The sequence below is a fragment of the Mytilus galloprovincialis genome, chromosome 11 (assembly GCF_965363235.1).
Source record: "Mytilus galloprovincialis chromosome 11, xbMytGall1.hap1.1, whole genome shotgun sequence".
NCBI classification, from domain to species: domain Eukaryota; kingdom Metazoa; phylum Mollusca; class Bivalvia; order Mytilida; family Mytilidae; genus Mytilus; species Mytilus galloprovincialis.
This window is the reverse complement of record NC_134848.1, coordinates 17,125,566-17,266,300: the sequence shown is the minus strand read 5'-3', so window position 1 is coordinate 17,266,300 and position 140,735 is coordinate 17,125,566. Positions and strand designations below refer to the sequence as shown.

Here is a 140,735-nt window from a genome sequence, read left to right as displayed (position 1 = left end):
AATTAAAATTAAAACCTTGCTTTCTAACCGATCTATCCTTGTACTGGACCGGCAACTTTCTTCATTTAATAAGAAAATATACAGTTGCGTTATAAAACATGCATGTTGTCTCTTTGGAGTCCCCGCCAGAAAAGAAAGAAATAGCCTAACTCCAAGATACAATATTCCTGCATCACGTGATTTTTGCCACGTGGAGCTTACATTAGAATGAATACCGAATATGGAAAGTGAAACTACAATTCAAAACATAAAGTCCAAAGGCACATGGATGAAAAAGATTTTGTTTTTGGCAAAGGGTGCCTGGGTAATCTTCTCTGTGTTCATAATATACATGAAATATTTGCCACTGCCCCTTGTCTGCTCTATAAATTCTTACCCTGAGTTTTCTATCTGTTACATGCCAAGAAATCCTCGCTAAAAATTCCGGTTGACCTCCTGCGGCACCTATTAGTAGTTAAAGATTGGATTTCATTCAACAAATTAATATATGACCTGCATGTACAAATGTACGTGTCGCTTAGAACACGGCCATATACCAAATGGTTAATAATAATCATCCATGTAATTTGCTCTATGGGATGTTTGCAAAATTTCAACGGAGGCAATTTCTTGGCATGACCACACAGCCTTCTAGCGATACAATAATATGTTTGAAAGAACTATGCACTCGGCTACCTTGTTTTCTTCAAATTGTTTTTAAAACGTCTTAGTTTCTTCAATTTGAAAAATAGAAAACAAAACTATATATCAAACGAAAACTGGATAAAGTGAGAAACAGTTTCTTTCGTTAGTAAATATTACTACTTCACTGCTTATTTCAGAGTTTGAACCCTACACGTGGTAGCTTGGTTCGACTCCAATCTTAAGTGACTAGGATTGACAGTTTCCCTGCCGAAAGTCAGGGGTTCTCTCCGGGCGTCTCATCTTTCTACACTCAAAAACAGCTGGGCGCCATGAAATAGCAAATAATGATAAAAGTGGCATTAAAGACCAACAATGAATACACCAATCATTGTACATCAGATCATAGTTTTGTTCAAACACGAATCTATTTATTTGAAATTGAACTTGACAATAGCAATTTTTCCCGCATCGTATAACGATGAATCCGGATAACACTGTAATATGTGCCGCTGGACATGAAAAAGCTTAACCTTTAATAATTTTAAATAATAGAAAGATTACTAGATGAATTTTAAAGCAGAACTATTTAAAATTAATGTCAGATGTTTAAGGGGAAACCAATAATTATTAAGAAGATATTTAAGATTTTTAATATTTCAAAGGATAAGGGAACATAAAAGGGTACTGTCATTAAAGGTTGGTGTGTCCATCATATTACATATGTGGCAACCTTTTGTTTAAGTTTTATAACAAATTAAACTTTTCAAAGTTATTCAAGTTCCATTACTAACTTCAAGTCGACACCTTATAATGTAGAATATCTATTTTAAATAGAAAAGGGTGTTTTCTATGTCAAAAGATTGCAAAATTTTTGAGAATGAATAGAGCTGTCCCTATTCGAATGCAGCATTCGTTAACTTAGTAGACATGTCTTTGATAAGTAATACTTTGAACCACTGACAGGGTTTTTAACGATCCAATGCGCAAAAATGACAAAATTAAAGACAGAGTATTGTCCCTGCTAACCTGAAGAGTGTAGGTTTCAGCTCGAGAGTTCCCAGTGAAGACATTTTTTTTTGTTTCAGTTAAACAAATTTGAGGTACAGAAAATCAGATCATTTCGTCTTTTTCTATTTAGTTCTTTGAGTCGCCTTTTTGCTTTTCTTTACTTTAGTATGCATGACATGAAACTTTAAATTCATGTTCTAAAACAATATTTACGTGTGCATTGTGCTTCAATATGAAAATTTTGGATAAACGTCAATGATACAGCCACCTAGTGACAGAAACAACAAAAAGACATGCATGCGCTCGGTTTGACGGTAAACCAGATATATGCGAGATAGCCCCACGGGAGAAAGGAAGAAAGAACCTTCACAATTTGCCTTACAATTGTTTTCCCTTTTTTTTTTAAATAATTAAAAAAAACTTTCTAATGTAGAGTTCCTAAGATAAAACAAAATATTCCCTGTGGAAGAACCCGCCCCCCCCCCCTCTTTTTTTTTCGTCCTCTCCGATTTTAACTCTCAAATTAAAATTTCCAATCTAATTAAAATTAAAACCTTGCTTTCTAACCGATCTATCCTTGTACTGGACCGGCAACTTTCTTCATTTAATAAGAAAATATACAGTTGCCTTATAAAACATGCATGTTGTCTGCTTGGAGTCCCCGCCAGAAAAGAAAGAAATAGCCTAACTCCAAGATACAATATTCCTGCATCACGTGATTTTTGCCACGTGGAGCTTACATTAGAATGAATACCGAATATGGAAAGTGAAACTACAATTCAAAACATAAAGTCCAAAGGCACATGGATGAAAAAGATTTTGTTTTTGGCAAAGGGTGCCTGGGTAATCTTCTCTGTGTTCATAATATACATGAAATATTTGCCACTGCCCCTTGTCTGCTCTATAAATTCTTACCCTGAGTTTTCTATCTGTTACATGCCAAGAAATCCTCGCTAAAAATTCCGGTTGACCTCCTGCGGCACCTATTAGTAGTTAAAGATTGGATTTCATTCAACAAATTAATATATGACCTGCATGTACAAATGTACGTGTCGCTTAGAACACGGCCATATACCAAATGGTTAATAATAATCATCCATGTAATTTGCTCTATGGGATGTTTGCAAAATTTCAACGGAGGCAATTTCTTGGCATGACCACACAGCCTTCTAGCGATACAATAATATGTTTGAAAGAACTATGCACTCGGCTACCTTGTTTTCTTCAAATTGTTTTTAAAACGTCTTAGTTTCTTCAATTTGAAAAATAGAAAACAAAACTATATATCAAACGAAAACTGGATAAAGTGAGAAACAGTTTCTTTCGTTAGTAAATATTACTACTTCACTGCTTATTTCAGAGTTTGAACCCTACACGTGGTAGCTTGGTTCGACTCCAATCTTAAGTGACTAGGATTGACAGTTTCCCTGCCGAAAGTCAGGGGTTCTCTCCGGGCGTCTCATCTTTCTACACTCAAAAACAGCTGGGCGCCATGAAATAGCAAATAATGATAAAAGTGGCATTAAAGACCAACAATGAATACACCAATCATTGTACATCAGATCATAGTTTTGTTCAAACACGAATCTATTTATTTGAAATTGAACTTGACAATAGCAATTTTTCCCGCATCGTATAACGATGAATCCGGATAACACTGTAATATGTGCCGCTGGACATGAAAAATCTTAACCTTTAATAATTTTAAATAATAGAAAGATTACTAGATGAATTTTAAAGCAGAACCATTTAAAATTAATGTCAGATGTTTAAGGGGAAACCAATAATTAATAAGAAGATATTTAAGATTTTTAAGATTTCCAAGGACAAGGGAACATAAAAGGGTACTGTCATTAAAGGTTGGTGTGTCCATCATATTACATATGTGGCAACCTTTTGTTTAAGTTTTATAAAAAATTAAACTTTTCAAAGTTATTCAAGTTCCATTACTAACTTCAAGTCGACACCTTATAATGTAGAATATCTATTTTAAATAGAAAAGGGTGTTTTCTATGTCAAAAGATTGCAAAATTTTTGAGAATGAATAGAGCTGTCCCTATTCGAATGCAGCATTCGTTAACTTAGTAGACATGTCTTTGATAAGCAATACTTTGAACCACTGACAGGGTCTTTAACGATCCAATGCGCAAAAATGACAAAATTAAAGACAGAGTATTGTCCCTGCTAACCTGAAGAGTGTAGGTTTCAGCTCGAGAGTTCCCAGTGAAGACATTTTTTTTTGTTTCAGTTAAAAAAATTTGAGGTACAGAAAATCAGATCATTTCGTCTTTTTCTATTTAGTTCTTTGAGTCGCCTTTTTGCTTTTCTTTACTTTAGTATGCATGACATGAAACTTTAAATTCATGTTCTAAAACAATATTTACGTGTGCATTGTGCTTCAATATGAAAATTTTGGATAAACGTCAATGATACAGCCACCTAGTGACAGAAACAACAAAAAGACATGCATGCGCTCGGTTTGACAGTAAACCAGATATATGCGAGATAGCCCCACGGGAGAAAGGAAGAAAGAACCTTCACAATTTGCCTTACAATTGTTTTCCCTTTTTTTTTTTTTAAAATAATTAAAAAAAACTTTCTAATGTAGAGTTCCTAAGATAAAACAAAATATTCCCTGTGGAAGAACCCGCCCCCCCCCCTCTTTTTTTTTCGTCCTCTCCGATTTTAACTCTCAAATTAAAATTTCCAATCTAATTAAAATTAAAACCTTGCTTTCTAACCGATCTATCCTTGTACTGGACCGGCAACTTTCTTCATTTAATAAGAAAATATACAGTTGCCTTATAAAACATGCATGTTGTCTGCTTGGAGTCCCCGCCAGAAAAGAAAGAAATAGCCTAACTCCAAGATACAATATTCCTGCATCACGTGATTTTTGCCACGTGGAGCTTACATTAGAATGAATACCGAATATGGAAAGTGAAACTACAATTCAAAACATAAAGTCCAAAGGCACATGGATGAAAAAGATTTTGTTTTTGGCAAAGGGTGCCTGGGTAATCTTCTCTGTGTTCATAATATACATGAAATATTTGCCACTGCCCCTTGTCTGCTCTATAAATTCTTACCCTGAGTTTTCTATCTGTTACATGCCAAGAAATCCTCGCTAAAAATTCCGGTTGACCTCCTGCGGAAACTTATTAGTAGTTAAAGATTGGATTTCATTCAACAAATTAATATATGACCTGCATGTACAAATGTACGTGTCGCTTAGAACACGGCCATATACCAAATGGTTAATAATAATCATCCATGTAATTTGCTCTATGGGATGTTTGCAAAATTTCAACGGAGGCAATTTCTTGGCATGACGACACAGCCTTCTAGCGATAAAATAATATGTTTGAAAGAACTATGCACTCGGATACCTTGTTTTCTTCAAATCGTTTTTAAAACCTCTTAGTTTCTTCAATTTGAAAAATAGAAAACAAAACTATATATCAAACGAAAACTGGATAAAGTGAGAAACAAGTTTCTTTCGTTAGTAAATATTACTACTTCACTGCTTATTTCAGAGTTCGAACCCTACACGTGGTAGCTTGGTTCGACTCCAATCTTAAGTGACTAGGATTGACAGTTTCCCTGCCGAAAGTCGGGGGTTCTCTCCGGGCGTCTCATCTTTCTACACTCAAAAACAGCTGGGCGCCATGAAATAGCAAATAATGATAAAAGTGGCATTAAAGACCAACAATGAATACACCAATCATTGTACATCAGATCATAGTTTTGTTCAAACACGAATCTATCTATTTGAAATTGAACTTGACAATAGCAATTTTTCCCGCATCGTATAACGATGAATCCGGATAACACTGTAATATGTGCCGCTGGACATGAAAAAGCTTAACCTTTAATAATTTTAAATAATAGAAAGATTACTAGATGAATTTTAAAGCAGAACTATTTAAAATTAATGTCAGATGTTTAAGGGGAAACCAATAATTATTAAGAAGATATTTAAGATTTTTAATATTTCCAAGGATAAGGGAACTTAAAAGGGTACTGTCATTAAAGGTTGGTGTGTCCATCATATTACATATGTGGGAACCTTTTGTTTAAGTTTTATAACAAATTAAACTTTTCAAAGTTATTCAAGTTCCATTACTAACTTCAAGTCGACACCTTATAATGTAGAATATCTATTTTAAATAGAAAAGGGTGTTTTCTATGTCAAAAGATTGCAAAATTTTTGAGAATGAATAGAGCTGTCCCTATTCGAATGCAGCATTCGTTAACTTAGTAGACATGTCTTTGATAAGCAATACTTTGAACCACTGACAGGGTCTTTAACGATCCAATGCGCAAAAATGACAAAATTAAAGACAGAGTATTGTCCCTGCTAACCTGAAGAGTGTAGGTTTCAGCTCGAGAGTTCCCAGTGAAGACATTTTTTTTTGTTTCAGTTAGAAAAAATTTGAGGTACAGAAAATCAGATCATTTCGTCTTTTTCTATTTAGTTCTTTGAGTCGCCTTTTTGCTTTTCTTTACTTTAGTATGCATGACATGAAACTTTAAATTCATTTACGTGTGCATTGTGCTTCAATATGAAAATATAGAATAAACGTCAATGATACAGCCACCTAGTGACAGAAACAACAAAAAGACATGCATGCGCTCGGTTTGACGGTAAACAGGATATATGCGAGATAGCCCCACGGGAGAAAGGAAGAAAGAACCTTCACAATTTGCCTTACAATTGTTTTCCCTTTCTTTTTTTAAAAAAAATAATTAAAAAAAAACTTTCTAATGTAGAGTTCCTAAGATAAAAATATTCCCTGTGGAAGAACCCGCCCCCCCCCCTTTTTTTTGTCCTCTCCGATTTTAACTCTCAAATTAAGCTTTCCAATCTAATTAAAATTAAAACCTTGCTTTCTAACCGATCTATCCTTGTACTGGACCGGCAACTTTCTTCATTTAATAAGAAAATATACAGTTGCGTTATAAAACATGCATGTTGTCTGCTTGGAGTCCCCGCCCGAAAAGAAAGAAATAGCCTAACTCCAAGATACAATATTCCTGCATCACGTGATTTTTGCCACGTGGAGCTTACATTAGAATGAATACCGAATATGGAAAGTGAAACTACAATTCAAAACATAAAGTCCAAAGGCACATGGATGAAAAAGATTTTGTTTTTGGCAAAGGGTGCCTGGGTAATCTTCTCTGTGTTCATAATATACATGAAATATTTGCCACTGCCCCTTGTCTGCTCTATAAATTCTTACCCTGAGTTTTCTATCTGTTACATGCCAAGAAATCCTCGCTAAAAATTCCGGTTGACCTCCTGCGGCACCTATTAGTAGTTAAAGATTGGATTTCATTCAACAATTTAATATATGACCTGCATGTACAAATGTACGTGTCGCTTAGAACACGGCCATATACCAAATGGTTAATAATAATCATCCATGTAATTTGCTCTATGGGATGTTTGCAAAATTTCAACGGAGGCAATTTCTTGGCATGACGACACAGCCTTCTAGCGATAAAATAATATGTTTGAAAGAACTATGCACTCGGATACCTTGTTTTCTTCAAATCGTTTTTAAAACCTCTTAGTTTCTTCAATTTGAAAAATAGAAAACAAAACTATATATCAAACGAAAACTGGATAAAGTGAGAAACAAGTTTCTTTCGTTAGTAAATATTACTACTTCACTGCTTATTTCAGAGTTCGAACCCTACATGTGGTAGCTTGGTTCGACTCCAATCTTAAGTGACTAGGATTGACAGTTTCCCTGCCGAAAGTCAGGGGTTCTCTCCGGGCGTCTCATCTTTCTACACTCAAAAACAGCTGGGCGCCATGAAATAGCAAATAATGATAAAAGTGGCATTAAAGACCAACAATGAATACACCAATCATTGTACATCAGATCATAGTTTTGTTCAAACACGAATCTATCTATTTGAAATTGAACTTGACAATAGCAATTTTTCCCGCATCGTATAACGATGAATCCGGATAACACTGTAATATGTGCCGCTGGACATGAAAAAGCTTAACCTTTAATAATTTTAAATAATAGAAAGATTACTAGATGAATTTTAAAGCAGAACTATTTAAAATTAATGTCAGATGTTTAAGGGGAAACCAATAATTAATAAGAAGATATTTAAGATTTTTAATATTTCCAAGGATAAGGGAACTTAAAAGGGTACTGTCATTAAAGGTTGGTGTGTCCATCATATTACATATGTGGCAACCTTTTGTTTAAGTTTTATAACAAATTAAACTTTTCAAAGTTATTCAAGTTCCATTACTAACTTCAAGTCGACACCTTATAATGTAGAATATCTATTTTAAATAGAAAAGGGTGTTTTCTATGTCAAAAGATTGCAAAATTTTTGAGAATGAATAGAGCTGTCCCTATTCGAATGCAGCATTCGTTAACTTAGTAGACATGTCTTTGATAAGCAATACTTTGAACCACTGACAGGGTCTTTAACGATCCAATGCGCAAAAATGACAAAATTAAAGACAGAGTATTGTCCCTGCTAACCTGAAGAGTGTAGGTTTCAGCTCGAGAGTTCCCAGTGAAGACATTTTTTTTTGTTTCAGTTAAAAAAAATTTGAGGTACAGAAAATCAGATCATTTCGTCTTTTTCTATTTAGTTCTTTGAGTCGCCTTTTTGCTTTTCTTTACTTTAGTATGCATGACATGAAACTTTAAATTCATTTACGTGTGCATTGTGCTTCAATATGAAAATATAGGATAAACGTCAATGATACAGCCACCTAGTGACAGAAACAACAAAAAGACATGCATGCGCTCGGTTTGACGGTAAACAGGATATATGCGAGATAGCCCCACGGGAGAAAGGAAGAAAGAACCTTCACAATTTGCCTTACAATTGTTTTCCCTTTCTTTTTTTTAAAAAAATAATTAAAAAAAAACTTTCTAATGTAGAGTTCCTAAGATAAAAATATTCCCTGTGGAAGAACCCGCCCCTTCCTTTTTTTTGTCCTCTCCGATTTTAACTCTCAAATTAAGCTTTCCAATCTAATTAAAATTAAAACCTTGCTTTCTAACCGATCTATCCTTGTACTGGACCGGCAACTTTCTTCATTTAATAAGAAAATATACAGTTGCGTTATAAAACATGCATGTTGTCTGCTTGGAGTCCCCGCCCGAAAAGAAAGAAATAGCCTAACTCCAAGATACAATATTCCTGCATCACGTGATTTTTGCCACGTGGAGCTTACATTAGAATGAATACCGAATATGGAAAGTGAAACTACAATTCAAAACATAAAGTCCAAAGGCACATGGATGAAAAAGATTTTGTTTTTGGCAAAGGGTGCCTGGGTAATCTTCTCTGTGTTCATAATATACATGAAATATTTGCCACTGCCCCTTGTCTGCTCTATAAATTCTTACCCTGAGTTTTCTATCTGTTACATGCCAAGAAATCCTCGCTAAAAATTCCGGTTGACCTCCTGCGGCACCTATTAGTAGTTAAAGATTGGATTTCATTCAACAAATTAATATATGACCTGCATGTACAAATGTACGTGTCGCTTAGAACACGGCCATATACCAAATGGTTAATAATAATCATCCATTTAATTTGCTCTATGGGATGTTTGCAAAATTTCAACGGAGGCAATTTCTTGGCATGACGACACAGCCTTCTAGAGATAAAATAATATGTTTGAAAGAACTATGCACTCGGTTACCTTGTTTTCTTCAAATCGTTTTTAAAACGTCTTAGTTTCTTCAATTTGAAAAATAGAAAACAAAACTATATATCAAACGAAAACTGGATAAAGTGAGAAACAAGTTTCTTTCGTTAGTAAATATTACTACTTCACTGCTTATTTCAGAGTTCGAACCCTACATGTGGTAGCTTGGTTCGACTCCAATCTTAAGTGACTAGGATTGACAGTTTCCCTGCCGAAAGTCAGGGGTTCTCTCCGGGCGTCTCATCTTTCTACACTCAAAAACAGCTGGGCGCCATGAAATAGCAAATAATGATAAAAGTGGCATTAAAGACCAACAATGAATACACCAATCATTGTACATCAGATCATAGTTTTGTTCAAACACGAATCTATTTATTTGAAATTGAACTTAACAATAGCAATTTTTCCCGCATCGTATAACGATGAATCCGGATAACACTGTAATATGTGCCGCTGGACATGAAAAAGCTGAACCTTTAATAATTTTAAATAATAGAAGATTACTAGATGAATTTTAAAGCAGAACTATTTAAAATGAATGTCAGATGTTTAAGGGGAAACCAATAATTCATAAGAAGATATTTAAGATTTTTAAGATTTCCAAGGACAAGGGAACATAAAAGGGTACTGTCATTAAAGGTTGGTGTGTCCATCATATTACATATGTGGCAACCTTTTGTTTAAGTTTTATAACAAATTAAACTTTTCAAAGTTATTCAAGTTCCATTACTAACTTCAAGTAGACACCTTATAATGTAGAATATCTATTTTAAATAGAAAAGGGTGTTTTCTATGTCAAAAGATTGCAAAATTATTGAGAATGAATAGAGCTGTCCCTATTCGAATGCAGCATTCGTTAACTTAGTAGACATGTCTTTGATAAGCAATACTTTGAACCACTGACAGGGTCTTTAACGATCCAATGCGCAAAAATGACAAAATTAAAGACAGAGTATTGTCCCTGCTAACCTGAAGAGTGTAGGTTTCAGCTCGAGAGTTCCCAGTGAAGACATTTTTTTTTGTTTCAGTTAAAAAAATTTGAGGTACAGAAAATCAGATCATTTCGTCTTTTTCTATTTAGTTTTTTGAGTCGCCTTTTTGCTTTTCTTTACTTTAGTATGCATGACATGAAACTTTAAATTCATGTTCTAAAACAATATTTACGTGTGCATTGTGCTTCAATATGAAAATTTTGGATAAACGTCAATGATACAGCCATCTAGTGACAGAAACAACAAAAAGACATGCATGCGCTCGGTTTGACGGTAAACCAGATATATGCGAGATAGCCCCACGGGAGAAAGGAAGAAAGAACCTTCACAATTTGCCTTACAATTGTTTTCCCTTTCTTTTTTTTTAAATAATTAAAAAAAACTTTCTAATGTAGAGTTCCTAAGATAAAAATATTCCCTGTGGAAGAACCCGCCCCCCCTTTTTTTTCGTCCTCTCCGATTTTAACTCTCAAATTAAGCTTTCCAATCTAATTAAAATTAAAACCTTGCTTTCTAACCGATCTATCCTTGTACTGGACCGGCAACTTTCTTCATTTAATAAGAAAATATACAGTTGCGTTATAAAACATGCATGTTGTCTGCTTGGAGTCCCCGCCCGAAAAGAAAGAAATAGCCTAACTCCAAGATACAATATTCCTGCATCACGTGATTTTTGCCACGTGGAGCTTACATTAGAATGAATACCGAATATGGAAAGTGAAACTACAATTCAAAACATAAAGTCCAAAGGCACATGGATGAAAAAGATTTTGTTTTTGGCAAAGGGTGCCTGGGTAATCTTCTCTGTGTTCATAATATACATGAAATATTTGCCACTGCCCCTTGTCTGCTCTATAAATTCTTACCCTGAGTTTTCTATCTGTTACATGCCAAGAAATCCTCGCTAAAAATTCCGGTTGACCTCCTGCGGCACCTATTAGTAGTTAAAGATTGGATTTCATTCAACAAATTAATATATGACCTGCATGTACAAATGTACGTGTCGCTTAGAACACGGTCATATACCAAATGGTTAATAATAATCATCCATGTAGTTTGCTCTATGGGATGTTTGCAAAATTTCAACGGAGGCAATTTCTTGGCATGACGACACAGACTTCTAGCGATAAAATAATATGTTTGAAAGAACTATGCACTCGGCTACCTTGTTTTCTTCAAATCGTTTTTAAAACGTCTTAGTTTCTTCAATTTGAAAAATAGAAAACAAAACTATATATCAAACGAAAACTGGATAAAGTGAGAAACAAGTTTATTTCGTTAGTAAATATTACTACTTCACTGCTTATTTCAGAGTTCGAACCCTACATGTGGTAGCTTGGTTCGACTCCAATCTTAAGTGACTAGGATTGACAGTTTCCCTGCCGAAAGTCAGGGGTTCTCTCCGGGCGTCTCATCTTTCTACACTCAAAAACAGCTGGGCGCCATGAAATAGCAAATAATGATAAAAGTGGCATTAAAGACCAACAATGAATACACCAATCATTGTACATCAGATCATAGTTTTGTTCAAACACGAATCTATCTATTTGAAATTGAACTTGACAATAGCAATTTTTCCCGCATCGTATAACGATGAATCCGGATAACACTGTAATATGTGTCGCTGGACATGAAAAAGCTGAACCTTTAATAATTTTAAATAATAGAAAGATTACTAGATGAATTTTAAAGCAGAACTATTTAAAATTAATGTCAGATGTTTAAGGGGAAACCAATAATTCATAAGAAGATATTTAAGATTTTTAAGATTTCCAAGGACAAGGGAACATAAAAGGGTACTGTCATTAAAGGTTGGTGTGTCCATCATATTACATATGTGGCAACCTTTTGTTTAAGTTTTATAAAAAATTAAACTTTTCAAAGTTATTCAAGTTCCATTACTAACTTCAAGTCGACACCTTATAATGTAGAATATCTATTTTAAATAGAAAAGGGTGTTTTCTATGTCAAAAGATTGCAAAATTTTTGAGAATGAATAGAGCTGTCCCTGTTCGAATGCAGCATTCGTTAACTTAGTAGACATGTCTTTGATAAGTAATACTTTGAACCACTGACAGGGTCTTTAACGATCCAATGCGCAAAAATGACAAAATTAAAGACAGAGTATTGTCCCTGCTAACCTGAAGAGTGTAGGTTTCAGCTCGAGAGTTCCCAGTGAAGACATTTTTTTTTGTTTCAGTTAAAAAAATTTGAGGTACAGAAAATCAGATCATTTCGTCTTTTTTCTATTTAGTTCTTTGAGTCGCCTTTTTGCTTTTCTTTACTTTAGTATGCATGACATGAAACTTTAAATTCATGTTCTAAAACAATATTTACGTGTGCATTGTGCTTCAATATGAAAATTTTGGATAAACGTCAATGATACAGCCACCTAGTGACAGAAACAACAAAAAGACATGCATGCGCTCGGTTTGACGGTAAACCAGATATATGCAAGATAGCCCCACGGGAGAAAGGAAGAAAGAACCTTCACAATTTGCCTTACAATTGTTTTCCCTTTCTTTTTTTTTTTAAAAATAATTAAAAAAAAATTTCTAATGTAGAGTTCCTAAGATAAAACAAAATATTCCCTGTGGAAGAACCCGCCCCCCCCCCCTTTTTTTTTTCGTCCTCTCCGATTTTAACTCTCAAATTAAGCTTTCCAATCTAATTAAAATTAAAACCTTGCTTTCTAACCGATCTATCCTTGTACTGGACCGGCAACTTTCTTCATTTAATAAGAAAATATACAGTTGCGTTATAAAACATGCATGTTGTCTGCTTGGAGTCCCCGCCCGAAAAGAAAGAAATGGCCTAACTCCAAGATACAATATTCCTGCATCACGTGATTTTTGCCACGTGGAGCTTACATTAGAATGAATACCGAATATGGAAAGTGAAACTACAATTCAAAACATAAAGTCCAAAGGCACATGGATGAAAAAGATTTTGTTTTTGGCAAAGGGTGCCTGGGTAATCTTCTCTGTGTTCATAATATACATGAAATATTTGCCACTGCCCCTTGTCTGCTCTATAAATTCTTACCCTGAGTTTTCTATCTGTTACATGCCAAGAAATCCTCGCTAAAAATTCCGGTTGACCTCCTGCGGCACCTATTAGTAGTTAAAGATTGGATTGCATTCAACAAATTAATATATGACCTGCATGTACAAATGTACGTGTCGCTTAGAACACGGCCATATACCAAATGGTTAATAATAATCATCCATTTAATTTGCTCTATGGGATGTTTGCAAAATTTCAACGGAGGCAATTTCTTGGCATGACGACACAGCCTTCTAGCGATAAAATAATATGTTTGAAAGAACTATGCACTCGGCTACCTTGTTTTCTTCAAATCGTTTTTAAAAAGTCTTAGTTTCTTCAATTTGAAAAATAGAAAACAAAACTATATATCAAACGAAAACTGGATAAAGTGAGAAACAAGTTTCTTTCGTTAGTAAATATTACTACTTCACTGCTTATTTCAGAGTTCGAACCCTACATGTGGTAGCTTGGTTCGACTCCAATCTTAAGTGACTAGGATTGACAGTTTCCCTGCCGAAAGTCAGGGGTTCTCTCCGGGCGTCTCATCTTTCTACACTCAAAAACAGCTGGGCGCCATGAAATAGCAAATAATGATAAAAGTGGCATTAAAGACCAACAATGAATACACCAATCATTGTACATCAGATCATAGTTTTGTTCAAACACGAATCTATTTATTTGAAATTGAACTTGACAATAGCAATTTTTCCCGCATCGTATAACGATGAATCCGGATAACACTGTAAGATGTGCCGCTGGACATGAAAAAGCTTAACCTTTAATAATTTTAAATAATAGAAAGATTACTAGATGAATTTTAAAGCAGAACTATTTAAAATTAATGTCAGATGTTTAAGGGGAAACCAATAATTATTAAGAAGATATTTAAGATTTTTAATATTTCCAAGGATAAGGGAACTTAAAAGGGTACTGTCATTAAAGGTTGGTGTGTCCATCATATTACATATGTGGCAACCTTTTGTTTAAGTTTTATAACAAATCAAACTTTTCAAAGTTATTCAAGTTCCATTACTAACAAGTCGACACCTTATAATGTAGAATATCTATTTTAAATAGAAAAGGGTGTTTTCTATGTCAAAAGATTGCAAAATTTTTGAGAATGAATAGAGCTGTCCCTATTCGAATGCAGCATTCGTTAACTTAGTAGACATGTCTTTGATAAGCAATACTTTGAACCACTGACAGGGTCTTTAACGATCCAATGCGCAAAAATGACAAAATTAAAGACAGAGTATTGTCCCTGCTAACCTGAAGAGTGTAGGTTTCAGCTCGAGAGTTCCCAGTGAAGACATTTTTTTTTGTTTCAGTTAAAAAAAATTTGAGGTACAGAAAATCAGATCATTTCGTCTTTTTCTATTTAGTTCTTTTAGTCGCCTTTTTGCTTTTCTTTACTTTAGTATGCATGACATGAAACTTTAAATTCATGTTCTAAAACAATATTTACGTGTGCATTGTGCTTCAATATGAAAATATAGGATAAACGTCAATGATACAGCCACCTAGTGACAGAAACAACAAAAAGACATGCATGCGCTCGGTTTGACGGTAAACAGGATATATGCGAGATAGCCCCACGGGAGAAAGGAAGAAAGAACCTTCACAATTTGCCTTACAATTGTTTTCCCTTTCTTTTTTTTTTAAAAATAATTAAAAAAAAATTTCTAATGTAGAGTTCCTAAGATAAAACAAAATATTCCCTGTGGAAGAACCCGCCCCCCCCCTTTTTTTCGTCCTCTCCGATTTTAACTCTCAAATTAAGCTTTCCAATCTAATTAAAATTAAAACCTTGCTTTCTAACCGATCTATCCTTGTACTGGACCGGCAACTTTCTTCATTTAATAAGAAAATATACAGTTGCGTTATAAAACATGCATGTTGTCTGCTTGGAGTCCCCGCCCGAAAAGAAAGAAATAGCCTAACTCCAAGATACAATATTCCTGCATCACGTGATTTTTGCCACGTGGAGCTTACATTAGAATGAATACCGAATATGGAAAGTGAAACTACAATTCAAAACATAAAGTCCAAAGGCACATGGATGAAAAAGATTTTGTTTTTGGCAAAGGGTGCCTGGGTAATCTTCTCTGTGTTCATAATATACATGAAATATTTGCCACTGCCCCTTGTCTGCTCTATAAATTCTTACCCTGAGTTTTCTATCTGTTACATGCCAAGAAATCCTCGCTAAAAATTCCGGTTGACCTCCTGCGGCACCTATTAGTAGTTAAAGATTGGATTGCATTCAACAAATTAATATATGACCTGCATGTACAAATGTACGTGTCGCTTAGAACACGGCCATATACCAAATGGTTAATAATAATCATCCATTTAATTTGCTCTATGGGATGTTTGCAAAATTTCAACGGAGGCAATTTCTTGGCATGACGACACAGCCTTCTAGCGATAAAATAATATGTTTGAAAGAACTATGCACTCGGCTACCTTGTTTTCTTCAAATCGTTTTTAAAAAGTCTTAGTTTCTTCAATTTGAAAAATAGAAAACAAAACTATATATCAAACGAAAACTGGATAAAGTGAGAAACAAGTTTCTTTCGTTAGTAAATATTACTACTTCACTGCTTATTTCAGAGTTCGAACCCTACATGTGGTAGCTTGGTTCGACTCCAATCTTAAGTGACTAGGATTGACAGTTTCCCTGCCGAAAGTCAGGGGTTCTCTCCGGGCGTCTCATCTTTCTACACTCAAAAACAGCTGGGCGCCATGAAATAGCAAATAATGATAAAAGTGGCATTAAAGACCAACAATGAATACACCAATCATTGTACATCAGATCATAGTTTTGTTCAAACACGAATCTATTTATTTGAAATTGAACTTGACAATAGCAATTTTTCCCGCATCGTATAACGATGAATCCGGATAACACTGTAAGATGTGCCGCTGGACATGAAAAAGCTTAACCTTTAATAATTTTAAATAATAGAAAGATTACTAGATGAATTTTAAAGCAGAACTATTTAAAATTAATGTCAGATGTTTAAGGGGAAACCAATAATTATTAAGAAGATATTTAAGATTTTTAATATTTCCAAGGATAAGGGAACTTAAAAGGGTACTGTCATTAAAGGTTGGTGTGTCCATCATATTACATATGTGGCAACCTTTTGTTTAAGTTTTATAACAAATCAAACTTTTCAAAGTTATTCAAGTTCCATTACTAACAAGTCGACACCTTATAATGTAGAATATCTATTTTAAATAGAAAAGGGTGTTTTCTATGTCAAAAGATTGCAAAATTTTTGAGAATGAATAGAGCTGTCCCTATTCGAATGCAGCATTCGTTAACTTAGTAGACATGTCTTTGATAAGCAATACTTTGAACCACTGACAGGGTCTTTAACGATCCAATGCGCAAAAATGACAAAATTAAAGACAGAGTATTGTCCCTGCTAACCTGAAGAGTGTAGGTTTCAGCTCGAGAGTTCCCAGTGAAGACATTTTTTTTTGTTTCAGTTAAAAAAAATTTGAGGTACAGAAAATCAGATCATTTCGTCTTTTTCTATTTAGTTCTTTTAGTCGCCTTTTTGCTTTTCTTTACTTTAGTATGCATGACATGAAACTTTAAATTCATGTTCTAAAACAATATTTACGTGTGCATTGTGCTTCAATATGAAAATATAGGATAAACGTCAATGATACAGCCACCTAGTGACAGAAACAACAAAAAGACATGCATGCGCTCGGTTTGACGGTAAACAGGATATATGCGAGATAGCCCCACGGGAGAAAGGAAGAAAGAACCTTCACAATTTGCCTTACAATTGTTTTCCCTTTCTTTTTTTTTTAAAAATAATTAAAAAAAAATTTCTAATGTAGAGTTCCTAAGATAAAACAAAATATTCCCTGTGGAAGAACCCGCCCCCCCTTTTTTTTCGTCCTCTCCGATTTTAACTCTCAAATTAAGCTTTCCAATCTAATTAAAATTAAAACCTTGCTTTCTAACCGATCTATCCTTGTACTGGACCGGCAACTTTCTTCATTTAATAAGAAAATATACAGTTGCGTTATAAAACATGCATGTTGTCTGCTTGGAGTCCCCGCCCGAAAAGAAAGAAATAGCCTAACTCCAAGATACAATATTCCTGCATCACGTGATTTTTGCCACGTGGAGCTTACATTAGAATGAATACCGAATATGGAAAGTGAAACTACAATTCAAAACATAAAGTCCAAAGGCACATGGATGAAAAAGATTTTGTTTTTGGCAAAGGGTGCCTGGGTAATTTTCTCTGTGTTCATAATATACATGAAATATTTGCCACTGCCCCTTGTCTGCTCTATAAATTCTTACCCTGAGTTTTCTATCTGTTACATGCCAAGAAATCCTCGCTAAAAATTCCGGTTGACCTCCTGCGGCACCTATTAGTAGTTAAAGATTGGATTGCATTCAACAAATTAATATATGACCTGCATGTACAAATGTACGTGTCGCTTAGAACACGGCCATATACCAAATGGTTAATAATAATCATCCATTTAATTTGCTCTATGGGATGTTTGCAAAATTTCAACGGAGGCAATTTCTTGGCATGACGACACAGCCTTCTAGCGATAAAATAATATGTTTGAAAGAACTATGCACTCGGCTACCTTGTTTTCTTCAAATCGTTTTTAAAAAGTCTTAGTTTCTTCAATTTGAAAAATAGAAAACAAAACTATATATCAAACGAAAACTGGATAAAGTGAGAAACAAGTTTCTTTCGTTAGTAAATATTACTACTTCACTGCTTATTTCAGAGTTCGAACCCTACATGTGGTAGCTTGGTTCGACTCCAATCTTAAGTGACTAGGATTGACAGTTTCCCTGCCGAAAGTCAGGGGTTCTCTCCGGGCGTCTCATCTTTCTACACTCAAAAACAGCTGGGCGCCATGAAATAGCAAATAATGATAAAAGTGGCATTAAAGACCAACAATGAATACACCAATCATTGTACATCAGATCATAGTTTTGTTCAAACACGAATCTATTTATTTGAAATTGAACTTGACAATAGCAATTTTTCCCGCATCGTATAACGATGAATCCGGATAACACTGTAAGATGTGCCGCTGGACATGAAAAAGCTTAACCTTTAATAATTTTAAATAATAGAAAGATTACTAGATGAATTTTAAAGCAGAACTATTTAAAATTAATGTCAGATGTTTAAGGGGAAACCAATAATTATTAAGAAGATATTTAAGATTTTTAATATTTCCAAGGATAAGGGAACTTAAAAGGGTACTGTCATTAAAGGTTGGTGTGTCCATCATATTACATATGTGGCAACCTTTTGTTTAAGTTTTATAACAAATCAAACTTTTCAAAGTTATTCAAGTTCCATTACTAACAAGTCGACACCTTATAATGTAGAATATCTATTTTAAATAGAAAAGGGTGTTTTCTATGTCAAAAGATTGCAAAATTTTTGAGAATGAATAGAGCTGTCCCTATTCGAATGCAGCATTCGTTAACTTAGTAGACATGTCTTTGATAAGCAATACTTTGAACCACTGACAGGGTCTTTAACGATCCAATGCACAAAAATGACAAAATTAAAGACAGAGTATTGTCCCTGCTAACCTGAAGAGTGTAGGTTTCAGCTCGAGAGTTCCCAGTGAAGACATTTTTTTTTGTTTCAGTTAAAAAAAATTTGAGGTACAGAAAATCAGATCATTTCGTCTTTTTCTATTTAGTTCTTTTAGTCGCCTTTTTGCTTTTCTTTACTTTAGTATGCATGACATGAAACTTTAAATTCATGTTCTAAAACAATATTTACGTGTGCATTGTGCTTCAATATGAAAATATAGGATAAACGTCAATGATACAGCCACCTAGTGACAGAAACAACAAAAAGACATGCATGCGCTCGGTTTGACGGTAAACAGGATATATGCGAGATAGCCCCACGGGAGAAAGGAAGAAAGAACCTTCACAATTTGCCTTACAATTGTTTTCCCTTTCTTTTTTTAAAAAAAATAATTAAAAAAAAATTTCTAATGTAGAGTTCCTAAGATAAAACAAAATATTCCCTGTGGAAGAACCCGCCCCCCCCCCCTTTTTTTTCGTCCTCTCCGATTTTAACTCTCAAATTAAGCTTTCCAATCTAATTAAAATTAAAACCTTGCTTTCTAACCGATCTATCCTTGTACTGGACCGGCAACTTTCTTCATTTAATAAGAAAATATACAGTTGCGTTATAAAACATGCATGTTGTCTGCTTGGAGTCCCCGCCCGAAAAGAAAGAAATAGCCTAACTCCAAGATACAATATTCCTGCATCACGTGATTTTTGCCACGTGGAGCTTACATTAGAATGAATACCGAATATGGAAAGTGAAACTACAATTCAAAACATAAAGTCCAAAGGCACATGGATGAAAAAGATTTTGTTTTTGGCAAAGGGTGCCTGGGTAATCTTCTCTGTGTTCATAATATACATGAAATATTTGCCACTGCCCCTTGTCTGCTCTATAAATTCTTACCCTGAGTTTTCTATCTGTTACATGCCAAGAAATCCTCGCTAAAAATTCCGGTTGACCTCCTGCGGCACCTATTAGTAGTTAAAGATTGGATTGCATTCAACAAATTAATATATGACCTGCATGTACAAATGTACGTGTCGCTTAGAACACGGCCATATACCAAATGGTTAATAATAATCATCCATTTAATTTGCTCTATGGGATGTTTGCAAAATTTCAACGGAGGCAATTTCTTGGCATGACGACACAGCCTTCTAGCGATAAAATAATATGTTTGAAAGAACTATGCACTCGGCTACCTTGTTTTCTTCAAATCGTTTTTAAAAAGTCTTAGTTTCTTCAATTTGAAAAATAGAAAACAAAACTATATATCAAACGAAAACTGGATAAAGTGAGAAACAAGTTTCTTTCGTTAGTAAATATTACTACTTCACTGCTTATTTCAGAGTTCGAACCCTACATGTGGTAGCTTGGTTCGACTCCAATCTTAAGTGACTAGGATTGACAGTTTCCCTGCCGAAAGTCAGGGGTTCTCTCCGGGCGTCTCATCTTTCTACACTCAAAAACAGCTGGGCGCCATGAAATAGCAAATAATGATAAAAGTGGCATTAAAGACCAACAATGAATACACCAATCATTGTACATCAGATCATAGTTTTGTTCAAACACGAATCTATTTATTTGAAATTGAACTTGACAATAGCAATTTTTCCCGCATCGTATAACGATGAATCCGGATAACACTGTAAGATGTGCCGCTGGACATGAAAAAGCTTAACCTTTAATAAGTTTAAATAATAGAAAGATTACTAGATGAATTTTAAAGCAGAACTATTTAAAATTAATGTCAGATGTTTAAGGGGAAACCAATAATTATTAAGAAGATATTTAAGATTTTTAATATTTCCAAGGATAAGGGAACTTAAAAGGGTACTGTCATTAAAGGTTGGTGTGTCCATCATATTACATATGTGGCAACCTTTTGTTTAAGTTTTATAACAAATCAAACTTTTCAAAGTTATTCAAGTTCCATTACTAACAAGTCGACACCTTATAATGTAGAATATCTATTTTAAATAGAAAAGGGTGTTTTCTATGTCAAAAGATTGCAAAATTTTTGAGAATGAATAGAGCTGTCCCTATTCGAATGCAGCATTCGTTAACTTAGTAGACATGTCTTTGATAAGCAATACTTTGAACCACTGACAGGGTCTTTAACGATCCAATGCGCAAAAATGACAAAATTAAAGACAGAGTATTGTCCCTGCTAACCTGAAGAGTGTAGGTTTCAGCTCGAGAGTTCCCAGTGAAGACATTTTTTTTTGTTTCAGTTAAAAAAAATTTGAGGTACAGAAAATCAGATCATTTCGTCTTTTTCTATTTAGTTCTTTTAGTCGCCTTTTTGCTTTTCTTTACTTTAGTATGCATGACATGAAACTTTAAATTCATGTTCTAAAACAATATTTACGTGTGCATTGTGCTTCAATATGAAAATATAGGATAAACGTCAATGATACAGCCACCTAGTGACAGAAACAACAAAAAGACATGCATGCGCTCGGTTTGACGGTAAACAGGATATATGCGAGATAGCCCCACGGGAGAAAGGAAGAAAGAACCTTCACAATTTGCCTTACAATTGTTTTCCCTTTCTTTTTTTTTTAAAAATAATTAAAAAAAAATTTCTAATGTAGAGTTCCTAAGATAAAACAAAATATTCCCTGTGGAAGAACCCGCCCCCCCCCCCTTTTTTTTCGTCCTCTCCGATTTTAACTCTCAAATTAAGCTTTCCAATCTAATTAAAATTAAAACCTTGCTTTCTAACCGATCTATCCTTGTACTGGACCGGCAACTTTCTTCATTTAATAAGAAAATATACAGTTGCGTTATAAAACATGCATGTTGTCTGCTTGGAGTCCCCGCCCGAAAAGAAAGAAATAGCCTAACTCCAAGATACAATATTCCTGCATCACGTGATTTTTGCCACGTGGAGCTTACATTAGAATGAATACCGAATATGGAAAGTGAAACTACAATTCAAAACATAAAGTCCAAAGGCACATGGATGAAAAAGATTTTGTTTTTGGCAAAGGGTGCCTGGGTAATCTTCTCTGTGTTCATAATATACATGAAATATTTGCCACTGCCCCTTGTCTGCTCTATAAATTCTTACCCTGAGTTTTCTATCTGTTACATGCCAAGAAATCCTCGCTAAAAATTCCGGTTGACCTCCTGCGGCACCTATTAGTAGTTAAAGATTGGATTGCATTCAACAAATTAATATATGACCTGCATGTACAAATGTACGTGTCGCTTAGAACACGGCCATATACCAAATGGTTAATAATAATCATCCATTTAATTTGCTCTATGGGATGTTTGCAAAATTTCAACGGAGGCAATTTCTTGGCATGACGACACAGCCTTCTAGCGATAAAATAATATGTTTGAAAGAACTATGCACTCGGCTACCTTGTTTTCTTCAAATCGTTTTTAAAAAGTCTTAGTTTCTTCAATTTGAAAAATAGAAAACAAAACTATATATCAAACGAAAACTGGATAAAGTGAGAAACAAGTTTCTTTCGTTAGTAAATATTACTATTTCACTGCTTATTTCAGAGTTCGAACCCTACATGTGGTAGCTTGGTTCGACTCCAATCTTAAGTGACTAGGATTGACAGTTTCCCTGCCGAAAGTCAGGGGTTCTCTCCGGGCGTCTCATCTTTCTACACTCAAAAACAGCTGGGCGCCATGAAATAGCAAATAATGATAAAAGTGGCATTAAAGACCAACAATGAATACACCAATCATTGTACATCAGATCATAGTTTTGTTCAAACACGAATCTATTTATTTGAAATTGAACTTGACAATAGCAATTTTTCCCGCATCGTATAACGATGAATCCGGATAACACTGTAAGATGTGCCGCTGGACATGAAAAAGCTTAACCTTTAATAATTTTAAATAATAGAAAGATTACTAGATGAATTTTAAAGCAGAACTATTTAAAATTAATGTCAGATGTTTAAGGGGAAACCAATAATTATTAAGAAGATATTTAAGATTTTTAATATTTCCAAGGATAAGGGAACTTAAAAGGGTACTGTCATTAAAGGTTGGTGTGTCCATCATATTACATATGTGGCAACCTTTTGTTTAAGTTTTATAACAAATCAAACTTTTCAAAGTTATTCAAGTTCCATTACTAACAAGTCGACACCTTATAATGTAGAATATCTATTTTAAATAGAAAAGGGTGTTTTCTATGTCAAAAGATTGCAAAATTTTTGAGAATGAATAGAGCTGTCCCTATTCGAATGCAGCATTCGTTAACTTAGTAGACATGTCTTTGATAAGCAATACTTTGAACCACTGACAGGGTCTTTAACGATCCAATGCGCAAAAATGACAAAATTAAAGACAGAGTATTGTCCCTGCTAACCTGAAGAGTGTAGGTTTCAGCTCGAGAGTTCCCAGTGAAGACATTTTTTTTTGTTTCAGTTAAAAAAAATTTGAGGTACAGAAAATCAGATCATTTCGTCTTTTTCTATTTAGTTCTTTTAGTCGCCTTTTTGCTTTTCTTTACTTTAGTATGCATGACATGAAACTTTAAATTCATGTTCTAAAACAATATTTACGTGTGCATTGTGCTTCAATATGAAAATATAGGATAAACGTCAATGATACAGCCACCTAGTGACAGAAACAACAAAAAGACATGCATGCGCTCGGTTTGACGGTAAACAGGATATATGCGAGATAGCCCCACGGGAGAAAGGAAGAAAGAACCTTCACAATTTGCCTTACAATTGTTTTCCCTTTCTTTTTTTTAAATAAATAATTAAAAAAAAAACTTTCTAATGTAGAGTTCCTAAGATAAAAATATTCCCTGTGGAAGAACCCGCCCCCCCCCCTTTTTTTTTTGTCCTCTCCGATTTTAACTCTCAAATTAAGCTTTCCAATCTAATTAAAATTAAAACCTTGCTTTCTAACCGATCTATCCTTGTACTGGACCGGCAACTTTCTTCATTTAATAAGAAAATATACAGTTGCGTTATAAAACATGCATGTTGTCTGCTTGGAGTCCCCGCCCGAAAAGAAAGAAATAGCCTAACTCCAAGATACAATATTCCTGCATCACGTGATTTTTGCCACGTGGAGCCTACATTAGAATGAATAACGAATATGGAAAGTGAAACTACAATTCAAAACATAAAGTTCAAAGGCACATGGATGAAAAAGATTTTGTTTTTGGCAAAGGGTGCCTGGGTAATCTTCTCTGTGTTCATAATATACATGAAATATTTGCCACTGCCCCTTGTCTGCTCTATAAATTCTTACCCTGAGTTTTCTATCTGTTACATGCCAAGAAATCCTCGCTAAAAATTCCGGTTGACCTCCTGCGGCACCTATTAGTAGTTAAAGATTGGATTTCATTCAACAAATTAATATATGACCTGCATGTACGTGTCGCTTAGAACACGGCCATATACCAAATGGTTAATAATAATCATCCATGTAATTTGCTCTATGGGATGTTTGCAAAATTTCAACGGAGGCAATTTCTTGGCATGTTTTCATCAAAATTTGGAAAAATGAAGAAAAAATATCCCGGAATCAAAATGTTGCTGTAGATGACGTCTCTTGCTTCGGGAAATGCTTATGTTCAATTGTCATTCTTTCAGATTTTAACAAAGTCATTTTGGGTCTTCAAAAACTTTACTGAACTTCTACTTTCACTTCCACTCTAATGGATTGTTGTCACATATAACAATCATACCACATCTATTTTTTTTCGCATATATACCTGTTTACTGGCTCCGCTAATTACGCATCGCCAGTAAACTTAATTTGCGACAATTAAATCACAAATTGATGCCGTCGGAGCTTAAAAAAAACCAATTTAATTAGTTATCCCATAAATATACATTTCTGTTCAGACATTGGTTATATATTTCGACCAAATTAAACTGTAGATTTTACTACCTTGACATTGGGGAAATTGATGATATAAAATTCGTTATTTATAAAGCCTTTGATAAATGATTAGCAATAAAAAAAAAAATGGGGAAATTGGGGAAAATAATAAAATTGAAGCTAATAGTTATATATCTGTTCCAGACCATATGAGTATTTGGACCGTACGCGTACGGTCCGGACCGTATACGTATACTCGTACGGTCCGACCATACGCGTACGGTCGGACCGTATGAGTATACGCGTATGGTCCAGTACGAGCTGACCATACATGTTATTAGATCATATGGGTTAAATTTTTAAAAAATTAACATTAATCACAATCTTTATTTTCAGATTTACTAATTTAATATTATTACAATTACACGGATAAAATGAACAAATGAACAATTGAAATTAAATATTTGTTTAATTGTATATCTTGATCCTAATTTTGGTACTCTCAACCAATGTTACACTTGCTACCACAAGTAACGTACTAATATTTTTTACATTTACATTTTTGCAGTTCGTGTATGTTCCTTAGCAAAAATATTTTTTGGTAAAGTTTCTAAATATTCTAAAACAATTGTCCTCCCACATTATATTTACTTCCTATATTTTCAATTTTAGTGATCATAATTCAATTATTTTACTGAGTGATCGATATGTTAAATACAAGAGATTAACAGATTCAATTAGCGTGAATTTTTTAAATCATTAAAATATATAGTTGGTTTTTTTTTTCAATTACAATTAAACTTTTTTATATCTATTTGAGAGTTAAGTTATATTGATCTGTTATATGGATCTAATTAACTTTGACAACTTCTTAATATTAGTCAGACCGTACGCGTACGGTCCGACCGTATGAGTATTTTGAAAAAGTACGCATACGGTCCAGACCATACGCGTACGGTCCAAATACTCATACGGTCTGGAACATATCTATTGAATTAACAGTTCGTAGATTATAATAATCTTGAAACGACAAATTATGCCGGTGAGTTTGGTTTTTAATGTCAAACACTAATAATTTCCGATATCATTTACAATTTCCGTTACATGTATCACAAACTTTTCTCCTTCGCAATAGAATAAAAACAGAGAGGTATTTAAGTTACAAATGATTGATTTGTATTTTCCTAAAACAATGTCATTATATAATTAAAGGTCGAATTAAGCAATATATAGTGTGTATTTTATGTTAAATTATGTTATTTACATTGGCACATTATGATATACTTACACATAATTTTGTTTATCACTATTATAACAATAAATAATCTAGATATAGGAAGATTTGGTATGAGTGCCAATTAGACAACTCTCCATCCAAGTAACAATTTATAAACGTAAACCATTATAGGTCAAGGTACGGCCTTCAACATAGAGCCCTGGCTCACACCGAACAGCAAGCTCTGTATAAAGGGCCCAAAAAATTACTTAACTAGTATAAAACCATTCAAACGTGAAACCCAACGGTCTAGTCTATATATAAACGAGAAAAAGACACACGTATGAACTACACAAACAGACGACAACTACTGTACATCAGATTCCTATCTACTTGTATGTTGCAGTTATGTAATCAGTATTATGCATAAACCCTGAAATTGTTAGGGATTATGTATAGAATCACTGAATGATAACTTTATTGGTTTATATATGACTACTACTATTTTCAGGATTTACGCACAATCACTAGAAAAATAAAGTAAGGGGATACATGTATACTTACTATATAATACATGTAACTGGAATGAAGGGACAAAGACTAAAGGTAAAATAATGTATTCTATAAAAATAATATAACATCTTTAGAAACAATAAGTTTAAGAAGTCCAAGCTCAATATTCTAATACAGTAACAAATCATTTATTTTTATAAACCGCTTTGAATGAATTCTGTATTGATTGATTGATTGAATGGTTGGTGATTGCTTAACGCGGCGAAATTCTCTGTTTTGAATTACTTGCTCTGCAGTTTGTCTTAGTCTGGCCTTGGCAGAGTAAAAATAAACGAGACTTAATAGTATTTTAATTCCGACGGCATCGTTGTCATCGGCGTCAACAATGTATTAGTTTTCGATTAGGTCGGTTTATCTGGTAAGTCAATGATATTTGGTATGCAGTTGTATTAGCCTTGACACATCTCATTGCCATGGTCTATTGACTTTGAAACTTTTTCTTACTTCACACGTCTTTGTTTTTGATAAGGTCAGTTTAAGAAGAACCAGTAATCAGAAATTATCCTTTCTCAATCGGCATCCTCGGGTATATCCGCTATTCTAAAGGTACGGAATCGACCGAGTTGTGACGAATGACTAAGACCTCAATCGGCAAACCTCGGGTGAATCCGCTACTCTCCTTCTATCCTTAGATGAAGGTACGGAATCGGCCGAGTTGTGACGAATGACTAAGACCTCAATCGGCAAACCTCGGGTGAATCCGCTACTCTCCTTCTATCCTTAGATGAAGGTAAGGAATCGGCCGAGTTGTGACGAATGACTAAGACCTCAATCGGCAAACCTCGGGTGAATCCGCTACTCTCCTTCTATCCTTAGATGAAGGTACGGAATCGGTCGAGTTGTGACGAATGACTAAGACCTCAATCGGCAAACCTCGGTTGAATCCGCTACTCTCCTTCTATCCTTAGATGAAGGTACGGAATCGACCGAGTTGTGACGAATGACTAAGACCTCAATCGGCAAACCTCGGTTGAATCCCTACTCTCCTTCTATCCTTAGATGAAGGTACGGAATCGACCGAGTTGTGACGAATGACTAAGACCTCAATCGGCAAACCTCGGGTGAATCCGCTACTCTCCTTCTATCCTTAGATGAAGGTACGGAATCGCCTGAGTTGTGACGAATGTATCCTTTTTTCAGTCCTTTTATGAACGAACTGGTTTTTTTTCATCTGCTTGGCCTAACCACATGTTATTTTTCTCATCAAATTTGAGATCAGATATTTTTTAGGGGGGAAAACCTGTAACCACCCTCCTCTCTCCCTTTCGAAGTCAAATGGTCGTTCCCTTACAACAAATTACATGATCTTTGGATTGATTTTGGTATTATCAATTTCATTTTGAAATACTTTTTTTCAAGTTTTCTTCTGTTTTGTACAGGTATTTCCTCTGTTATAAATCAGAGCACTGGTCTCCCACAACAGATATGTACATACTTGTGGTTGGGAGTTTAAACAAAAAAAGTTTTAAAGTTTTATATACAGATGATAAGTGTGGATTTTAAAACAAATATATAATACTATGTGCTCAAGTGATTCAACCCAATTACATAGAATATATAACTTGAAAACAATTTTCAATTAAATTTTATAAATAGACAAGAAAGGTAACTGTTCACTTAAAACATAACAGGGTCAATCGTAACTACTCGGTCATTCTCGCTATGCCGAGTACAATTTCTTCGTGCAACCAGAAGGGCCGAGTAGTTCCGATTGATACATGAGTAACAGGGTAATACTGTAGCCAGGGGTCCTGGCTACTGATTTGCTCCGCTATCTACGCAGTATGATTGGGCCAGGTTTCCAGGCTAGGTAATACTGATGAATTATTTGTATATATCTTTGATTTGTGTTTATCAACCGATGGATCTTTCTATATATTATTGATAATGCTTGAAATCATTTCAGGAAAATTTAAAATATTTCTTAAAATTTGTAAATCACTGGTCATTTTCAGGGATTATATTATTTAATCACTAATGATTTCCTACAAATTCACTCTAACATATATACACCTGAAAACAGATCCGATCTACAAGGGAAAATTGGCGGGAGTTGTCGAAATTGTCAGCAATCGAAATCCTGCAGTTGGGGTTACAGAAGTGGGGAGACCCGGGGCAATTTTGGGGGTTTATTACCGAATCTAGCACGGTGACATATAGTATTAGCATTTTTGAAGGGGATTCCAACCGTGACTGATATGTCCCCATTCATATGCATTATTTACAAGTCATAAAGGGGATACAAACACAGTTACACCCGTACCTCTCATCCTTTATTTGGGATCCGCCCCTGTGCAGTTGTTTGAATATAACCCTTATCCTTGTTCTAACAAACTTAGATTTTAAAATTGTAAATGATCAATATTAGCATGTTTAAATTATATGCTGATTACGTTTATTCAATACGCGACGTACATGCATGCTTTAAAGAGGACCCTCATGGGGTTTTTGATTATATGATTACTTGGCCGTTTTTTAATGATTATTTGATTATTAAGCCAAATATTTCATGATTATTTGATTACCTAGGACTGTATTTTTAGTTTATGATTATTTGATTACTAAAGATAAGCAAATATTAAATGATTATATGATTATATTGGCAAAAAAATGGTGATTATGTGATTACTAGGACCCCCCCCCCCCCATGAGGGGCCTCTTTAAAGGATAAATTAATCCATATGACATATCGTTGTTTGCTTAACGAACAGTGATAAAATATGTCGCGTAGATTCAGATATACATTTTAGATGTCTTTACAGGTAAATTTATAAAAACAAAAAGTGTCAATACATTTATATATACAGACTTTATCAACTATTAGTCTGATAGATTACAGGGGTCAACCTTGAAATCAACCAAATCAGTCAAACTAGAGACCGGAAAATTTACCTTCTTAAATAGGGAAGGAAAAGTACAAATTTGAACGTGGATAGAATAGTACTGGAAGCTTTTGGCTTTAAATGTTATAGGTGAGTTCGATTTTTTTTTAATATTTATATAAATACATAAATTTGGCCGTTAGTTTTGTCGTTTGAATTGTTTTACATTGTTATTTTTGGGCCTTTTATAGCTAACTATGCGGTTATGGACTTTGTTCATTGTTGAAGGCCGTACGTTGACCTATAGTCGTTAATTTCTGTGTCATTTGGTCTCTTGTGGAGAGTTGTCTCATTGGCAAGTATACCACACCTTCCTTTTTTATTTTTATGATTAGATAGATATTAGAAATTATCTTAATCTTTGGACAGTACATCTGACCGCACTTACCACTTACTGGACCAAAATAGTACAAACTTCTTAGATTATCTTGTTACGTAAGCGCGGGTTTGGTTGGGGTTTACACCAAAAAGAATAATGGGAAAACACCAGATTAAAAGACTAACAAAATCTTAAAAAGATGAGAAGAATGGGGTGCTAAAATATAAGAATAGAGGATAATTGACGATAAAGATAGAATACAGACTAAAGAAAATTGGTCTTAAAAATAAAGAAATTAAGGACCCCACTCCAGACCCAAGTAGTCAATCTTCGTTTTTAAAGATAAATAAATGCTGATAGTAAATCACTTTGTATGTTGTACCTTGAGAGTAAAAAATACAACTTTCAGTTGGTAAAACATAAAGAAAACAGGGAGCCTGTGTCTAGTATGCGTTTATTACCTGCGTTGTCTTGCAGCAGCAAGAACTGTTTATTGGTGCCTTCTTCCAATTTTATGTAGTTAAAGTTGTACATAACACTACAGGGAGGTAACTCTGAAGACATCATCTGAACGTTTTCATCACATTATACTGTGAATGGAAACAATTAATAAATGCTTTAGTCAATGATTAACAGCTATATATCCAATGATTTTTTTCCGAGATAGTGTTTTTGGAAATTTTTATATTTGTGTTGAAGAATCGAATGGTAAATAAAAGATATTTTGTCAATTTTTGTTTTTAGTTTAACGAGCTAAATTAATTTTTGAAGGAGTTTTGTGCCACATTTATTTACATCTTTCCTTTATTTGCGAGCGATACTATGATTGAGATATTTTTTAAAATGTAAACATTTATACATTATATATTACATGTAATGTTTGTAGTGGGAATCTTTTTTCAACTTGAACTTTTGTTACTACATGTATATTATGCTCCATTTAATGAGGAACACATCTTCTTGTGTACATATTACGATAACTCTGGGAATAAATTACCTTTCCACCCCTAATTGTTTACTGAATAAACATAGATAGGGCCAATAACGGGTCTTGGTCAGCTAATATATTGTTACTTGAAGATATTTTAAAGTATGTACAAATCATCTATGATAGTATTGAAGGGGTTTACAGAAGAGGAAAAAAAAGGGGGGGGTAAAACTGAGAAAAATACCTAAACAAGTATGGTTTAGAAATAGATTTTTAACTTCTGAAAATCGGTCAAAGCATGTAAGAAAAAGGCAATGGCAAAACTAAAACAAAAATAAGGGAAAAATTGGTTTTTTACACATAGAGAAGCAAGAATAGTGGGTGGGTGGGGGATGGGGGTGGGGGGGGGGGGTATAATCGAGAAAAAATACCCTAATAAAGGTAACAAATATTCAATATGGAAATGAAGTTCCTTATCCAGTACATACAAATGTATTACAAGTATGATAACCATTTTTTCCGAATTGAGAAATGTCGTCTGTTGTGGATGTCGTCTGTTGTGGTTAAAAAGAACACCACTTTGCCGGTTTGTAAAAACAAATTTTTAATGCAAAAACATGGTATTTTAAATTAAACAACGTGTATTGATGATTTTGTCCCGAGGTACTATATTCTAACCTTTACCACATTGTGATGATATATGACGGATTATACTGTATGAGGCTCTGAATGGGGGTCAATCATTTCTATTTTTTTAGTTTTATGTCGTTTTTCTGTTTTCTTTATCCCTTTTGTCAAAACTCTTTTTTCTATATCTATGTTTTAGCCCCCCGTTATTTTATATTTTTTTGCCAATTTGTCTCTTTTATCTTTATTAACTTTTATACTATACCTGTTGTCCATTAATATATGTTCTGTGAACCCCATCCATACCCTCATATATGCAAATAAACGAAACATGATGACTTTGTATTGTTTTACCTATGAAAGGTAAGTTAGTTTATGATTGCATAATGTATTTAATTATTAATTAAGTTTTTGTTTTATTATTCTTAAAGTCTTAATTAATTTAAAGAAATGTCTGTCTTGTAAATAAGAATCACATTCGAATTGATTTTCCTCTGTTTGAAGTATCTGCCGTTGGACGATAAGGAACCAAAGGTGCTTACAAGACACGTCCCTTCATCCTTAAACAGCCGACCCCGAATCCAGCATCACCCAAACCCCAATTCCAATCTGAAGCGTGAGGTATGAATGGTATTCTATATACACCGGTATAAGGGACTTATCATTTTCTTTATCTGGGAAGGGGGGGGGACTGGTCAAAATACAGGTGGGATCAAATTTTTTTCTGTATGTGGAAAATGGGGGAGTCAGATTTTTTTTATAAATTCAGAGTGGGGGGGTCAATATTTTTTACACTTGGAATATAGTGTAGAGCAATACATTCTCCAATACATGATTAAATATTCATCTGATCTGAATACACACAGTTGAATATTGATACACAAGATGATTCTGAGATGATGAACACCACTAATGTATCTTTTTGTTTTCATTAAAAGATCCGGTTGGGTCCATTTATAACTCTAACTCCCTCAATATTTGTACTTTTTTGCCTTATAAATATAAATTTTGAGGTTACTATCACACATTTATGAATGAAATGTGACCTATCACACATTTATGAATGAAATGTGACCTATCACACATTTATGAATGAAATGTGACCTATCACACATTTATGAATGAAATGTGACAACTAATGAGTAATTGAATTGTTCAAGCTGAAAGCATGACCTATCCATATAAAAGTTAAGCGACTCAATTGAGGTTTCAATAAGGCCTTACTTAAAACTTAAGTTTAAGCAGCGTTCAAGAAAGGGACATATAATAGATTCCTCTAAGTAAATAATGTGTAAGTTGTTACTTTTTCAAAAAGTTATGTTTTAGAGTTACTTAGGATCATGTTTTTTTAATAGCACAATATAGGAAATTAGAAAAAAACTACTTAAAGCACTGGCTTGCTCAACCTACTTATATTCATGGAAGAGCCCTATTTCAAGACAATTTTCCCTCAAATACGTTTTGGACTCAATCCACTGAGAATATTTCATTTTCAATATTTTCGTGAAATAACATGGTAAGTGTTTTGCATGTTAAAATTTGGCATGTTTAATAGAGGAGGGATCATTTTTTTTTTAATGTTTTTACTGGGGGGATCAGATAAATATAGTGAAATATTATGGGGAAGATCAAGAAATTTTGTATGTTAGATAACAAAATGACTCGCCTCCCCTCCTAGGTAAAAAAAGATAAGTCATTAAACATTACATTTTTTGTTGACGAAAATAATATGTACATACGTTTTGTACATAGTCTATGTTCAAATCATTTTCCTATTACCGGCGCTAATGCATTCTTGGAAATATATTCAAAAGTGTACATCAAATGTTGTCATTGGCTACAATGTAATAATGTTACGTGATAAGGGTGGTTATATCCGTTAAACATTCAGTTTGTAAAATAACGACCAGGTACCAGACTACAACTTGATAAACAATGGTAAAATGCAACCAATGACGTGATATATTTTTGAACGCCACAGGTGTTCCGGAAGGCCAAACACTTTCCATCTTCATGTGTGGACCCGTCGTAATGCTATTTGCAATTACAAAACCATTGTTTTGATAGTTTTATTGTGTGTTCACCAGCTCTTTTATCTAATTAACAGAATCTGTTATAGTCTGTCTTATTCATTGTTTGTATAACCTTTTTAACTAGATTTCATAGTTTGCTTAACGAGATCTCATTTTTTGTATACTAGTATATATATAACATGATCTACTGATCTCCATACTCCATACAGGGTTTCGTTCAAGTCATACTTTCCTTTCCTCTTAACTAGAATGACACAAATCGATCAGCATCATCACTGTGTAACATCACCAGCGGATATAGGTACCCCGAAGCAAAGAAACAATGACAGCAAAAAGTAACTGTTTTATTTCTTTCACTAAATAATTCAAAATTTGGTGACTATGTTGAACGCATCAATCCCATCGAACTAGAGATAAAGGAAACAACAAATACAGTTAAGTCAGTCTCATATCTTGACTTACTAGAAATTGACATTGAGGGTCGATTGAAAACAAAACTTTACGACAAAGAGGTGATTTCAGCTTTCCAATTGTGAACTTTCCATTTATAATTAGCAACATTCCAGCAGCACCTGCATACGGTGTATATATCTCCCAATTGATAAGATATTTCCTATTATGATTTTCTTGATAAAGGGATGCTGCTCACAAGGAAGTATTAAACCAAGAGTTCCAAATGGTGAAGTTGAAATCATCACTTCGTAAATTTTACGGACGCCATTACGAGTTGGTTGACTGTTATGGAATAGCCGTTTCACAAATGATATCGGATATTTTCCTTACGTCGTAACTACAACGCCCTTCCCTTTCATGAATGTGACCTGCCGAATTAGACAATTTACCGGATTTGTAATCACATAAGCAACACGACGCGTGCCACATGTGAAGCAGGATCTGCTTACCCTTCCGGAGCACCTGCGATCACCCCTAGTTTTTGGTGGGGTTTGTGTTGTTTATTCTTTAGTTTTCTATCTTGTGTCATGTGTTCTATTGTTTGTCTGTTTGTCATTTTCATTTTTAGCCATGATGTTGTCAGTTTATTTTCGATTAATGAGTTTGACTGTCCCTCTGGTATCTTTCGTCCCTCTTTTCTTATCCTTGTACAGTAAACACCTACTGCCATACACTTTATCCGATTTCTTTACATGAATTTATCTGTGTAAACGATAGCTTATTTCGAAATACAGCGTTGTTCATCCTTAAATATAATATACCTTTGTTTTACGAACATTTCAAATGAATAATTGAAGGATAAATGTGTTTTGACAGGCTTGAACTTATCACATGTTTCGTTAAATAAGAACGTCCCTCCCTTTCCGATTCTGACGATTTGAAGAGAGAGATAGCCAATTAAGGATCATGGACAAGACAAGACAAATACTTCGTTAAAGTCTCACCACTTGTTACATATAAAATATGCAGCTTTTTAAAACACAAGTAAACAACAAGAGCCACTCTATAAAGAGTTATGAGAGACTATAAAACAATTGTTCTTAAATTATAATACAAATACATGTCAACTATCAGGAATATAAAATACATTTTCGCTTTATTAAAATTTCATAGTAGATTTTGGCAGTATAAAATACCATATTTTCATTTGTAAAAAGAAATTAATTTTTCATTATCAGACATATGTAAAAAATTCTCATCAACAATACTAGCGGGAGAGATCCGTTTGCGCCAAAGATGCGTCCTTTTGCGCCACAACTTTTTTTCTCCAATGCTACGTTTGCGCCGCCTGTTTTAAAATTACATGGTATCATTTGCGCCAAAAATAAATCATACGATTGCGCCAATTAGAAGAAAAATGACTTCCCTCCACCTTTATTCGGACTTGGAAACGGCAGTTTATACGGCAAATGTTTCCTTTTCTGAAACATACTTTCTTCTTACTGCTGCTGCATGAGTACTTCCTAATTTAATGTAGGTAGTAGCTTGTAACTTCACTTTATTGTCCAAAAAGACAAACATTGAAGGATGAAATACATAAAACAGTTCATAATAATTCCCCGTGGAATGCTTCTGCTCCATTACTAGTACATCTTGCGGTAGATAGAGTTTCCGCCCATATGGATGGTGGGAGCAAAGCAAAACATAATCAGCAAAAGCTTATATTTTCTTCTCTTTTGACATATCTTATATTAAATATTCAGCAAAGCAATACGTTTTCTTCTCTTTCTGTACATGGACTGTCTACTGCATTTCAAGTCATTTCTCTCCAGATGCTCATCTTCATGGTGAAATATCTCCGATCATATGATACTTTTTAAGCCAAAAATAAGAACAATTATTAATCATTAATATGTTTATGATTGATATGTGCACAGGTAAATTGGCGCAAATGAGTTCCGATTATTGGCGCAAATGATACATTTTGAAAATAAAATTTTGCGCAAATGATACCCGTGAAAAACAGTAATTGGCGCAAGAGGACTGCTGCCATACTAGCATAGTCAAAAATAACATTACGAATATCTGAATATACAGGACAGTATAACACAACATGTTTTTCATTTTCAACGTCATCAGTACAGTGAAAACATAATCAGTCCTACTACATCATTAGGAATCACTATCACACAACTTTTAAACTTGTCCGCAAAACGCAGCATATAATGAAAATTCGAACAATTAGTCTAGACTTTACTCGACTTCACATTTTTTTTTTTTTGGGGGGGGGGGGTCACCGCTAAGGGAGTACTTATACCCGACGATGATGCCACACAGTGACCAATTTTTCGGATTTTTCTGTAAAGCAGGACCAATTTATCGCCAATAAGTAGACACATGATTGCATACTGTTTCTGCAAAATATAGACCTACGTGGTCCCATAGAACATTCATTAGTTCTGAACGATGTATTGAATGATTGATTAGTTTGTGTTTAAAATGGCGGAGGAAGTCGGATTGTTCGGATAGAACTCCCGACCTTCGGAAGGAACACTTACAATCCTAGTCACTTAACATTAGAGTGGAGCGGGATGCAAACCATCAACCTAAGTGTTGGAATGCCAATACTAATATTTACACCACTCGGCCACCGAGCCCCCTGGACAAAAGAAACTCGGGGTCTAGAAGAATGCCGTATCTATGTTCCGTACAAAGTGGTTTTACTTTCAACGGCGTTTTCATACCACTTGTTATTTCGTATATCAAAAGTTACTGTTGAATGCATCTCGAACACAAAACAAACACTATACAAAAACTATATGACTATTTTTTTTGGTGGAAATGAATTTTATCTACATGTACATGTATTAGGTTAAAATTGAGAATGGAAATGGGGAATGTGTCAAAGAGACAACAACCTGACCATAGAACAGACAACAGCAGAAGGTCACCAACAGGTCTTCAATGCAGCGGGAAATTCTCGTACCCGAAGGCGTCCTTCAGCTGGCCCCTAAACAAATATATATACTAGTTCAGTGATAATGAAAGCCATACTAAACTCCAAAGTGTACAAAAGAAACTAAAATTAAGAATAATACAAGACTAACAAAGGCCAGAGGCTCCTGACTTGGAATAGGCGCAAAAATGCGGCGGGGTTAAACATGTTTATGAGATCTCAACCCTTCCCCTATACCTCTAACCGATGTAGAAAAGTAAACGCATAATAATACGCACATTAAAATTCATTTTAATTTTTGATTCAGGTATAATTTTTCTATCCCAAAATCGATCCAATCACTTTATACTTTATACTTATTATAATTAATATAAGCGTAGTCCGTATAAATGGTTAAACGAAATAAATTTAACAAAGAAACTGGACAGATCATAGATACAACTTCGTCTATCAAAAACACGTTATCAATAGGGTTATAAATTACAGTAATTGATTTTAAGACATAAAAGCACTTTTTTGTTTTATGACTGTTTTAAAGATAAAATTTATCATATTCTCTCCCATAAGGTGATTAGATATCGAACTCATTGAGTTTTACAGATTTCAAACAGACGACAGCTTGCACGCTTTTGTAACAGGCATGGATAAAGTATCCTCTTACCAAAAGCTTGATTTTTTAATGTGTATATTATGTTGACATATTATCTAAATAATAATTATTGGAAAACAGTTCAAAAACATAGTCTATATTAAAGACCGGTGTGAATATAATATGAAAAATTTTGCGTGAAATTATCCATTTGCTAACTTAACAGCGAACAAATCCATTAAGGAATATTTGAAAAAAAATACGTATAGTGTTTAAAAGTACCGTTGAAACAAAAAAAAATAGTTGTGATTAGCAATGAGTGAACTATCCACACGAGTCTCAATGAGGTGGATAAGGGAAAACTATAAAACGTACGGCTTATATTACCTCAACATAGAGGGTTGAAATAAGTGCATATTCTTGTTGATAACTCTACAATTACAAGACCACCATATATGGTGTCTTTATATCTATTTGATTTGATTGACACTTTTAGATGCACATGTAAATATTTCAGAAAAAATAATGTAAATACAGTCGAGTTGAAAACTTCCTTGACGGTGGTCTAGATAGTCTTGTGAAGGTGAGTCACAACATTGTAACATTCGGGACTACCTTTGCGGGGGTGGGGGTAAACGGTAGTGCTTTCAGTCAAGACGTAAAGGCATAAATGTGAACGATATTCAATTTATAACAGAAAACATATGAAAAATACATTAACTATCAACCAATTGGATTTTAACATACTTATAAAAGCTGTAACTGAAAGGAATACGAATATACCACACCACGTCAGATAATTAATTACAATTCTTCAGTTAAGTTGTTTTCTCAATTCTGGTTTCATTTCCCGAAGTCGCATTGTAAGTCAAGTAATTAAATTTCACATTTTTGTTCTTTTTATCAATAACTATAATTTTAAATACTGTTAACAGATTTTTTTCAGGTATTTTTTTAGTGTACAAAAAAAAAAAAACCGCAGACCCTTCCACCTTAAAATATTATAATATGATGATTATACAAACTAAAGAAAATCAAAATTGCACCTCCCCGTAAAAATATTAAATTGTGCAATAAAATACTAAAACTAAACAAAATAGAAAAAGAACAAGGAAGGTTTAAATCACTCAAATATCAATAAAAATAAATCAGAAACACCGTACTTTATTTGAAAAACTGCATGATTGAGGGTAACTCGAATGATTCAGCGCCCTCTATCGGTCAGTGTCCTCTCGAGCGATCGATAGTGAGTCGGAATATAACGACTGGATTATTCGGGTTAGATTGAGGGTTCTTTTATGTGTAATGTTTTATATTAAATCATATATCATACTTAATCAATATACAATGCATTGTTTATGCTGTTGTAAAAGTTTTATGCAAATATAAGAGGGCGGTTTAGCCCATTTTATATTGGTTGTTCGTTATTGATATCTTTTATAATATACATTGCAGCACCCCGTTATTCTCAATTCTTTATTCTAACATGACGTCCTTCAAATGCTTTGAGTACACGACGGTTGTAAAATATGAATATATTGCCAGGGCTGTTCCGATCGTACTCCCACGTCATATGTTTTTTTTTTATGAATGATCTCGACGTCTTAGAACGATCCATTATTCTCAGTTTTTATGCCCCACCTACGATAGTAGAGGGGCATTATGTTTTCTGGTCTGTGCCTCCGTTCGTTCGTCCGTTCGTCCGTTCGTTCGTTCGTCCGACTTCAGGTTAAAGTTTTTGGTCAAGGTAGTTTTTGATGAAGTTGAAGTCCAATCCACTTGAAACTTAGTACACATGTTCCCCATGATATGATCTTTCTTATTTTAATGCCAAATTATAGTTTTGACCCCAATTTCATGGTCAACTGAACATAGAAAATGAAAGTGCGAAGTTCAGGTTAAAGTTTTTGGTCAAGGTAGTTTTTGATGAAGTTAGAGTCACAACTACTTGAAACTTAGTACACATGTTCCCTATGATATGATCTTTCTAATTTTAATTCCAAATTAAAGTTTTGTCCCCAATTTCACGGTCCACTGAACATGGAAAATTATAGTGCGAGTGGGGCATCCGTGTACTATGGACACATTCTTGTTTATTATATTTTAAGGACAATTATTCTGTGCATTTTGTCCATTATTCTCATTTCTTTGAAGACACTATCCACTGATATCCTTGTAAGCTTTGCAATCTCTTATCATAAAACTTTACACATGCATGTTAAAAAAAAGATCAATTTCATGATGAACTTAAAATAATCTTTTGCACATATTTATATATAAATTGATTTGCGTTAAGAGATAAAAGACTGCAAATTGTTACCACACGCAAGTGCGGATCCAGCCATTTTTCAAAGAAAGTGGGATTTTAACCCAAGATAAAAATGGGGTCCAACCATATGTCTCAATTCAAAGGCATTGATCGTTAAAACAAGAGGCTCTCAAGAGCCTGAATCGCTCACCTGGTAAACAATGCCTTCGGCCATGTTTTTTGACGAAATAGAAAATAAAACACAAACTTTATTTTATACACCCTACTGATCATTCAAATGAAGTTTGGTTGAATTTGGTTGAGTAGTTTTAGAGGAACAGATTTTTTAAAGTTAGCAAATATGATGAACAAATTGTGAAAAAATTGTCATTAAAGGACAATAACCCCTTAAGGGGTCAATTGACAATTTTGGTCATATTTAACTTATTTGTAGATCTTACTTTGCTGATCATTTTTGCTGTTTACAGTTTATCTTTATCTATAATGATATTCAAGATAATGACCAAAAACTGCAAAATTTCCTTAAAATTACCAATTAAGTGGCAGCAACCCAACAATGGTTTGTTTGATTCGTCTGAAAATTTCAGGGCTGATAGATCTTGACCTAATGAACATTTTTACCCCGTGTCAGATTTGCTCTAAATGCTTTCGTTTTTGAGATATAAGCCAAAAAACTGCATTTGACCCCTATGTTCTATTTAAAGTAAGGGCGGCCATGTTTTTTGACGGATCAAAAATCGAAGCACACACTTTGTGCAGGATAATCTAAGGAACTATCATGCTAAGTTTCATCCAAATCCATTCAGTAGTTTCAGAGGAGAAGATTTTTTAAAGTTAGCAAATATGATGAACAAATTGTGAAAAATTGTCATTAAAGGACATTTACCCCTTAAGGGGTCAATTGACAATTTTGGTCATATTAACCTATTTGTAGATCTTACTTTGCTGATCATTTTTGCTGTTTACAGTTTATCTTTATCTATAATGATATTCAAGATAATGACCAAAAACTGCAAAATTTCCTTAAAATTACCAATTAAGTGGCAGCAACCCAACAATGGTTTGATTGATTCGTCTGAAAATTTCAGGGCTGATAGATCTTGACCTAATGAACATTTTTACCCCATGTCAGATTTGTTCTAAATGCTTTCGTTTTTGAGATATAAGCCAAAAACTGCATTTGACCCCTATGTTCTATTTAAAGTAAGGGCGGCCATGTTTTTTGACGGATCAAAAATCAAAGCACACACTTTGTGCAGGATAATCTAAGGAACTATCATGCTAAGTTTCATCCAAATCCATTCAGTAGTTTCAGAGGAGAAGATTTTTTAAAGTTAGCAAATATGATGAACAAATTGTGAAAAATTGTCATTAAAGGACATTTACCCCTTAAGGGGTCAATTGACAATTTTGGTCATATAAACCTATTTGTAGATCTTACTTTGCTGATCATTTTTGCTGTTTACAGTTTATCTTCATCTATAATAATATTCAAGATAATGACCAAAAACTGCAAAATTTCCTTAAAATTACCAATTAAGTGGCAGCAACCCAACAATGGTTTGTTTGATTCATCTGAAAATTTCTGGGCTGATAGATCTTGACCTAATGAACATTTTTACCCCGTGTCAGATTTGCTCTAAATGCTTCCGTTTTTGAGATATAAGCCAAAAACTGCATTTGACCCCTATGTTCTATTTTAAGTAACGGTGGCCATGTTTTTTGACGGATCAAAAATCGAAGCACACACTTTGTGCAGGATAATCTAAGGAACAATCATTTTAAGTTTCATTCAAATCCATTCAGTAGTTTCAGAGGAGAAGATGTTTGAAAAATTGTTAACGACGACGACGACGACGGACGCCAAGTGATGAGAAAAGCTCACTTGGCCTTTTAGGCCAGGTGAGCTAAAAAGGGGGTCCAAATCCCGAATCACGCTTGAGATACGCATCTGCACACATATACCTCTTTTTCAACGAATATTCCATGTATATTTCCTTAAAGAGGGACGAAAGATACCAGAGGAACAGTCAAACTCATAGATTGAAATTAAACTGACAACGACATGCCCTAAAAAAAAACCCAGACAAACAATGAATAGTAAAGAAGACACAACATAGAAAACTAAAGACTAAGCAACACGAACCCCATCAAAAACTGGGGGTGATATCAGGTGCTTCGGAAGGGTACGCAGATCCTGCTCCACATGTAATACCCGTCGTGTTGCTTATGTTATTACAAATCCGGTAAATAGTCTAATTCTGTAGGTCCCATTCGTGAAAGGGAAAGGGTATTGTAGTTACGACATAAGGAACATATCCGACATCATCTGTGAAATGCACAATTTCGAAAGTATATATATAACTTAATATCAAACTAATCCGAATAATTCAGTCCTTCCCCATTATCGATCTCACCTACTTATAAGGTTAATGAAGTAATCGTAGATCAGCGGAATATAACGCCTGAATTATTCGGGTTAATACCCAACATGCACAGGACAGCCGTGATGAAGTGGTTAGTGCATCAGACTACTAACACAAAGGTTCCTGGTTCGATTCCCGTTCCAGGATGAAAATTTCAGGGACTGAATATTCGGCTATCCCTTGACACCATTTCCGAGTATGGTCTTGAGAAAACAATGATAGTCCGTCGGAAGGGGACGATAAATGGCTGACCTGTGTTAAGAGAGAGCCATATCTCTTGCACGTAAAAGACACCCTTGTAGATTTCGAAAAAGAGTAGGTTAATGCCGCTACAAGGCAGCACTCGCACCCGCCAAGTGAAAAGGGATTAATATAAGTTGCACAACTTGTTTCCTAGTCCACTATTAATAAATAAGTTTAAACTAATACCAACATACCTTTTGTTCACTAAAAAAATCATTTCCACAAAATAGGACCTTGCATTTAATTTATATCCTATCTTCTAGAGTAGACATGTATGTAAATGTTTACTTAATGTTCACAGTCTAGAAAAAAAAAACCCTTATAAAACCTACATCTCTTTTGTTCATATTAAGGGGAAGGATCTCAGACGATTTGACCTCGAATTATACCAAGTCTTTAATTTTCAGACATGTTATCTTACTTTTGATAGTCTGGAGAAATCTATAAATCCACTTTTTTGTTAAAATCTTTAAATATACGGGTTGAACTTGGTTCACACTTTATTTTTCAGATATGAACGTATATTTTCATTTTTTAGGTAGGTTTTTACAGATCACCTCTAGTTTTTGGTGGGCTTAAGCCTTTATCTTGCTCAGTTTTAGTTTTTTGTCTTTTTCCTTTCAGCCATAACGTTGTCAGTTTATTTTGAACTTTAAGTTTGAATGCCCTTCTTGTTTGTTTCGCCTCTCTTTTATAAAGTAAAGTTTTAGAGATAAATTAATACCAAACACCTCTTTTGTTTATAAAAGAAGAAAAACGTGCAGTAGATTTAATCTTGAAATATACTAATTCTTAACTGTTGAGACATATGAAAAAGATAAAAATTGAGGTAAAGTTGATCTTGAATGAATTTGGCTGTTTTTGTTAACGGTCTTTTTGGTCATGTATCTCTTCAATTGTTTCGATTCTTACACATCTGTAGCTTTCAAATAATCGGCTTTAAACGTTCCTATTGAAAGTAAAGCCAGAAAAGCGTTTCGGATGCATGAAACTTATAACGTATTCTATTCAATTTTGTCATCATAGATTCGACAGGAAAGTCCGTAGAAACCGTATAACCAATTTATTTTTCTTACCAAAAGAAATCTTAAGATAGACGATGTAACCTTTATTTTTGAGATATGTTATGTACATATTCATTTATGAATACTTAATGAAACCATGTCCTTTAGATAATAATATTATCAGGGTAACATAACGTTACACATGTATCAGTAAGGTCAAATGTTGTTAACAGCTTTAATGCAATATATCTATTATCAAGTGTTTTAATAAGTAAACATTCAGTTGTAGGTTATTCATGAAGTTTAAGAGATAAATGTACACATACTACATGTATAAAAATAAGAGTTTCACTGAGACAACTTTCCGTCAAAGTCCAAAAGAATTGGATATAAGCAATAAGAGGCCACCGTATAGCCTTCAACAATGAAAACCACATACCGTATAGTCGACTGCAAAAGGCCTTACATGAAAAAGGTGAAACAATCAAGTCAAACGAGAAAACTGAAGGCGTAATCTTGAAAAAAGCAATGTATGAAAAACAAATTTGACAGGCACAAACAAACGACAATAACTGAATTTCAGACTTTTGATTTAGAATTCGAATATACACATATACATATAGAATTTGGCGGGTTTTATGAATTCTTATCTATATGAAACCCTGTCCTCCTAGAACATGAAGAAGAAAATATTACAAGGGTACCTTAAACAGTTAAAGTTAGGCTTAACATGAAGGTTAAGAGTTATATAAATAAATATAAGATGTGGTATGATTGTCGATGAGCCATCTTTCCGCCAACTTTAAATTGAAGTGGATATAAGCAATTATACATGAAGACCACTGTATGACCTTCAACATTCAAAATTATTTATAAAATTGCATATATGACATGACAAACTTTTTTATTTTGTTTTTCAGATAGGTGTATAAATATTCATCACTAGGTCAGAGAGAAGGGTAAAATAAAGGCACACGAACCTTACAGGGCTTTCTGGAGACAACAATGCAATATCGGAGATAAAATAAATAAAATAACCGAACTTGATGTAAACAACTCGATATGCAATTTCATTACGTCATTCTATAAATATCCGTAAAAGATAAATTCTTTTCAGAGATTATTTTGTGAATATCTAACAGGTGTTTATTGATGGATGTGTTTTATAATAAAAGAATCGGTTATCATTTAACCAAGTGACACGAATTTATACGTCTCTTGAAATGCACTTCCATTTTTTTCAATCGAAAAATAAAATTCGATGAAGTCACAGATTGAAAGAATCATTCGTCACGTATTCCGAACGGAGAAAAGTTAAAATATTCCGAAAGGAGAAAAGTAAAGGTAATCCGAACAGAGGAAAGTTAACACACTCCGAAAAGAGTGAAATTTTCATATTCCGGACGCAGGAAAGTTAATTTAAATACTCCGAATAGGGGAATAGAGGAAAATTCACATATTCCGAAAGGGGAAAAAATCAGATATTCTGAATGGAGAAAAGGTAACATAGTCCGATTGCATGAAAATACATTTTGAAACGTTAAAACATTTAGAAAAAGGAAACTTTTATTTTGTTATTGCGTTTAAACAAGTTCTATTGTTACATGACAATGGATCAATTGTAATTATAGGATATAGGACTATTAACGCCGGAAAAAGCAATTTCAAATTATGTATAGAACTTTCACATGAGGAAGTACTTTAAACATTTGAACTGATAAATTTGTCCATGTATGTACGCCGTTTCATTCGCAGTCGTGTTCTTTTTGGCACTTGAAAATTCTAATGGAGGAAATGTTATTCGTATTTATTAAAATATAGATCTCAATTCATTGAATCGTCTAAAACAGTTAGATACATTCATGATTTTTCTACGTTTTATATGATAAAATGCTAAATGCCTGTAATTCATTTTGGAGCGTAAACATGGTAAAGGTGGAAGACATCTATGATATGGTTGATTTATAATAGTTGTGGTGTAATGATATGTAAACTAATTTATGAAAACTGACAAGGATTTACGTTGACGACAGAGATGCCACGAAAATAGATTATGCGTGGAATAAACATCAGAACCTTTAGATCGAAATCTTTGCTGGCATTTGTCACTGTGAGTTTCGTCATTTTGTTTACGTTTTATTCTTTTCATAGCGGTCAAATAGACATTTATAAACACTTAAATCAAAGGAGATACTATGGAGTTCAAGATTTGGTTTATGGAGATCAAGATTTTGTAAAATCTAATAAATCGGTAATAATAACGAGGAATCTGAAAGAGGAGAGAAAGTTAGACGTTCCGTCGTCTGCTGTAAATTTAACAAATAATTCCAATCTATTAAAAATTCATTCAAGTGATGAACGGGCAAGACAGAATAATTCGAGTGGTCATTTCAATAATGTAAAAGCGAGGTACGATACTGGTCCCGATTACAAAGCTGACAAATTGGTCGTATCAGGCAGTGTTGATACGTTCGACATTAAACAAAGTTCAAAGGTCAAAATATTGATAAACAGTTCACACAAAAGGAATAACACTTTTACTGATAACAGTAAAAGGTCACGTTTTAATCACGTTCCTATTAATACGAAACGAGACTTTTTAGTAACACCAATATTTAAGAGTACAGTTGACAATACTTTCACCAATGCTGATCTCATCAAAAATAGAAATTCAAGCCGATTACTAAAACCCAATAAGAAAATGGATGGATATTTGCGAAAGAAAAATAAACTGAAGAACAATTCGAATAAAGTTAATTATGGCATGCCATTTATGAATGTTTTTCTTAGAGACACAGTAGACAAAATGGTAAATCAAAAACAAATTCGACCTGGAAATAGAAGAAAACCAGTTGTTAGGTTCCCTTATAGGGAAGCTTTGGGACGACACAATTTAATTGATCGTTCATTTGAATTGCAGAATAGATATGATGAGATAAAAAAGACAATTTATAAATCAAAATTGTCAATGAACAAGACCCTACAAACTGACAACGAGGTTATAAATGAATCTTTACCTGTGCGAAACGAATCGTGCAGTAGGTGCTTTAAAAATGACTTCAATATTTTGTTGAATCAAAACGACTTGTGCTCTGAAGCAGATACAATCGATATTTTAATCCTTATTTCAAGTTCTCCGGGCGATTTCAACGAACGAAGAGCAATACGAGAAACATGGGGTTCAAACTGTAATCATGAAAACTCGTCAATGAAGCTTTTATTTGTGATCGGCAATACTCGTAACATTCCGGACAACAACCGTCAATCTCCGGCAATTCCTGGTGAAAATAATATAACTTCAAATCATTCCGAAAATACATTTTCTAAAGTGAGGCTGCAGAAAGAAAGTTTCATATTTAAAGACATTGTGCAGATTGATTTTGTTGATTCATATGGTAATTTAACTTATAAAACTTTATCAGGAATTTCATGGGCCGTTAAGTTTTGTTCAAAAGCGAAATACATTATGAAAACTGACACAGATATGTTTGTGAATACAGAGTTACTTCCCTTTTTAATACAACATGCACCGAAAAAAGAATTTGTCGGTGGATATTGCTGGGGACCTTCTTCACCAAACAGGGATCTCCTTTCAAAATGGTTCGTTTCGTATAACAGTTACCGTAAAACCCAGTTCCCGCCTATGTGTTCTGGTACCGGTTACATAATGAGTAGTGATGTCGCTAGCTCTATATTGCGTAAGGCTAAAAATATTCCATTCTTTCACTTAGAAGATGTGTATATTGCATTGTGCTTGAAAAAATTGAACATCGAACCCTTAAACCTATACGGGTTCAGTAACATACGCCCAGAGTTTGATGCCTGCTTTTACAAGAGTAATGTAGTGACGTCACATTATATGACACCAGAAAACTTGTACGAATTCTGGCAACCAATCAAATCCTGCAGTTTCTCAGTTTTGCCAGTGAATGTATTCAGAGAAGTGCCGTTACCGTATGTTTCATGAAAATAACGTAACGTCATTGGTTCAATATAAGCAATTGAGGACAATGTTAACCAATCACAACGTTTTAGTGCATGCTTTTGAAAATATTACCACAAATGCATCAGCTCATCTGAACTGTTGTATTTGTCGTGAGAAAAGTGAGAAAATAGTATTTGAATGTCTCCTTATACTTATAATCGTGAACTGCGCATTAATTGGAATTATTCATGCACAGGGTTAACTAATTAGAATATTTTGAATATTTTGAATATATTGAATGGTTGTAAAAAGAAAATTGATAGAATAAAACAGTAAGAATCATGCAAAATAAGATTCAAAACAATGCTAACACTAATCTATATTGCTAGAAATTTATTACTGCTATGCCACATTTTACGTTTTCAACCAACTTTTAAAATTGTTAATAGATTGATCATAAACAAATTTTAGCTCTTAAAACTGACGGGAGAAATTCAATGAGTATTTTAAAGTAAAATATGTACAAAGATTTAGGCGGAGTTGCTCATAATAAAGACGTTCATGAGCCTCCTTATGGGTTTTTTTTTTTATTATGTGATTACTTTGTCATTTTTATATTGCTTTTTTGGTAACCTGACCAAATATGTAACGATCATTTGATAATTAAGGACTGTATAATTACGTGAACACCCTCAGTGGTTCACGCTTATATAAAAGTGAGGTATGGAAGTGTCTATCTGTGATGGGCCTTTCGATATTCTCGGAATCAACATTCTCAGAACTTCTCGAAAATGGTCTATCATTTACACAGATAGTTATTTATGTCTTTGATATGGCTCCTCTATGGATAGGGTACCACATGACATTGTATAATTCAATAATTAAAGTTCATTTGTAGATTGGAAAGTAAAACAATAATACTAGGTTGCATTCAAAAAATCATTTATATATTAGATAAAGAAAGGCAACACAGTAGTATACCGCTGTTCGTAACTCATAAATCGATAGAAGAAAAAAAAACTAAAACTGGGGGGAAACGCATTAAATATAAGAGGAGAACAACGACACAACAGAAACACAACATTAGAATATAACACACACAGAAACGAACTAAGCATTAGACAAAATCCGATGAGAATAACAAAACTAAATACATGAATTTGGGATAGAAAAGTACCGTGACACGTCTTATAGCAATGTGAATACACACTCAAATATAAGAGAAAAACCACACAACCGAAACACAACATTAGAATTTGACACACACAGAAACTAACTATTATATAACAATGGCCTGACTTGGTACAGGACATTTTTAAAGAAAAAAAATGGTGGGTTGAACCTGGTTTTGTGGCATGCCAAACCTCCCACTTTAATGGCAATGTTAAGATGTTAACGTTAAAATGACAACATAACATTACAGGACTACATTACAAATAACTAGGAGAATATATGGGGCAGAGAAACACACGAATAATAACTTACAAAAGGCACCAGGTAAAAATTGAATACGCCAGAAGTGCGTTTCGTCCAAACAAGATTAACCAGTCACGCGCAGTGCGGAAGCCAAAATCAAGTACAAAGTTGAACAGCACTGAGGACCAAAATTTAAAAAAAGTTGTGCCCAATACGGCTAGGGTTTTCTGTTTGGGATAAGAACATCCTTAATATTTTGAATGATTTCTACTTTTGCAAACAGTAAATTTTATAAAATGACTATATAATAGATAAACATGATAAAACCGAAGTATTAACTAACTACATAATGAAAACGAGTACATTACTAAAACCAACATAATTGAGCAAAAAAAAACCCATCCGAGTTAGTCAAAGCCTGAACGCATAAAGTGACGTCACATTAGAGCCTTTATTTGCCTTTTGGCAAAAAGAATATGCGTTTATAATAACGTAAATGATTCTTATGAATCAGGTATACTGATAACGCCATTATATAATTCATGTTTTGACACGGTCCTTGTATGCGCTGTGTGTTTAGTATTTAATACAAGTTAACCGATTTACGAGTGAACAAACGCCGTTTTTGGAAGAAAAAAATAGATCATTTCTTCTTTTTCTATTACGTCATTTGATTTTCTCTTCACCATTTTCTCACTTTAATTTACATGAAATAACACATGAACTGCATGCTTGAAAGTATATAAATGTAGTGTAGCATGTTCATCTATTGTCATAAAAAACATAATATCTTATAAAATTGTTAGATTTAGCGACCATTAAGTCCTTATAATTAAGTAACATTCATTTGTAGTGGAAAATTATTTTAATGTTCATTAAGCTTAAATTAAAAATTGTTTGCTAGCCCTCTCTGTGATTAATGTACGATAAATCTGGTAAATTTTCCCAACAAACTTTCATGATTATGGGGAGATAATATAATTCTGTTTTCATTTATAGTCTTTTTCAAAAATGTTTTCTGTAGGATCCAAATATAATTTTTCACTAAAGCATTCGGCATAAGTTTGATGCTTCTAAATAAAGTTGTAGCTATGGTGTTCTGTTTTTGTGTTTGTGTTAGGGGGTATAACACTTCTTTCGTGTATTTGTCTGTAGGGATCGAGTAATGCAGATAAATTTAGACAGCGTGTCTGCTTCATTTGAGTTCTGACATAATTGTATACAACATATTTAAAGCAACAAATGCCTTTACAAGTAGAAGGATGAATGCTATTAAAGATAACATGATGCATATCAAGTTGCAACTGTATTTTTGACAGCAGAATCAAACATGTGTTATTTACCGGCATATTATACCTCAAATTTAAAGTAGAGGTTTTTTGTATATTCCGGTACCAGAATACGTCTTTAAAAGAGAGGAATTTCCTGATTACTTGGAAGAAGATGCTCTGTTTGTGATTTTAGAGCTATCTGTGATTTTAGAGTAATTTGTCTCATCACACTAAGAAATATAATGATGATGAGGGTAGATTTGACCTTGCACATCTATGACGATCTTGCACGGTCGGAATGTATAAAACATAATATAAGATAATAAAAGAATTCTTTATGAAGTATATATTAATTTTAAACTTTTGAAATCAAATAAATAAACTCAAGATAGATACCAGGATTAAATTTTGTATCCACGCCAGACGGGTGTTGACGCGCGTTTCGGCTACAAAAAAAAAACTCATTAGTGACGATCATATCCAAAAAAATTAAAAAGGCCAAATAAAGAATGAAAGTTAAGAGCATTGAGGACCAAAATTCCATAAAGTTTTGGCAAGTACAGCCAAGGTAATCTATTCCTGAGGTAGAAAAGCCCGAGTATTTCAAAAGTTCAAAGTTTTGTAAACAGTTAATTTATAAATATGACCATATCAATGATACTTCAGAAGTGCTGATTACTGGACTTGTGATACCTTCGGGGAAATAAAACTCCACTAGGAGTGGCTTCGACCCAGTGGTTGTAAATATATTAAAGGTATATATAAATGTCTTTGATAAACCAATAAAAATACTAATACTAATTTATAGATTTTAAATTCTATAAAATAACTATATGTATAGATGAAATAAAAACACTGTTGAAGGTAGACAATCAACACATTGATTTCTTGGAACTGAACCTAGTTCAACGGAATGTAACTCTTGCATATAAATGACACATCATAAGAATTAATAAACACAGTAATCGAGCTCCACCTTCAACGATGATTCTGAACAATATAACCGTCAGTTGTAAATCTATAGGATAGTGACAGCTAATGAATGCTAATCCACAGTGAAATATATCTGTTTGATTTTTTTTAAAACCTACTCGGAAAAATGCACGAACTTATGGATTTTCATTGCTCATAATTAGCGTGTTTACACATTGATATAATACACGGCTGGAAATCTACACACGCAGAACATTTGGTTCTCCAATGAAAACCGTGAGAGGATTTTCCGGTTGTGTTTGAGTGGAGTAATTGTCACCGCCTCAAAAGGTATATGCATTTCTAAATTGCAACTTTCTAATTCAACTGATCATTATATTGAAAATCGGAGAATACCATTCTGCGGTGAATACTTTAACGATGAGATACCATTTACTATTGTACATAGAATTAAAATCCTACAAAATCAGTTGCCCCACGAGAAATTGGCGAAAAAAGGTTGAAAAGGTTCTATTATAGACCTACAAGTTCAAATTTAGTTGGTTTTTTCAACTTTCAACGACTCATAGCTTGGATATAAAAATATGATTTCACGTCCCCTCGCGCATTCACGACGTCCTCAATCAGAATCGACCCCCTCACGCATGAAATAAAAATTTATTGTATTTTGAGTTGTTAAGACGTCTATCAACTTCGGACAGCGTACACGCCGCCCAAAACGACATTCATACCATTTGACTGAGAAAATAAAACACATGAATTTGAACTAGTAGGTCTGTGTATAGAACCATTTCAAAATTTTAATGTCACTTTTTTTACCAATGTTTCTTGGGGCAACTGATTTTGTAGGAGTTCAACTCCTTGTACAGCAGTAAATGTTTCTCTTCTTTAACGTATTCACCACAGAATAGCATTCTCCGATTTTCAATATTTTCATCAGTTTTCATCAGTTGATTGAGAAAATTGCGATTTAGAAATGTACATACCATTTGAAGCGGTGACAATTACTCCACTCAAAGACAACCGGAAAATCCTCTCACGGTTTTCATTGGAGAACCAAATGTTCTGCGTGTGTATATTACCAGCCGTGTAATATGGTTGTTAAACATTATAAACCTTTAACAGTAGAAGATATAATACACCGAGTGTTTGCGTTAACTTACCCAAATAGATAATAATTAAAAAAAACTAAAAAATAACCAAAAGACATGTGCACGCTTAATTGTGAAAAGGAGAGGATTTTGACCATTTTTTTTTTTTTACTTCAATGAAATGTAGGATTTATTTCCTACAACCGTTAAAATCAATGGAATATTTTTTCGACCCTTTACCGTATGCAACCAGATGTGACGTACTATGGTTTGATGGTATAACACAGACCTCTATGGTATCTTTCTTTTCTTTATTCAGTTTTAAACTAAGATAAATCGCTAAAAAGTTAAATATTAATATGACATAATTTTTGGAGACTAAAACTGCAACAATTGATATTGTACGACCTTCAACAATTAGCAAAATATATACGTAAAATCATCAAAACTGGTTCACCACGTGAAAATATTTGAATCTATTCAGTAGTTGCTTAATCATTAAAGAAACAAGGAACACAATTTTAATACGATTGTTTGATTTCTTGGTACTTGTGAATATATCAGGTATGTCCAGGAAGATAAAAATTATCAACAACACATACTAAATTGTTGGCTCATAGGTTGCGACGAGCATATTTTACTGCTTTATTAAACACTTTTATCTTATTTTGATTATCTATTTATTATCTACATAAAAAGGTGTCTTTTTAAAATAATATTCAAAGACACTGATCGATTGACAGTATCATCAGGTCTTTGGATTATTTGGGTCTTGTGCTGGTGGTTCATAATTACGTACAACTTCAACGATGGTGTGAATAAAATTGATGGATTGGTTACTGTTACCATCACCTGGAACAAAAACAAACCTGAAAGCTAATCAATATAACACAACTGTATACTTTACCGAGAGATGGTATCTGATTTTATTTGAGGCTTATGTAGTGGCATATTCTAAGCAAAATATTCAGTACATGTACTTCGTTCCGTCGTCATACAGACGAATACTTCGATATATAAAGTTAGATAAAAGCTGGAAGCTTGAGAGGTTAATAGTTGTTACCAAAAGCCTCTCATGTCTTTTTCAGTACTTGCAATATGTGAAAAATTATTCACTTTGATGACAAAATATATCAGCACAAACAATTTATTAAGTTTAAAGACTCATTTGAGCAAAGGTGGTATAGATGCTATTAGTATCTTAACAGCAGTAGAAGAAGATTTGTTGGTATTTTCATTTCCAGTTGTTTAACATTTTACACGAATAAACTCATCATAGATACCAGGACTAAATTTTGTATATACGCAGGGATGGTTTCAATTTCACCACTTAGAACTATAGGTTAAATAGCTTCCATGAGAGCAGTAACGTTTTAAGAAGGATATCATGTTATGAAATACTAGCCCTGGAATATCGTGTTATCTAGGAGATATATACTCTGTATGCAGGCGCCGCTTAAATGTTGCTATAAAGAAACGGAAAGATTACAATTTGCGAGCTGAAATCATTTCTCTTGTCTCTTATATTTGTTTTAAACCAACCCTCGATGTTAATTTATAGAAGTAAGTCAAGATATGAAGCAGACTTGAATTTATTTGTTTTACTAGTATCCTTTATCTCAAGTTCGATGGGATAGATGCCTTCAACATAGTCATCAAATTTTGAATTATTTAGTGAAAAAACAACATCTACTTAATGGAAAGTTAAGTTAAAGAATACTGCTTTTTTCTTCCTTGGAAGTTCCTATATGGAGTCGGCCTCATATAAATGAAGGAACAAGTCGGCAAGAAGAGAGTCGCAGTTGGTATTCATTGAAATGTCCATTGTTTGTTGAAAAAACATGTCTTCCACATATTTGAAGTTCGCTGAATAAAAATCTATCAACATTATAATCCAATTTGAGATTATTTAGTGAGATAACTTCATCTATATACGGGAACGTAAAGTTAAAGGATAGTGATAGCCTCTTTTCGTTATTCTATCTCTCAATATTGCTGTTCTTCCATTTTGCACAGTTGATCAAAGATGGATTATGTAAATATGTGTGGCTCCAATTTTGTCATATAAATCTTTTTACATTTTTCATGTTCTGATTCATCTTTAGCTTTCAAAATAATGGGTTTGAGCCATTCTGATGAAAGTAAATTCAAAAACACATTATTCTTAAAACATTCAGATGGAAGAGAAAATAACAGCATATCGGAACATAAAATTAAAGAATAATACTAGAATTTTTCATCGTGATGCTTAGCTTCTGTGTGAAGTTAGTCGACAAATGTAGGATAACAGTTTGTTTCCATATCAATGTCGTGATTGTTCAAAAACACGTACACAAAGTGTATCAAATATGTTGGCAATAACAAATCAAGCATCTCGAAGATGTCTGTTTCATGGAAACCTTTGTTTGATTCAGAGTGATCTTCACATATTTTTGGTTTATAATCCCTTCCTAAAGCAAGCTTACTATATATTATGATGGGGCGTTTTGACTTTGAAATCGGGCCTTTAATTTAGAGTAATTATATTAGATGTATGTTTCATTATAATGCATTATTTTGATTGGCTACACTGCAATCTCGTGTTATACCCTTATCAACTTCATTACACAAGAAAACTTATCATTCATGACGACACGAGGTCAAATAAAAACCTGATAAAAATCGTGTTTTCATGAAAAATATCAAGCTCCGTTTTTTTGTATACAAGATTTCCCTTCACAAAACTTATTTTAGAATGTTATTATGAGTGGTGGATATTTTTCACTGGACCAGGATTAGGCAAATTACTGAATTTCTGTTGGTGGATAAAACACTAGGAATTTGCCTCCTCCAAATTTAGACCACTGGCGGGATCAAACCAGTGCTACATAGTTTTACTATTAAAAGTCTATATGAATTTATGTTGAACCAACGGCCTAATTTAAGACAAAACAAAAACAACAACTGAATACTGGCTTCTGAAAGGCACTTTTAAATTAAGAATTTTGCAAGATAATACATTTTTGCAAGCGCCCAACTTTCCCCTAAACCTGGGACAGTGATCTTACAGCAAAATGTAGAAACTGCAAAATTTATTGATAATTGCTTCACTCAATAGAATTGTATGAAACACAAAGACATAAGACATTAAAAAAGACACACAGTACTGTTTTACAAATGCTTGCAGTAACCTAAAAGCTAGATTAAGGTCATAGAAATTACGACTATTTGCTTCCATTTAAACTTGTCAAGATATTCATACCTATAGTAATACAAAGGTAATTGTGTCAGAATGGACATAGAGAATGACCTTTCAATTTTAATATGAAAATTCTTTTGAAGCCGACGTAAAGGACAAAATCTAGAAATAGCCATTTTGTTTTGATGAGACCAAATCCTACAATTTGAATTAAGTGAACAAATAAATAGATTTTTTTTTCTTTTTAACGGATTTATTCAAATATTGTGTGCCGTCGACATCTTACATTACAAATTCTCTTGTGACATTACGATTGAAAGTTATTGTGTATCATCTGTTTGTTTATTTTTAATCAGATAATAGTTTTGTTTACAAATCAAAAGAAGATTATCTTATTACATCGCGTTTGAAATAAGCCGTGCATTAAAGTAACTAGATCATAGTGTATTTTTTTAGTCTTTTTAATCCGAATATAGTTTTATTTACAACGTAGGAGGAGATTGTTATTTTAGAAAGTGTATGGAACTGATCTCTCGTATTCACACGTACGATGAACCCAATAACCAAAGAACTAAAAATAGTGACATATCGTATACATTTGACCATTTTTCGCTATAGCAAATTAATCAACCAATACAAATTAGGAATCAAATGTATCTGAGTGGGAAAATGTGTTAAATTGAAACATGACAAAAGTCTATATCTATACATTTGCTACGCATGCATAAATGCCACCCATTTTCTTTGCTTACTATTTCAAAAGTATATAAATTGATGTCACTTCACTCAATCTATTAATTTTATCATATACCTGTAATTGACCAAAGATGAAAAAATCTTTTGTTGCTTTATTGTATTCGATTCTGCTTTCGTTGGTATGCGTACAGGGCCAAAACTGGCCGCTCTTTGATGCTTTAAAAAGAAAGAATATTGGTGGTAAGTTTTATGTATTATGAACAAATTATCTTAAGTTTGTATATTTACATGGGCCTAGGAGGTCTAAAAAGTCGAATCCAGTAATTAGAAGTAAGTAAGTGATAAGTTTATTACAGTGTCATAGTTAAAAAAAAATCAGCATTAAAATATATAAGATTCCTGCCTTAAAAGACATATGAGTCCCTTTTACCTCATGCTATTTAAATGCATACATAATTCAAAACATTATTCGAAATTAAAAATTATTTAAAAATACTAAACATTTACTTTTTAGATCAACAATTTTTCAATTGAAAGAACATAAAAAAAACTAGAATAGATTTAAAAATCTGAAAAAAATATGCTTATAAATAATAAGTAAAAATCTAAATTCTTTAAAATTTATCTAAGTTGCTGGTGCGCCACGAAATAGCATTTGCTGAAAGTGGCGTTAAATTCCAACCAATAAATCAATTAATTAATTATTCAATCATTCAATATATGTCCTGCATAGCTTTTAAGCTTTTTTGAGCAATAATTTAGAAGAATTAATAGTTTTTATAGATTTGATTTCTTTTGATTGTTTTATATAACGGAGATATAGTATCAATTTAAGTAGCTTTATTTCCTCCTTTTCATAGAAATATCAAAGATAAATAGGGAAGTACCACTTCGGTTGTATCGAATGTACTATAATACATGTACATATAATAAAATAAACATACATGTATATTCGATATTGGGACGTTAGATCTGATGCATCGTGTAGGAAGAGCGCAAAAAAGCTTTGTTCTAGATAATAAAAAGAAATTCTAATACAAAATACAAAATCTCACAATTGTACAGTATATTAGGGGGTGTCGAGTATAAATTTATGTTCTTATCACATATGCCTTAACATACGGGCAAAAAGATTTACAAAAGATAGAGGTAGCAGTAGTAGAAAGGTTATGGGGTAGCAGCCTCGCTATGAGCTTTCTCGTGTTTTTTTTTTATATTGTGATTGCTTGACCATTTTTATAGCGATTATTTGATTACGAGACAGAATATATTTTGATCGTTAATTTATTTGACAATCTAGGGCTGTATTTTTGATTATTTCATTATCTTATTAAAAAAAAAATACTTATGTAATCATATTGGCAAAAGGAGTTGTGGTTATGTGAGTACTTGGACGACTCATTATAAATAGGTTGTGGGTACGTAATAACCATAACACATACAGTAAGGGCATATAAGGTTAATAATACATAATATTGTCAAGTTCCAAAAGAATAGGACCATAATCCTGTCGCAAGTGTGTTTGCTTTTTCTTTGTAAATAACTAAAAACTAAAATACGATAAAATATTTCTAGGTAAAATAACAAAATTACCAAACTCCGAGGTAATTAAATGGAAAATTCCTAAGCAAATGGCAAAATCGAAAGCTCAAACAGATCAAACAAATGCATTACTGTCATATTCCTGACTAGGTACAGGATTTTTTTTATGTCAAAAGAATGGTGGATTAAACTGGTTGTATACCTAGCTAAATCTCCCACTTGTTTAATGAATGGCTGTTATTTATTTTGAATTTATTGAACCATAAAATTAATTTTTGACTCTTCACATTGAATAATCTGCGAAGCGGATTATGTTAAATGTGAAGAGTCAAAAATTAATTTTATGGTTCAATAAATTCAAAATAAATTATTGCCATTCATTATAAATAAATTTCTTTCAAAAATAAGGCTCAAATATATATATTAATAAGGATAACAACGTACACAGATGTTTGCGTATGAATACACAACGTTAGAGTGGGCGTGTCGCCAAAAAATTGATAACATTGAAAATAAACCCAATTCTTTTAACCAATCAGAAGACAGTAAATACACCAAATTTATTTATATAACAGTGGCATAAAATTCAAAAAAACAAACAGACATAAATCAATTTATACTGAAATTTTCAGGGCTAATGAGTATTTTTTTTTTCTCGTTATATTTTTTGTAATGACCAACAGGACAGTTTGTTTTTGGTTTGTATGAACACATGATGAAAAAAAGCAATAAAACCCGACTTAAACACAAAAAAGGGAGAGATCCATGACGACCAAAGGGCATTCGATTATATAACTGTTTTTTCTCTGTAGATAATATAGTTAATAGTTTCATCAAAATGCTGAATACTGGTAAAAGTATCAAATGTCCTCTAGGTTTATCCATTGGAGGGTGCTACTATCAGTTAATGACAGTATGGATCAGACGTGTATTTTTTAAACGTAAACTGGATAACAAGTGGCATACCAGAATGTTATAAACACGTGACCTGAGTATTATAAACAAGTGACTTGAGTATTATAAAAATCATACTTGAATACTAAAATTGGGAATGAAAATGAAGAATGTGTCAGAGACAACCACTCGACTATAGAGCAGAAGGCCACCAATTGGTCTACGACACACTATATACATATGGACACGTTGACCATCTTGTCTACATGGTTCTGAAAAGTGCCGTTGTGAAGAATAGTATATCAAACCAAAACCTAAACCAAAACAGTAGAATAACAATATCGACTTATGCAAAACTAAGATGGCCGCATCCTGATTGACACAAACTGTTCGACATATTGTAATTCTCACTAAACGCCAGCGTAGCGAGCCGACCGTGGGAGTACTTTATAGTCAGTCATGTATACGTTATGTTAACATCAATGTAGTTGAACACTCCTGTAGTTATAAGAACCGTGCGGTCTCACTTATATATTGGTGAAAAGAAGTGACAAGAAGCGTCAAGAAGCACCGAGAAGCGACAAGAAGAAATAAAATAGCGAAAAAAAGATAAAACTAGAGACAAGAAAGTTTATTTTCTATTTGTTCTTTTTCCGTCGATTTGGATAGGTGCCGATTTGACTAGAATTTACCAGAGAATCCCGTGAGCTGAATAAAACAAACATTTGTAGTACTTAAATATTTCATGGAATCATTTACATATATATGAAAATGAATAAAATAAAATAAAATAAAATAAACTGAGGTATTTATTTACCTTTGCGCCATCGCCAAATTGTCTCCTCCATGGTTAAGATTGTCTGCGCCATCGTTAAACAACGCCCGCCATCGTTAAAATTATTGTCAATATTTATTTTCGTATCGTAGTCGTCGTCATTTTTGTTTGAAGTATCAGTCATTCTATTACGATAGTTTTTGGAAAGATTAGAACTTGTTCTAAATCTTTCCAAAGGCACTGGCCTCCCTAACAACACGACAGGTTAGTTACTGTTACTAAATGTATTCACACTGAAATATAGTTCCTTATAGTGCTCATGTATGTGCACATAATACACATATGAACTGAAAAAATTGGTATATTTTAGGAGCAGTTCATCCAAGAATGTATGTAACCAAGGTATGTTGATGTGCCTTTTTTAAAACAATTTGATTAGGTAATTTGGTATTGATACAATACTATAATGATTGACAACTGTCATTATCACCAAACAATCAGAGACAAGGTGGACCTCTAATTACAACTAGAACACACCCGTGATATCGCGGGTCCGTGACTGAATTAAAGTATATTATTATGCGCAAGCCTTATATTAGTATTATTATTGTCATCTGATAAAGTCATGCCGATTATAAGATACACAGTTTTCTCTGCTTTCAAATCTTTCTGTTTGAACCCGTCGAACTGGAACTTATCAATTATTGATAATATTAATTATTTGGAAAAAAAAGGTCCTGGAATGGAGTATTTTTTTAATCAACAGCATTGTCCTATATTAGTTATAAATAAAGTTGAATTCTTTGATTCGCTGTTTTACGTCATGCCCGCTAACAAATTGAAAACAGTAACTATACGCCTTATTTTAGTCCAGATTTTTAGTATTCGTATTATGTTCTTAGAAAGTCTAACTGATTAAAATACTACAATAGGTAACAATTTGACAATTAAGTAGTGTCAAACCCTGTGATTATGACCCGTGTAATACTATATAGCATATTAATCCTGAATACATCGTTTGGTGGTGCGCCTGTCAGATGCGGAACGTACAGATAAGGTAATCGGTAACAGGTGAATATACTATTGGTATCGGTATCGGACTCGACCCGGAACTTCTTAATTATTGGCAATATTAATTACGTGGAAAACAAAAGGGTCTGGAGTGGTGTAATTTTTAATCTACACCTTTGTACTATATTAGTTATATATAAAGTTGAGTTCTTTGATTCGTCGTTTTTACGTGATGACGGCTGACAAATTGGACCTCGTAATTTTAGTATTATAGATGCCCAATTTTCCATTTTCAGGCCAATCTTGGACATTTAATAGGCTCAGAGGCAAGTCAAAGTATCCTGCAAATACCCAATACAAAACAAAAATAAAATCTTTAGGGATTTTGCATAAAAAAAATTGTACATTCAATATAAAGCAAGGATACATGTATGTGGTATGGATGCAATTGTCAAAAATGAGACAACTACAAACAAGACTTACATTTAAGCAATCGTAATTCTATTCCAACTTTATTTGTATGTACTCCATCCTCTTAAGTCCCACTGCTAACGTGGCAAATTCTCCTAACTTTCTCCATTTTTAAATTACTGAATACGTATTAAAAAATTTGTGTTCTTGCTGATGGTGTTTCCGCCTACCTCCATTGGTAAAAACTGGTGTGCATCTTAAAGCCAAAATTATTGAAAGTGGCGTTAAACGTCGATAATTAATCAATCAATCCTTTTACAGAAATGTGAACACTTCTAGATACTAAATCCTTCTTTTGAAAATTCTTCAGAAAGATCAATACTGATTATGTTAATGTTGCACCTGTGGTTGTAGGTAGAATAATTAATAATTTATTTTTTTATATTATTTATTTTTCTCAGCAGAATACGTGTTTTTCGATTCTTATACATCCTTGCATTTCAAATTGTCGACTTTTGCCGTTCTTAATTAATGAAGGACAATTGAATTTATACCGTATTATTATCGTTGATAAAAATTTTGGGTTATTTCAAACGTTTAAAGTATACATTCCCGACGAATATCATTCTCAATGAAATCGACATTTATTGATAGAAAACTAACACGAACAACATGAGTGTGACTATCCCTCTGGTATCTTTAACCACTTGTATCATATAGATGAAGGACATAACATGATGAGTCAGCGAGAACAAACGATGCAACAACTAAAAAGGCCTATAAATAATTTCTTACCATTTTCGACATAAGAAAATACCTGTTCCAAGTAAGGAATATGACAGTTGTTATCCGTTCGTTTGGTGTGTTTGGGTATTTGATTTTGCCATTTGATTAGGGACTTTCCGTTTTGATTTTTTCTTGGAGTTCAGTATTTAAGGCCTTGGTTGATACTTAATAATGAACTTTCGTGTAACTGTTTTATACTTTTTCAATACTTTTACATATTTCGTAAAAATTTATTCAAATCTGCACACAAGATTTGAAGGCATTTTGATGCAAAATTGCAAATTGCATGGTTTCAAACAATTATTTTGCCTCAAATTGTAACCAAAATCTCACACATAAAGGGACAGGAATGTATTGATGACAAGTATCTGTTACCATCTGTTAACCAGAAAGACCATAACCATGACCATCCACTTTTTGTTGGCTTCTGTAAAGTTTTGGAATGCATTACCTCAACTTCCATCACTGTAGACATTTGGTTAAATGACTTTCTTGTATGCAGCAACCCTTTATACCGTATTGTTATCGTTGATCAAAATTTTGGTTATTTCAAACGCTTAAAGTATACATTCCCGATGAATATCATTCTCAATGAAATCCACATTTATTGATAGAAAACTAACACGAACAACATGAGTGTGATTATCCCTCTAGTATCTTTAACCACTTGTATCATATATATGAAGGGCATAACATGATGAGTCACAGAGAACTAACGATGCAATAGTTTTGTACGCCAGACGCGCGTTTCGTCTACATAAGACTCATCAGTGACGCTCATATCAAAATATTTATAAAGCCAAACAAGTACAAAGTTGAAGAGCATTGATGATCCAAAATTCCAAAAAGTGGTTCCAAATACGGCTAAGGTAATTTTATGCCTGGGATAAGAAAATCCTTAGTTTTTCGTACAATTCAAAGTTTTGTAAACAGGAAATTTATAAAAATGACCACATTATTGATATTTATTATATATATGTCAAACCCGAAATGTTGCCTACTGGGCTGGTGATACCATCGGAGTTTTCGAATGCATTACCTCAACTTCCATCACTGTAGACATTTTGGTTAAATAACTTCCTTGTATGCAGCAACCCTCGATTGAGGAAATCTTGGTAGGATCTTACTTAAAATCTTGAATATCACATCACTGAATGGGAGATATATACTCTAAAAATTTGAAATTAATGGGTCACTTGTTATTATGGAAAAAATGCGAAACATTGTTATAACCTTTACCGCTATAAAACAAACTTGTCGAAAAAAGAAAACAAAAAGGCAAATAGACAAAGCAAATAAGCATAAAACGCAAGACAAGAACACAAAAATTTACAATAGCACAATAACATAATGACGGGATGTACAAGAACATCGCAATAATTTTCTGAATTTGTGTAGTATTTTCCGAATTGTTGCTTCATAGAAATTAGAAGTTCACAATTGGGAATCTGAAATTATTCATTTGTCATAATCTTTTATCCATTGATATGGTAGCAGAAGTTGAATCCTTAACAGTTGTAGCAAGCATGGACATAACATTCAAGCTTGATACAGCTCTTAATCTGGATTGTGATTAAACATTACACACATCATAGGTTTCTGACAAAGCATGAATCAGACCAAATTACGGAAATATTCAAAATCGAAACACAGGGTTAGACTCAGCATATACAACACCAAGAATTTAATTTTACTATTTGTTTATGGACAACATAAGCTATGTTTTCAAAATGCTCCAGAAAGGAATTAAGTTTGAGCTGTAATTTGTAGGAAAACTTTTATCAAATTACTCTTTTTTTTGGTGAAGATTGCAACAAGTGAGGTATAGATTGATGTGTATGGTAATTGAGATTTATTTGCCATCAGGTAATGATTGAAGTTTTTAAACATATTGAAGTCTCTAGTTGATGGGAAATTGAAAAAAAAAACAATCATTTTTCTTTGCATTTTTACTCATATTGATAATTAAGCAACATAAGGAATGATTGGTGTAGTGAAATGAAATGCCAAATACCATGTCTAAGGTATAAGGATAATAAAGAGTATTATTTATTATTTGGCAAAATAGATAACATGGGATAAAACTTGGGTATAAAATTGGACATAGATTAGTAATTTTGGTTTTTGGGATTGTAATTCAAAGAGGTTGAGATGTCATTTTTATTTGTGAATTTGTGTTTATAATTGTTCTAAAAAGTATTATCAAAGGGTGGCTCTAATGTGTGTTTAAGAGTGCATTATCATTAAATGTGGTTTGAATATTTTCCTTTGAGCAGAAATGTAAACATGGAGAAAATTGTTTTTAAGTATATGGGACATCAATGCTTTTTTTTTTACCTTATTGTGCCTCTAATTCTTATGACTATCAATCCATAATCCCTCAAACTGATTCAAATCTTGCTTTTCTGTCACAATTTTATACTTAAACTAAGGAAATCAGAAATGTTTACTTTTGACCAAAAACTGTTTAAAAGGTTAGGACCATTACCCCCAAAATCAATCCTTACCTTTCTTTTGTAGTACAATTTAATAGAGATCTGTATACTTATTCTCTACCTATTGTCTAAAAACCAAATTTGTTTGGAGAACGATGACGTCACAATTTATAATAATACGGCCACAAGATTTCGCATCCATATAAAAAGGAAAGAATCACTAAACGAAAAAGAGAGGCGAAAGATACCAAAGGGACATACAAACTCATAATTTAAGCCTGTAATTCAGTGGTTGTCGTTTGTTTATGTGTTCATTTAATTAACATAAATAAGGCTGTTAGTTTTCTCGTTGGAGTTGTTTTACATTGTCTTATCGGGGCCTTTTAAAGCCGACTATGCGGTATGGGCTTTGCTCATTGTTGAAGCCCGTACGGTGACCTATAGTTGTTAATGTCTGTGTCATTTTGGTCTTTTGTGGATAGATGTCTCATTGGCAATCATACCACATCTTCTTTTTTATATCATAAGTCAACAAAAAAAGAATGCCATTGGTAAAAAAAAAAAAAACTAAAAAACAAACAAGTACAGAAAAAACAACAGAGAAAACTAAAGACTGAGCAACAAGATATCCATCAAATATCTCAGCTGTTCCAGAAGGGTAGGCAGATTTTGCTCCACTAAGAGAATAACTAGGTATTACATTCACATTATTTATTCAAAACAAAGTATAAAATCTGAGCAAGGTTTCCTCATCTGTTAAAGTTATATCACATATTCATACAATTTAGTCAAGTTTGTGATAACATGTATATTTATTGCTACATCTGTCTGTGTGATGTTTCTTCCAAGTCAATAAAAATAGATTCGATTCTATCTATAGCCTCTTGTAATATAGAATAGCCCTACAATATACAAATTTAGAAAAAATCAATAAATATATACCGGTAGAAAGTATCTTAAAACAATCATAAAGATCTTTCCATCAAAACAATGTATTTTGATATGAAAGTTGTGAAACTAAGTTTAAAATGTCATTTCAATCATCAAATGATAGCTTCTAGTACGCTGATTCCAAAAATATTTGGTTTCCATACATTTTTTTTAAATAAGGGAGATAATTTGTTACTTCCGGTTTGAAAAATGTTACTTACGATTATATTTGAATATTTACTTGACACTGATTCCAAAAATAATAAAGTACAAAAAATAGCTACTTCCGGTTTACAAAAGGTCACTTCCGGTTGTTTCTTTCAAGGTTAAATGGTTTGATACCTTTTTCCAAAAGTTTCATAGCTTTATCATGTATACATATAAAATAAAAGCAAAGGTCAAAATCTAGAACGTCAAATTAAGCTATGACCTTGAGATCAATTTCAAGGTCATGAACTAAGGACCTCAAATCAAAAGACCATAGGTCTTAATTATATTTGGTTAATGACTTATATCACCAAACACGTCTTTTTAAATACAAGAGGGGAGAAAACTCCCTTTTACGTTCAAGGTGCCCTTGCAATAAAAATTTATGTGTTATGACATGTCGCAACTAACAATTTAGTAAAAATAATTTGTTGATATCTTATACGGTCTTTGGATATAAGTGAAAATAAGCCAAATTCAAATATTAGAATATGACCTTGACCTTTGACCTTGACCTAATTTTCCTTTTTTTGGACCAAGGACCTCAAATCAAAAGATCCTAGGTCTCTATCACTTATGGTTTATAAGATAGAAATGCATATCACTTATATCAGATGCATAAGGGGAAATAACTCATATGGAGCGGTCATATTGCTTCGGTCAAAATAGGACAAATCATGCAAAGGATATAACGAGCAATTTTGTAAAATAAATTTGTCGTTATCTTTTATGGTTGCGAAGGAGTTGTGAGCACAAGGAAAACAGTGTTTGGGGAGATAACTCCTACAAAGAAAAGTATTCGGTTACGCAGGGTAAATTTCAAAAGCGCATAAACTGTTCGATATTATATACCAAATATCAAAGCGACATATTGCGAAACAAATGTTTATCGCAAGAACAAAATTAGGTGGAAGAAAAAAAAAAAATAATCAGAAGAAAAACAATAGGTCTTTCCACAGAAAAGTGGAAAGACCTAATTAAAAATCCAAATACTTTTCTTTAAGGAAAAGTCACTTTTATTTACCAAGATTGCACTAATCCAAATAATTATGACGTCTTGAAAGGCTATTATATTATTTTTTTCTTTGACTCTTTACATTGATAGGAAGGCGTCAAAGCAAAAATTTAAAATAGCCTTCCTAAACGTCATAGTTGTTTGGACTAAGATTGAACATGCTGAAATGTTTCAATTGCTTTTTTTTATCATAATTGAATTTATGTTGAAAGTCTTACTGGAAGTTTTACACTTAAAATTATCATTGATCAATGTAAATGGTGTCAAAGTAAAAAGTATACATTTTTCATATACATGTCCTATAAATTCACCTTTCCAGTTAATTTCAATTATAAGTTTTCAATCTATACATATCGCTGTAAATTTACCTGCATGTATATATTTTCTCTGAAATTTAACATGCATGTAAAACTACAATGTACATTGTATAACCTTCCCTGTTAATCTACCTGCATGATTAACTTATCCCTGTAAATTTACCTGAAAGTATATTTTTTCTCTATTTTTGTACCAGCATAGGGGGTCTCATTGGGGGGTTCTAATCCCGCATCCCGCTTACTGTTTTGTCAGATTCCCATATCCTGCTAATACTATGTACTTCAGAAATTTTCATTTTTTTGTAATTTCCTGAATCCCGCCAGCCTTAACTTCCTGTTTTCACAGCACAATAATTTGACTTTCTCATGTTAGCTTACAAATAATCGGCAATCCCAAATCACGCTTAGACCCCAATGAGACCCACAAAATAGTTTATAATTTTCACTGTTAATTGACTTAACCTGAATGTATAACTTTTCCCTGTTAATTTACAGGCATGTTTAACTGTCCATGCAAATTTACCTGAATGTATAACTTTTCCCTGTTAATTAACATGTATGTAAATCTACCATGAACATTTACATGAATGTATAACTTTTCCCTGTTAATTAACATGTATGTAAATCTACCATGAACATTTAAATGAATGTATAACCATCCCTGCAGGCATGTTTAACTTTCTCTTGTACATTTACTTGAATGTATAACTTTTCCCTGTACATTTACCTGAATGTATAACTTTACCATGTAAATTTACTTGAATGTATAACTGTTCCCTGTTAGTTTACAGGCATGTTTAACTTTCCCCTGTAAATTTAAATGCATGTTTAGGGTTCCATGTAAATTTACCTGAATGTATAACTTTTCCCTGTACATTTACTTGTAAATACCTATATGTAAATTTACCTGTATGTATAGTTTTTCTCTGTAACTTGACAGTTGTTTAGGTGATGCGGTTTCTAGAAGTGGACTAAAACTTTCCAATTCCAGGTGTTGGGGAGGGAGAGGGGTAGGTACAGGGAGTACATCTTTCTGGGGGGACCCAGCTCCCTTCTTTCTATTTCTCGATGCGGAAGAGGACATATGCTTGCCATGTGAGGGTGATAAGTTGTTCTTCTGATCATTCTAAAAAAAGACATAAATTTTGCACATAATCGCTATTTTACAAAATTTCCCTTTCATCTTACTGATTTATCTCTAGAAACTAGGGGGCATGTGCCATTGTCAATGTAAACAATAACATGGTCATAGGCAAAATATATAGCGATAAACAGATTAAAATTGGTCATCTCAACTTGATTGCTTTTCTCACTTTTGTCATACCGGCTCAGGCAAGAAAATCAATCTTGTTGAAATCCAAAGATAATCTATAATTATTGAGAATTTGGATAGGATTTACAGAAAAATGATATGCAAAAATATAAATGATAGACAATGATAGGCTAAAATATAAATAATAGATAAAATGGCATAAAAAATAAAGAATACAGAATTGTGCCAAGTCTATACAAACAATTCAAATTGCAATTTGCTAAAAAAAAATGTCAACAGTTTTTTTTTTAAATGATATGTTTATGCTGAGTATTGTCATTTCTTTTCAATGATTTTTAATTTTGTAGTTTTGACTTATGTAAAACCAGCCAAAAACATTGGAGTTTTGACATTCCCCCCCCCCCCCCCCCCATACAGATCAAAACTTTATTCTCAAACAAAAAAATGAAGTAAGATGCCATACTATTCAAAGAGGATTTTTTTTGTAAAAAGACCGTAATCTTCCTTAAACTTTACCTATCAATCATTGAAAAAGACAGCAAATAATGCTATTAATGCTTGAATTTATTATTGCAATTTTTGATAAAATGGACAAACATGTGAGATTAATTTTTTTAGATTTCAGATTCATGTAGCTCAGTCTTTATTTTTCTATATATATGTTATGTTTTGTGTACTTTTGTTTGTCTATTGGTCTTTTTCTTTTTTCTTTTTCTTCTATCGGGTTATCTGTTAATTTTTGACATTTGAGTTTGAATGTCCCTCTGGGCCCCTCCTTTGCATATAGACATTTGAGTTTGAATGTCCCTCTGGTATCTTTGGCCCCTCCTTTGCACATTCGACATTTGAGTTTGAATGTCCCTCTGGTATCTTTGGCCCCTCCTTTGCATATAGACATTTGAGTTTGAATGTCCCTCTGGTATCTTTGGCCCCTCCTTTGCATATTTGATAATCTATAATTATTGAGAATTTGGATAGGATTTACAGAAAAATGATATGCAAAAATATAAATGATAGACAATGATAGGCTAAAATATAAATAATAGATAAAATGGCATAAAAAATAAAGAATACAGAATTGTGCCAAGTCTATACAAACAATTCAAATTGCAATTTGCTAAAAAAAAATGTCAACAGTTTTTTTTTTTAAATGATATGTTTATGCTGAGTATTGTCATTTCTTTTCAATGATTTTTAATTTTGTAGTTTTGACTTATGTAAAACCAGCCAAAAACATTGGAGTTTTGACATTCCCCCCCCCCCCCATACAGATCAAAACTTTATTCTCAAACAAAAAAATGAAGTAAGATGCCATACTATTCAAAGAGGATTTTTTTTGTAAAAAGACCGTAATCTTCCTTAAACTTTACCTATCAATCATTGAAAAAGACAGCAAATAATGCTATTAATGCTTGAATTTATTATTGCAATTTTTGATAAAATGGACAAACATGTGAGATTAATTTTTTTAGATTTCAGATTCATGTAGCTCAGTCTTTATTTTTCTATATATATGTTATGTTTTGTGTACTTTTGTTTGTCTATTGGTCTTTTTCTTTTTTCTTTTTCTTCTATCGGGTTATCTGTTAATTTTCGACATTTGAGTTTGAATGTCCCTCTGGGCCCCTCCTTTGCATATAGACATTTGAGTTTGAATGTCCCTCTGGTATCTTTGGCCCCTCCTTTGCACATTCGACATTTGAGTTTGAATGTCCCTCTGGTATCTTTGGCCCCTCCTTTGCATATAGACATTTGAGTTTGAATGTCCCTCTGGTATCTTTGGCCCCTCCTTTGCATATTTGACATTTGAGTTTTAATGTCCCTCTGGTATCTTTGGCCCCTCCTTTGCATATAGATATATGTACCAAATATCAAAAGTTCTTATTATTGTGACACTCATCCAGGAGCATGATTAGGTCTGATTACACAGTTATTTTGTAGTGCATTTCTTTTAGACAATAAATGGAAATAAAAAAAAATCCCACCTGCGCTTTCTCAATAATATTTTTACAGTGTTATGCTACTTTTGGGACAAATTATATCAAAATTATAGAAAACTTCATCAGCTCTAACTCAAAATATGGACAATTTTATGTTCAGGGGGTCTTGAAATCTTTTGACAGCTTCCGAAATATTTATTTTTAACCTTTTTCAGCTGGACCAAATCACCACTTTACTTTAAAATTCATGAATCAAATTTTTTCACAGTATAATTTTATCCCCCTTCTTGCTATTTGAGGCATAAAACATGAAAAAATAAATTTGAAAGGGGTATAAAAAAGATTGGCAAGTAACACACTGTCCACACTAGGGACTATATTCGTGGACAACGAAAATCAAGGGATGATAACTGTATACTCGGACCATTAGCATTAGTAAAAACCTAGCAAAAGTTCCTGAATTTACAGTCACAATAACTTACCCCTTTCTTATTCTTTGGTGGGATAGAATTTCTCCTCTTGTTCTTTTTATCTAAAAATGACATTAAAAGAATAATCATAAGAGAGAAGCAATTAAAAGAAAAGAAAAACTTGCCAATCTAGTCAACTCTTTTGCCACTTCTAAGTTAAAAATTTATAACTCCATCAGTTTGTATCACTCTTGCTAACTCGTTTAAAGTCAGCATTCTTTTTTTGTGCAAAAGGGTTGAAATGTTCACCACATTTGTGCTTATATGTTTTTTTCAACCTACAAATAGTGTCATATCCTTTTTCTGATGGTTCACTGAGTCTTTCTTTTTTGTGACCCTTTACAGCTGGCTGTTCCGTGTGAGCCAAGACTCTGTGTTGATGCACGTACTTTGACCTTAAATGGTTCACTTTTACAAATTGTGACTTGGATGGAGAGTCGTCTCATTGACATTCATACCACATCACATATTACATACCTATTTTTTCTTCATTAGTTTCCTCTGGTTCCAGTGGAGTGACAGGAAAACCAGTTTTGTAGGTCATTATATAGGCTGAGTGGGTGAAACTTTCTATCATATCATGAAGCACTTGCTGGCTAAAATTGATGATGGCAAGCATTAACTCATATTTACTTACTTGTCACTTGCCAGGTTCTTTACATGCCTACTTCAAGAGCAGGCCTAGGTAATCTTGTAAAATAGTAATTGTTATTGTTTGCTGTCTCTTCATTTTTTTTTAATAGTTGTAGAATACATTGGGACTTTAATTTTCTCTTTCATGGTCCTGTTATAGCTTTCTACTTTATAGGTTTTGCTCAGTGTAAAAGGCCATATGACCAGATGGTCCAGAAATGATCTTTTTTACTAGTAAGAACCAATTCTTAAAATTGTAATCATGCGCATAAATATGAAGTGGTGACACATGTGCATCACAAAGCATAGCAGGTTCACAAAAAGCCTGATAACAAATTTCTGAAAGCTCTATATGTAGTCCTCAAAATATTTTTTTTAAGCCAGAAAGATTATTGTTAATGGTTTATTTCATTTATAGGGCCTTCTTGCGTTTCCATATTTTGTAACAATGTAAGTATCTTTATCTGAAGTATTTAAACCCAACAAGGGAGATAACTCTTATTTAAATTTAAAGGGAGACAATTATGACTTACCATATAAAATTATGCTGCAAGTTTAAGTTGTTGTATGGTACAAGATGTTTAAAAGACATGTCTGTCGTTAGAGCAGTGTATTCGTTTGTAAACTCAAGTTGTTTGTCATACTTCTGTTCTAAAATCTCCGTGTAATGATCATGATCTTCAGAAGGTAACTCCATTGAATCCAGCATACATATTGACTATAAAAAAAAATACAAGTTTTATGAATTTTAAGGTGGTACCCAACACGTTCACTAAAATTAATTTGGCTCGTTTAATTTTCAAAAAATTTTGACAATGTATTTACTTTGAACCTTTGATAAAAATATGAAAATTTCAAAACGTTTGAACCAACCATTTTATCAGAAAAATTACACTGGTTATATAGCAGTTTGACAAACTCCTATTTTGATGATTGAGAAGCTTAATATTCCCTTAACTATACAACGTAATTAAAACGTTTAGCTGATTTTACAGAGTTATCTCCCTGTAGTGTTAGGTAGCCACCTTAATGTTATAATAAAGATGGTTGCTCCTCTTGCTTTTGACTTTTTGTCAGACATTCAGAATCTTCTAGATTTATCCATGTAGTTCCAATAAATGTTTTTGTCTGTAATCACTTCTTTTCTTTTCATAATTTTTATAAAATATACACTGGAAGTTAAAAAAGCCATTTTTGAAAATCTTATGTTATTTTTTCATAGTTTTTGAAGGAAAATAAAGATGAACTGTATGACAATCTAGAGAGATTCAGTTCCAACCATATTTTCAATAGGTTTTTGTAAAAGCCATGATATTTTCAGTTTCTTCTAAACTTACAAGTTTTGAACGACTACTTGATATCTTATAACTCTTGTATACATATACATATTTTGGTAAGCACAACATTTGTTTAGAAAATAACCATCACTAGGAAAAAATTGAGAGTAAATTAAAATAATAATGTGTGCCTAAAGAACACAATGTGCAATTAGCCGTTTCAGAATCTAAAGGACTATGGGTAATTGCATTGTTCGTATCCCAAAATGAAAATAACGTCACGTCATTGGTTGAATTTCGATTGTTTAGGACGTTTTAAACCAATCACCACGCTTTGGTGTACACTTTTGAAAATATTACCCAGAATGCATTAGATTCTGAAACGGTGAATTCACATCAGACTTCTATTTTCATGAAGCTCCTAGTATGAATCAAACCCCCAATTTAAGGATGTTTGCACCACCAATTTTTGATTTTTTTGCCAGATTTTCCGAATCCTCTGGTTTTATCCATGTATTGCCATTAACAAATTTTGCACACTAACCCCTACTTTTCTTTTCATAATTTTATTACATAAAGTCCAAAAAGCCATATTTCAAAATCTTATAAAATCCTTTTTATTTTTTCATAGTTTTTGAACCGAAAAAGGTGTCAATGTAAAATGTATGAAAAATCTAGAGAGAATTATTTCCCGCCAAATTTTCAATGGCTTATATCTCGAAAACAAGCACACAGACCCTCCAATTCTTTCTGCTTTTATTGTTTCTTTATTTATAAACTATCAATTCATAACAGTCTTTTAAAAAGCTTGTTATTTTTAAACAGAGTAGTGAACATCCTTAACATATTCAAAAATGTCACTTCAATAGAACATGTTAATCAACCTTCACTTACCAAATTTAGTGAATAAGGAACTAGGGATGCGTTTATTATTTGTATTTTAAAGATAATATGCAAAAAAGTAATGCCTTTTTTACCCTCTCTGTCATGGTATTTGCCAAAAAATACTCTATCCGACTGGACGCTTATAACGTCACGATCATCAATGCATTTTGGAACTTTAACATGTGGTGTAATTAAACAGAAATAGCATGTTCTTGAGGGGAATTTGCCTTACAGCTCGCAAAATTTAACATTCTCTCGACTGGTATTTTTCGCAAATACCCCTCCTTAATATGATATATCTGTTTATAAATCTACCATATATTTTTTGTCTTCTAAACAGAATCTCAGATACCTGTGTTATGCTAGACTCCAAACAAAATAAATATTTTTACAGGTTTGTTTACACATTCACCTATTCAAAATATTTTATTTCAATAAGGGCTATTCCATTTAAATGTATTGGGATGGTAAGAAGAGAAGTTTAGTTAATATAATGTGGGTCATGGGTGTTTTTTCAGTATGTGTCCAATAACCTTATGTAAAATAATCTAAAAATATTCATTCTTGGTTGTAGGGATATTTTAAAAGTCCCTTTCTACCCTTCCACATACATTTAATGAACTAGCCCTAATTATGAATAAGCCAAAAATCTACCTGGGTCATATTGTGAACTGTAAAACTTTCCTCTGGTTTTGTTGTCATCAAATCGCAGTTACAAACAGTATCATATAATACCTCCATCTCTTGGAGTTTACCACTGTGGTAGAAAAGCTGAAACACACAATAACTCATTAACTAATTATAACTTGAACTGTCAGTGAACTTAGATTATCTCCCCTTGTATCATACAACACCTCCATCTCTTGGAGTTTACCACTGTGGTAAAAAAGCTGAAACAAAATAGTACATTAACTTATTATAACTTGAACTGTGAGTGAACTTTAATTATCTTCCCTTGTATTATACAAATCCTCCATCTCTTGGAGTTTACCACTGTGGTAGAAAAGCTGAAACACACAATAGCTCATTAACTAATTATAACTTGAACTGTGAGTGAACTTAGATTATCTCCCCTTGTATCATATAACACCTCCATCTCTTGAAGTTTACCACTGTGGTAGAAAAGCTGAAACACACAATAGTACATAAACTTATTATAACTTGAACTGTGAGTAAACTTAGATTATCTCCCCTTGTATCATATAACACCTCCATCTTTTGAAGTTTACCACTGTGGTAGAAAAGCTGAATACACACAATAACTCATTAACTAATTATAACTTGAACTGTCAGTGAACTTAGATTATCTCCCCTTGTATCATACAACACCTCCATCTCTTGGAGTTTACCACTGTGGTAAAAAAGCTGAAACACACAATAATACATTAACTAATTATAACTTGAACTGTGAGTGAACTTAGATTATCTCCCCTTGTATTATACAACTCCTCCACCTGTTGGAGTTTAGCGCTGTGGAAGAAAAGCTGAAACACACAATAGTTTATTAACTAATTATAGCTTGAACTGTGAGTGAACTTAGTTTATCTCCACTTGTATATATCATACAACACCTTCATCTCTTGGAGTTTACCACTGTGGTAGAAAAACTGAATCACACAATAGTACATTAACTAATTATAACTTGAACTGTGAGTGAACTTAGATTATCTCCCCTTGTATTATACCACTCCTCCACCTGTTGGAGTTTAGCGCTGTGGTAGAAAAGCTAAAACACACAATAGTTTATTAACTAATTATAGCTTGAACTGTGAGTGAACTTACAAAAGGAGATGCAATATTTTACATATATTTAAGAATATAACTTAGATTATCTCCCCTTGTATCATACACCACCTCCATCTCTTGGAGTTTAGCTCTGTGGAAGAAAAGCTGAAATACAGAATAGCTCATTAAATAATTATAACTTGAACTGTGAGTGAACTTAGATTATCTCCTGTTGTATCATACACCACCTCCATCTCTTGGTGTTTAGCTCTGTGGTAGAAAAGCTGGAATGTTTAATACAAAATATTGTTTTAATATATCATAAATAATTTTATTGGGTTACATGCTATCACATGACATGGTATAATTCAGTTATTTTTTACCATTTTATTACAAGGAAGGACAATAACTAAAATTTACACCTATAATGATTTACTTTCACAAATTGTAACTTGGATGAAAAGTTGTCTCATTGGCACTCATACCACATCTTATATCTACATCTGCAGAAAAGTTCTTTCAAATATTTGGCATTGAGCATTCCTGATTGGAGTAAATCCAGAAAGAACACTTTGGACATATAAAATTCATAACAATTTTTAACATGTTGTTTTCATTTTTTGTCTATATCTGTGTAAAGTTTCATTAATATCCATCTAACCCTAAACACCTTTCTTTTTATCAATTCCTGAACTTACCCCTGGATATGACTGGCTGAACTCTTCTTCTGGGGTCAAATAGGTTACTATGGGTGATAACCTTTCAGGGGTCATGATGCTTGATGTGATTGATTGTATGGAGGCATTAATTATATTTGTCCTTTCTCTCTGCATCATTTTTTTCTGAAAAAACAACAAACGCTATAAGGAAGGGGATCTTAAGGAAGCTGGCTTGTCATGTTTTGTTTTTTTCTGTCAGATTTTCGGAATCCTCTGGTTTTATCCATTTGAATGCCTTGAAAAAATTTGCATGGTGACCCCCATTTTTCTTTATGAAAATCTTTTACATGTATAGTAATAAGCCATCTGTAAAAGTCTGATAAAATTTTAATTACTTTTTAACAGTTTTTGAGAACTTCAACTTGTCAATGATAAAGTTACGAAAAGTCAAGAGAGAATATTTTCCCGCCAAAATTTCAATGGCTCATATCTCAAAAACAAGCACGGTGACCTATATAGTTTTTTTGCTCTTTGGATTTCTCAACTAATTCCCTATCAATATAAACGAGTGTTTTGAAAAGATAATTACTTTGAAACTGAGAAGCAAACTCCCTGTAAAAAAAACATTGAAAATAGAGATAAAATGTTATGAATGTATACTTTAGAAAAGTATTAACTGCCCACCAAAATCATTTACCCAACACAATTTGATTCCCCTTTACTTGACATAATCACAAACTTTAACAATTACTGACATATTATGAGACTGTAGGACAGACCTACAGATCACAAAACACAATGCCCTACTTCTATCAAAGATAGGGTATAGAAAGAGCTCTTTCAAAAAAGTCTCCCTTACTGTACCTCAATCTCAGTATAAAATCATAAGAAGTTCTTTCATATATATTCAAAATATCTCTAACTGTACCTCAGTCTCAGCATACAAAACAGACAAAGATCAATAAATAACTAAGACTCCCTAACTGTACCTCAGTCTCAGCAGACAAAACAGACAAAGATCAATCAATAACTAAAACTCCCTAACTGTACCTCAGTCTCAGCACACAAAACAGACAAAGATCAATCAATATCTAAGACTCCTTAACTGTACCTCAGTCTCAGCAGACAAAACAGACAAAGATCAATCAATAACTAAGACTCCCTAACTGTACCTCAGTCTCAGTATACAAAACAGACAAAGATCAATCAATAACTAAGACTCCCTAACTGTACCTCAGTCTCAGCATACAAAACAGACAAAGATCAATCAATAACTAAGACTCCCTAACTGTACCTCAGTCTCAGCAGACAAAACAGACAAAGATCAATCAATAACTAAGACTCCCTAACTGTACCTCAATCTCAGCATACAAAACAGACAAAGATCAATCAATAAGTAAAACTCCCTAACTGTACCTCAATCTCAGCATACAAAACAGACAAAGATCAATCAATAACTAAGACTCCCTAACTGTACCTCAGTCTCAGCAGACAAAACAGACAAAGATCAATCAATAACTAAGACTCCCTAACTGTACCTCAGTCTCAGTATACAAAACAGACAAAGATCAATCAATAACTAAGACTCCCTAACTGTACCTCAGTCTCAGCAGACAAAACAGACAAAGATCAATCAATAACTAAGACTCCCTAACTGTACCTCAGTCTCAGCACACAAAACAGACAAAGATCAATCAATAACTAAGACTCCCTAACTGTACCTCAGTCTCAGCAGACAAAACAGACAAAGATCAATCAATAACTAAGACTCCCTAACTGTACCTCAGTCTCAGTATACAAAACAGACAAAGATCAATCAATAACTAAGACTCCCTAACTGTACCTCAGTCTCAGCAGACAAAACAGACAAAGATCAATCAATAACTAAGACTCCCTAACTGTACCTCAGTCTCAGCAGACAAAACAGACAAAGATCAATCAATAACTAAGACTCCCTAACTGTACCTCAGTCTCAGCAGACAAAACAGACAAAGATCAATCAATAACTAAGACTCCCTAACTGTACCTCAGTCTCAGTATACAAAACAGACAAAGATCAATCAATAACTAAGACTCCCTAACTGTACCTCAGTCTCAGCAGACAAAACAGACAAAGATCAATCAATAACTAAGACTCCCTAACTGTACCTCAGTCTCAGCATACAAAACAGACAAAGATCAATCAATAACTAAGACTCCCTAACTGTACCTCAGTCTCAGCAGACAAAACAGACAAAGATCAATCAATAACTAAGACTCCCTAACTGTACCTCAGTCTCAGTATACAAAACAGACAAAGATCAATCAATAACTAAGACTCCCTAACTGTACCTCAGTCTCAGCAGACAAAACAGACAAAGATCAATCAATAACTAAGACTCCCTAACTGTACCTCAGTCTCAGCAGACAAAACAGACAAAGATCAATCAATAACTAAGACTCCCTAACTGTACCTCAGTCTCAGCAGACAAAACAGACAAAGATCAATCAATAACTAAGACTCCCTAACTGTACCTCAGTCTCAGTATACAAAACAGACAAAGATCAATCAATAACTAAGACTCCCTAACTGTACCTCAGTCTCAGCAGACAAAACAGACAAAGATCAATCAATAACTAAGACTCCCTAACTGTACCTCAGTCTCAGCATACAAAACAGACAAAGATCAATCAATAACTAAGACTCCCTAACTGTACCTCAGTCTCAGCAGACAAAACAGACAAAGATCAATCAATAACTAAGACTCCCTAACTGTACCTCAGTCTCAGTATACAAAACAGACAAAGATCAATCAATAACTAAGACTCCCTAACTGTACCTCAGTCTCAGCAGACAAAACAGACAAAGATCAATCAATAACTAAGACTCCCTAACTGTACCTCAGTCTCAGCAGACAAAACAGACAAAGATCAATCAATAACTAAGACTCCCTAACTGTACCTCAGTCTCAGTATACAAAACAGACAAAGATCAATCAATAACTAAGACTCCCTAACTGTACCTCAGTCTCAGCAGACAAAACAGACAAAGATCAATCAATAACTAAGACTACCTAACTATACCTCAATTATAGCAAATAAACTCATCATAGATACCAGGACTAAATTTTATATATATACGCCAGATGAGCGTATTGTCAGTGACGCTCGAATTCAAAAAAGTTTTAAAAAAGCCAAATAAAGTACGAAGTTGAAGAGCATTGAGATTCAAAATTCCTAAAAGTGTTGCCAAATACAGCTAAGGTAATCTATGCCTGAGGTAGAAAAGCCTTAGTAACAGTTAATTTATAAATATAACAATATCAATGATAATTCATGTCATCACAAAAAGTTATCATAATACAGTACCAAACTCTTATTGTAGAACAGACATAAACAAATATTCTGTAACTGCAGAGCATGATTCAACATAAAAAAATATCTTTGCCTCCTTTGGGACTCAAACCCAGTTCCTCTATGTTACAACTAATGCAATGTGTTAACCGACCAGTGATATTGTTTGCCTTAAATTAGTGGAGAATAAAGGCTTTTTCTTTTTTTTTTAAAGGTTTTTTTTTATCCCAATTTGTAAAATAAAAATGGCTTAAAATTATTCCTAAAAAGACAACTTTTTTCCCAAACAGTGCAACTTTTTCCCAAATAGTGCAGTCTTAGTCATGTCGGTAGTAATTGTGCATAAATACAAACTGAAAAAAACTCATTTAAAAAATTTTCATGCCTAAAATGACTATATGTGCAGATTTGAGGGTCTAATTATGTATCATCACTGACAAAATGGGGTCTTATTTTAAAGCAGGGTTTGACTCTTAAAAATGGGTCTGTAAATCATACATGTGATGGACTGTAAAATTCAGATCAGGAGATTTGGAAATTTTGGTCAGGAGTTTGGACCTCAGATCAGGAGGTTTTTTATCGACAGATGATCGACCTATTTTTCAACGTATAACTAACCATATGATGTAAAAATCTGTCTTTTTTGTGATTTTTGTGGGTTTTTTTTTCAATCTTCCTTGTGAATGTCATTAGTTAAAGTCTGCATATATTAAGGAATAATTGAGAAGAATCTTTTTTTCTTTTGTTTCACATTGTTGATTGCTGATGTCAGTGATGAGAATCTTTTTTTTATTTTTGTTTTACATTGTTGATTGCTGATGATGATCTTTTTTATTTGTTTTTCATTGGCATTGGCTTGAGATATAAGAGATATATATATATATATATGCTATACATTTATAATAAATTAACAAACAATAACAATGGGTATGCATGGTTAAAAGCACTAATATGATGACAGAAAACTGATCATTTTCATTGTTCTAACTCTTTCACAATAAATAAGTTAAAGCACTGTCTATTACATTATTTTACACTAATGTCTCAAAGTTGAACTTTGTCAAATATTTCTGTTGTTTTGAAACTGGTGTCTTTGAAGACGGAGATAACTGTCGTTTTGGCATTTTGAACACATAATGGTGTACAAAATAATCATTTTGCTTATATAATTTTTCAGTCAGCTTGTGTAGCAAACAGCTCACATTGAGCTGCAACCATTCCTTTTTCCAGTATTTTCATATACAATAAATGTTTTCTCAGCATCAAAAAACTTCCGATAAATGTTTAGACAACAACATTCCATTTTCTATCACTGCCGGTATTTATCGGTATTCATCCTTGGCGTGTGCCATAAACAGAAGCCACATAGAGTAATTGATAATCCAACACCTTATGATTGTTCAATCAAACTATTATCACTTGTTAATTAGCCTTTAGCAAGGATTAAAATCTCCACATGTTGCGTAATCAGGTTACACCGGATACGTTCGATAAACCTCATGTTTTTACGACTTAACAAATCTCGGGCTTTTACGATCTCAATGAAAAATTTTGTAAACAAAATAGTAAAAATGGCGACTGAAAATTTTCATTCATGAATTTTTTTCTGCACAGGAGTTTTTCCTCTTCCACGGGAGGACGGGAGGTGACCCCTGAAAACGGGAGTTTTGTACTCCCGTCGGGAGGTTCACATGTATGGTAAATTGCAGTTTCAGTCAAATTCATGATTTATTTTTAATTTCCCAATTTGATGAAAATGACGCATATTTTCCCAATAAAAAAGGGTAGAGGTAGTTTTGAAAAAAGCCAACAATATCACTGCCGACTGAGCTAAAGACATTCTTCCTTAGATTGACGGGGGAAGGGGGTTAATGATCTTGACTACCCATGAGATTCTTGCACAGTGGGTTTCCTTAGCTCAATCTGTTTCAGCTGACTATAAAGTATCTAATAATGAAGGAAAGCAGTCCCGTCAAAACTCCTTTATTTTACCTCAATCTCTGCAACACGATCCAGATGTAGCATAGGCTCACAAGCTATGCCTCTAAAGTTGATGAGGATATCTGCTCCACCACAAAGAACAGGACGAGTCTTCAACTTCCATCTTTCTTTGAAGTTTCCAGGAAAAACTGACTTGAACATGACAGGAAGCTGTATATCACCCCCTGGTGGTAAAATACCTAAAACAAGAAAAAGAGTACATGTATGTTAATATTAGTAATAATATTATACTTGATTTAAATGACTTAGGTAGTGAAAATGTCTACAGCTCTGTCATTCACCTTGGTGCATATTAAACAATGGACACAGATAAATTCATGACAAAATTGTGTTTTGGTAATCATGATGTGTTTGTAGATCTTACATTACTGAACATTCTTGTTTTTATAATTATCTTTATCTATAATGAACTTAGCCCAGTAATTACAGTGGAAAATATTTTCTAAAAATTTACAAAAATTCACAAAAATTTATGAAAATTGTTAAAAAATTACTATAAAGGGCAATAACTCCTTAAGGGGTCAACTGACAATTTTGGTCAAGACGACGGACGTGGGACGACGGACGCCAAGTGATGAGAAAAGCTCACTTGCTTTCAGGTCAAGTGAGCTAATAAAAAAAAGAGGCCCTAAAGCAGGATAAAATTAAGATCATATGTCTGCACTTTGATTATAAAGATCTGGGTTTACTCTGTCGAGGTTTTCATAATCATTGGGTTTTGTTGTAATGAAACACACTATTTAATGATAAGAGTCAAAAATTTCATCAAAACATAATCAGATCAGAAAGTAGAAAGCATTACGTCGCTGGGCTTCCAAAATGTTGTATATGACTTTTTTGGCTAATAATACTTTTTGACACCAATGGTCTGGGCAGGAGGAAATCTTTGGTATTACAAAATAGCATACAGTTAGACCAATAAAAAGGTTTGAAATAAGACATATTACAAAATTGCCAATGTCAGTTGTTTGTAAAGTTTTCTTCCAAAATGTTGTATGAAAACTTGAAAATCGTTGTAATTATGTCTTTGGGAATAAAATAACTATATATTTCTTTATTTCTGTGAAAATAATTTAAGTTCTCGGATATCCAGAAATGTCAAAGTTTTTATTTCACTGCTTTTCACAAAAATGTTTAAGTTCACATACTACATTTTGGAAGCATGCATTTTGTCAAAATTTTCAAAGCCTGATTGTGAGATATTTTTTTCTTGATAATTTTGTAATTTACAACATTTTGGAAGCCCAGCGACGATTAGGAACCTTTGTTGGCCTTGTGCTGATTTTTTGCTCTTTAGTTAGGTTTTTGTCTCTTTGATACATTTCCATTCTCATTTCTTATTTATTATACAACATTTACTGAGTGTATCTATTAATGTGATTAAAGGCAAGCTGCAAAGAAATCATGACACCAAAATATTAAATGTGATTTTTACTTATATGCAAATGAGATGGTATAAAAATGATTTTTACCTTTCCTAAGTTTATTTCTGTTATATGACACTTACCACCTTCTGTGAAGAAATAATACTGCTGAAGTCTTCGCTTCACAAATCCAAATGGATTCTCTACTGGAACTTTCTGTAAATCAAAATAAAACATATGAATAAGATTGATGTTGGGCTGTTTTAAGGGAAATAACTCTGTAAATTATTTGAGGATTTCATGGGAGTTGATGATCTGTACATTTTAATGTTCAATGATGTATGAATTTTGTACAAGCTTGTATGAAGACTAAAAATAAACAAGAATGTGTCCCCAGTACACAGATGACCCACTCACACTATCATTTTCTATGTTCAGTGAACCCTGCAATTGGGGTCAAAACTCTAATTTGACATTAAAATTAGAAAGATCATATCATAAGGAACATATATACTAAGTTTCAGGTTGATTGGACTTCAACTTCATCAAAAACTACCTCGACCAAAAACTTTAACCTGAAACTGGACAGACGAACGAACCCACAGACCAGAAAACATAATGCCCCTCTTCTATCGTAGGTGGGGCATAAAATCTTCTCCACTTATTTTCAGACTTGTTTTATATCAAAATATAATAAAATATAATGAAATACAATAACAAACAATTACAAAATACCAAACAGCCACACATACATGAATAATGAAATAAAAAATTATTACAGTTGACTCTCGTTATCTCGAAGTCAGCCGGACCAGAGAAATATTTCGAGATACACGTAGTTAGACTCAAACGAAAACCAGAAGTTTGACAGAACAAGGGATACAACTCTTGCTTAGCTTAGTAAAGCTAAAATAAATCCGGGTGAATATGGGAAGGGGATCGATATTCTGGTATCAGATCGATGTACTTGTATGTCATGGTCTTTTATTATTATAATAACATTATTTTTACTTATTCTATTGTTTCAGTTTCAATTTTTTCCTATGGCTTTTATCCGAGAGAGTAATTTCAAATCGATAGTTTCGTTATTCAGGTCGTTTATAGTTGACAAAATGATTAATTCTCAGGTACAAGAGATTTTAGAAAATTTAGATTTATCTTCATTTTGTTTGATCTCATTCTTTCTTTTCAAAAGAAAACACAGCAAGATTAAAGAAGCCGATGAAGTAGTTTTTAGGTGATCATCAACGGAAGTCATAATCCTTACTTTATACTTTTCCTCTAATGCCAACATTTTATATGTTACCTTTTCCTTGAACGCCAACAAAAATATTTTAATAGATGTTTATATAAGAATAATAGGTGTTTTTATAAATGTCTAAATTATTTTATATAAGTATTTAAATGTTAAAAATAATTGGTGAATTTGATAAAATTGCAACATTTAAGAAAAAAATAGTTGATTTTGGGGTGAAAATTATTATGAATTTTAAATAAATAAAGAAAATAAAACATTTTTATTACTTTTTATTACAAAAACATATTTTGGGAACAGAAATGTTCATTCACATAAGACATATTACAAATATTACAGCAATTCTAGTTAAAAACAATTATTTCAATCTAGAAAAAAATGATAGAGATTTATTCAATTTCATATCATTTTGAATATTTTATTATTTGATATAATTTAACTTTTCAAATGAACAATAAATTAAACTTTACACTTGTAATAGACTGTTAAATGTGAAAATTGCTTGTATAAAATATTCAACAATTGTTATCAGATCTCATAAGTAGTGCTTTTTGTCAATCTGCCGTAATATGTTTGCTTATGTTATTGTATATGTATTGTTTTCAAATTTCTGTGTGCTCTGTCTCAAACAAATAATATACTATTCAAAATTAACAAACATCACAAACACCTGAACAATATATTATGAATCACTTACAATAATAAGGGTGTAAAATCATAACCATATCCTAAACAACTGAACAAAATTAAATATGAATATCCCACTATAAACATGAGATACAAAGTTTCGAGAAATTCCATCAAGTATTATGGGAGGATAATACAGCACACACAACTATAGAAATATTGAAAAGAAACTTCAAAGTCCAAAGAGTCTATTTGAGAATTTGTTCAACCTGGAATTCCTGACAATAGACACACTTTGTGATGCAAAAAATAAAATAAAATTCAAAGTTTTATGTTGAGAGAAGATCATATTGGTTTAAGCAGTAACAGCAAAAACTAGAGGCTCTAAAGAGCCTGTGTCGCTCACCTTGGTCTAGGTGAATATTAAAGGAAGCAGATGGATTCATGACAAAATTGTGTTTTGGTGATGGTGATGTGTTTGTACATCTTACTTTACTGAACATTCTTGCTGCTTAAAATTATCTCTATCTATAATGAACTTGGCCCATTAGTTTCAGTGGAAAATGTTAGTAAAAATTTACAAATTTTATGAAAATTGTTAAAAATTGACTATAAAGAACAATAACTCCTAAGGGGGTCAATTGACCATTTCGGTCATGTTGACTTATTTGTAAATCTTACTTTGCTGAACATTATTGTTGTTTACAGTTTATCTCTATCAATAATAATATTCAAGATAATGACCAAAAACAGCAAAATTTCCTTAAAACTAACAATTCAGGGTCAGCAACCCAACAACGGGTTGTCCGATTCATCTAAAAATTTAAGAGCAGATAAATGTTGACCTGATAAACAATTTTACCCCTGTCAGATTTGCTCTAAATGCTTTGGGTTTTGAGTTATAAGCCAAAAACTGCATTTTACCCCATGTTCTATTTTTAGCCATGGCGGCCATTTTGTTTGGATGGCCGGGTCACCGGACACATTTTTCAAACTACTAACCCAAAAGATGATTGTGGCCAAGTTTGGATTAATTTGGCCAAGTAGTTTCAGAGGAGAAGATTTTTGTAAAAGATTAGTAAGATTTAAGAAAAATGGTTAAAAATTGACTATAAAGGGCAATAACTCCTAAAGGGGTCAACTGACCATTTTGCTCATGTTGACTTATTTGTAAATCTTACTTTGCTGAACATTATTGGTGTTTATAGTTTATCTCTATCTATAATAATATTCAAGATAATAACCAAAAACATCAAAATTTCCTTAAAATTACTAATTCAGGGCCAGCAACCCCACAACGGGTTGTCCAATTCATCTGAAAATTTCAGGGCAGATAGATCTTGAACTGATAAACAATTTTACCTCTGTCAGATTTGCTCTAAATGCTTTGGGTTTTGAGTTATAAGCCAAAAACTGCATTTTACCCCATGTTCTATTTTTAGCCATGGCGGCCATCTTGTTTGGATGGCCGGGTCACCGGACACATTTTTCAAACTACTAACCCTAAAGATGATTGTGGCCAAGTTTGGATTAATTTGGCCCCGTAGTTTCAGAGGAGAAGATTTTTGTAAAATATTACTAAGATTTACGAAAAATGGTTAAAAATTGACTATAAAGGGCAATAACTCCTAAAGGGGTCAACTGACCATTTCAGTCATGTTGACTTATTTGTAAATCTTACTTTGCTGAACATTATTGCTGTTTACTGTTTATCTCTATCTATAATAATATTCAAGATAATAACCAAAAACAGCAAAATTTCCTTAAAATTACTAATTCAGGGGCAGTAACCCAACAACGGGTTATCCGATTCATCTGAAAATTTCAGGGCAGATAGATCTTCACCTGTTTAACAATTCTACCCCATGTCAGATTTGCTCTAAATGCTTTGGTTTTTGAGTTATGAGCCAAAAACTGCATTTTACCCCTATGTTCTATTTTTAGCCATGGCGGCCATATTGGATTGTTGGTCGGGTCACCGGACACATTTTTGAAACTAGATACCCCAATGATGATTGTGGCCAAGTTTGGTTTAATTTGGCCCAGTAGTTTCAGAGAAGAAGATTTTTGTAAAAGTTAACGACGACGACGGACGACGGACGACGACGGACGACGGACGACGCCGGACGCCGGACGCCAAGTGATGAGAAAAGCTCACTTGGCCTTTTAGGCCAGGTGAGCTAAAAATGTTCAACAACTTGACAAACATGAACTAGATTAAGGTTAATAATAGGTTAAGGATTATAGCTCTTCATCTTTTATATAAGCTTTGGATTTCAAATATTTTGGCCACGAGCATCACTGAAGAGACATGTATTGTCAAAATGCACATCTGGTGCAAGAAAATTGGTACCGTTAATTTTATTACCTGAAATCCACCTATGTCTAATTAATGTGATTGTTTTGATTAGCATGCACTTTTGTTGTGATAACTACTTGCACCTATTCCTCGAATGCCAACATAATTTTACAGGTAAATTGTCAGAAGATCAAAGGGGCGCACTACGTTTGCGCGCATTTGGGGATTAAAATGTTTTACGTTTGCGCGCAGCTTTCGGTTACATTTGCGCGCATTCATTTTACAGGTCAACCAGGTAAAAATATAAATAAAGATTAAATCAAATTGTAATTGACTATAAATTATTTTTAGTTAAAATTATAATAAATATGACTATCAATTATTTAATTATTAATTTAGAAAATATTTCTTAATTCAAATTATCTATTGTCCATATTAAATTCTAAAACCAATTATAAAGTGATCATTGTAGACTCTGTAGTAAAGCTTAAGGCATTCATGTAACTTCATTGTGAATATTCCAGGATGAAAAGTGTTTCAACTAATAGTGTTCGTTTTTAAAATTAGTAAATAATTTAAATTACTTTGTGAAGTGTCACCAAGGTACAAACATGGAGTTTCGGCACGTACCGACATGTAAAGTAATGAATTTATCAATACTTTTACCTTTATTAAAGATTAGCTATGTTTTAACATTTTAACATTTTCATCTGTATATATTTCTAGGATTTAGTGCTTGTGCATAATAAAACGGACTTATCTTGCTCAAAATCCCACTTCCACCTCATCGTTGGTGAGCAGGGGACTTAGACTAACGGAATGAGTACTTATACTTGTAAACAAGTGAACAAATTATAAATAAATATTATTACCTGTATTTTACCTGAGTTTACCTGTCAAAAAAATTGCGTGCAATTGTAATCAAAAGCTGCACAGACGTAATGATTTTTGCGCGCAAATGTAATGGTAATGCGCGCAAACGTAATGCACCGGATCAAAGGATGTTGGCATTCAAGGAATAAACCACCCAAGCTCATTAGTTTAAATCACAATTAATTCTTTTGTAAACATTTTAAATACTTTTTCATGTTTATTAAAAATGTATCACTAATTATATATAAAAATTCTATAAAAGATAATCTCAGGTAAACACTCGTTGAAATAGCATGTCATAAATCAATAGAGTGGTCAGTGACTGGAAATTTAATTACTTGTGCAGTGTCAGATTAACTCTTCAATCCATTTAAATGCCGGAGGTCATATTTCGACATATGTGTATTAGTTCGAGATAAATAATGAATTTTGATTGCTTTTGTAAACCTTGGGATCGTAAATTTAGTTCGACTCAACCGAAATTTCGACTCATCCAATTTCGACTCATCAGGAGTCAAATTACATACATTTATATGGAACAAAGTTCCGGACCACGTGAAAACTTCGACTCATCCGAAATTTCGAGTCAACTGAATTCGAGACAACGAGAGTTAACTGTATGAAATATACAATTTTCAAAACAGGTAAAAGTTACAAATTCATATATGACATGTATAGTATTGGCATCAACAATATCATAACTTTGAGTAAGTGTGTGAAAATTATTATGCAAATAAAAAACGCACAGCTTCTTAATGTTCCATCAAGTAATTTTTATGACATGTATTGTTGAAGTTAGTCAAATAAGTTCTTTTAAGCCAAACATATCAATAAGGGATCTACTATTTGATTTTTATAATGGGATTAAATTTGGAAAAAGACAGGACTGGAGATTTGAGTAAATAAAAGGCAGGAAGAACATCTTGGTCAAACAAAAAGGCAGGATGACAATTTATGTAAAAAAATCAGGATGAAAAACTAGTGTGTGTCGCTCACCTTGGTATATTATATATGTGAATTTAAACAAAAGAAGCAGATAGATTCATGACAAAATTGTGTTTTGGTGATGATGTGTTTGTACATCTTACTTTACTGAACATTCTTGCTGCTTACAATTATCTCTATCTATAATGATAAATTTTATGAAAATTGTTAAAAAATTGACTATAAAGGACAATAACTCCTCAGGGGTCAATTGACCATTTCAGTCATGTTGACTTGTTTGTAAATCTTACTTTTCTGAACATTTTGCTGTTTACAGGTTATCTCTATCTGTAATAGTATTCAAGATAATAACCAAAAACAGCAAAATTTCCTTAAAATTACCAATTTAGGGGCAGCAACCAAACAACGGGTTGTCCGATTCATCTGAAAATTTCAGGGCAGATAGATCTTGACCTGATAAACAATTTTACTCCAGTCAGATTTGCTCTAAATGCTTTGGTTTTTGAGTTATACACCAAACACTGCATTTTACCCCTATGTTCTATTTTTAGCCATGGCAGCCATCTTGGTTGGTTGACCGGGTCACCAGACACATTTTTTAAACTAGATACCCCAATGATGATTGTGGCCAAGTTTGGATTAATTTGGCCCAGTAGTTTCAGAGGAGAAGATTTTTGTAAAAGATTACCAAGATTTACGAAAAATGGTTAAAAATTGACTATAAAGGGCAATTACTTCTAAAGGGGTCAACTGACCATTTTGGTCATGTTGACTTATTTGTAAATCTTACTTTGCTGAACATTATTGCTGTTTACAGTTTATCTCTATCTATAATAATATTCAAGATAATAAACCAAAACAGTAAAATTTCCATAAAATTACCAATTCAGGGGCAGCAACCCAACAACGGGTTGTCCAATTCATCTGAAAATTTTAGGGCAGACAGATCTTGACCTGATGAACAATTAAACCCCCGTTTCAGATTTGTTCTAAATGCTTTGGTTTTTGAGTTATAAGCCAAAAACCGCATTTTATCCCTATGTTCTATTTTTAGCCATGGTGGCCATCTTGGTTGGTTGACCGGGTCACCGGACACATTTTTTAAACTAGATACCCCAATGATGATTGTGGCCAAGTTTGGTTAAATTTGGCCTAGCAGTTTCAGAGGAGAAGATTTTTGTAAAAGTTAATGCCGGATGACGGACGCCAAGTGATGAGAAAAGCTCACTTGGCCCTTCGGGCCAGGTGAGCTAAAAAAGGACCGAATAGAGTAAAAATAAAAAAACAGGATAGAGATTTCAACATAAAAAATGCCAGACAAAATTATTCATCCTAGCCCCTTCCCCAAATAAAAATCCAATAGTAGCACCCTTTATTGACGGTTTCATTGTTTTTTTTTCATTCAACAGCTATGATAACCAGGGATGATTCCAGGTGTTTTCAAATGGGTCCCTTGACTACATCAAATTGGGAATTTTTACCCCAATTGGGAATTTTTTATGCATACAATCTAAAACGAAATAATATCATTTTCCTTGCCTGTAAAAACGGAAAATGTATATTAAGTTTCACCTGTACACTGATTGAAGAAGTTATTGGATTCAGACCAGGGAAGTTGTAATACATGAATACCATTGCACATGATGCACTATCATCTTAACTTTGGTAAACAAGGCATATATACCAGCTAACATAAACCTATGGCAAGCAGTTTAGTTATTTATTCAAATTTCAACTTATCTCAAATTATTTCATAATATATAAGATATCTTATATAACATATAAGATTTTTATAAGATATCTCATTTAATATATGAGATATCTTATATAATTTAATTTTTTAAAGCTATCTTATATTATATGAGATATCTTATATATTTAATAAGATATCTTATAAAGTTTAAAAAACTATAAGATATCTTATTAAATATATAATATATCTTATATACTTAGGGAGCTACCATTTGATTTTTAGGGGGGGGGGCTAGGATGAAATTTGAAAAAAATAGGCAGGACAGGAGTTTTGAGTAAAAAGAAAGGCAGGATGAGACACTTGCAAAAAAAAAAGTCAGGACAACAATTTAGGTAAAAAAAAAGTCAGGATAAACTATAAAAAAAAAAGGCAGGACCGAACAGAGTGAAAAATAAAAAGGCAGGACAGAGATTACAGCTAAAAAAAAATGCAGGACAAAATTTTTCATCCTAGCCCCCCCATAAAAATCAAATGGTAGCTCCCTTATAAGATATCGTATATACTTACAAGATATCTTATATACTTTATAAGATATCTTCTAAGGTTTATAAGATATCATCTTAAGAAAATTATATAAGATATATTATATGAATTATCTTATAATTTCTATACGATGTCTCTAATAATATATCTTATATGATATATAAGATATCTTAAATAATCTTTTTTATAAGATATCTTTTATAAATATATATCTTATATAATAAAGAAGATATCTAATATCGATTATAAGATATCTTATAAATATACTTTATATAAGATATCTTATATATAGTTTATAATATATATCATATAGTTTATAAGATATCTCATAAATTTTATAACATATCTCATGAACTATGTAAGATATTATATCTTACAAACTATATAAGATATCTAATGAACTATTATATAAGATATCTTATAAAATTTATGAGATATCTTGAAGTTAGATTGAATAGCAAAACGGCATGCCGTATTAACCACTGAAAAAAATCATCCATTGGGTATTTTTTCAACAGAACATCTTTATAAACTTACCTTGATTCAAATGGATTTCAAATTGAACTAGCCAATTGTCGAATTCAGAAAAGCAATTACAAAAGGTTATATACTTAATTGATAAGATATTTAAAGTAATTGACCAGTGAACTTTAAAATTATTTGGATCATTTTTATATCTTTTGAAACAGTTCCATAATGATGACATCGTATTTCAGGGAGGGGGGGGGGGGGGCTGCAGCTCATTTCATGAATGGTCTATCATCAACATTATTTTCAAAAACGTGCAAACTTTTGTCTTTTGAGAAAATAGAGCAAAATATAAAATAATTTCTTTTACAAAACAAGTTTTAATCAGGTTACATAACCGGCTCTGCTGGGCGATCTGCTTTTATAAGATCGGCGTCCATTAAAATTTATTCATCAATGTTGTATCAAAATTTGAATTTGTTCTTTGTCGAGGTCTGCTTTGACACCAATTTTGACAAAAAGCACGTTTTTGATCAACCTGCTGAGCGATCCACTTTTGCGAATTCAAAAACTCCCATAACATTTTATTCAATTGAATCCGGCTGCTAAAATTGTTTACCTTAAGTTGACATAATTAAATTGTTGTTAATAAAATGATCGTAGTCAGCATTCTTATCCGGATTTTACTACGTTTTGACGACAAACTATGACAAATTATGGTTGCCGTAATCGGTGACTGAAACTTTTCCGGAAATACCGATTTTTATTTTATTTTCCTGAATTGGGAATTTATATTCACAAACATTTTTTTGGGGCCGCTGGCAGATTTAAGGGCCGCTAAACTATATAGTGGAATCATCCCTGATAACATTTCTTAATGCTTTATTTTTTCAACCTCTCCTTTAAAAATCGCAAATCTGTTATTAAAAGAAACTATAAAGTCTGAATTCCCAAAATATACCAGATCCTCAAAAGGTACTATTGTGTACATATGAAATCAATATAAAGTTGTTAACCCCCAATGCATTTCAATATTGAACTAGATAAAAATAAATACGAAATTCTGTGAAGTCATAACCATTTGCATGTGCACTTACCAATAGGATGTTACCATCCCCTCAGTGATCGTTCCTCATTATTATCATGTGATAAAGTACATTTTTATTGCGTACTAGACAGCTTTATTTTTTCTTATTTATCAGAAAATGCTTCGTTGGAACAGACAGTTACATTCATCTTAAGTAAAAGTTATGATCATCGTTGATAAAATAAATAAAAGTTACGATCATCATCGTGATTTTTTTGTATCTTGATTTTCATTCTTCTTGTTGCTTTTCCATCCTGTCCGGAAAAATATTTCAATGGCATTGCCTATAAAGATGTTTCTTGACATAATACAAATCTGAAAATAAGCTGTTAAAGTGGAGAAATCAGCCATATAAAATTTCCCTATATTTGTGTCCGCCATATTGGGATGATCGTAACTGCAGTTACGATCATCACGTTGACACCAGTGCTATGGTAGGACAGTTTGTACTTGGTCAAATTAGAGCTACTAACAAAATTGACAATTTTAAAAATGTAAATATCTCAATGGTTGACAGGTTGACAAGTTGACAATTTAATATAATAAAAAGTAAGTTATGGTTGACAAGTCGACAGGTTGACAGGTTGACAACTTGAAAGCATTTGCAAAGTGTAAAATAGTATCATTAGTTACTGGTCGACAAGTTAACAATTTCACTGTGAGAAATGGAGACTGTAAAAAAAAAGTTTTGAATTCAAAAATTATTTCCTTAATTGTAAAATTAAACCTTTCAACCTGTCAACCTGTCGACCTTCATTCTTATCAACCTGTCGACCTGAACTATTGTCAACATGTCGACCATAACACTTGTCAACCTGTCGACTATAACACTTGTCAAACTGTCGATTTTTTCACTTGTCAACCTTGAAAGTGTCAACCTGTCGACCTGTCAACTTTCATATATAAACCGATTTACTTCAAAAATTTAACCGATTTATTATTCTGTTCTTCCAATGGAACTACAGTACCGTTTATCCTACTTGACCCGAAAACTTAAGCTTACTGTTGGTACAATTTTTGGGAAAACCATTTGGTTAACAAAGATTTTTCTCATTTGTTCTCACATTGCTATGGTTATTTTATCTAGATCAAAGGTCAAATACAGCTACACATATATCGAATACTCCTTACCTCCCAATAATAACGCACATGTGTACTCCCACAATTCTTCATTGGTATTTTCTTTATTTGAATCTGACCTAGTCCTGATCTAAAGGTCAGGGTCAATGGTCGTATAGGGTTTTCCCCTGGAAGTTTTTTCCAGGTCAATATTTGCTGACCGATGGCTAATGCTGGTCCTTTGAAGCTATCATTTTCACTGGAAAAAATAATATTTTCATTATTACAAATAACAAAAAAAGAAACTATTTTAATATGACACCCTTGTCACAATGGCAATACTAAACATCTTTTTCAGTGAACAGCAAATTCTTGAGAAAAAAACCTAAAGACATCATGATTTTAAATTTAACATCAAATTGATTTGTTTTTGATTTTTTTGTGTTTTAATGCAACTTTTAAGCACCACATTTAGACTATTTCGTGGCGGCCAATTTTTATTGGTGGAGGAAGTTAGAGTGCCCAAAGAAAACCACTGACCTTTGGATAGGAAAACTGACATTCCTAGTCCATTAAGATTGGAGTGGAATGCACCTGCAAGAGCGGGGTTCAAACTCCAAACCTCAGTGTTTACTGGCTAGTGATTACAGTTATAACTACTTAGGCCACTTGGCCACCGAGGCCCTGACATCAAATTGAACGTTTGTACTAAGATCCAAATTTGTGGATGTTAATTGTCCACATTTGAAATGAAAGGAGTAGGGGCATTAAGGCCTGGTTTTGGCCCAAGAAAATAAAATGTTTGATAACTTTCTCAAATTAGTACATAATGTTTAGAAATGCATAGGGTCAAGAAATATCAATGAAAAACATTAAGATTGTTATGTGATGACGTCACAATTACGTCATAATATGTACTGTTTCACAAAAATGATGAAAAATACAGAATTTATGCAGTTTTCTATCTTTGATTCTGTTGTGGAAACATCGTGCGCAGCCAAGAAACAACAAAATAATTTAACAGTAGCTTTATTATAACTATTGACAAAATCTCACTAAATATAAAGTTGTTTCTTGGGTGCGCACATACTTTTTCAATCTAAAATATACTTAAAAATTTGATGAAAAACAAAGAAAATCGCGAAATTTTACAAAATATGCAAATTAAGTCATAATTTGTTGCCATGGTAACTTGTTCAATGTCCAAAATTGTTTTGTTTTTCTGAATACCTTGTACCATAGATAATGTACAGTAATTAAAAAATATGTATGATAACCTTTAAATTTGCAGTAATTTTTGGGCCAAATAAGGGCCTTATTGCCCCTACTCCTTTCTCTCTAAATCTACATTAATTAGAAAGTTTTGCTTACAGTATACTAAATTTCTACAAGTTAGAAACAAAAACAAGAAATTGTGAATCTTCTATATATGTTAAGATCTGGTGCATTATTTGTGTTGTTAAGTATAAATACCTCTCAAGATTACTGAACTCTGTCATGGAAACTGTACGATGAAGAGTTATGTGTCCTTGACCTGTTTCTTCTTGAATAGATGGCACTGTAGGTTTTTGGCTTTGACCTTTACCTTTAACCATAAGATCAGCAAGATCCTAAAATATTTAAATGGAAGAATATTAATATTTTTTTATAGATTATAGAAGTAGTGACTGTCTGGTCTAAATATATTTACATCTATAATTTTTCATTTGCACTACAAGAAAAGATTACAAATTAATGTGGTTTAAAAGGCTAAACATTTCTAATAGGTCACAAAGAGAAAAACACAATTTTGATTTATACTAAGAACTCATTTATTTCCATAGATACACATTCTCATGAACTGAGAAAAATTGTATTTTAAGGTGGTACCTAACACTACAGGGAGATAACTCTGTAAAATCAGCAGAACGTTTTAATGATGTTGTGTTCTTAAGGGAATATTAAGCTTCTCAATGATCAAAATAAGTGTTTGTCAAACTGCTATATAACCAGTGTAATTTTTCTGATTAAACAGTTGGTTCAATTTTTTTGATTTTTTTATATTTTTGTCAAAGGGTCAAAGTAAATAATTTGTCAAAATTTTAAGAAAATTAAATAAGATGAATTAATTTTAGTTCATGTGTTAGGTACCACCTTAAGTATAAACACATTTGATTTTGAAGCTTTAATAAATTCTGCATTAAGTCTATTGGAACAACTTTGACAAACACTTAAAAGTCATGGATCATTGATACAAATTAAAGACAACAAGGTTGGTACTTTTCAGGATATTCAACAGTAAATAAATTTATGGTTTAACAAGGATTGCAAATTCTGTGCAGTTTTAATATAACATATACGTACAAAATAAAAAGTACAACAAATATTTATAAAAACAAATCAGAACTAGAGGCTCTAAAGACCCTCTGTCGCTCATCTATGTGAATATTAAACAAAGGACACAGATGGATTCATGACAAAATTGTGTTTTGGTGATGGTTTTGTAGATCTTACTTTACCAAACATTCTTGCTGCTTACAATTATCTCTATCTATAATGAACTTGGCCCAGTAGTTTCAGTGGAAAATGTTAGTAAAAATTTACAAATTTTATGAAAATTGTTAAAAATTGACTATTAAGGGCAATTACTCCTTAGGGGGTCAATTGACAATTTTGGTCACGTTGACTTATTTGTTAATCTTACTTTGCTGTACATTATTGCTGTTTACAGTTAATCTCTATCTATAATAATATTCAAGATAATATAAACATAAAACAGCTAAATTTCCTTTAAATTACCAATTCAAAGGCAGCAACCTAACAACTGGTTGTCTGATAGATCTGAAAATTTCAGGGCAGATAGACTTTGACCTGATAAACAATTTTACCCCCATGTCAGATTTGCTCTAAATGCTTTGGTTTTTGAGTTATAAGCCAAAAACTGCATTTTACAACTATGTTCTATTTTTAGCCATGGTGGCCATCTTGGTTGGTTGGCCGAGTCACTGGACACATTTTTTGAACTAGATACCCAAATGATGATTATGGCCAAGTTTGGTTTAATTTGGCCAAATAGTTTCAGAGGAGAAGATTTTTCTAAAAGATTACTAAGATTTATGAGAAATGGTTAAAAATTTACTATAAAGGGCAATAACTCCTAAAGGGGTCAAGTGACAATTTTGGTCATGTAGACTTATTTGTAAATCTTACTTTGCTGAACATTATTGCTGTAAACAGTTAATCTCTATCTATAATAATATTCAAGATAATATAAACCAAAAACAGCAAAATTTCCTTATAATTACCAATTCAGGGGCAGCAACCTAACAAGTGGTTGTCCGATTCATCTGAAAATTTCAGGGCAGATAGACTTTAACCTGATGTACAATTTAACCCCCATGTCAGATTTGCTCTAAATGCTTTGGTTTTTGAGTTATAAGCCAAAAACTGCATTTTACAACTATGTTCTATTTTTAGCCATGTCGGCCATCTTGGTTGGTTGGCCGGGTCACTGGACACATTTTTTTAAACTAGTTACCCCAATGATGATTGTGGCCAAGTTTGGTTAAATTTGGCCCAGTAGTTTCAGAGGAGAAGATTTTTGTAAAAGTTAACAATGACGACGGACGACAAGTGATGAGAAAAGCTCACTTGGCCCTTTGGGCCAGGTGAGCTACAGTGATATTGTTGGCTTTTTTCAAAACTACCTCTACCCTTTTTTATTGGAAAAATATGCGTAATTTTCATCAAATTGGGAAATTTAGAATTAACCATGAATTTGACTGAAACTTCAATTTTCAAGAGCCAAACCCTGTTTTGAAATAAGACTCCTCATTGTCAGGGATGATACATAAAAAGACCCTCAAATCTGCACATATAGTTATTTTAGGCATGAAAAATGTATAAATGACTGTTTTTCAGTTTGAATTCAATTACTACTGAAACTGCACTGTTTGGGAAAAAGTTGTCTTTTTGGGAATAATTTTAAGCCATTTTTTTTTCAAATTGGGATTCTTCTCCAGGGGAAAAAGCCTTTATTCTCAATTAATTTAAGGCAAACAATATCACTGAGTTAAAAAAGGAAAATTGAATAATTCGTTAGAGCAAATCAAAATCCAATTCCACAGAAATGTAAAAGTCAGAAAAATGTCCATGCATAAAAAGATTAACAAGCTTATAGATGAAACAAACACAAAGATATAATGTAAAGCAGATATATAATGCCATGCATGTGTGTACATGATTTTGTGCTGTGCCAATGAAAAAATGTATATACTGCAGCTGTACTATTTGAGCAGTCTAATTGCATTGACTGTATATTCATATGTGATATACAGTCACTGACCGTATATCACCTTGTTTATGATGTTGACAAAGCGTTTCCGTAGAGTTTTATTTATGACGTCAATAAAACATACAGATTCGCGGAAATTTTACGTCGTCCGCTCCAAATTAAAAAATGATGGTTTTTACCCTAAATACTTCATTTAGAACACTTATAAGAGTTGCAGTATATAAAGAATAACTATACATTGTCTCGAAATATCAATCGGTTATTTGTACTCGGCTCGAAACAGGTAGAAATGCTCGGCACAGCCTCGCTTTCTACCTGTTTTTAAGCCTTGTACAAATAACATTGATATTTCGAGACAATGTATGGTTATTCTATATATATAGGGCTATCAGTATTAGGTCAAAATAAATATTGTTCATTGCATGCTGGAAAATTCATGCTTTCAACATGGCCAACTTCAGTTTAATGCTTATAGTTCATCAAAAGTTCATCATTAGAAAAAAATGTTACATTTTGATAGAATACATTCATAGCCTTTAGGAGTGTTCCAAAATTAATCATGATAGGGGGATTGGGGGGGGGGGCACTCAAAAATAATGAATTATGGGTGTTTACATTTCCTAAGAATTTCTATAAACTATAAGTTAAATGAAGGGTGAGGCTCCCGCAGGGTCAAAAACAACCTGCGACCTCTGGACTTTTTAGAGGCGACTTCCGACCTGAGAACCTTCTAAAAACAACATGCGACCTGTACAATTTGGAAAAAAAAACGACCTCCGACCGACTTCCATCTTCTGTGTTGGGAAAAACGACCTGCGACCTGTACATTTCCCTTAAAAACGACCTCTTGATGAATTTAAAAGCGACATTGTGACCGGAGGGGGGTACCCTGTGGCAGCCTCATGGGTGGATGGAAGTCTAAAAAGATGGACATGAGATTATTTCTGGAACAGCCCTTACAACAACTGAGGTGCTTGTGATTTTTTTTTAGTGAATACAGTAAATTCAGAAATAAATGTGTGCATTTTATAGTGTTGTAATTTTTTCAAAATGTGGGATTTACTTTTTGCTATTTCAAGAGAAAGTCGATAGAAATATATATATTATTAGATAGAAGTTCTTATTATTGTGATACTGACATGCAGAAATTATTGCGTGCATTTTTTAGTGTTGTAATTTTTTCAAAATGTGGGATTTACTTTTTGCTATTTCAAGAGAAAGTCGATAGAAATATATATATTATTAGATAGAAGTTCTTATTATTGTGATACTCTGACATGCAGTCTCATTATTCGCATTTATAAAAACCTTGCAATAATTTCTGAATTTACAATATACGGAATACTAAATAATGGTTAAAGAGGAAACCCTAAACAAACATTTTTTTCTAGTTGGCCTAATACTACAATTAGTGCAACATAGAAATGCTATACTCACCTATGTAATACTAAAATATAGATAAGTTATCTCCCTTTATTAAACAACATATTTTTGAATATATCTATCTTTTATAGCCTTCTAAATCCAAATATCCTTCAGGAAACCTTCAAGAATATCTTATATAATTTGCTTAGAGTGAAAAACACAAATCTATTATACCAATTTTTCATTTAATGCTTTAGAGAAAAGAAAATAATCTGGAAAAATTGCATCTAAAAGGCATATTTATAAGTAAAAAAATCTACGACACATTTTAAATTTGTTTGTACAATTATCCAAACATAATGTTTTAAAATCCCTTTATAGGCTTTCAAAAGATTATTCAGAATTTGTATGGTTCTCATATTGATTGACAATATTATTCATTTCTACAATTAACCATTTCTCAATCTAAAGAACTATGGGTAATTTCAGTTTTATAACACCAAAATAAAAGCAAACTTAATACCATTGGCATTGCTAATTTGTAATCTCGTAAAAAATAACTAACATTAAAAAGTTTAAATTTACCTACATGTATTAAAGAACTAACTATCACGATTTTTCATAAATCTAGGTCTAAAAAGATGTTTTTAAAAATATTTTGAGATAACCCCTTGAATACTTACAGGATGGTGTGGATTCAGTATGTGGATCACATCTTTGACATTTTCCCTCTGTTGGTTAAGATAGTCTGTGTAATAAGGCTTGTATGATCTTTCTAGAATTATCTTTCCTTTGTCTAAAGTGTCAAATTATCAAGATTGTAAAAACAAAGACATGTACCCATATTTTGACTATTTTATTTATTGTGTCTGTTTAGTTAACGCATCAATGTAAATATAACGGAATTTGATGAGACTGTCATCAAAGTGAGAGGGTAAGCGATAAACAGGTTTAATCCACCATTTTCTACATTTGAAAATGCCTGTACCAAGTCAGGAATGTGACAGTTCTTGTCCATTCGTTTTTGATGCGTTTTGTTATTTGATTTTGCCATGTGATTATGGACTTTCCGAATTGATTTTCCTCTAAGTTCAGTATTTTTGTATTTTACTTTTTTTTTCACTGATTGAGTTAGAAAAAGAGGGTTAGTTTAGTACATGTGTTTATAAAAATCATGATACACCACTTGCTGTACTTCCAAATTTGTTTGTCTAGATTTTTTTTGTTATCAAACCATTGTTTCTGATTAACTTTTGGTGTTTCCCATTTTTCCATAACTAGCCAATTTATAGTTGATTATTTGGAATGGGTTTTGTTCATTATTGAAGGTTGTCTCATAATTTCAAAGTTGTGTGTTTGTCCATAATAAAAGAAAACATTTAATGTGGTACCTAACACTTTGACTAAAATTAATTTGGCTCGTTTAACTTTCATAAAATTTTGACAATATATTTACTTTGACCCTTTGACAAAAATATAAAAATTTCAAAAAACTTTTCACTTTCTCAGAAAAACTTGGTTGGATATATAGAGTTTGAAAAACACAAATTTTGATCATTGAGAAGCTTAATATTTCAGTGTAATTAAATCGTTTAGCTGATTTTACAGAGTTATCTCCCTGTTGTGTTAGGTACCACCTTAACATAAGTAGATGATCTAAAAGAAACGGATTGTGGTCTTACCTTTTTCCAAATTGATCTGGTCTGGAACTTGTCTAAATTCTTTTGGACAGCAATTGCCTGTTTCACTTTGATTTAATGTAGTCCTAAAAATGGTTACATAAAAAAAACCATAAAAAGATCAATCTTCTTCAGACATCTCTGAAGCATTTATTAACAGATCTAAAAAAAAAAAAAACCTGTTGGTTCATTCTTCACAGAACGGGCAAGTAATCATACTATAATTAACCCCATGAGGAGGCTCAGTTTTTATTGTAATGAAGAAGTACTAAATAATGAAGTTTTTTATATTTTTCAGGGATGATTCCCTTTAAGCGGTCCTTAAATCGGCCAGCGGCCCAAAAAAATGTACATGAAAATGAATTCCCAATATAAAAAAAATATAAATAAAATAAAAGTCGAATTTCCGGAAAAGTTTCTGTCACTGATTAAGGCAACTATAATTTTTCATAGTTTGTTGTCAAAACGTTTTAAAATCCGGATAAGAATGCTGTTTACGACCCCATTTTATTAACAACGATTTAATTATGTCAAAATGTGGCAAATAATTTTATCAGCCGAATACAATTGATTAATATCTTATAAGAGTATTCGATCTTGTAAAAGCAGATCGCCCAGCAGGTTGATAAAAATGTGTGTCAAAGCAGACCTCGGCAGAGAGAAAATTCAAATTTTGATATAACATTGATGGATAAAGTTTAATGGGCGCCGATCTCGTAAAAGCAGATTGCCCAGCAGAGCCTGTTATATAATATGATGAACACTTGTTTTGCAAAAGAAATTATTTCCTCAAAAGACAAAAGTTTGAGCGTTTTTTTGAAAACAATGTTGATGATAGACCATTCATGAAATACGATGTCATCATTATGGAACTATTTGAAAAGTTTTGAAGATGATTCAAATAATTTTAAAGAACACTGGTTCAATGCTTTAAATATCTTATCAATTAAGTACATGTATATGAACTTTTGTAATTGCTTTTCTGAATTCGACAATTGACCAGTTCAATTTAAAATCCATTTGAATCAAGGTAAATTTATAGAGATGACCTGCTGTTGAAAAAAAATACCCGACTTATGATTTTTTTCAGTGGTTTATGTTAGCTGAAATATATGTTTTTGTTATAGGCCTAGGTAACTATAGCTAAGATGATAGAGTAGTGCATCATGTTCAATGGTATTCATGTAATAACAGTAGCCCATCCAGAATTATTCAAAATGTCACAACTTACATGAACATCAGTGTACAAGTTAATCTTAATAATATACATTTTCCTTTTTTACAGGAAAATAATGTTATTTCGTCTTATATTTTATGCTTAAAAAATTCCCAATCAGAATAAAAATTCCCAATTTGATGTTCAAGGGACCCATTTGAAAACACCTGGAATCATCCCTGATTTTACAAACTGACTAATTTTGTAAAAAGAAATCAATTTAATTCTTTAATAAATTTACCATATTGCTGTTTCATCATCATGTCCACATTTAGAGTGCTGCTTCCAAAACTGAGAATTCACACGCTTTTCACCTGAGGAAGAAAAAAAAATCATTATGGATTCAAACATGTGTTAGTTGATGGTCAAGAATTATTTGAATTTTCAAAAAAAAATCTAAAAACATACAGTTGAAGGCCGTACTTTGACCAATAATGGTTTACTTTTACAAAATGTGACTTAGATAGAGAGTTGTCTCATTGGCACTCATAACACATCTATTATATATATCTAGTTTAAAAATATTTTATCCCATATTTTTCAATTTAGTTTTAATATGCCATAAAATTTGAATTTTGAAACCTCACCAATCAATACAGCCAATATTGAACTTCAAGCACCTATTTAACATGAAGCTATACATGTGTAATCGAGTGTTTATTTGTCACTAAAAGTTGTCTTTGCTATATGCATAAAAGTATAATTTCATAGACATTGAAAATCTCATTTGTCTGTAATCTTAAGAACACTCCAGTCCAGTGAATGATTTCAGTTACTTAACATCAGAGTGCAATAGATTACTTTGCTAAGTTAAACAAGAATTTTTTTTTTTAAATGTGTCCATAGTACATAGAGGCTCCACTCGCACTATGATTTTCTATGTTAAGTGGACTGTGAAAATAGGGTAAAAACTCTAATTTGGCATTTAAATGAGAAAGGTCATATCATAGGGAATATCAAGTCGAATGGACTTCATATTCATTAAAAACTATCTTGACCAAAAACTTTAACATGAAGCCAGACAGACAGACAACGGATGAACAAATGAACAGACAAAAGAATGAAGGAAGGCAGACAAAAAATCAAAATGCCCATAAATGGGGGATAGAAATGGGGTATAATGAGTAAGCAAACCTGAAATATTCTGTTTAGTTATTTTTTACCTTATAAAAATTTGAGAATTTAAAAAGTTGTAAAAAAAATAACTTTTATAAGTATTACCGACTGACTGACCGACTGACATACCATATCCAGAGACTGTAGCTTGTAAAGCCTCAAAAGTTTCTACCCTACTGTCAACCCAGGCAGGATAAATGTTGGCTGTTCTCATTAATAAATCTTCTATTGGTCTCTGTAATTTACCTAAAATATATAATGCTGACACTTCTCAATACATATTTTAAACATTTCCTGTTTACAAAACTTTAAATTTTTCGAAAAACTCAGGATTTTCTTATCCCAGGTATAGCTAACCTTAGCTGTATTTGGCACAACTTTTTGTTAGATCAAGTACAAAGTTAAAGAGCATTAAGGATCTAACAAAAAGTTGTGCCAAATACAGCTAAGGTTAGCTATACCTCGGATAAGTTTATAAATATTTTGATATGAGCGTCACTGATGAGTCTTATGTAGACGAAACACGCGTCTGGCGTACTAAATTATAATCCTGGTACCTTTGATAACTAATTAATGTGTATTTTACCTAAAATCCAGAATATTGTCAAATGAAAATTTTATATTTATATAACATGTATGTTACATTAGTATCTGTAATTTTGATTGCCTGTCAACAATAAGGATGTACTCCAATAATATATTTGAATAGGTATAAACTGCCAAAGCTATAACCACATGCATTCTGTGACAAATTATAGAATAACTAATCGAAGAATTCAAATAGAAAAAAATATTTTAAGAGTGACCGAACAACACATTAATTCATGAATGCGTGTAGTGCATGAGTTAATTATCAGTGTTGTTCGGTAACGAGTAGAATATTTTTCGATATTTAAATTCTTTAATATTCTTTTTATTACATTAGCAAATGGCTTTTTTTTAAGAAATTAAGGAAAAACATGTAAGGAACTATATCTTTTTTTCTACGAATTCACAATTTGTTTTCATCCACCGTTATCGACGCCTGACGATAATTTCACGAGTGAAATAACCACGTTTATTTCACATGTGAAATTATCGGTTTTTATTTAACTGGGAAATCAATGTAATTCATTGCAATCAATGTAATAAGTTAAAATAATGCATAGAAAAGGAAATGATACAACTCTGAATTTCATAGTCGTAGCATAGAAATGTAATTTTAAGAATTGAATGCTTCTAGACACTTTTTTATCGTGTTCATTATCATACAGAATGTGCTTAGTCAACACTTTTATATCCCTGGCCAATAAAATTATAAAAAGAAGCAATCAATTCTTAAGTAACTATTTTTTGCAAAGTGATCCTTTACTTGAAAATTTTTTTTTTTTTTTAAATGCATGCAGCAGGGTCAACATGACCTAAGGCAATTTCTTACAAGCAGATTTCCCAAGATTTACAACCAGTAGTAAACTTTGAAGTACCAGATGCACAAAATATGTTACTTTTAAAGCCATGGGTAGCTAAAATAAAGGTTTTGTAATTGACTGTTACCAATACCATATGCCTAAATAAACAATACAGTAAGAAAAGCTCTTACTAGACAGATATTTTTGGGCTTTGTTCCATTCCTCTATCCCTGAGTTCCACTTTTTCAGAGAATTGCAACCTTTTAATGTTTGACTTGTTTTCTTAGAATCTCCTGCTGATGGGTTGGTCTTTAACAGATGCTAAAACAGAAAGTAAATGAATAGTTTACATTTCTGTCACATTGTATATTTGTCTAATATTCTATAGTGAAACCTGTTTAAACCGAACCTCTTTGGGACTAAAGATTTTGTTCGGTTTTGGCCGATGTTCGGTTTTATCAGGTCCACAACACACATAACTTGATATGACGGTGTTTACGAACATGTTTGGTTCAAACAGGTTTTTGGTTTATACAGTATTCGGTTTAGACAGGTTTCACTGTATTTCTATATGTTTTATTTATTTTATAAGAGCATGGTAACTAAGTTACATGGTAACATGTTAAGGGTGCAATCAACAGTTTTTTTCTATAACGTCATATTTTGAGGGACCATGTATAATTGACCCTTAGTGGTGTTAATGTTAATAAAGATACTTGTATAAAACTAGATATCATTAGAATCAGAATTTTCTCTGGTTTATGATGAAATGAAAATAAATTGTACTTTTAGTAGTACCAAAAAGTTTTATCCAGAGAAAATGGGAAAAACATTGCCTAATCTATGCATAAAAAACCTGAAATCAGGTCATGTGCACACCCATGAAGACATGATACATGCACATTTTTCATAATCAAAACTGTATGAATTTCATAGGTTTTAACCTGGTCTTTCTAAAAATTTATGCTTCAGGGTACGTTCGCCTGCTCCGAAAAGAGCTACAGTGGCTGCAAATAAGTTTTCAATTTTCACTGCCAAAAAAACAGGATGTTTACAGTTTGTCTCCCCTCAAAACATGTGTATTTAATCTAATTTTTTAAAATTATTTTAATCATTCAACCTGTTTTAATTGAAGCTAATTAACTTATTTTTACAATCAAATACAAAAAACATGATACTTTTTCACCAATTATGTTGATAAATTGGGACTTCCCTCCATGTCTATTTTTAGTCGGGGAATAACCCCTAGTTTTCTATACGAAATATATGCTAGTTTATAGCACCCTAAGAGGATGGTTAAAGGTGAACCAAGCTTTTTTAAATGCTCCATGAATTACACATTTTCTATAGGCCTGTATGTAGAAATTTATATCAACCAAAATGTAAATTTTACTCAATCAAAAAAAATTGGTACCCACGAAAATAAATGAATCCCCAGTAGGTCAAAACCCTAAGGCCATAAAAAAGAATAGGTTTGTTTGCCCAAACCCTACCTACCCAGAAAAAAGCTGCCTACTCAAATTCTCTTATTGGCCTGATTTGAAGAAGTTTCTTTTTTAATTAGATAGGCATGAAGACTAATAAACATCTGATACTTCAATTTCTTTAAAAAAAAAAAAAAAAATGCCTACCTACCTACCCACTGTCTCAACCTTGGGTAGGGTTTGGGCAAACCAAAATATTTTTAATTGTGGCCTAATTTGGAAATACTGTATACATTTATAAAAGTTAATCATCATAATAAACATCTGTACCAAATTTAAAGTGGATGTGACTATGTTCAAGATAAAATGCCTGAACTTTGACCAGAAAGGTCACAGACAAATGAACAGACACACAGACAGAAAACAAAATGGTAGACATGGTAGATGGGGCATAAAAAAAACTCGGCTCTCATTAAAAATTCTCAATTGCTTACAAGGTTTTCTCCCCTTCTCTTAGCTTCTGATTCAAAATCTTCCAGACTTCCCAGAATGCTGTGCGATATGAACTTCCCATCACCTGTAAATCTTGGTCCTGTGTAATCTAAACAAAGAAAGATTATACAAATATAATTTATGCATCTGACAAGTACTTTCCAGGATATACATGATATAAAGGGAGGGTTGAGCGCTAATAAACATTTGTAACATCTCTAAATTTTTTGTGTGCCTGTTCAAAGTTATGAGCCTGTAGTACAGTAGTTAGTTCATATCTGTAATATTTGTTTATGTAAATTGTGGTTCATAATTGTTTCTCATTTGTCATTTTTTTATAAATGTGGTATGAGTTTTGCTCATTGTTAAAGGCTGTGTGTAGACCAATAGTTACTAAATAATTTTTCATTTTGTCTGAACTGCACATTGGTTTTTTTCATTAATGAGATAATAACAGTAAAACCATAATAACAGAAGGTTAGTATGAGGTCTAAGGACATGGTGTCTTTTCCTTTTATCTAGATCAGGAGATATTATTGAAGATATTTAGTTTTTTTCTAGGTTATACCAAATAATGTTCACCCATTTCACAAAAAATGCTTACTAATAACAAATTCCATTGGTCTAAGAGTTACTTGGCTGTCAGAATTTACAGGTTTCATAACAATCACTGTCTTCCTATGAAAAAAAAATATAATACACGTCATAAAATATGTTGGAACTTCAATTATCTGTTCAAGATAAAAGACTATAAATGTTATAGTCAGAAAAAAAATATTTTTGTTCCTTCACATGGACAATGATGGATATTAAATACAATCATCGATTACAAAATCTTTTTTTTTTCAAATCTTCCTTTCTTCATGTTCTTTAGCTGTATTTTCAAACTTTTGGTCCTCAACCCTTTCCAACTTTGCATTTTTTATTTCATCACTGATAAGTCTTCTGCAGATGAAACATGTGTCTGGTGTACAAAATTAGAAGACTGACCAGTACATGTATCTTTTTTTTTACATGCATATCACTATATTATATGAGAACAATTAAGTTTATCTCCCATAAATGCTTTATATTCAAAATTGTGAGTTTTTGATGCTTCAAATAGTTAGTAAAGTTCATACTTACATAACATTTTCTTTAGGTTTAAATTTCCTCACACAATAATTTTCCACAGTGGGTTCAATCTTGGACATCTTTTTCCTTGGGCCATGTTTGTGTTGAATCTGAAGTGTTTAAATATAATGGATCATTGACACCGATCTTCATGTACAACAAACTTTAACGTCTTTAGGTGGGTTTACAATGTTTTACCCCCAAAAGGCCAAAAGGCAGTTGGTAGAGGGTGCATATTACAGTTATATAGACATTTTTTTTTACTTTCATTTTTTTTAATAATGTTTTTTTTTTCTTTTCATTTCTATACATCTTCAAGACGTTTTTTTTAATTTACTTTAAAACAATATTTCATGTTATGCCAACTTTCTAATGATAGAACATATAATCCCTTCTATATTTTGTTGGTGATTTTTCACAGTCTCTCCAAATCACCAGTAATCACAAAATTTTCCTGTGTTGGGTTGTTGTCTCTTTGACATGTTTGACAAATTCCCCATTTCCATTCCCAATTTTAGGTTTAGAAATGCCTTCCATGACTTCTATGGCCTTAAAGATGACACATGTATACAGATTTAGAAAAGACTTCTATAGTCTTAAAGATGACTTAATGTCTGTGTCATTTTGGTTTCTTGTGGACAGTTGTCTCATTGGCAATCATACCACATCTTCTTTTTATATTAAAAGCTTACAGGTTGAGAACCTGTGGTTTTATGAGTCTTTCTTAGACATAACATGCATCTGGGGCATATATATATGAAATTTTTATCCTAGTATCTATGATGAGTTTATTTTCATATATGAGGGTTTAGATGGGGTTAAATGATTAATAAAGAATAATGCCCTTAAAAAATGAAGATTATAGAATAACGGGCAAAAAAAATGAAGATTAGAGAAAAGAGGGGTTAATTTTTTGAAGATTAGAGAAAAAAGGGGTGAAAAATTAAATGTTTACCCCCCCCATCCAGACCCTTATATATAATTGAGTTTTTGTACCCTGCAATAGTCAACTGCATTGAGTTTTCACTTGTATTTATTGAATTACCACCATGATCATAAAAAATATGCACTAATGCAAATATGCAGCTTAATTGGAGCTCTGAGTTGAATTTATCATCACTTACATTTTTGAGAACATCTGCATCAATAGAAAACCTGCGACGTACATCATCTTCTGGTGGTTTTTCTTCTAGTGGTGATTCTATCGTCTTCCCCCTCCATTTCCCTTTAAAACAATTATAAGGCCAAATAAAAATATATGGTTTTTCCAGTTACCCTATACCTACCCTACTTTTTAGTCGTAAAAATAGCCTACCCTAAAGATTTTTTTGTCATTTTCCATGAAGCACTGTTAAAGTCAATATGTTGCTCCCATAGACTCAATGTAAAAAAAATAACATGAAATAAAAAAAAATCCCTACCTACCTACCCTAGGTACCCTTTAGATGTAACTGGAACCACACATACTATTTTATTTGGCCTAATGTACTTGATGTATGTGTGCGATTCTAAATTAACAAGGTAACTTTATACATGTCAGAAAATATTCAGAAAGAATGCTTTATTTATCAATACATTTTCATTGTGCAGTATAATATAATATTAAATAATTATTATTTAAACATGTCAAATCAATTAGTTCTTTACCATGATTACTATGCTCATGTTGACATATTTGAAAATCTTTGCAATTCTGACCATTTCTGCCCCTATCAGATTTTTTCTATCAAGATAATAAAAAACCTTACATTTACCCCCACATTCTATTTTAATCCTGTTGGCCATCTTGGTTGATAGGCGTTGATAATGCCAAATGATAATTGTGAAATTTTTAGGTAAATTTAATCCACCAGTTTAACAGGGAAAGATTTTGTAAAGGTTTACAAACATGACAAAGATGACGACTAAATATGACAGAGGTCAAGTGCTGAGAAAAGCCAGGCGAACATAAAATAGTATTTATAATTGTAAAAAATAGCTGAATATAAATATATAGACTAATATTAAAGGTATAAGGCCAAAAAAAAATATACACATGTTTCTGCTTGAAACCCTACCTAATTTATGTAGTGCCTAACCCTAACTCTTTTTATCATGTTATGCCATTTTGGAATGAGCACTGTTAAAGTCAGACTGAATCCTGAGTAGTAACCAGCTAAAAAATGTGTGTAGTGTCTCATTGGGGTCTAAGCGTGATGCGGGATTGCCGATTTTTTGTAAGCTTGACACGTGAAAGTTAAATTATTGTGTCGGGAAAAAGGGAAATGAGGTCTAGCGGGACCTGGGAAATGACAAAAAAATGAGAATTGCTTACATACATAGTGTAAGCGGGATACCAGGGATGATTCTACTATACAGTTTAGGGCCGCCAAGCGGCCCTTAAATTGGCCAGCGGCCCTTAAATTGGCCAGCGGCCCCCAAAATGTTTGTGAATATAAATTCCCAATTCAGGAAAATAAAATAAAAGTCGGTATTTTCGGAAAAGTTTCCAACACCGATACGGCAACTATAATTTTTCATAGTTTCTCGTCAAAACGTAGTAAAATCCGGATAAGAATGCTGACTACAATCGCATTTTATTAACAACGATTTAATTATGTCAACATGAGTTAAACAATTTTAGCAGCGGGATTCAATTGATTAAAATGTTATGGGAGTATATGATCTCGTAAAAGTAGATCGCTCAGCAGGTTGATCAAACACATGCTTTTTGTCAAAATGGGTGTCCGAAGCTGACCTCGGCAAAGAGCAATTCAATTTTTTGTATAACATTGATGAATAAATTTTAATGGGCGCCGATCTCGTAAATGCAGATCGCCCTGCAGAGCCGGTTATGTAATTTGATTAAAGCTTGTTTTGTAAAAGAAATTGTTTTATATTTTGCTCTATTTCACCAAAAGACAAAAGTTTGAGCGTTTTTGAAAATAATGTTGATCAAAGACCATTCATGAAATGAGCCCCTCCCCCCAGCACCCCGAATTATACGATGTCATCATTATGGAACTGTTTCAAAAGATATGAAAATGATCCCAATAATTTTAAAGTTCACTGGTTCAATTGCTTTAAATATCTTATCAATTAATTATATAAACTTGTAATTGATTTTCTGAATTCAACAATTGGCCACTTCAATTTGAAATCCATTTGAATCAAGGTAAGTTTATAAAGATGATCTGTTAAAAAAATACCCAATGGATGACTTTTTCAGTGGTTAATATGGCAAGCCGTTTTGCTATTTAATCTAACTTCAAGATATCTTATAAACTTTATAAGATATGATCTTATATAATAGTTCATTAGATATCTTATATAGTTTGTAAGATATCTTCTATAGTTTGTAAGATATCTTATTAAGTTCATGAGATATCTTATATAGTTTATAAGATATCTCATATAGTTTTTCTTTGTACTTAAAGTCGCCTGTTAGCTCACTTCCACGTTGAGCAAGCCCTTATATGAATATTTCTGTTTCCTAACCAGTTCATATTGGTGTCCTCTTCGCGGTCTATGTTTCAACTATTTCGATTTCTTTGAGAAATTACAGCAATGATTTCGATTTAATTACTAAACAGTGGCGGATCCAGAAATTTTCATAAGTGGGGGCCCACTGACTGACCTAAGAGGGGGCCCACTCCAGTTACGCTTCAGTGATTCCCTATATAAGCAACCAAATTTTTTCCCAAAAAGGGGGGGCCCGGGCCCCCTGGGCCCCCCCTCTAAATCCGCCTCTGCTAAAGTATTGGAATTAATTTTAGGATAAAAACAATATATATACATTGTATATTTATAAACTATATAAGATATTGTATATATTATGTAAGATATCTTATAAAAATCTTATATATTATATAAAATATCTAATAAAATTCATATATATATTATATAAAATATCTTATAAAAATCTTATATATTATATAAAATATTTTATAAAAATCTTATATATTATATAAAATATCTTATAAAAATCATATATATTATATAGAATATCTTATAAAAATCTTATATATTATATAAGATATCTTATATATTATGAGATAATTTGAAATTTGAATAAATAGCTTAATGGCTTGCCATAGGTTTGTGTTAGCTGGTATATATGTTTTTGTAATAGGCCTCGTTTACCAAAGTCAAGTAAAGATGATAGTGCATCATGTGCAATGATATTTATGTATTACAACTTCCCTGGTTCCGATCCAATAACTTCTTCAATCAGTGTACAGGTGAAATTTTATATACATTTTCCATCTATACAGCAAAAGGATATTATTTCGTCTTAGATTGTATGCATAAAAAATTCCCAATTGAGATAAAAAGTCCCAATTTGATGTTCAAGGGACTCATTTGAAAACACCTGGAATCATCCCTGGATACAGAGTCTGACAAAACAGTAAGCGGGATCCGGGATCGGAACCCCCCAATGAGACCCCCTGTGTAAACTAAAGTAATATTGCCTACATTATACTTACCGTAAAAAAAAATTCAGAAAATTAACGGAAAAACGTGTTATAATTTGTTTGGCCTTAAGAATTAAAAACAAATAAAATAAAAAACACCCAGGACCCACTCTCTACAATAAGATAAAAAAAAAGTATCTAGTAACTACTCAATTTTAATAATTTAATAGTATTTTTTTTTCTCTTACCAGCTGCTGATAAAATTTGTGAATTTGTTTCAGTAACCTCCTTTATTCCTGTCTTTTTGCCCACTTTACTTCCTCTCCTTGCTTTCTTCATGATTGTCTAATCAAACTATTGACCACCAAACGTCAACCCTGGACTAATTCGGTAATTATGCAAATCTCCAATGCTGATTGTGACGTCACATTAGAAAAGTGATTTAACAACGTGAACGTCAACGAGAGAAAACGTGTGTATAGTTTGACAACAAAAACATCAGAGGTTTGATTTAAATCAAATTTAAAAAAGCATGTATGAATGAACTTACTTTCAACATTATTGTCTCTGCATAGATCTCCAATCATTTATCTCTTCTAACTTTACTTTCACTTTCAATTTATCCCGAGAAATCAGCCTCCTTTCAGATTGAACTTCCGGTTTCACTTTCATTTTAGCACGAGCTGCGTTTCTGAGTATCAACAATCGTCGATGTCCAGAAGATTTACAAAACGTTGACAGATATATTATTTCTTTAGATAGTAATTATCAAAGGTACACAACCATTTTACACAAAATCAGAACCTTATAGATGTGCAGTACCCCTTCTTTTTATTGAAGTTCGTCTTTTTCAACTTTCATTTTTTGTTTGTTCTCTCCTTGCTGTTTGGCAAACATTATCAAATTTGAATATTGTAAAACTGCAAAAGCTTATTTTCATTATTTTAGAAGCTCAGTCAGAATGAGTTCAACGTGACTTACAGCGAGATTTGATGTTAGCAGACGACGTTAATGGTCAAAGTTCAGGGAGGCTTAAACCTGCAGGTTGTTGTGGTGATCATCTATTAATTGATGCATCAAAGGTTATATTTTTTTTCAAATTTTATTCAATTTAGATCCCCCAACACATTAATCCTTACTACATTTGTACTATCCCTTTTTAGTCTTTGTGTGTGTGTGGGAGGGGGGTTGTGATTTTGTCATTTAAAACTAAAATGCAATGTTAATTTCTGTGATATTGAGAACAAACCAAATATAACCAGAGAGCATGTATCTACTCTACAAACTTATATCTTCACCACCGGGATTCGAACCCGGGGTCGACTGCATGACAGTCAGTGTGTTAACCCACTGAGCCAAAGAATCGATTAAAGTTGATTAAAACCGGCTTTATATGTTCTACCTGTACTGAGGAGGGGAAGCAACCCCACTACACTATTCCCCCACCAAAAGAGTCATCATATCTTTATATATGACTCTTAACAACACAAATCCTGTCTATACTCCAGTTAACCATCGTGGATTTTTTAGTTGGGGGCCAAATGTAACCGCAGAGCATGTATCTACTGTACAAATTTGTATCTTCACCACCGGCTTCAAACCCTGGTCGACTGCCTGACAGTCAGTGTGTTAACACACTGGGCCAAAGAATGGATTCCCTAGCTCAGTTGATTAAGACTGGCTTTATATGTTTTACCTGTACTAAGGAAGCAACCCTGCTACACTCATATAAAAAAAAATTGAAATGCGAGTTTATACATTGTATTATTGCGATTATAAGCCTGTCACTTTTTTTCACATTAATATTTAAAAGATTGCAATCATGATTATTTCTGAATTTGCAGTATTTCAGTTCATCAAGCATGTCAAGAGGATTTCATGTTCATCTTGATGGACTAAAATTTATGAATTACCGAAATGATAGCAATGCTGATTATCAATTATAACTTGAAGAATTAAACTTGCTGAATAATTCATGCAAGAATGAATATAGAGCTCTTCATATTTTATTCAACAACTTGCTCAACATGGTAAGGAAGTGGCACAGGAATGAATTTAACTAGAACCAAAGTTTTGAAGGGAATGCAACGAAATCACTTGATCTCTTATTTAGAGTTGTCATATTGGCAATCATACCACGTCATTTTATTTTTAGACTTCGATATTGATTACAAATACAAACACAGATACTTTATTTAGTTATCAATAAAGACAATATGTTATTTATATATTTTTTAGATGGAATTACCATTTGACCTCCAGACATCAATCCAGGATGCTAATTTATGGTTTTCAATGCTAACTATAATGTTTAACCCTTTATTCTGGAATGTGGTAAGAAAAACAAACATAACACAGAACTTTACACTCATAAAATACATGAATTTAGTTTTTGTCTACAATTGTAGGAAACAACATGTTTACAAATTATTACTTTTGTCTCAAAACTTTTGTGAGAGAGAAATTTGTTAAAATTTAAAAATTACTTCCTGACAGTCATGACAGTGAGAATCAAACATTTATAAACCAGACATTACACTTTGAACAGCATATAAAAATAATGCTTAATGTCTGGATGGTAGCTTTTTTGTTGTGCATACTTCCATATTTTATCTTTTCTGTCTTCTGTTTGCCGATTATTTTCTCTTCTATATAAGCAGTCAGGATTCTACTTCGTCAAAATTATCTCCCCATTAAGCCAGTTCATTTTCACAATCGTAGAAATTGAAGTCATTGTAGGGATGAAGCGCTACCAATTTTGCTCTTGGAAACCGATAAATTTATCCACATTGCACCATTACATTATTTATTTATTACTTATATGTCAGTTGTATTTTAAAAGACAAATGTATCAACTAGCTAATGAGCATCAGTTAATGATCTAGTCTGCATTGATTCAACTTAAAACTATTGTCTGATCGGTTGTCTGACAGGTGGAATTTTCGAAAATTCATACACATTTAAAAAAAATTCTAATTTAATATTTCGTGGAAGGGCAGACTAGATTTTTTTAGTGGTTGAAGACTATAAACCCTAATTATCACACACAAAAAATTATAATTTTTCGAAGATATGCATTTTCATCATCCAACTTGAAAGACTGTCGTCAAGTACTTTCAGTAAAAAAATAGCTATTCGAACACACCTACTCTGTTTTTGTGATTCATTAGTGAGTATATCACTTGACCCATATATTTCATCTTTTAGTACTGTGATTTTTTTTATGTTAGAAAGTCAACCTGTAGCTTTGATATATAGAAATGATAGACTCTGAAGCGAGACGATGTATGAAATATTCCTGCTTTGTATGATATCAAGACAAAATATTCAACTCAAACACGCCCTAACATAAAAAGGTGCACTCGTTTTCTCTTTTCGATACAATTGTTACCCATTTTTTTGGTTTTTTTCTTGAATCACATAATGGAAGGGCAGACACGAAAATTACTGAACTAATAGATTGATATGTTTTCCGTCCGTGGTAATTTTATTTTAAAAATCGGAGGTTATGCATTTCTACATCCAACTTGAAAGATAACCATGTCGTCGTGATAGATCCGTGTTTTCCTTTCTCGGATACTAATAAATAATAACTATATTTTTGTAACTGTTTTCTATTCTCAAAACTACATCTATATATTTATACTACAAATCTACAACTCCCAGTTTCTGGCTACACGTGCTGTTCTTATCTTTAAAATCATGAATATTCATTAGCTATGTAGGCGTGTCAAAATCGTATCATACGCGATAATGACCAGCCAGTACACACTGTAATGATTTCATTAACCAGTATTAAAAAGATAAACATAACATCCCCCCCCCCCCCCCCCACAAATTAGAAATTTCTAAAAATTTCTTACTGGTAAATGAAATCTTTAAATATAAAAATTATTAATAATAATAGAAAAAAAAATCTGAAACAATATCTTGAAGCAAATACCAATTGCACTTTAATATACACACAGTAAAAAAAATATCATAGGTCCTCATTAAATAATAAAACTATGTTTCAAATTAAATAACTTCAAAATTTGTAGGTTATAAAAATAAAAACAGAAAATTTTAAAATATCTAGAATAAAAGGTTTCTTTTTCATCGCTAAAATATGCAGTAAAAACAAATATAATGTCGAAATAAATATGAAAAAAAATAATTAATTAAACATTTGTATCAATTAAAATCAATGATCATGGTTTAAACTAAGTTCCCAGTGTAATTAATGTAGTCTTGAAACGGAAATTCTGTTTATCTGATCTGTCAAAATGACAAGTGTGCAGAAATTTTATAGTTACAAATCAACTAATCTAACCACTAAATCTCATTAGAACTCATTATGTAAAAACCACAACAACATTAATATCTCTCTGTGAAATCCCAGACACAGATGTTCGATACCACAGGTCAGCACGTGTAGCCATAGACTGGGAGTTGTAGATTTGTAGCATAACTGTACATATGTAGTTTTGAAAATATAGAATAGATACAAAAATATGTGTTTTTAAATTAGTATCCGAGCAAGTAAAACACAGATCTATCAGTCGACTTGATATGATCTAATTGTTCTGCTCAACTATGTACTAAATAAATTGAAAACTTATGCAAATGGTGTTTTTAAAATAAAACACTTCGTAATTGAGAAGAAAATTGTAATTTTGTTTGTTTCTATTAACTTTTAAAAAATTTGTCACTATAGTAAACATTACTGTAAACATGGTAAACATTTCTCGCCTTCTCTAACAAAGAGCTTCGATTCTTTTGTTCTATTTCAACCGGGTTTCCGACTGTAAGCACATCTTAATTTATTATTATGTTTTTGATTATTGGCCTGTTTTATTCTATTCTTTGCTTTTGATACATTTTATAGATACTCATAGAGTTGTCTAATTATTCTCATTTCTTTTAACCCCATACAATCTTTATAGACTTCCTAACTCTGAATTTTGCAGGTAGCCAGATGGGAATACAGAAACCACACATTAACTAAAGTGCTTGGATCTCCACAAAGAGGATGTATATTCCTTGGATCTACAATTTTCTCTCTGGGATTGTTCAGGGATTATAGGTACGTTCAGTTAAAGTCATTAAATATTATAGGGTTATTGCATGAATATTGGGGAATATTGTCCCGAGTAGAATTTTATATTGCACGAGCTTGCGATACAATAATATTTGTTATCTTACCACCTATACATTTCTAGGAATAGGATTGGTTAAAACCAATTGTGTGAAGATCATGTATATTGCATATTAGGTTAGTAGTGGTGTTACGTCCCTTTAAAAAAACAATAGTCTTGAGGAAAAATCTTTAAGGTTTCAACAGACAAAGAAATTGTTGTTGAACGAATAAAATAAATTAATAAAATACATTTAAAATTAAAAGCTAACAATTTGCTATTTTTTGCAGTTGTTTTTGTATAGACCAACAGAAGTAGGTTCTTAACTCAAACAGTAATGATAAGTCACTAGACAGGCCTTAATACCACATGTTAAGTCTGTAAAGTACATTCGTTACATAGTGTGCTTGTGACCTAATACAATATATTTGGGGTCAGTACATTCCATATGGAGTGTGAGCCATTTAGCTCAATTCCCCATATGGAATTTACTGACCCAATAAATGCTGAATTACATCACTAGCACACTTATAATGTAACAAATTTATTTTACTGACTATCTCAACATGCAGGGGTTTCATTATCTTTCATGTTGACTGGTACTAAATTCCACGTTTCTAGGTGGTACTTTTCAATTTATTCCATGAATATCTTATATAAAAATTCCTACATTTAGGTGGTACTTGTCAATAGCATAGGAGGGTAAAAGTACCAGGTACCGCCTTCTAATGAATGGCCTGAACATGTCATGTTTAGACTATTAACCTATAAAAATGAGCAAGTCTTCAATACAGTTAGCATTAGGCAGTGGCGGATCCAGAAATTTTCATAAATGGGGGCCCACTGACTGACCTAAGAGGGGGCCCGCTCCAGTCACGCTGCAGTGATTCCCTATATATGCAACCAATTTTTTTCCCTTGGGCCCCCCCTCTAAATCCGCCTCTGTTAGGAAATGTTACTTCCATTGATCATACAAAAAAGATGCCAACAATAACAACTTGTAAGCTTTAAATGTGTTTTATGAATTTATTTCAATCTTCATTATCAATTTCTTTGTATGTTGAAACCTTTAAGATTTTTTCCCAGTACCGTTCTGGTTTAATAATGGGACGTAACATTACTACTAACCGTGTATTGATATAAGCCCCGCCTCCCTCATAGATGCCAATCATTATGATTTTTTTATCAAAACTACGCTATTACGGTCAATAGTTACCCCTCTGTTCAATTTTGTAAAACACAGATTTTTATCATTGCTTTTCAGGCCCGGTTCAATATTCATGATATTTGAGTTATCAACCTATTGTTTGGCAACTAACTTACTTCCGAAGAGGCAAACACGCATTTTACTAAGTGGCTCTCCTCCTTTCTCTACGTCTCCTTGACAAAACGATATATTGAAAACAATAAAAAGAAACAATTATGAACAACTAATGAATGGAATATATCATGGTTATTTGCACATCACTTTGCAACCATTCTTCAGTAATTTTTTTGATAAATGCAAGGTTTTGAATGACTACTGAAAAGTTTTCAAATTACTGAAAATTTGATAGATGGTTACTGAATCAGTCAAAAGGGGGTTGGCATCTATGCTCCCTACTAAGCTAATATGGAATATACAGTCATGCGGTTGCTTTTAACCAATCATTTTCTTAGAAATGTATGGGAAGTAAGATAAATTGAAATACAGAGATGGTGTATGATCATGATGATGTCAACTGAGACAATTATCCATTAAAGACTTTTAAAAATTTCCAATTAAATAAACTCCAAAGAGAAAAATTATAGAGCTCTAAATATTGTATATAACAACTCGTCTAAACATCAGCCCAACAATTTTAGATCTGTAAATTTGCTTTCGCAAATTTTTTGTTTATCCCTCGCCGGGATTCGAACCCATGATACTGAGATATCGTGAAACCTTATCGCCTGCACTGTAGCCGTCTTTCTAGACCACACGACCACCTGGGCTTCACCGAAAATAAAGCTTTCAGTGGCCATGTGTTACCTTTCCTCATCAGTTTTAATCTAGCGTCGTACTACAGTACATGATATATAAGGCATGGAGATGTTATTGTTACAGATCAGCTCAATTATCTATAGTAAAGGATCCTACAAATTAATGCAAGATACAGTCACAGAAAATAATTATATTTATAAGTACGTCTGAGTCAATGACAACTCTACAACAGATTTATCCATCGGATCACCAGCAATGATGGTGATACATGGCTGTGTACATTATGTATATACAACTCGTCTAAACATCAACCCAACAATGTTATATATACATGATATATAAAGTTTATCAAAGTCTGAACTATTAAAATTACTTATAGAATAACTACCAGTGACAAAAGCCAATAAGATATATATAACAAAAGAAAATAACAACATTTGTGTACAAAGCACTATGGCTATTATATAGAGAGCCATTTAGCATTTGAAAAAGAGAGAAGTGGACCAAGAGAAATGTTGTCATAGGAAGATGTGGTATGAGTGCCAATGAGACAGCTCTCCATCCAATTCACAATTTATAAAGGATAAACCATTATAGGTCAATGTACGGCCTTCAACACAGAGCCTTGGCTCACACCGAACAGTAAGCTATAAAGGGCACCAAAAAATACCAGTGTAAAACCATTCATATGGGAAAACAAACAGTCTAATCTATATAAAAAAAAGAAACCATTATGAACGACAACCACTGAACATCATATCTATTTTGAAAGACCATCCAAATGGCATATTACTTGTAATCTTTCAGGTTTAATGTAGCCCTTGATAGCCAACCTAAATGGCCTGTGTTGTACGAGAACTGGATTCTGTTATTAGGATACGGGTGTATATTGTTTGGGATGACTTTAGTTCTAACTAGCTACTGGGCATTAGGCTTCTATGGAACATTTTTAGGTAAGTTTTACAGAACTTGCCTTTGAGGCATAAAACTTTCGAGTCAGTTTTTTGTACTCATTCTCCAAAATCAACCAATCAAAATGTTGAATTTCATGTTTCGAGCATGATTTTTGTGCTTCAAGCTGTGAAATAACCCAAAAGTAGCGCTTAAAAATGGCTTTAAACCACCTACAATCTATCACATGCATACGAAAATAAGAAGATGTGTCAACTCTCCACCAGAGACCAAAAGACATAGAATTCAACAACTTATGGTCACTCAGTGTATGACCTTTAACAATGAACAAAGCTCATACCTCATATGTCAATCTTTTCTCTGTAAAAGTAAGAAAATGTGGTATGATTGCCAGTGAGATAACTTTCCACCAAAATTTGAATGAAGTCCATGTATTCACTCATAGGCAATCATGCCTCCTTCGACAATGAGAAATATCCATATTGTATTCTTTGCTTTAAAATTCCCCATCATTACCATGATGACAAATGTGAAACAATTCAATCGAGAAAAATAATGCTGTAGTATATGATAAAATAATTTACAAAAAATTAATATGATAGATGAGAACCAACAATAACCTCTGAACTTTAGGCTACTGACTTTGCACAAATCCACAAAAAATGTGTTTGGCTTAAACATAAAAAAATTTCATTCAATTAAGTTTGCTTTAACCAAGTGTTATGAACTAATACACAAGGCTCATTACCACAAAACTCAGATTAAGTATGAATTTGGGTAGCATCACTTATACCATTCGTGAGTTATGTCCCTTTATAATGTTATATGCAAGCGAGGCGTCAGGTGTTTCCAATGGTCGGAAACATTTTCTATTAATTTTGTGTATGTTCTCAAATAAAATTTAGAAATGTTGCGAATTTTGTTCTAAATTTTTGATTTTGTAGGAGATTATTTTGGGATATTGATGGACAGAAGAGTGACAGAATTTCCATTTAATATATTTAATGATCCTATGTATGTAGGATCTGCATTTAGTTTTCTAGGAACCTCATTAATGTAAGTATGAAATAGATAAGATATGATATGAATAAATATTCAATATAGTTAATTCAGAAATATGATATGAATAGATATTCAATATAGTTAATTCAGAAATATGATATGAATAAATATTCAATATAGTTAATTCACAAATTATTGCATGCATTTATTAAATTAAGGTTGTTTTTTTTTTAAATCTCAAATTGTGAATTATTGAATGAAGAAAAGTGACATGAAATCAGCATTGAACCAAATGTCTATCATGTCTATAGATGGTATACCCTAAACAAAGTGGATTAGCTGCAATATAAAAGGGAAAACATGTTAGAGAGGCCGATCCAACAAAAGAAAAAAAATTCTCAACACACTCTAAATGTCTGTCACATACTTTAAGGTGGTACCCAACACTTTGACTAAAATTAATTTGGCTCGTTTAATTTTCATAAAATTTTGTCAAGGTATTTACTTTGACACTTTTATGAAAATATAAAAAATTCAAAAATTTTGAACCAACCGTTTTGTCAGAAAAATTACACTGGTTATATAGCAGTTTGACAAACACTTATTTTGATCATTGAGAAGCTTAATATTCCCTTAACAACACAATGTAATTAAAACATTTAACTGACTTTACAGAGTTATCTCCCTGTAGTGTTAGGAACCACCTTAAACCAATTATTTTTTTGTGGATAAATTGTTTTGCAATTAACCCACTTTACAGCAGTTAAATTTTGCATTTTTCAAATACTATTTTTTGTAGTTAAATTAGGAATGATCAACGTTTTAGATATTTTTTTACAATTTTGTCACTTATTTTTCAACTCACAAAAGTCACGAAAAATGAAACACTAGTGAAAATTTGTTAGTTTACAGTATGTGTCAACTTGTCAAGTTGATACATATTTTTAGAACAATAACAACCAGTAAGTTATTGAAATGTGATGTTTTGTGATCAAAATTATCCTCAATTATACAATGTTCAAAAAGAAATACCTGTAAATAAATCTTGATTTTAATAGTCCTTATGCTCATGCAGTCTCAGGCACTCTTTGCAGGACTTTAATAGCAGTTTATGTAATAATAGATTGATTTATTGATAAGTTTGGATTAATTTTATCCTACTCTGAGAACTCTTGGCAGCCTTTTTGTAAGCTCACATGATCCAAATGTACTTGTGAGCTTGTGACAATATAAGAAAAATTTTTAATTTTAATATTTTTTTAATCACTCTAACTCAGTTGACAAAACTAAATTAGATTTTAGTGAAGTTATTCTAGAAATATTTCAATAATTATTTTATGAAATTTTAAAATTAATCGTTCTTAAAACTTAAATAGATTTGATATAGACTAATATGACTAATATGACTCTTATACTTTCAGAAAAGCCAGTCAGACAGGAATATTTTTGACCATTTTTGTTGTCATTTGTTACAGAATTGCCACTTATTTTGAAGGGTAAGATATTATATTAGATAACCAATATATAGAACCTAAAATTAAGGATGGAAATATGGAATGTGTTGAAGAGGGCATTGGTGAATATGTCAAAGAGACAACAACTCAATGAGTAAAAAACAGCTGAAGGCCACCAATGGGTCTTCAACACAATAAGAAAATCCAGCACCCTGAGACTTGCTTCAGCTGACCCAGTCCCTAAACAAAAATGTTTAGTGATAATTGACGTCATACTAGACTCCAAAACATATAAATAAACTGAAATTAAATATTATACAAGGCAGGAACTTTAATTGGTATAGTTACAATTATGATTTAATGGTCTGAACAATAAACAGCTGCGCCATGAGCGCATGATACGCCCGACGTCTTGTGTGGAAGTTTTATGCAATAATCATAAAAAGCTGAGAAAGTTTAAGCAATTACCATTTATTGCTTTTGAGACACGGCAGGACATGTGAAACTCCCCTACCCTGTTTTTTTTTTTTTTTACAAATATCACTAAAATATAATTTTGAATCAAACAATAAAGTATACAGATCTTTAGATTAGTATATAACAAAGAAGTGTGTACAGTTTCAAGCAATAATCATAAATTGTTTTTGAGATACAGCGCGACATGTAAAAAAAAACCCTCCCCTTTTTTACAAAATACTCAATAACTCAAAAATAAAATTTTGAGTCATCACCAAAAAATATACAGATCTTTAGATTAATATAACAAAGAAGTGTGTAAATTTTAAGCAATAATCATAAATCGTTTTTGAGATACGGCACGACATGTAAAAACCCCCTCCCCCTTTTTTTACAAAATACTCAATAACTCAAAAATGAAATTTTGAATCATCACCAAAAAGTATACAGATCTTTAGATTAATATAACAAAGAAGTGTGTAAAGTTTTAAGCAATAATTATAAATCGTTTTTGAGATACGTCGCGACATGTAAAAAACCCTCCCCCTTTTTTACAAAATACTCAATAACTCAAAAATGAAATTTTGAATCATCAACAAAAAGTATACAGATATTAAGATTAATATTACTAAGAAGTGTGTAAAGTTTTAAGCAATAATCAAGAATCGTTTTTGATATACGGTGCGACATGTGAAAAAAAACATACCCCTGTTTTAGTTACAAAGTGCCGTAACTCAAAAAGTTTAAATCTTATTTTCACCAAAAAGTATACAGATCATTTGATCATCATAAAAAACAACTATATTAAGTTTCATGAAATTTAGATAAGTTGTTCTCAAGTTACGGTGCGACATGTTTACACTCGACAGACGGACAGATGGACGGACAGACAGACAGACAGACAGACGGACGGACAGACAGACAGACAAACAGACGGACGGACGGACGGACACCGGACATTTGTATACCATAATACGTCCTGTCAAAATTTTGAAGGGCGTATAAAAATTACTCATATAACTAAACTTCTAAAATTTACTGTCAATCTGATCAAAAAAAATATATAAAAAATCCAACAATATAAAAAAAAGATGTGGTATGATTGCCAATAAAACAACTCTCCAGATGTCACCATTGTCTCTAAATGTCAGAAATTAAATTAACAACTATGGATCAGTGTGTTGCCTTGAGTCTTGTATTTGTTGTGATTGTTAAGACTGTTGTCCTTCTTAGTCAGAGTCTTAGATTGCTCTGAAGTCTGATGGCCTTTATTTGGATTTGCTGGGGCAATGGGATGTCAGTAAGCCCCAGCAAATCCTAAAAAAAGGCTGTCAGACTTTAGAGCAATCTCATATGTTGAAATCTGCTACATATGTATAAACACATAATTTATATATAATTTTGCACACCACTTTTGCATTTCATCCACTAAACATTCATCAGTTCTGCTTGAATCAGACGGCCTAGCTATTTGGGGACAAGTGGTCTATGTAGTTTTACAACTGTATTCACTAGTCAGTCATTACTGAGGTTGTGAGTTCGAACACCTTTTGTGCAGGTGCACTAAACTCCAATCTTATTTGACTAGATTTGTCAGCTTTCCTATCTAAGGTCAGAGGTTTTCTCCGGGGACACAGTCTTACTCCACCTATAAAAACTGACTTGGTTATGATATTTTTTGTATACTTGTTTTATGTTTTCCAGGCCATTTACAGCCTATATATACACCCAAAAGAACAAGAAGACATAAAACTAAAAGAAAAACAGCAATTGGTGGCCATGTCTGCGACAAAAGCTCATTCATATTGTCTCAGGTTTTAAATGAACCTTTTAATATGATTGTTAAATATTTTTTTATTTAAAAATTTACACTAATCAGGTGTATTGTTGATTTTAATAAATACAGAATGAACAATTCTTGAGACTTTTTTACTGTGAAATTAATTTCAATTTTTTCTCAGAAAGTAATGTGATATTTTAAGGAACAGATAACAAAAATAATCACTGTACGTCAATTTTCAATATTGAAGTTAAGCCTGAAAATTAACAGGTTTGGGATAACAATTTTTGGTACAATTTGAAATTGAAAATAAGGGAGCTACCATTTGATTTTTATGGGGGGGCTAGGATGAAATTTGAAAAAAATAGGCAGGACAGGAGTTTTGAGTAAAAAAAAAGGCAGGATGTGACAAAGTCAGGACGACAATTTAGGTAAAAAAAAAGTCAGGATAAACTATAAAAAAAAAAGTCAGGACCGATTAGAGTGAAAAATAAAAAGGCAGGACAGAGATTACAGCTAAAAAAAAATGCATGACAAAATTTTTCATCCTAGCCCCCCCATAAAAATCAAATGGTAGCTCCCTAATGCATAATTTAAAGGATAACAGGATTAATCAAAAATATTAAATAATCAAAACAGACAACACTTAAAAAGAACAGCACATGATCCAGATAACCATACTTGGTTTAGGATCTTCAATGCTCTTCAACTTTGTATTTGTTTGGTTTATAAATATTTTGATATGAGCGTCACTGATGAGTCTTATGTAGACGAAACGCGCATCTGGCGTACTAAATTATAATCCTGGTACCTTTGATAACTGTAAGGTGCATGGTTTTCCGTAGAAAATTGCAATATATCCTCCTTGTCTCAAACTTGAGATCTATGTGTTCTGTCAGCATTCTATTAGACTGTTATTTAACAATTGCTGCCAGAAATAGCACGACTTGGGTCTCAAATTCTTAATCGTGTTACCTATTCACCTAGGACATAAGACCTGCTCATTTTAGCTTCTAAAGTTAATGTTATTGAAGGAATGACTGTAATATTTTTTATACGCCCGTCGTCTTTTAGACGGGACGTATTATGGTATACCGTTGTCCGTCTGTCTGTCCGTCCGTCCGTCGTCCACACTTCGGACAATAACTCAAAAACGCTTTCACCAATTTCCATGAAACTTGAGTGAATTGTTTATATCTATTGACGTAAGCTCCCTTTCGTTTTTTTTTTAATTTCAGATTTTAAGTTTTGGATTTATGGGACTTTATTCATAAAAAAGGGGGGATTTTCAACACTTCGGACAATAACTCAAAAAGGCTTTCACCAATGTCCATGAAACTTTGGTGAATTGTTTATATCTATTGATGTAAGCTCCCTTTCAATTTTTATAAATTTCAGATTTTAAGTTTTGGATTTATGGGGCTTTATTCATAAAAAAAGGGGGATTTTCAACACTTCGGACAATAATTCAAAAAGGCTTTCACCAATGTCCATGAAACTTTGGTGAATTGTTTATATCTATTGATGTAAGCTCTCTTTCAATTTTTATGAATTTCAGATTTTAAGTTTTGGATTTATGGGGCTTTATTCATAAAAAAAAGGGGGATTTTCAACACTTCGGACAATAACTCAAAAAGGCTTTCACCAATATCCATGAAACTTTGGTGAATTGTTTATATCTATTGATGTAAGCTCCCTTTCAATTTTTATAAATTTCAGATTTTAAGGAGGCCCGCGGGTATAAGATTTTTAGAAAAAAATTAAACATTTATTTTTCATTACAAGTTTTATAAATTTCCTTTAGTAGTTGCTACTTTATCATATGGTACAAACATCATTCCAAAAAATCAATTCGTGTTGACCCCAGGTGACTTTTAAAATGTAGATATCATTGAAAAAGCTCCAAATTATCTCCCTTTGGTGCAAAAATGCCATTTTTTGGCATTAAAATTGAAATATCTTTTTCAAATCATAGGTGACCTATATTTTTTATTGTTTTTTTCGAATAAGCTGTAGATAAACTAAATAACTCTAAAATTTAAGCAATTTCTGTAATTTAGTTCTTTTTTTATTTCGATATTACCGCTATTTCTCCTATTAGTTCAACAGAAAAAAAGGACATTAACCAAAGAGTATGCTTCTTTCGAAGGCAGATTGTGAGCATAAATGAACGGTGACCCCATTCTTTTATTTCATTTTTCCATTTAGTATAAGATAAAGTTCATTTATAGAAAAATATAGCGAAATCCTATATTAAATAAAAAAATCATTTAGACCCGCGAGCCCCCTTAAGTTTTGGATTTATGGGGCTTTATTCATAAAAAAAAGGGGGATTTTCAACACTTCGGACAATAACTCAAAAAGGCTTTCACCAATGTCCATGAAACTTTGGTGAATTGTTTATATCTATTGATGTAAGCTCCCTTTCAATTTTTATAAATTTCAGATTTTACATTTCCGTGTTATGAATTTTTATGCTTAAAAAAGGGGGGATTTTCCAATTTTGGGACAATAACTAACACTTTCACAAAATTTTATGCAACTTTATAAATTGTTTATATCTATTGACATAAGCTCCCTTTCCATTTTTTATAAATTTTATATTTTACGTTTTCTTAAGTAATGAATTTTTATACTTAAAAAAGGGGGGATTTTATGAAACTTTGATGAATATATTAATGTAACATCCCTTTTGATTTGTATATATATTTCTAGTTGATCATATAAATTCATTTAAAGCATAAAAGACAAGTTAAAAGAGCAACGGGCGTATCATGCACTAAAGCGCAGCCCTTTATTATGTCTATGAAGAAATAACATAAAAAATGTGGTGCACACTGAATAACGTGTGTAGCGGTTATTTAACAGTGTGCACCACATTTTTTATGTTATTTCGAATAGACAGAAAAAATATTACAGTCATTTCTTATAATTTAATTCTAAATTCCATTTTAAACCGTAGAAAATAATGAAAAAACGTTGATGACGTCACGGTCACATGACTAAATTATGTCTATGGTCTGATAACAAAATAACGTCAGCCAATCAGAAGACGCGTTACATCCAAAATTAAATTATTCAAAAATATTAAATAATAAAACAGACAACACTAAAAAGAACAGCACATGATCCAGATAACCATACTTGGTTTAAGTGCATGGTTTTCACAAGAAAATCGCAATATATTCTCCTTGTCTCAAACTTGAGATCTATGTGTTCTGTCAGCATTCTATTGGACTTTTATTTAACAATCGCTACCAGAAATAGCATGACTGGGTCGCAAATTCTTAATCGTGTTACCTATTCACCTAGGACATAAGACCTGCTCATTCCAGCTTCTAAAGTTAATGTTATTGGTCATTACTGATGATTTTGTGGTGAATAACATGTATACCATGCTACAATACAAATTTAATCACTGCAAGTGGTTACAAATATTGATTAAATACACCTATGGTACAATTATAATCAGCTTTGAACTGTGCACCTGCTTAAACTTCTCACCTGCTTTACTTATAATTTAAAAGTTCTGTAGATTCATTAATATTCGTTGGATACCAATTTTCGTGGATTTCGTGGGTACAGGTTAACCACGAATTTAAATGTTCAACGAATTGTAAATTTTTCCATGACTTATATGCAGACTGTGGCAAATCCACGGAATTAAATATCCACGAAAGTGTTAGTTTTCTTTATTCCACAAAAAATAAATGAATCAACAGTTTGTCATTTGGATGTTTTACACTTTACATTATAAATGAACCATGATAAGTCAAGGTCACATAAACCTTACCAGACAGACATGTACACGTTACAACCATACCATGCTACGAAGACAGTTATCCTAGTATTGATCAACAAATCTGATAAACAGACCTTGTTATATAAACTGAACATTGATCAATGCAACATAAAAATTGAGATCAAGGTCATTTTAAGCCTGCTCGACTATGTGCAATCATTCCATACACCTAAAATAGTTGATTTATTGCTTAATAAGTGTGACAGAAAAAATAACATTGACTAATGAACCATGAAAATGAAGTCAATGTCAAAAGAATCTGCCAAACAGAAGTGTAATTTACAATAATTTCATACACCAATATAGTGTCACTGTACCTTATAGTATCTAAGGCCATGTACAGTAAATTCTGCTGTTGTCTGCTCTAAGGTCGGGTTGTTGTCTCTTTGGCACATTCCCCATTTCCATTCTCAATTTTATTACAATTAGTTTGATGTAATTAATGTACACTGGTTTCACATTAAATTTGTTCACATCAATACACCTGGTTTAGTTACCTATACATAAGACTTGTTCACACTTATAAACTATATGTCATTTAAATGTTCATTCAAAGCATCAAAATTAAATGTCTTTGAAAACTTTTCTAGCAGTTATGAAAGCCATTTTGATAATTTTCAGTACTTTAAAGATACTATAAATATGTCTCGATACCCAGGGACGGATCCAGCCATTTTTAAAAGGGGTTTCTAAACTCAGGATGAAAAAGGGAAGTGTTCCAACTATATGTCCTTATTCAAATACATTGATCGTCCCAAAAAAAGGGGGTTCAAACCCCAGGAAACCCCTCTAGGACCGCAACTAATTACACAAGAAAACGTTGCCGCAATGTGCTTACAGACAAAGAAGAAGGACTGATACGTTTAGGATGGTTTAGTAATGCATTTATAAGTGAATCGTTCACTGAGTTAAGACCAGTGGCAACTATTCTCAAATGAATGATATGTTTGGCAATAACGATGCTTTTAGTCTGTAAAGGGGTTAAGGGAACTTCAAACAAAAGGGGGTATGTTTTTTTTCCATAAAATATTCTGATTCTAAAATGATGAAAAAATGAATTCTGTTCAATGTAGAAAAAATTATTCTGAATCCAAAATTTTCCCATACCTTGCTTAATTTTAAACAAACAAATTTGATTGATAGCGTTGAAAAATTATTGGAAAAAAAAATGTTCTTTCTGCCTTATACGCTACTTAATTATTTTTTTGTTATAACAAAGCAATATATCGAGTTTAGACAAATAATTAGGTAAAAACTATTTTAACAATTGTTATAAATATCAATTTTATTCAAAAACGTTTTCATCTTTAAATATATGCATGGTAAAATTCATATTCTTTAATACCTTGTGTTGTGTGCACTTAACCTACACAAGGCTTACATTTAGGAGATAACTGTATTGTATTTTAAGCTCCGACGGCATCAATTGGGGATTTGATGGTTGCAAATTTAGTTTACTGGCGACGCGTTAGCGGAGACAGTAAACAGGTATTTGCGACCATCAAATCCCAAATTGATGCCGTCGGAGCTTAAAATACAATATTGTTAACTCCATTCTAATGAAACTGACAGAAAACAATGTTAAAACATGTATTTAAATTCTGTCATATGCCATCTGCGCTTGCACGTACGTCCCATAACATCAATTGTCAATTGATGCCATGTAAGAAAGTGACGTTATCCAATCAAAATGAACGTTACAAACGTTGTTGCATTAGAATGAGTATTGACTGCATGTAAACAAAACCCTGAGTTAAACTATATGTAAACATTGAGTTTTATCAATGGTAACGTAATTGTGTCTAGTGTACATGTGAATTACACTAGCACAACACCTAATTTAGCTCATTGTGAACATGGCCTAAGAAACATCAAATCATCAACACTTAACATAGATAAATGAACCATGAAAATGATGTCAAGGTGACAGGTGAAACCTGCCAGGCAGACATTTGTGTTAACATGTCTTGTTTGAGTTAATCCATTTCAATTGATATTTTGTAGTGTGTCTTTCTATGCTGTGATGTTTCTCTATTGTTTCAGGTAAGGGTGAAGGTTGGTGCCATAATAATATTTAAACCAGCTGGATTTGTTTGCAAATGTCTGAAGTCAAGAACCTGATCTTCAGTGGTTGTAGTTTGTTGATGTGGTCCATAAATGTTTCTGGTTTCTCTTTTTTTTATATAGATTAGGCTGTTGGCTTTCCCTTTTGAATGGTTTTACCCTAGGTACTTTTTGGGCCCTTTATAGCTTGTGGTTAGGCGTGTGCCAAGGGTTTGTGTAAGACAGTACTTCGACCTATAATGGTTTACTTTTATAAATTGTTACTTGGATGGAGAGTTGTCTCATTGGCACTCGCACAACATCTTTAATATCTACTGTAATAGATGTGCCTAGGTTAATTCCCCTTAATTTGGACAGATTAATTATTTAGTATCTAAATGTTTATTTTAAGTTAAATTTGATTTAAACATAGTAAGATGTAAAGATTGATAATGTTACTGTTTTAGTATTACACATTTGATGTTTCTGTAATGTTTTAAGAATATTCATTTATTCAACTTTTCTTTAGTGCCTTTTATGTTAAAGTTAGCCTGAGTAATGACAATTTAGGATTTGTCAAAGTTGGCCTCCAAATACTCGCCGAACTGTATCAGTCCACTTGAGTCTAGAGTTAGCCACCACTTTGGTGCAGTTCGCCAGAGTTAGTCACCCCTTTTTGGTGCAAATTTTACTACTTAAATACATGTGAAGCAAATTTACTTTACTTTTAAGACTAACTCTGGGAACACTTTATTTTCCATTTCACATTTGAAATTACTCTATTTTTGAACTTCAGTTTAGAAAGTTTTATACTCTTGTTTATTTCCAACTTTGTTAAATTCATGTAATTACTGTACATTTGTGAATAAAATATAGTTTCATTTGATTTATTGTCTGTTGTTCAGCCAGTCTGATGATCAGGTATCCCAATGGTTGAATAGGGGCTAAGTACTGACCATTACACGTCCAGGGAGGTGTCATCACCGACCCCTTCGTTACACTATGAACACCATTCACCAAATAAAATTGTCTCTTTAATGGAGAGTTGTCCAATTAGCAATCCATGTACACCTAATTTTATAATTACTGTTACCAACTTAAATATTAGTTAAGAGTTTAAAGTAAATAGGTCAAAGCTTTAGCCTTGATCAAGTTGTTCCTGGACAGGTAAAAAATACTTTGTCTGCATAAAATCCCACAACACTAAAATAACTAATAAGTAGGTCAACCACCACCATTGACTGTTTATAGAGTTTCTCAAAGAGTTCTTCAACCTGCAGATGGCATAGACTGAAGTTGGCTTGTACTGCTTAACGAAATAAAAGTTACTCCACCAAAATTCAAACCTGATCTGTTTTTAGTTGTTATAAGCATTGTGTACAAGTTTCATAACTATGATTGAGGCAAACTTAAGTTAGAGAACAGAAACCAACTTTTGGTTGTACGGAGAGACAAAAGTAAAACTTAATGCCGCCTCCGCGGGGGCATAAAAATAAACTAAGAAGTGTGGTGCTATCATTTTAATATCACCTATATAATTATAATAATATAAATCTATTGAGAGAAACATAACATTCTTACACAGGCATTTTCACTCACTGGTTATGCCTCATGGACAATGAGGATGATAATCATTTTTTATTCTGGTGTTCTTGACTATTAATCATTAATAACTCTTCATGTTAGAAGATTTAAGCAAATTGGAAAGAGTAGAATGGTATATTTATTAAAATAAATTAAAATTGTGTCTCCCCCAAAGCCTCTATTTCACTTTGAATAAGTTTGAAAAATTTAACCACCCCAAGCCCCTGATGATAACAACAAAATTGTCAACTGTCCATAAAATATAACTCAGCAAAAACATTCATCATTCAACTGATTTGCATATATCCCACACTTTTCTCTTAATTTCAATTTATTCTATCATCCAATCAAAATCTTCCCAAAGAATCAGGTGACATACATACAAAAGATGTGAAATTTTAAAATGATATATGGAATTGTACAATGCATGGTTAAAATGAGTTCTTGTACATCTTTATTTTATAGTTTGTTTTAAATGCAGTGATTTAAAAGCCAACAGTTTACCTGAAGAATCTGTTAAATTTTCAAAAATTATAATAAAATAGAACTTTGAAATTTCGTGGAAAATTTTGGACACTGCATTCAAACCCTACTCAGTATTGTTTGCAATTGTATACAATGTCATCTTAAATAAACCTCCAATCAATTTATTTTTCAGAATCTTTTGCATTCTGGGTAATAATTTCAAAAGTGTGACAACAAAATGTGTTAATTGGGTAACCAACAAATGGTGCAACGTTATTTTCATTTTGGTGTGTGAACAATGAAATTACCCATAATGCAATAGAATCTGAAGCTGCATATTGGACAGGTCTGGAAAATTAGTAATATTAACATCAAAATTTCAGTTAAAGATGTACAAATACTCATTCAAAATGATATAAAATTGATAACGATGTTTAGGTTTTCCAAATATAGATCAGGCATTATTAAACACAGTAACTCGTGAAACATTAAAGGTCTCTTTTAAACATCCCTTGACCCTACTAAAGGTCAAATGATAAAAATCATTTTAACACAAATTGCTTGATATAAATTGGATACTGACATCTAACGAAAAGCATCAGGCATTCATTGAGAACATCAATTATGTAAGCTCAATCTTTTACACATCCTCTTAACGTTTTAACAAACTTTTCATTCAAAGACAAACCAAAGAAGTTTATTAATCAGCAAATTGAAAAAATAAAACAAAACCACTATAAAATGCTCCATTCTGCTTCTATAAATAGCCCAAAAACCATACACACTATTGGCAGAACTTGTTCATTCAAGGAAATTAAAACTAGCTTAACAGACGAAAAAAAAATCTGCCCTCAAGAGCTACACTTTTATTTCTCATATCAGCAAATATTTCCATTTCTTAACTTTTCCCATCACATTCAATTATTTCCTAGATAACAATACAACCAGAATTTACTTCAATACTCGTAATAATAAGCAAATAGGTGAAATTCAGATACAGCCATCCTACACATTATACACGTTTCGGTAAAGCCTGCACACATAAAAAATTAACAAATGTCGCAAAATAAAAAACCCATTATTATAACTCTTGTCACAGAACTAACCAAACAGGGTCAGTAATAAAATATTTAGTATATTGATTATTAAACAAAATACAATCGTTACAAACAAATTTAAATAAACAAATTACAACTATAGAACGAAAAAATTCTCAATCATAAAACGTGGCTTATTTTAGCCTGAAAATTAAAATAATACAAATTAAAACATTCATGTATAAACATATGTATTAGGATTTTTCAAGAAAAAAAATACTACACATTTAATGTTCAAAATGACATATTGTACTGATTTCTGGATAAATTGAAAATTGTGAAGATGGAGAATTTAAGAAATGTGACCTGTTCACATGATTTCAACGGTAACAAAAATTTGAAAAAAAAAGTTTGTACCAAACTGTCAATTTACCAGCTTCATTTCATAAATCCATTGTGCAAAACAATTTCTGTGTTATAAAACTTGAAAAGTTCAGTCACAAAAACAATTTAAATATGATATTATTCAAAAACTGATAAATTTCAAAAAAATTGCAAAACATGATTTTTTTTCAAAGTTAATCAAATATGGTGGACATTCAGAGAAATAACAGACATATCAGTCAGAGCTCTGACATAAACAAGTCAGAATAAAATGACTTCCATAGGTCAGATATAATTTGATGTAAGTGTTGTCTCCCTTCTTGCACTCAACAGAATATGACTTGTACAGGTCAGTTTATGTCAGACTTTAATTAATCATAAAATGACTTCCACAGGTCAGCTTTTGCATAAAATATTGTGACTTAATATCTTCATATTCTAATAAGATTTATGTCCCTTTTTGATTCATTTTGACTTAGAGAGGTCATTTTTGTTCTGACTGTAAGCAGTCATTTCTACCACTTTGTTATCAATCTCCATAAAATATAGTGATTACTAGTTTCAAATCAAAGAGTTTAAAAAGTGGGGCTCATTATACTTTCTTCTTTCCAGAATCTTAACATAATATATTTATCTCATCAAGTTCAATCATTTCCAAATACAAACAAAAACCAAAGCAGAAAAAATGGATCATACAATTTTCTGTCAATATCAAAAGATTTACAAAATACAATATTGGATACATTAACTAGTACCATGACAATACTTCAAATATCCAAGGAAAAAATAAGGGATCTATTCTCATCCACTTTTAGCTAAATTTATCAAGAGCAAAACATTTATTATTTTAATATTTCATTGAGGTAAATACTGTTGTGCAAACTGACTCAAACAAGTCACACTATGTTCTGACTTCAAAGAGTCAGTCAAAACTAAACTTATTTCAACCTTTAAGTCTAGTACTGTCATATTGATTTAAAAATGTATGAGAAAGCCAGATATGGGACAGAGAAAATATTAAGGTCCCCTAAAGTCACAATGAGGACAAAAAAAAAATATTTGGTATATTCAATATTTAAATGCATTTTCTTTTAAACAGGTCAAATCATGTTTTGACTTTAAACAGGCAGCCCAAAACTAAATTTATTGAAATTTTTAGAGTGGGGCACTGACATATGATATTAAATGAAAGTATGGGAACGTCAGACATAAGAAATATATGTAAGATCCCCTAAAATAAATAACCATTTGACTTAATTGTTTCTAAACATTTATCAAATAAATTCACAAATGGCGAATTCAGAAGCAGGGCTTTAAGGAAGTACACCTAGCTTTGATTGGAAAATTTGTTCTGCAATCTGACTTGAACAGGTCAAATCATGTTCAGACAAATTGACTTAAACAGGTCAAATGGGCATGTTCGGACAAATTGACTTAAACAGGTCAAATCATGTTCTGACTTAAAAGAGTCTGTCAAAAACTAAAAAAAAATCACAAAAAATTAAGTCACAATTATAAGAACTATATATATAAAAGATAATTTGGTATATTTTTGATATCTTAATATTTCATTGAGGTAAATCCTGTTGTGCAAACTGACTTGAACAAGTCACATTATGTTCTGACTTCAAGGAGTCAGTAAAAAACTATACTTTAATAAAGTATTGCAACTTTAAGTCTGGGATTGTCATATGCATTTAAGAATGTATAAGAAACTCAGATAAAAGACACCCAATAATAAAGTCACAAAAATGTGGACTATAAAAAAGTGTATTTGGTATACTATTATTTAATATTCAAATGTATTTTGTTAACAAATTTCTCCAAATTATTTAATTTTTTTATTATATTTCTGTATTTTCATGACTTTTTTTCTGTTAAATTAACATTTGGAACTTTCGGTTTTAAAAAACATTATTTTAAAAACCATTTGACTGAATTGTTTCTTAAAAAAAATTATGAATTAATTAACTCAACAGTAGCAGATTCAGATATGGAGAGGCTTAAAGGAGGAAGACTTAGTTTTGATTGGACATTTTTTTTTCTGTCAACTGACTTTAAGGGCATATCCAACAGTTTCAGGGGAGGTAATAACAAACGTAACCGTCGTCTATTGTTCCCCGTAATTTCACGGTGTTTCAACGACGTCATAATGGCCGTCTGGAAAGGGCGGTTTCTTTCCTCAAAGGAAAAGGCACGGCGGGAAACGGCAAAAAACTCATACAGAATATTAACAGAACTAGAACTCAAAACTTAAAAGATATCTTTGTCCTTTTTGTCTATTATAAAAGAACTACAATTATCTTAATCATTACTAGACCATACTCACTTAAGTTTCCGTTTTATGAAAATTATCTTCAATACAGTAGAAAGGAAATGCGTAATGATTTATTATTGCATTAGAATGCAACACAAATTGTAATTAGTTCTTTACCAAACTTTTCCGAGAGATTGTCATTCAGGATAAAAAAAAAACTCAAAGTTCGGTTTTACTTGAGAAGGATGAAAAAAAATGGTTTCTTGAGAAAAATAAAATACGGCGTAAAACTAACATTTATCATGCATCTAGCTTTGCGTTGAAGTGCTAATATATTTACAGTAGCTCTTTGAATAAATAAGACCTTTAACCGGACAACAATGTAAAACAAAAGATGACACAGTAATAAAAAAACATGAACTAGGAAAACATTGTAATATAAACACTGACATACAAGTGGAAAATATCTGACGATGTTGGTGTTTACTTATGTATGAGGGAATAAATATAATTTAACAAACAAAAAACCAGTGTAGGTCTTGACTAATTAGACACGCCCTCTTAAGTCAGCGGATCCATAACAGGATTGGAAAAAAACAGCCATCGGAACACCATAATTCGAAATTGGGGGGTGGGGGGCTAATAGCTTAAGTCAATATTTTGATCATTATTCAACTTTATCTAGTACGGCATACATTTTACCGCTAGTACACTCTTTATATCTTGATAATGTACATTTACCAATCATTTACTTCAGATCCATTCTCGCCTCGTCGTAAATAAGCGTGAGATATTTGCCACTGGAGCACGGGAGCAAACAATTCATCAGTTTCATATAGTGATGCATAATCATTAGTTCTCAACTGATAAGTGTCTCAAACAGTACTCCAGTTTTGGTATTTTATTTTTATTTTATATCTTATTTCTAAACGAAAGTTTTAGAATTTCTTTCCGCATCTTTCTCTTTGAATTCATTTGTTTGAATAATCAATGTCTACATCAGTGGTTACATTGTATGCAGCCAAACTATGTAGAGGGCAGTAGAACAGAAAACAATCTCCATTATGTATATATGCAATAACTCATATATTGAAGCGTTATACCACGGCAGTCAGGCTCGTTTATGTGGAAAAATTACCGTGTCAATTTCATATACTTATATATTGTAAATATGTCATAAAAGCAAAAACACACGAAAAAAATGGCCACAATTTATAATAACATTCAACATTTTTCGGCCGTTTCGTTTATTCTCCAAGTTAATGTCTTACTGAACTGTTTTGTTAATCAAAGTATTTTTTTCATCTACAACTGCAAAAAGCGCAACAGATGCGACTTATTTGAAGATTCATGTGACCTTTGTTGTTGTTTATAGATTTTATTCGAAGTTCGTATATCGCTTCAACCATTTATTTAGATGGAATTTTAACGTATAGATAGCGCGAAACTCTCCTTACTCTATGCGTCTGATATTACGACATTTTTATTTCGTCTAAACGAGGCTGCATATTTATATATCTGAGATATATACACGTAACTATTGGACGGGAGCAGTCCAGAGATGTGAATATTTCTATACCCAATCAATCCTTTTTTTATGAAAAAGATTTTAAAGGTATACATTAATACGACAGCAACCCAACGACACATATAATTCAAAACACTAAGAGTCAACATACAAATTTTTTTTATAGCTAGAAGCCTGTAAAGAAAGAAAAAAACAAAACTGCAACATGAATATATAATATAGAGTCGGAGAGATTTTAGACAAGTGTTTGGTTGCAAAATTTCACATGCTCTTTATTGATTTCGATATGTGAAATTATATAGACAGTGTAAGAAAAACACTTCTTTGTAAAGTAACGGTAAAATAAATAATGATTATGGATGACGGACGTCAAGTGGCATATAAAATGAATAATCAAAACAAAAACATCAAATGTAAATATAATATGAAAATTAACCCTGCTTTGTACTGTAGACCGACACACAGAAACGGATTTCTAACGTGTAATTCGTTTGTTTTAAAAGGGGGATGAAATACCGTATACCAGAGACGGGGACTATTTTAATAGTTTGTAATTCCATGGTTTGCTAACCCGAATAATTCAGTCCCTCCCCGTTACTTGTAATCTAAGATCAGCGGAATATAACGACTGAATTATTCGGATTAATTGTTTGCATGTTTCACAATTTTGACGAACACAATAGTAAAGCTAACTGAATTATTATCTTGTACAGATACTGGTCCATTATAAATAAGAAGATGCGATATGAGTGCTATCGAGACAACTATCCAACAAAGTCACAGTCTGCAACAACGTCGCACTGCCTTTGAAAAATTAGCGGGGAAATATAACGTTACGTCCCGAAACGTCTTAATTTTTGAGGCTTACGGAAGGGATAGAGTAAACAATATTATATTACTGGATTTTTCTCAAAAACGAGTATGGTGACAAATATTTTTCAAAACGTTATGACGTTCCATTTTTTTCAAAGAATAACATATCTTACTTTGGTCAAATCGACACCGTTAGAAATATTTTAAAAAATCTAAAATGTGCATTTCAAATGTACATTTCTTGCCGTTTTTGGGGATAACCATGACGTTTTTGGCTTTATTTGAGTAAGAATTAATTCTTTAAATGGTAAAGTTAGATTTTTCTAACCATCTTGAACTATGTTGCTTCAATTTGAGCCCCATTATATAAGTATATGTTGATTAAAAAATCATATTTATTTTTTTTTAATAAAAAACGTTTGTTTCTTCAAAATTGCAAAAATGTCCAATTTTCAACAGTATTTTTTGCAAAAACGAAATCGACAACAAATATTTTTTTTGGCAAAATTTTATTCTCTGTCAATTGAAGAATGAAATATCTTTACGGGAAAAAATTCTCACCGTCAAAAATAAACTGTTGGATATGCCCTTAACAGGTCAAATCATGTTCTGACTTCAAAGAGTCAGTCCCAACTAAACTTATTTCAACTTTTAAGTCTAGTTTTTTTCATATTGATTTAAAAATGTACGGAAAAGCCAGATAAAAGACAGAGGAAATCAGGTCCCCATACGGCACAATAATGAGGACTATAAAAAAGTTTATTTTGCATATTCAATATATTTAAATGTATTTTGTTTTAAACCGGTCAAATTATGTTCTGACTTCAAAGAGTCAGTCAAAAACTTCAATTTAGCTAATTATTACAACTTTTTAGTCTATATAATATATTATTTTAAACCATTTGACTGAATTGTTTCTAATAAACCTATCAATTAATTAACTCAACAGTAGCAGATTCAGATAAAAGGGAAAAAGGGGGGGGGCTTAGAAGAAAAAAAACCTAGTTTTGATTGGATTTAATTTTCTCTGTAAACTGACTTTAACAGGTCAAATCATGTTCTAACTTCAAAGAGTCAGTCAAAACTAAACTTATTTCAACTTTTAAGTCTAGGATTTTCATATTGATTTTAAAATGTATGGGAAACCAGATAAAAGACTGATGAAATAAGGTCCCCTTAAGTCACAATAATGAGGACTATACAAAAATGTATTTGGTATATTTTATATTCAAATGTATTTTGTTAACAAATTTCATCAAATTAATATCTTAAAAATTTATTCTATTTCCGTATTTTCATGACTTTTTTTCTGTTAAGTTAACAAATAGAACTTTTGGCTGTAAAAAACATTATTCTAAAAACCATTTGACTGAATTGTTTCTTAATTTTTTTTTAACTCAACAGTAGCAGATTCAAATAAGGGAAAAAGGGGGGGGGGGGGCTAAGATGAAGAAACATAGTTTGATTGGATTTTTTTTTCTGTAAACTGACTTTAACAGTTCAAATCATGGTCTGACTTCAATCAAAGAGTCTGTCAAAACTAAACTTATTTCAACTTTTAAGTCCAGGATTTTCATATTGATTTAAAATGTATGAAACATTTTTATTTGATATATTCAATATTCATGACTTTTCTTTTCTGTTAAGTTAACACATGGAACTTAATTGTGGTTGCAAAAAAAAATTATATTTTAATAACCATTTGACTGAATTGTTTCTAAAAAAAATCAGTAATTAATTAACTCAACAGTAGCAGATTGATATTTAGTGGGGAGGGGGATTAGAGGAAGAACACCTAACTTTGATTGGACATTTTTTTCCTGTCAACTGACTTTAACAGGTCAAATAGTGTTCTGACTTCAAAAAGTCAGTCCCATCTAAACTTATTTCAACTTTTAAGTCTAGTTTCTTCGTATTGATTTAAAAATGTATGGAAAAGCCAAATAAAAGACAGTGGAAATAAGGTCCCCATACAGCGCAATAATTAATGAGGACTATAAAAAAGTTTATTTTGCATATTGATTATTCAATATTTAAATGTATTTTGTTTTAAACTGGTCAAATTATGTTCTGACTTTGAAGAGTCAGTCAAAAACTTCACTTTAACTTATTATTACAACTGTTAAGTCCGGCATTGTCATAAATATATGCATTTAAGAACGTATGGGAAAATCAGATAAAAGACACCCAATAATAAAGTCATAATAATGAGAACTAATATTTTATATTCAAATATATTTTGTTTACAAATTTCATCAAATCATCTTTAAATTTTATTATATTTCTGTATTTTCATGACCTTTCTTTTCTGTTAAGTTAACACATGGAACTTTTGGTTGTAAAATATATTATTTTATACCATTTGACTGAATTGTTTCTAATAAACTTATCAATTAGTTAACTCAACAGTAGCAGATTCAGATAAACGGGAAAAAGGGGGGCTTAGAAGAAGAAGACCTAGTTTTGATTGGATTTAATTTTCTCTGTAAACTGACTTTAACAGGTCAAATCATGTTCTGACTTCAGAGAGTCAGTCAAAACTAAACTTATGTCGACTTTTAAGTCTAGGATTTTCATATTGATTTTAAAATGTATGACAATTAAACCAGATAAAAGACTGATGAAATATGGTCCCCTCAAGTCACAATATTGAGGACTATAAAAAAAATGTATTTGGTATATTTTATATTCAAATGTATTTTTTTTAACAAATTTCATCAAATTTATATCTTAAAAATTTATTTTATTTCTGTATTTTCATGACTTTTTTTTCTGTAAAGTTAACATATAGAACTTTTGGTTGTAAAAAATCATTATTCTAAAAACCATTTGACTGAATTGTTTCTTAAAAAAAAATTAATTATCCCAACAGTAGCAGATTCAGATAACGAGAAAAAAAGGGGGGGCTAAGATGAAGAAACCTAGTTTGATCGGATTTTTTTTCTGTAAACTGACTTAAACAGGTCAAATCATGTTCTGTTAAAAAAATGTTGAGGAGAAAATACTATGAAAATCAGACTAAGTTTGGTGACTTTGTTGTCCTTCAAGAAGTGGTACATATAAATACATAATATTTTCACTACAACTATCTATTGGGTGTTTTTTAAATAGATTTTTTAGCAACATTTATAACTTTGTAATTTATGTTCAATTGTACACTTGTTATTCTTAA

General features: G+C 32.4%; 3 protein-coding genes across 9 annotated transcripts; 2 read left to right on the top strand and 1 right to left on the bottom strand.

Annotated features, from left to right (window-relative positions):
• The first annotated feature begins 26,473 nt into the window (after positions 1-26,473).
• On the top strand, positions 26,474-47,759 carry LOC143051772 (uncharacterized). 4 transcript variants are annotated; one of them, XM_076224695.1, is made up of 4 exons: positions 26,474-26,628; positions 29,403-29,567; positions 37,840-37,905; positions 44,185-47,759. In XM_076224695.1, the coding sequence occupies exon 4, from the start codon at positions 45,318-45,320 to the stop codon at positions 47,229-47,231; it is 1,914 nt and encodes a 637-aa protein (XP_076080810.1). In that variant the 5' UTR covers positions 26,474-26,628; positions 29,403-29,567; positions 37,840-37,905; positions 44,185-45,317; the 3' UTR covers positions 47,232-47,759. The 4 variants fall into 4 exon arrangements, with proteins under 4 accessions (XP_076080810.1, XP_076080809.1, XP_076080811.1 ...); XM_076224694.1 differs by lacking the exon at positions 37,840-37,905; XM_076224696.1 differs by lacking the exons at positions 26,474-26,628; positions 37,840-37,905 and adding an exon at positions 28,383-28,405.
• Positions 47,760-64,324: 16,565 nt separating this feature from the next.
• On the bottom strand, positions 64,325-111,591 carry LOC143051770 (MYCBP-associated protein-like). 3 transcript variants are annotated; one of them, XM_076224691.1, is made up of 21 exons: positions 111,517-111,591; positions 107,697-107,797; positions 106,585-106,682; positions 106,064-106,137; positions 105,462-105,568; positions 103,735-103,864; positions 102,261-102,401; positions 101,281-101,353; positions 99,827-99,909; positions 98,828-98,940; positions 93,980-94,116; positions 92,579-92,765; positions 81,801-81,873; positions 80,285-80,472; positions 74,999-75,142; positions 73,230-73,346; positions 70,947-71,131; positions 70,258-70,376; positions 69,793-69,842; positions 67,005-67,223; positions 64,325-64,530 (listed from the first exon to the last, which is right to left on the bottom strand). In XM_076224691.1, the coding sequence occupies exons 1-21, from the start codon at positions 111,551-111,553 to the stop codon at positions 64,447-64,449; spliced, it is 2,460 nt and encodes an 819-aa protein (XP_076080806.1). In that variant the 5' UTR covers positions 111,554-111,591; the 3' UTR covers positions 64,325-64,446. The 3 variants fall into 3 exon arrangements, with proteins under 3 accessions (XP_076080806.1, XP_076080804.1, XP_076080805.1); XM_076224689.1 differs by lacking the exon at positions 111,517-111,591 and adding an exon at positions 111,215-111,438; XM_076224690.1 differs by lacking the exon at positions 111,517-111,591 and adding an exon at positions 111,215-111,437 and having other exon boundaries at positions 102,285-102,401.
• Position 111,592: 1 nt separating this feature from the next.
• Positions 111,593-123,787, top strand: LOC143051771 (phosphatidylethanolamine N-methyltransferase-like). 2 transcript variants are annotated; one of them, XM_076224692.1, is made up of 8 exons: positions 111,596-111,740; positions 111,915-112,048; positions 113,205-113,300; positions 115,916-116,031; positions 118,854-118,999; positions 119,903-120,014; positions 121,382-121,456; positions 123,575-123,787. In XM_076224692.1, the coding sequence occupies exons 2-8, from the start codon at positions 111,959-111,961 to the stop codon at positions 123,618-123,620; spliced, it is 681 nt and encodes a 226-aa protein (XP_076080807.1). In that variant the 5' UTR covers positions 111,596-111,740; positions 111,915-111,958; the 3' UTR covers positions 123,621-123,787. The 2 variants fall into 2 exon arrangements, with proteins under 2 accessions (XP_076080808.1, XP_076080807.1); XM_076224693.1 differs by lacking the exon at positions 111,915-112,048 and having other exon boundaries at positions 111,593-111,740.
• The last annotated feature ends 16,948 nt before the right edge of the window (positions 123,788-140,735 follow it).

Bases quoted from the DNA above. Each gene is read 5' to 3' on its own strand.
- LOC143051772 (XM_076224694.1), top strand. From the start codon at position 45,318: ATGCGTGGAATAAACATCAGAACCTTTAGATCGAAATCTTTGCTGGCA.
- LOC143051770 (XM_076224689.1), bottom strand. From the start codon at position 111,305: ATGAAGAAAGCAAGGAGAGGAAGTAAAGTGGGCAAAAAGACAGGAATA. The intron at 101,354-102,260 runs GTAATACTTATA...TTTCTTCCTCAG, and splicing joins GTCAGTCGGTCAGTCAGTCG to GTGAAAAGCGTGTGAATTCT. The intron at 75,143-80,284 runs GTAAAATAAAGG...TTGTTTTTTCAG, and splicing joins ATCGTGTTGCAGAGATTGAG to AAAAAAATGATGCAGAGAGA.
- LOC143051771 (XM_076224692.1), top strand. From the start codon at position 111,959: ATGTTAGCAGACGACGTTAATGGTCAAAGTTCAGGGAGGCTTAAACCT. The intron at 119,000-119,902 runs GTAAGTTTTACA...TTGATTTTGTAG, and splicing joins CTTCTATGGAACATTTTTAG to GAGATTATTTTGGGATATTG. The intron at 120,015-121,381 runs GTAAGTATGAAA...TTATACTTTCAG, and splicing joins TTTCTAGGAACCTCATTAAT to AAAAGCCAGTCAGACAGGAA.